Consider the following 144,179-nt stretch of genomic DNA (forward strand, 5'->3'; position numbering starts at 1 on the left):
GAAATGGGATGCTTGGAAAACAGGGGATAATGGGAGGTTTGTATGGAGGTATGGAGGAGTTGAGGGAAGAGAGAATATTGCTTGGTGAGTCAAGGCAGGGAGATGCCCCCTGCTGAGAGGAAACAGCAGGGGTCCGATAAGGACTGTTTGTCCTGGAATGACTGAACTGAAGTTCAGCTCCCTCTATGACCAGAAAAGATAGTCCACTTATCTGACTGCGAATTCAAATAATATAAAGTTTAATAACCAGTTGGAATTGGAGTTTTTCCTCAGCTTCAGAGTTGAGTCCAGGCCAGAGGCTGGTGGAGGGTTCTCCCACTCCCATCTACTCTATATCAATCCAGTTTTGTCTAATTCAGAATCTTAGTAGTAGACAGAAAGCAAACAAGAACAGTTCTAACCTTCAGAAGAGATTGTCTTCGGGCTGAACCAAGAAGAGCATGCCACTCCAGACTGGGCTGAACAAGATCCTTCCTCCTCCAACACCAGGAAGCAATTCCCCCCTGGCAGGAAGGAAGTGCTAGTCACAAGACCCAACTGCCACTCCCAGTTGCCCCTTCCCCCATTAACTGTTAGTCTTGTTTCCTTGCCACAGACATAAGGCCTTTATAAGATATTTTTGTTATAATTTCCTCCCCCCAGTTTGTTATTTCCCTTCTAATCTTGGTTGAAATGATTTTATTTGTTCAAAACCTTTCCAGTTTATTGTAAATCAGAATTATCGAAGTTACATCTCATATTGTTCTACATCTTGTTTGGACATAAATTCTTCCATTATCCATAGATCTGACAGAGACTATTCAGTGTTTTCTAATTTGTTTATGGTTCTATCCTTTATTTCTAAATCATGTATCCATCTTGACTTTACTTTGGTACATTGCACAAGGTGTTGGTGTATGTCTAGTTTCTGTCATATATTTTCTGGTTTTCTTGTCAGTTTTGTGGAATTTTGAGTTCTTCAAAAAGTTTGGATCTTTGGATTTGCCAAACACTAGGTTGCTCTGGTGCCTAATCTAGTTCATCAATTGACTATTCCATTTTCTTAGTAAGAATGTTTTGATGGTTGACACATTATAATACAGTTTGAAATCCAGCACAGCTAAAATACCTTCCTTTATATTTTTATTTTTAATATCTTTGCCATTTTTTCTTTCACATTAATTTTTTATTATTTTTTCTAGCCCTATGAATTTATTTTTAAGTAGTTTGATATGGCATTGAATAGGTAACTTAATTTAAGTAGAATTTTCATTTTTATTATATTGACTCATCCTATTCATGGGCAATTAGTGTGTTTTTTTCCTAATTGTTTATATCTGATTTTATTTGTGTGAAAAGTATTTTGTAGTTGTGATCATATAGTTCCCAAATTGGCTTGACAGGTAGATTCCCAGGTATTTTATATTGTCTATAGTTATTTTAAAAAGTATTTCTCCTTTTATCTCTTGCTGTTGGACTTTATTGGTAGTGTAGAGAAATGCTGATGATTTATGTGGGTTTGTTTAATATCCCACAATTTTGCTAAACTTAACTTTTTTTGTTTAGTTTTTGGGTTGATTCTCTAGAATTCTCTAAGGCACCATCATATTATTTGTAAAGAATGATAACTTTATTGCCTGTTCTAATCCTCCAATTTCTTCTTCTCTTATTGTTATGCCTACCATTTCTAACAAAATATTATATAGTAGAGGACATAAGGGTATCTTTGCTTCTTCCCTGATTTTAATGGCAAGGTCTCTAATTTATTCCCATTGCAGATGCTTGCTGATAGTTTTATAGAGATGTTATTTATCATTTTGAGGAATGTTCCATTTATTTAAATGTTCTCTAGCTTCTCTAGAGTTTTTAATATGAATAGGTATTGACCTTTGTCAAAAGCTTTTTCTGCAACTATAGAGATAATAACGATGTTTCTATGGGTTTGTTATTAATTAGGCCAAATATATTGATAACTTTCCTAATATTAAATCATCCCTGTATGCCTGGTATATATTGCACCTGGTTATAGGGTATAAATTTTGTGATATATTGATGTAATCTCTTCACTAGTATTTTATTTAAAATTTTCCAATAGTACTCATTAAGAGATTGGCCTATTGATTTTTTTTCTGTTTTAGCTCTTCTTGATTTAGATAACAGTACCATATTTATGTCATGAAATGAATTTAGTACAATTCCTCAGTTATTTTTTAAAATGTTTTTTTTTCTGATTGAGGACTTTTCACATTTAATGTGAAATATCTGATTAATTGATATTTAGGCATTTTTCATATCATTGTTCATAGATTTGATGGATTGTTCTTATCTGACTCACCATTTCTTTTTTTATTTTTTTCTCACTCTGCATCACTTCCTGGAGGTTGTTCCAGTCTCCATGGAATTCCTCCACTTTATCATTCCTTTGAGCACAAGAGTATTCCATCAACAACAGATACCACAATTTGTTCAACCATTCCCCAATTGGAGGGCATCCCCTCATTTTCCAATTTTTTGCCACCACAAAGAGCGCAGCTATGAATATTTTTATACATGTCTTTTTCCTTATTATCTCTCTGGGGTACAAACCCAGCAGTGCTATGGCTGGATCAAAGGGCAAACAGTCTTTTATCGCCCTTTGGACATAGTTCCAAATTGCCTTCTAGAATGGTTGGATCAATTCACCACTCCACCAGCAATGTGTTAATGTCCCTACTTTGCCACATCCACTCCCACATTCATTACTTTCCTTTGCTGTCATGTTAGCCAATCTGCTAGGTGTGAGGGGATACCTCAGAGTTGTTTTGATTTGAATTTCTCTGATTATAAGAGATTTAGAGCACTTTTTCATGTGCTTATTAATAGTTTTGATTTCTTTAACTGAAAATTGCTTATTCATGTCCCTTGCCCATTTATCAATTGGAGAATGGCTTGATTTTTTGTACAACTGGTTTAGCTCTTTATATATATATATATATATTGAATAATTAGGCCTTTGTCAGACATTTTTGTAATGAAGATTGTTTCCCAATTTGTTGCTATCCTTCTAATTTTGAGTACATTAGTTTTGTTTGTACAAAACCTTTTAAATTTGATGTAATCAAAATTATTGATTTTACATTTTATGATTTTTTTCTAGCTCTTGCTTGGTTTTAAAGTCTTTCCTTTCCCAAAGATCCGACAAGTATACTATTCTGTGTTCACCTAATTTGCTTATAGTTTCCTTCTTTATATTCAGGTCATTCACCCATTCTGAGTTTATCTTGGGGTAGGGTGTGAGATGTTGATCCAAACCTAATCTCTCCCATACTATCTTCCAATTTTCCCAGCAGTTTTTGTCAAAAAGTGGGTTTTGGTCCCCAAAACTGGGATCTTTGGGTTTATCATAGTCTGTCCTGCTGAAGTCATTTATCCCAAGTCAATTTCACTGATCCTCCTTTCTGTATCTTAGCCAGTACCAAATAGTTTTGATAACCACTGTTATATAGTATAGTTTGAGATCTGGGACTGCATCGTCTCCTTCCTTTGAATTTTTTTTTCATGATTTCTCTGGATATCCTTGATCTTTTGTTCTTCCAAATAAACTTTGTTATTTTTTTTTCTAATTCCGTAAAGAAGTTTTTTGGTAGTTCCATGGGTATGGCACTAAATAAGTAAATTATTTTGGGTAGAATTGTCATTTTTATTATGTTAGCTCATCCCACCCATGAACAATCAATCTTTTTCCAGTTGTTTAGATCTAGTTTTAATTGTGTGGAGAGTGCTTTGTAGTTGTGTTCATATAGTTCCTATGTTTGTCTCGGCAGATAGATTCCTAAGTATTTTATATTGACTAGGGTGATTTTAAAAGGAATTTCTCTTTCTAATTCTTGCTGCTGAAATGGGTTGGAGATATATAGAAATGCTGATGACTTATGCGGATTTATTTTGTATCCTGCAACTTTGCTAAAGTTGTTGATTATTTTGACTAGCTTTTTGGTTGATTCTTTAGGATTCTTTAAGTATACCATCATATCATCTGCAAAGAGTGATAGCTTGGTCTCCTCCTTGCCTATTTTAATACCTTCAATTTCTTTTCCCTTTCCAATTGCTACTGCTAGTGTTTCTAGTACAATGTTAAACAATAGGGGTGGTAATGGGCATCCTTGTTTCACCCCGATCTTATTGGGAAGGCTTCTAGTTTATCCCCATTGCAGATGATGTTTGCTGATGGTTTCAGATATATACTGTTTATTATTTTTAGGAAAGGCTCTTCTATTCCTATGCTTTTTAGTGTTTTCAATAGGAATGGGTGTTATATTTTATCAAAGGCTTTTTTGGCATGTATTGAGATAATCATGTGATTTTTGTCAGTTTGCTTGTTAATATGGTCAATTATGAGGATAGTTTTCCTAATGTTGAACCATCCTTGCATTCCTGGTATGAATCCTACCTGGTCATAGTGGATAACCCTTGTGATGACTTGCTGGAGTCTTTTTGCTAGTATTCTATTTAAGATTTTTGCATCTATATTCATTAGGGAGATTAGTCTATAGTTTTCTTTCTCTGTTTTTGACCTGCCTGGCTTTGGGATCAGTACCATGTTTGTGTTGTAAAATGAATTTGGTAGAACTCCTTCTTGGCTTACTTTGTTATAGTTTGTATAATATTGGGATTAGTTGTTCTTTGAATCTTTGATAGAATTCATTTGTGAATCCATCTGGACCTGGGGATTTTTTCTTAGGGAGTTCTTTGATGGCTTGTTCAATTTCTTTTTCTGATATGGGGTTGTTTAGGTAATTTATTTCTTCCTCTGTTAGTCTAGGCAATTTATATTTTTGTAAGTATTCATCCATATCACCTAGATTGCCATATTTGTTGCCATATAATTGGGTATAGTAGTTTTTAATGATTGCCTTAATTTCCTTTTCACTAGAGGTGAGGTCTCCCTTTTCATCTTGGATACTATCAATTTGGTTTTTTTTCTTTCCTTTTTTTAAAATTAGACTGACTAGTACTTTGTCCATTTTATTTGTTTTTTCAAAATGCCAGCTTCTAGTCTTATTTATTAAATCAATAGTTCTTTGACTTTCAATTTTGTTAATTTCTCCTTTGAATTTTAGGATCTCTAATTTAGTCTTCATCTGAGGATTTTGTTTGCTTTCTAGTTTTTTAATTTGCATGCCCAATTCATTGACCTCTGCCCTTCTTAATTTATTAATATATGAACTCAAAGATATAAAATTTCCCCTGAGTACTGCTTTGGCTGCATCCCATAGGTTTTGAAAGGATGTCTCATCATTGTCATTTTCTTCAATGAAGTTATTAATTATTTCTACGATTTGTTCTTATACTAACCGGTTTTGGAGAGTCATATTGTTTAATTTCCAATTAATTTTTTATTTACCTCTCCATGTACCCTTACTAATTATTATTTTTCTTACATTATGATCCGAGAAGGTTGCATTTATTATTTCTGCTTTTCTGCATTTGTTTGCCATGTTTTTATGCCCTAATACATGGTCAATTTTTGTGAATGTACCATGTGCTGCTGAAAAGAAGGTATATTCCTTTTTGTCCCTATTTATTTTTCTCTACATGTCTATTAATTCTAATTTTTCTAAGCTTTCATTCACTTCTCTTACCTCTTTCTCATTTATTTTTTCGTTTGATTTATCTAGTTCAGATAGAGGAAGGTTCACGTCTCCCACTAGTATAGTTTTTCTGTGTATTTCATCCTTGAGCTCCTCTAGTTTCTCCTTTAGAAATTTGGATGCTATGCCATTTGGTGCATACATGTCGAGTACAGATATTTCCTCATTGTCTATACTGCCTTTTGTCAGGATTTAATTACCTTCCCTATCTCTTTTAACTAGATTTATTTTTACTTTGGCTTTGTCAGATATCATGATTGTGACTCCTGCCTTCTTTTTATCAGTTGATGCCCAATAGATTTGGCTCCATCCTCTTACTTTCACCCTATGTGTATCTATCTTCCTCATATGTGTTTCTTATAAACAGCATACGGTAGGATTTTGGATTCTAATCCACTCTGCTATTGGCTTGTGTTTTATGGGTGAGTTCATTCCATTCACATTCAGAGTTATGATTACTAGCTGTGTATTTCCCAACATTTTGATTTCTACTCCTGGTCCTGCCTTTTCTTCTTTCACTATTTCCTTCTACACCAATGTTTGTTTATAATCAGTCCCCCTAGATCCCACCCTTATTTTACTTCCCTTTATACCCCCCTCCCTTTTTATTCCCCCCTTTTTTTCCCTGTAGTCTTTCTAAAATTGCCCCCCCCACCTTCTCCCTCCATTGTACTGCTTCCCTCCCCACCAATCCTATTGTTACCCTTTTACTCCCCTATAGGGTGCAAATCTATTCTCTGCCCCAATGGATTGACTTGTTCTTCCCTCTTTGGGTCAGTTTCAAAGCACATAAGAGTTGAGTATTTCCTATCTCCAACCTCTTTACCCTTCCAGTATATTGATATTATCCCCCCCCCCTCCCGCCATGAGCTTCTTTTTTTGTGACATATAAATTTATCCCCATTTGTTTCTTATCCTATTTCTTTTAGTATTAACCTCTTTATTTTAGCTCTAGTTGTGTATATATATACACACACACACGTATATGTATTTATGCATGCGTATATCTATATACCTATTTGTGTCTTGTCTTTTCATACTATACAGTTTGTCACTGTTCTCTCTAAGTGTAATTTTTCTAGCTACCCAGGTGATAGCAACAGTTTTTAAGAGTTACCAATGACCTCTTTTCTTATAGGGATACATATTATTTTAACTTATTGAGTCTCTTAAAAAAGTTTTTTTGTTGTTTTGTTTTGTTTTGTTTTTCTTTTCCCCCTTTTTAAAAATTACCTTTTGATGATTCTTTTGAGTTCTGTGCTTGGACATCAAATTTTCTGTTCAGGTCTGGTCTTTTCTTTACAAATGCTTGGAATTCTTCTATTGTGTTGAATGACCATACTTTCCCCTGTAAGAATATAGTCAGTTTCACTGGGTAGTTGATTCTTGGTTATAGACCTAGTTCCCTTGCTTTCCGGAATATCATATTCCATGCCTTTCGATTCTTCAGCGTGTATGCAGCCAGATCCTGCGTTATCCTCACTGTGGTTCTGTGGTATCTGAATAACTTCTTCTTGGCAGCTTGTAATATCTTTTATTTGGTCTGATAGTTCTTGAATTTGGCTATAACATTCCTGGGTGTTGTCGATTGGGGATTAAATACAGGAGGTGATCTGTGGATTCTTTCAATCTCCACTTTCCCCTTTTGTTCTAGGATATCGGGGCAGTTTTCCTGAATAGTTTACTGTAGTATTATGTTGGGGATTTTTCTTTTGTCATGGTCTTCTGGTAGACCAATGATTCTTAAATTGTCTCTTCTCGAAAGATTTTCTAAATTGTCTGTTTTGTGAATATTTTCCTCAAATTTTTCATTCTTTTCATTTTGTTTATAGTGTCCTGCTGCCTCGTGAGGTCACTTAATTCCAGTTGTTATATTCTGGTTTTTAAAGACTGGATTTCATCCCTGGCTTTTTGGTCATCCTTTTCCTTCTGGTCTGATTTTCTTTGAAGGTCATCTTTCATCCTCTTTACCTCATCTTTAATCTCCTTTGTCTCATCTTTCATCTTCTTTGCCTCATCTTTCATCTCCTTTGCTTCATTTTCCAGCTTGTTGATTTTGGCTTTCAAGACACTATTTTCTCATTTTAGTTCCAGTACCTCTGTTTCCAGATGACTTATCTTAATATTTAAGTTCTTTTCCTAATTGTCTTCAGCCTCTCTTAATTGTGTTTTGAATTCTTCCACAGCCTGTATCCAATTCGCTGGGATTTCTGATTTATCGTTTGCTGATCTCTTCCCCCTGTTCCATTTGCTGAATAGAAGCTGTCTATTGTAGTTTCTTTCTTCTTTTTCTGTTGTTTGCTCATATTCACCCCTTCTTTACTCCCCATATTTGTCTGTGCTCTTGCTCCTCTCATTTTTTTCTTTGGTTTTGGGGGCTTCTGTCAGTCTCCCCTCTTAGAGCTTTAACAGAAGTTCTCTCGGTGTAGTCTCAGTGTAGTGTAGTAGGGAGGGTTGTTGGGGGTTTTAGCTTCCCTGTCCTCTGGAGGCTTTTGATTGGATTAAAGTATAGCAGTCAATGAGGATGGGTGTGGAGCCTGGGCTTCCCTGAGTTCTGGAGTCTTTTGATGGGATTAAGTTCAGCTTAGTTGGGCCGGGTGTGCTCTGAGTCCAAAACCTCCTGGAAAGCTGGAGCAAATATGGAGGATCTCCACAGCTCTGGCCTGGCTGCCAGGTCTATGCTCCCTCTCTAGCTCCTTCCCTGCCATCTCTGTTGGACGCTCTGAACTTGGCACAGCCCTGCCCACAAGGTATACCTGCCGCTGGAGTCTCAGTGCTCTAGTTGATAGGGGCGATGGGTCCTGGGACCTTCCTTCTGTCTTCCCCTTAAACCTTAGTGTTTTGGGATTCTGGCTTTTTTAGGGGTGTACCTTTTGAATTAAGTCCAGCAGGAGTGTTCCTTGGCTCTGTCTTGTTAAGTTTGATTTTCAGTCCCCTGGGAGCATTCAGCTTGTGATTGGTAGGGAAGGGTATTCAGAGGTCTGAACGTCTGCTCCTTCTAGGCTACCATCTTGCTACTTCCTTCCAAATAGTTTAAATAGTATTAGAATTAAGTATTCTTTAAATGTTTGGTAGAATTCACTTGTCAATCCATTTAGTCCTGTGTCTTTTTTTTCTTAGGGAATTCATTGATGGCTTACTCAATTTCTCTTTCTTAAATGAGGTCCTTTAAGTATTCTGTTTCTTCTTCTGTTAATCTGGGTAATTTATATTTTTAAAAACATATATTTTGATTAGATTTTCAGACTTATTGGCATATAATTAGATAAAATAACTTCTAATACTAGGAATTGATTTTCTTTCCTTTTTAAAATAAAATTAACCAATGATTTGATTATTTTTTATCAAACCATATTTTAGCTTTTATTTATTAGTGCTGTGGTAGTCTTTCTTTCAGTTTTATTAATATTTCCTTTGATTTTCAGGATTTTCAATTGTTATTTAATTGGGGATTTTTAATTTGTTTCTGCTCTTGTTTTATTTTTTTAATTTCATACCCAATTCATTTATCTGCTCTCTCTCTCGCTCTCTCTCTCTCTCTCTCTCTCTCTCTCTCTCTCTCTCTCTCTCTCTCTTAATGTAAGCTTTTAGAGATATAAATTTCCCCCCAAGAACTTTTTGGTTACATCCTCAAATCTTTGTTATTTATCTCCTTGTTGTTTTTAATGAAATTGTTGATTTTTTCTATGATTTGTTCTTTGACCCACTAATTCTTTAAGATAAGGCTATTTCATTTCCAAAGAGGTGAAACATTTTCCTGTGATGCCTGATTGAGTGGCAAGACAGAGGGGAAGGAGGGTTGAAGTAAAAACGAAGATACATGTGAAAAGTAGCTTGAGTGTAGTTGGTCACTTGAACTATAAATTATGAAAGAATATAGGAAGAAGGGAACATAGGATATATACTCTCATAAGGAAGGAAAGAAAGCTTCTGGCAACAAATAATTCTGAAACTATTAATTTACATTTCTATGACATTACAGAGACAGCTAGGTAGTATAGTGGATAGAGCACTGGCCTTGGAATTAGGAGTTCAAATTTAGCCTCAGATTTATTAACTATGTGACTTGGGGAAAGTCAGATAACTTCAGTTTCTTCAACTGTAAAACGGGAATAATTATAGCACCTGCCTCATGTAGTTGTATGTGGATCAAATATGACAATTTGTATAAAAGCACTTAGCACAGTTCCCGACATATCATAGATGCTACATAAATGTTAATTCCCTCTCTTCTAAAGTTTGCGAAATATAGCTTTCACAACCACCCCAGAACAGCATAGGGAATGCAGGTGATTTTTGATTTATAAACAGGGAAGGCATTGCAAAGACATGTGAAATAACTTCACCTAAAGCTCATAGGCCATACCAGCTAAATGATAGAATAACATTTGAACTATGCCTTCTTTCTCACTTAACCTATATTTGTCTTAATTGTCTTAATTCAATGGAGAAGAAAATGGCAAATCCCTCCAATGTCTTTGCCAAGAGAACTCCATGGATGACCATGGGGCCATAAAGAATGATGAAATGACTGGACAACAAATACTTACTCCAGATCTTATATTCATTGTCCCATTGCCTCTATGCCAAGTATCATTGGCCCCAGTATAAATGTCATGAAATGGAGAATCAGCACTCTTCCCACTGGTTCCTATCATTACCATTGCTTAGTATTGGCTAAATTCTTGACATGTAGTAAGTGTGATGGAGGAGGCAGGCTCTGGCATGGGATCTGGATGTTTAGAAATGGTTAGTCATTAATAAGAGGCTAAATAATTACTTACCATTAATACACCTGTCTTTATAGGTTTGTGAACTGCTGGCTCTTAGTTCTATCTGATATGTGTTAGCTGAGTTAGGAGAGTCCAGCTATGCTAATTGTCATAATTAGATCATCAAAAACAGTGTGTGCTCTAAACCAGTTTGCTTTCTTTGGTTGTTTCAGGTTAACAGTTTGGTTAAATCTACTTTAGATCACCATGGTAAGATCAATTTCCTGGTGAACAATGCAGGAGGCCAATTCTTATCTGCTACCGAATCCATCAGTTCAAAGGGATGGAATGCTGTGGTTGAAACCAATCTGAATGGTCCCTTCCAACTTTCCAAAGCAGGTAGGGATCTTGTAGCCAGAGTGAGAACATGACCTATGCCTCTAGAGAGAATGTAAACTACCTTGAGTAAAACTTTGCATGTGATCCTCAGCCTTCCCCGGTACTACACTTTCTTTGTTCTGTTTCTATATACTATCTGGCCTGGCCTGGGATGTTACTTTGTCCTGCTGCCATCCAAGGTAACTGGCCTCTTGTGAATAAACTCCCCCAATGAACCTAATTAACCCTAATAAAACCTAAATCTATTAATAATTAAGCTGGCACAGGCCCCTATCTTTGGTACCTCTATTCTTTTGAAAGATTTGTCACCCTATAACTGCCATAATTAGGGCAGAACAGATCTTCTCTCTTAAGTTGAGTGTAGTTGGCAGGATACCAAAGAAATAGGCTTGGGATAGGGGGAGTGAAAGAAATGAAGAAATCTGGGCCAAAATTCTGAGTTCAAGGTGTTGTGGGCAAAAAATAAGTTGGAAGTCTTATCATACTCCACCCTGTGATGAAAGACCTCATTTAGATGTACGTCTATTTTATAGGCTTTTGACAGTCAATTAACAAAACAAAACATATATAACATGTTACTGAAATTTATAAAATGTTTGCTAAGAGAATTAATAAATTCCAATAACAGGTTTAAGACAGGCAACCCCCATTCAGACTCTAAATGATCGTCCTAGTGCAAACATCAACAACATGGAAATAGGTTTTGATCAAGGTCACATGTAATACTCAGTGGAATTGTGCATCAGCTACAGGAAGGGGTGGGGGAGGGTAGGGAGGGAAAGAATATGATTCTTGTAACCAAGGAATCATGTTCTAAATTGACTAATTAAATAAATTTTAAAAATTAATTAAATAAAACTTAAAAAAAGACAGGCAACCCCATTTACCCTTGTCCACGGTGATTTAGCACCAATTAAGATTTCTTGTTTGGATATCAGAAGGCTTTACAAAGATCAAGGCATCTTGGTCTCTAGAATGTATGGTTCAACTATAAGCATTGTTCATCACTGCAGTTTGAAAGTAACAACTTTCAAAGAAAGGAAAATAAGAGGAATCTGATCAGGATACAATTTTGAGTCATCTCTAATTGATACTACAAATATAGACTGACATAAGTAGACAAGCCATTATATTGACTCTTTTTTTTAAACCGTACCTTCTGCCTTAGAATTGATGCTATATGTTGATTCTATGGCAGAAGAGTGGTAAGGGCTAGGCAATGGGGGTTAAGTGACTTGCTCAGGGTCATATAGCTAGGAAATGTCTGGGGCCAGATTTGAACCCAGGACCCCCCCATCTCTAGGCCTGGCTTTCAATCCATTGAGCCACCAAGCTGCCCCATATACTTACTCTTAAAGATAAACCTAGGGTACCCTTTTAAGCTTTAAACTCTGAGGAGTTTATAGTGAATTTAAATCCTTCACAAAAACAAATACTGTCTTGTCCTTGTAATAAATTCCTAATTTCTATGACTGACTCAATGACTATTTTTGTTATCTTTATCAGGAAGTGGGATTCAGTAAAGCGATGTACTTACTCCAAAGTTGATAATAGAAGGTCTTAATATTATTGGTAGTTATAATATTCTAATACTCTACTCTTTGTCTTTTCCACAACTATGGTTAATATACATCATATACAAACAATTTACTAATGGGGTCTCTTTATAAAGTCATAGTTACAGTTATTACATCAAGGATTATATGTGATTCCTTGTTTTGTAATCAATGATATGAAAGTAATAAAGGCAATTTCCTTTTCAAGAGAGAAGCATATGTAGTGGGAAAACTGGTCATCTTACATCTCTGGGAGGGAGAAATGGCACACTTGATCACCCACATTTAACTGGATATGGGAGGGGTGACCTAAGCCCCAGGAGTACAGACGCACCTGGAAAATGCAGATTGGCTTGAGCTAAAAATCTCATAAACCAGCTGTTTATGCTGCTCATTGGAAAAATCTATAATCTAGGCAAACATACGTACTTTCAGCACTATTAAGAGAGTCCTTGAAATGGCAATTGCCTTGTGTTTCATAGGTAAAGAAAAAGGGAGAGTTTCTCTTTTTCCCTCCCTCTTGTTCTGATTGTACACATTAGAGGGACAGTACAGAGGCAGAAGAGGAAAAATTCAGTGAAATGACTGTTAAAGGAAATGGCAGAATATGAATGAAATAGGACAAGAATAATTTTAACAGGGTAATAATTTCTTTGGCTGTGGATATGTGTGCATGTATGTGTGTGTGTGTGTTTGTGAAGAGAAGAGAGACAGTGTGTCCTCTGGAGACATCTAGACAAGAGAAGCAACTTAAGAAAAATTTAAAATAATATTACATTATTAGCTGTGGGAATTTTGACAAATCACTTATCTCTGTCTGCCTTAGTTTCCTGAACTGTAAAATGGGGATAATAACAGCTTCCCTCCCTCCCATCTCCCACGTTATTATAGAGATCAAAAGAGATAATTACTGATAAAGTTCTTAGCTCTGTACTATTATTGTTATTATCATTATTACTGCTATTCAGTTGCTATTGTTATTAATACTTTTGTCTTAATTGCATTTGAATCCTTCTTGTGCCACTTAAAATCTATGTGACCTTGTCTAGTAAATCTAGGATCTTCTGACCCCATTTCAAATTTAATAAAACATTTAGTAGACCACAAAGAAATACTAATTTCTCTATTGGTATATGCTGCTTAAGAAAATTCATAATGATTGGAGGATACTATTAATTCAGAAATCTTTTAAAATGAATTTTGTACTTAGTAATATTGGGACCCAAGGTGGATGATACTTAGAAATATATATATATATATTGATAATATTCAGTCTAGAGAAAATAAGTCTGCTTATAAATTATACTGATTCATTTAATGAAAAGGATTTTTTCCCATTTGAATTAATTTATTTAGTCAATTTAGAACATTATTCCTTGCTTACAATAATCACATTATTTCCCTCCCTCCCCTCCACCCACTCTTCCCCCAACCAACGAGCAATTTCATTGGGTATTACTTGTGTCCTTGATCACTTATTTCCATGTTGCTGTTTACAATAGGATGTTCATTTAGAGTCTTCCTCCCCAGTCATATCCCCTTGACCCATGTATTCAAGCAGTTGTTTTTCTTGAATGTTTTTACTCCCACTGTGTTTCCTCTGGTTGTGGATAGTGGTTTTCCTTGTAGGTTCCTCCAGGTTGTTCAGGATTACTGCATTGCCACTAATGGAGAAGTCCATTACATTCAAATGTACCACAGCGTATCAGTCTCTGTGTACAATGTTCTCCTGGTTCTGCTCCTCTCACTCTGCATTAGTTCCTGGAGGTTGTCCAGTCCCCATGGAATTCTTCCACTTTATTATTCCTTTGGGCACAATAGTATTCCATCACCAACATATACCACAATTTGTTCAGCCATTCCCCAATTGAAGGGCATCCCCTCATTTTCCAAATTTTTGCCACCACAAAGAGCGCAGCTATGAATATTCTTGTACAAGTCTTTTTCCTTATTATCTCTTTGGGGTACAAACCCAGCAGTGCTGTGGCTGGATCAAAGGGAAAACAGTCTTTTATCACCCTTTGGGCATAGTTCCAAATTGCCCTCCAGAAAGGTTGGATCAATTGAAAATGATTTTTTTTTGCAATAATAGCCTAACCCCTCAAGGATCCACACCCCTAGTTTGGAAAGCACCCACAATTCTATACCATTGTTGTACCCGTAATTATTTTATCTCTTTAATGATTAAATACTTTAAACACTGGACTAATGGTCTGAAACATAATCTTTTAGACATCAGAGTAAAGTTATACTGTCATGGAAAAAGAGATTTTTTAAAATTTAAGGAAAGATTTAAAAGAATAAATTTATATGGCATTTTTTAGACTGGAGAAGATAAATTGGAGAATTAACTAAGTAGCAGACTTTATGCCCAGCAATAGTGTGACAAAAATCATGGGGGACAGCCCAAAGTTATATGGGTAGCAAGTGGCAGAGTAGGGATGCTAAAATGTTCAGATTTCAGAATCACCTCTAATTATTCCATATTGTTTAGAAATAATTTATTTTGATTGCCTTTTGTCTTTTGTAGAGTTTACAAGTCCTGGATGAAGGAACATGGAGGGTCTATTGTGAATATCATTGTTTATAAGTTATGGATTTCCTAGAGCCGAGTAAGAATTTTTACATTTTTCTTTTGATTTGAGATCCTATTTAAACTCTTTTAAATGGAATTTTAATGTCTCTTGTGATTTAAAAAAACTGCCTTCTTTTTCCTTTTGGTCTTTAAGAAGATACTTTAGAAGTAATCCTATGCACTTTGCACAATACTGGGTCCATCTCTGATCTGGTGCTGCTTCTTTGAAAGGTGTAATGTAATACAACCAAAGTTAGGTCAAACATTGACATACTTGTTCCTCATAATCAGAGCTACTAAGTGCTCATTATAAATGGATGGATGCCCTAGGTGTTTCTGATGATTTAATTTAAACCTTTTCTGTGAGTTGTACCATAGACACAGTGTGCATACCATCCATCATATTTATTTTGTTAGCTATCTGCAAAGAATTCTAGAATAAAGTCAACTTTTTAGAATTTTTCAGTTTTAAACCCTTTTTAATGCTTTTTGCAATACTTGCATGTTGATAATTAAATCTCATTTAATTAAATATTAATATTACATTTGTAAGTACTATCTGGAATGTGTGTTGTTTATTTTGAGATAGTTTTCTGCCTCTTTTCATTTTCATCCATCATATTATAGTTGAAAACAATTTTTTTTTTCTGGAGGAGTAAGATCTTTTCAAAGAACTGCCTCAATTATTAATTCCCTTTTAAAGTAATATCTTCTCATCTTTATTTTCCCAATGAAATTTTTAAATTTCTATTTTCAAATCATCTTTCCTAATAATATCAACAGCAATTTAGTCAAACAGTCTAACTCAAGAGACTTTTTAGTGATGAAATCTTTCAGCTAGAGCAAAAGCAGTATAAGGCTAGACTTTTGATGCCAGGTCACACAGTCGTAATCTTTGGGGGGAAAAGAGATGGAAAACATTACTAGAAACTGAAATATCTGGTGATGTTTTCTGGTACATCAATCTTTCTTTGTTTTTCAATAAGAAGTGGTTTCTTTTTAAGCTCACAGTTGGGCTCCATTTCTTAGCAGAATTTTCTATCTGAAGGGAACATTTGGAAGGGAATGTCTAACATCAAAAGCCAGTATAATCAGAATTTCAAGCTCTAGCTAAACTTAATATTGAAGTGTTTTAAAAAATTTTAGACTATGTATTCCTAGTGCCCACCACAATTCATCTTGAGTGGTTACTCTACTGATTTCTAAAAATTTGAGTGGATGTATAAGGACTTTTAACTTTTTGTTTCCAGGATAACTTCCTGGAACTTGCTTGTAGTGCTAAACCATTTTCCCTCATCTTCCAAAAGACACAATCAATAGTGGTGCAACCACAAGTAATTCTAAATAGGAGTCTCTTTCTTGAACTGTTCCTCTGTGATTTAATGTACCAATCATTTTTCATGTAAATATGAATGATTAGTGGCAGTTGAATGAAGTCTTTAACACATCTTTCTTTAAAAGGCATAGTGGAGCAGCAAGAGCAGGTGTTGAAAATATGAGCAAAACTTTGGCAATGGAATGGGCCAGCAATGGAATAAGAATCAATTGTGTCGCTCCTGTAGGTAACCATTTATATGTATACAATTTGTGTTCTTGTTGTTACATTTTCATTGTTAGTAATAGTCACCTTCTATGTTAACATTAACTACAAAATAGGACATTTGTAAATTGGAAAGTTACAGAAAGGTTCTATATGTTGCCAAAGTATTCTTTTATATGCAACAATATTTATAAAGAATTTTTCTAGTGCAATGATGTGTGTCTGTTTCTTCAACTTTTTTAACTCCTTGAGACAGGCTGGAGGCAGAGAACTTAAAAGTAAAACATTGTTAAGGATTGGAGAAGAGTAATAAATGTACCAAATATAAACTAAGACGAATGGGAAAGTTGTCAGTGTCTTAATAAAAGACCCAAGTCTCATTCTATTTCACAAGGTGAAGTCTCTCTGTATCTTGGATCATTTTATTTAAGGTACATATTCGAATAGGCAATGGGTTTACTTGGACTTATTGGCAGCTTAGGCAATGACAGATAATAAAGTTTAAAATAAAAGGTTTAAATAAAACCTTAGGTGTTGGGTATTTCATCCCTTAGGGGAGGATAATTGCAGTTATCTCTTTGACATTGCCAAGAAGCATAAATAGAAGTTTTATGGATTTTTATATCTCATCTTTTTTGCTGTTTAAAATTCTTTGCTGATAGGTATGGTTGAAACTCAAATATCCTTCAATTTAATTATTTTTTTTAATTTCCCTTTTTTCTCCCCCAACTTAGGGAATAATTTATTCTCCAACAGCCTTTGATAACTACAAGGGTACTGCAAAGGATGTGGTGGAAGGAGACTTTCAAAATTGTGCAGCTAAGTTAAGAGATCTGGTGTTATTGAGGAGGTACTTTCTCTCCCTTCTCCCTCTGCCTCTCCTTCCCATTCCCCATCCATTTCTTCTGGTCTCTCTCCCCCATTTTCTTTTTCCGCTCTTCTCCATGTCTATCACCCATCTTTTTCCCCTCCCCTTTTTTTATCCTCCTCCATGCCCTCTCTCTTCTCTCCTTTTCACAAAGCCACAGAAAATTAAATCTTCAAGGAAGATTGGTGGACAATGGAAGGACACAGAGAATCACTGAGGAAGAATCATCCCAGACAATTTTAAAACAACTTTAAATAGTGGTTTCACTGAAGTTTTTGGTTGATAAGCTCTTTTGGGATGAAAAGTGCTTTCATGGTAGAAATCAGTTGCTGGCAGATTCTCACAAGACTGGGTGAATAGAGAGAAAAATCTACAGTGCCTTTAGAGGAATGCCTAGTATGAGTTTTAAAATTAATATTCAACAATTAAGTATTGGACTTCCGGTCAAGATGGCGGTGTAGAAGCAGCGAAAGTTCAGACCTCCGAAACCCTTCCCTACCGATCGCAAACAAAGTGCTCCTAGGCCACCGAAATTCAAGCTGAACAACAGGATAGACCTGGGGAAACCTCCTCCTGGACCTGGATCAAAAGGTACCGCACCCCAAAAGCCAGAACCCTAGATCACTCAGATCTAAGGGGTAGACAGAAAGAAGGTCCCAGGACCCATCCCCCCCAACCCAGAGTGCTGAGCCCAAGGCAGCAGCAGAAACCTCAGGGCTCTGAGGACTCACCTTGAAAGCAACCCGAGCCAGTCTCCGGGGCACCCAACACAGACGGCAGGGAAACATAGAGAGAAGGGGGAAGCCTGTAGCCCCCTGGCTGGGTTCTTCCCTCTGGGTCTCGGGGGAGGACCCAGCTTCGGGGCACCAGCTGAGCCCAATCCCATCGGGAGCCCTCAGAGCTACTGAAAGGACAGAGGGCTCAGGGCTGGCAAAGGGGTGGCTCCGAAGAGCCTACCTTGAAAGTAACCCGGGCCAGTTTCCGGGCACTCAACACAGACTGAGGAAGAGGAGGTTGCTGCTTTTCTCTTTCTTCTTTTTTTTGGCTCCGGGATCATTTCGGCCCACACTACCTGAACCTAATCCCATCAGGAGCCATCAGAGTCCAGGCAAGCCACTACCCCTCCCCCCTTAGAGAGCAGGGTCTTCTGAAAGAACCAGTTGAACCTAATCCCATCAGGAGCCCTTAGAGCTGCTGAGAGGACGGAGAACTCAGGGCTGGCAAGGGGGGTGCTCCGGGGAGCTTGCCTTGAAAGTAACCCGGGCCAGTTTCTGGGCATTCAACACAGACTGTGGAAGAGGAGGTTGCTGCTTTTCTCTTTCTTCTTTTTTTTTGGCTCCGGGATCATTTGGCCCACACTACCTGAACCTAATCCCATCAGGAGCCATTAGAGTCCAGGCAAGCCATGACCCCTCCCCCCTTAGAGAGCAGGGTCTTCTGAAAGAACCAGCTGAACCTAATCCCATCAGGAGCCCTCAGAGCTACTGAAAGGACAGAAAACTCAGGGCTGGCAAAGGGGTTGCTCCAAAGAGCTTTCCTTGAAAGTAACTCGGCCAGTCTCTGGGCACTCAACAAGACTGTGGAAGAGGAGGTGGCTGCTTTGTTTTTTTTTCCCTTCCCTTTTTTGGCTCTGGGATCTTTCGGCCCACACCACCTGAACCTAATCTCATCAGGAGCCCTCAGAGTCCAGGCAAGCCACAACCCCTCCCCCCTTAGAGAGCTGGGTCTTCTGAAAAAACAGAAACCTAGAGGTGAAGTCAAGATGGCAGCCTAGAAGGAGCATAGACCTGGCAGCCTGGCCAGAGCTTTAGAGATCCTCCATATCTGCTCCAGCCTTCCAGGAAGTTTAAAACTCAGAATAAACCCATCCCAAATAAGCTGAACTCAATCTCATCAAAAGTCTCCAGAACATAGGGAAGCCCAGGCTCCCCATCCATCCTCACCGACTGCTGAACTTTAAGCCAATCAAAAGCCTCCAGAGGACAGGAAAGCTCAAACCCCCAACAACCCTCCCTCAGAGATTACACCAAGAGATCCTCTGTTAAAGCTCCAAGAGGGGAGACTGATAGAAGTCCCTAAAAAACAAAAAAATGAGAGGAACAAGAGCACAGACAAATACAGGGAGGAAAGAAGGGGTGAATTTGAACAAACAACAGAAACAGAAGAAAGAAACTACAATAGACAGCTACTACTCACCAAATGGAACAGAGGGGGAGAGATCAGCAAACGATAAACCAGAAATCCCAGCGAATTGGATACAGGCTGTGGAAGAACTCAAAACACAGCTAAGAGAGGCTGAAGACAATAGGGAAAAGAACTTAAAAATTAAGATAAGTCATCTGGAAACAGAGGCACTTGAACTAAAACAAGAAAATAGTGTCCTGAAAGCCAAAATCATCCAGCTGGAAAATGAGGCAAAGGAGATGAAAGATGAAGCAAAGGAGATGAAAGACGAGATAAAGAGGATGAAAGACAGTCTTCAAAGAAACTCAGACCAGAAGGAAAAAGACGACCAAAAAGCCAAAGATGAAATCCAATCTTTAAGAACCCGAGTAAAACAACTAGAATCAAGTGACCTCACAAGGCAGCAGGACACTATAAGACAAAACAAAAAGAATGAAAAAATTGAGGAAAATGTGAAGCATCTCATTCACAAAACAGACAATTTAGAAAATCGTTCAAGAAGAGACAATTTAAGAATAATTGGACTACCAGAAGACCACGACAAAAGAAAAAGCCTGGACATAATACTAGAGGAAATTATCCAGGAAAACTGTCCCGAGATCCTAGAACAAGAGGGGAAAGTGGAGATTGAAAGAATCCACAGATCACCCCCTGTTTTTAATCCCCAACTGACAACACCAAGAAATGTTATAGCCAAATTCAAAAACAATCAGATAAAAGAACAGGTATTACAAGCTGCCAAAAAGAAACCATTCAGATACCATGGAAACATGGTGAGGATAACACAGGATCTGTCTGCATCCACACTGAAGGACCGAAAGGCATGGAATATGATATTCCAGAAAGCAAGGGAACTAGGCCTACAGCCAAGAATAAAATACCCATCAAAACTGACTATATTCTTACAGGGGAAAGTATGGTCATTTAACACAACAGAGGAATTCCAAGAATTCATAAATAAAAGACCAGACCTGAACAGAAAATTCGAAGTCCAACCACAGAATTCAAGAGAATCATCAAAAGGTAATTAAAAAAGAGGGGAAAAACAACAACAACAACAAAGGTTTTTTTTAAGAGACTCAATAAGTTAAAATGATATGTATCCCTATAAGAAAAGAGGTCATTGGCAACTCTTAAAAACTGTTGCTATCACCTAAGCAGCTAGAAGAACTACACTCAGAGGGAACAGTGACAAACTGTATAGGATGAAAGGATAAGACATAAATAGGTATATAGAGATATGCATGCATAAATACATATACATGTGTATGTATATATATATATATACATGACTAAAGCTAAAAAAGAAAAGAGGTTATGACTAAAAGAAATGGGAAAAGAAACAAATGGGGGTAAATTTATATGTCACAAAGAAGCTCATGGCGGGAGGGGGGAGAACATCGATACACTGGAAGGGTAAAGAGGTCGGAGATAGGAAATATTCAACTCTTACGTACTTTGAAACTGACCCAAAGAGGGAAGAACAATCCAATCCATTGGGGAAGAGAATAGATTTGCGCCCTATAGAGGAGTAGAAGGGTAAAAAACAATTAAGTATTATATTTTAAAAGTTTTATTAATAATAACTAGGGCAAAAGAATTGCCTGAATTCAGCCCAGTCACAGGTCCAAAAAAGATCGCATGGGAGGAGCATACATCCACCTGAATACCAATAATGTGATCTTGTCAATGTGGAGACCCAGGACAGATTATAGGGAATTATGGGAAATATTAAGGACTTCTAGGGAATGAAGTCAAAGGTTTAAAATCTCCAATTATACATACACCCCTGGGATCCTATTGGGAAACCAGTTTTCCCAAAAGGATCATGGAAACATAATCAATGTAAAAATTGCAATTATAATAATGTGGATAAAAGGAATAGAGAACAAAAGCAATGTTTATTGGGTTGACAAAAAGCAAATTTGGGGGCAGTCCCCTTTGACATAAGAATATACATTCAAAACAAAGGCATTTCAACCTGCCATAGTTCAATTCACATCCCAAAGTTCACTCTGGATCTTCTGGTACAGGATGTGGTCTCTGCAGGTTCATGGCGCATTCTTGATTCTGGGAGGTAGCAAGTTTCTTATCCTAAAATTGCTCAACTTTAAATCAAAGTTCACAACAATAACTTTACCCCCCTGAGGTGAATAATAACAAACACAGGGATCACTTAGGGATGCATGGCTGAGTTATGAATCAATTTGCAAAAGAAATAAAAAACATTAAAAAATCCAAATAAAAGAGAAAAATAACTTGTGGATGAAATACAAAAAATGTAAAAAGGCTTATGTCTAAAAGAATCTAAGTAAAGGAAAAATAAATCTATAACAGGTCCTTGAATCAGGGCCCATTTAAAATGATTTAAGAAATCATGCACTAACCCAATCAGTAGTCAGGACTATAGAAAGTTTGCCACACTATGCAAGACAGAAAAGAAAAGATTTCAGCAGCAAATGGGAGCCAGGATGGCAGTGAAAAGTAGGTGCTTGATAGAATGTGGCTCAGAGGAAGTCTAGCTCCTGACATATGTCAAAACAGCCACAATCTCAAACTCCAAACAAGCTCAAGTCCTCTTGTCTTGGCTCAGAATTACATCAATCCCACTGGAATCTGGTCTCGTTGACCTTGAGCTCCATAGGCACTATGCAGGTGCTCTGTGCTTCTTTAGCACTGTACAGTGGCTCTTTTGGATATTCCCATCTTCTGGAATCAGACAGAATATGAAGCAAAGTCACATAATTCTTTTAAACAATCAATGGCATCATTTTTATATTCTAAAGCTTTTGGGGAATGCATTAATATTAGAACAAATGTATTTAAAACTTATATTACTACAAAATTAAAAAAAATTAAAGAAAAATCTTCTCAATACTGGTGACATGTGCTTCAAATATAAAAAGGAGAGAAAAAATAAAACTCAGATACTATATTGCACATGCAAGGAAAAAAAACAAAGTTTTTTAAAAACATTTTAAAAATAAAAAATATATAGTTTAAAATCAGTGATACACTATCAGTCATGTGCAAGTACAAAATGATTTTCAGAATAAAACAGTAACTCAGTAGATAATGCACAAAGTACCAAAGTTACCAAAATTCACAATAGCCAAGTTAATTACAACAGCAAACAAACCCACAGTCATATTTCATATATATTTCATATATTTTATATAAGTTGCTGTATGACATAAAAAACCCTATGAACTGATGGATATTTGTCACAATTTTTACAGATGTAGCAAATCTTTCAACCCTGGCAAAGATATTTTTAAACAAAGCAAAACTTATTTGGGTCTAGAACATCACCAAGAAATCTAGATTGTGCTGCCGAAAGTAAATTAAAATGAAGAGTTTTGCAGGAGCTCTTATTTTGGCTTCCAGATTCATAGAAACATCTGGGTAGGAACATTTCTTTGTTTTTCTGCTTTTAATACAGCATTCTTTATTATATACCTATATATATAAAATCATTCATTCAGAAACTTATAGTTACTAAAATTATTTCTTTTTAAAAATTTATTTATTTAATTTGGTCAATTTCAAACATTATTCCTTGGTTACAAAAATCATTTTCTATTCCTCCCTCCCTTCCTCCCAACCTCCCATAGCTGATGCACAGTTCCACTGGGTATTGCATGTGTCCTTAATCAGAACTCATTTCCATGTTGTTGGTATTTGCACTAGGATGATCATTTAGAGTCTTTGCCCCCAATCATATCCCCTTTGACACATGTCATTGAGCAGTTGTTTTTCTTTGGTGTTTTTACTCACATTAAAATTATTTCTGAAGACTCCTTAGAATTACCACTTAAATTCTTAGCTCATTAAAATCCCCAAAGGTTGCACACAATTTAACCAGTTTTGTTGAAATACATCCACCATCATCTATGTGACAATTAACAAAGGCAACATGTGATCTTTGATGGATCTAGTGACAAAGGTTTTAGGCAAGATATTCATGGGCTTATACAGTGATATTTTGTTCTTCAGCAGAGGTAAAGATATAAATTAAAGATCAATATAGGCAAAACAGTACTTTAAAATGATTCAGTATTACAGAAAGGTATTGACTAGATAAATACAGATAAACTTGAAAAAAAGTTAAACCTTAAAGTAATCAGTAAATACAATAATATATACCAATGAGAAGGTGCAGACAGGCAGTGCAGTCAAAATCCTATTCACCAATCCCAAGACTTGTTCACTATTATAGGAGGAGAATAAACTCAAAATAGTTAGCAAGAAAGTTCCAGATTTCTTTTAAAGTTTCCTTCCCCTCCTCCAATGTTTATCATCCATTTGCATCTCTTTTGTCAGAGCTCTGAAGTTCATCATAGTGAGGGAGAATTCTGCACTGAACATAGTATGGAGGGATCTCAAACTGGAGGTATTGTAGAGGTTGGATAGGCCCAAATGCCAAAAGTGTGTAGGAAGTTGAATCTCCCCTCTGAATTTTAGGATTATTTAAGCTAAATGCAAGGAACAGCAGTAAGAAAAGATACTCCAAAACTTTGAGCTGCTTGAGCTCTATAAGGCTCTGTGGAAATGGAAGCTGTTTGAGCATTATTCCTCAAAAACAAAACAAAACAAAACAAAACAACTGAATGAGGCTTGATTATAGAGTAAACAAGTTAGGAGGCAAAACTTGAGGGAAAACAATAGCATATTTGCAGATGAAGGAAAAAGTACTGCTCCTTAGTGTTTTGGATCAAGAGAAAGAAGGGGAAAAAAGCAGGCTTATTCCCCCCAAAACTGACTAACACCCTTCTAAACTAGGAGTCCAGACTATGCCCAAAGGGCATTAAAAGACTATCTGCCCTTTGATCCAGCCATAGCACTGCTGGGTTTATACTCCAAAGAGATAATAAGGAAAAAGACTTGTACAAGAATATTTATAGCTGCACTCTTTGTGGTGGCAAAAAAAAAATTGGAAAATGAGGGGATGCCCTTCAATTGGGGAATGGCTGAACAAATTGTGGTATCTGTTGGTGATGGAATATTATTGTGCTCAAAGGAACAATAAACTGGAGGAATTCCATAGAAACTGGAATGACCTCCAGGAATTGATGCAAAGTGAATGGAGCAGAACCAGGAGAACATTATACATAGAGACTGATACACTGTGGTACAATCAAATGTAATGAATTCTTCATTAGTGGCAATACAGTGATCCTGAACAACTTGGAGGGATTTATGAGAAAAAACACTATCCACATTCAGAGGAAAAACTGTGGGAATAGAAACACTGAGGAAAAACAACTGCTTGATTACATGGGTCGAGGAGGATATGACTGGGGATGTAGACTCTAAATGATCATCCTAGTGCAAACATCAACAACATGGAAATAGGCTCTGATCGAGGATACATTTAAAACCCAGTGGAATTGTGCATCAGGTACAGGAAGGGGTGGAGGTAGGGGAGGGAGGGAAAGAATATGATTCTTGTAACCAAGGAATAATGTTCTAAATTGACTAAATACAATTTTCAAAATACAATAAATAAAACAAAATACTTATAGCAGCAAAATAAAATAAAAAATAAACTAGGAGTCCAGGATCAGCTTTAAAAAAGATCTGCTTGAAAATTAGAAGGTGTGGGGTTCTTTTCTCCTCTCTGAAAAACGGCTATGGCAGGCTAGAAACATACACATGGAGTGTGGAAAGGGATTATGGTGAAAGATTTTTATATGTTACCCTCTGTGGAAAAAAAAAATGGCTGGGACTGGCAGGTTCTTGTGGAGGGTCTGGTCTTGGCAAGAGGAGGCTCCAAGCTGCATAGAGAGTGGTGAGGAATGCTGGCTCAAGCAGATGGATGGAAGAAACAGCAGGCAGTGGCAGGCAGTAGGGCAGGGTAGAAGAACAGGAACACTCTGCTACCAAACTCTTGTGGTGGGCAGCAACCAAGCAAACTTACTATCTTTAATATAAGTCTATCTGCTCAAAATTTTTTTGAGAATTCATAATCTCTTCATGGTAAGCCAGAATATAAGATTAACATTAATAATCAATAGCCAAGTATTATATTTTAAAAGTTTTATTAATAATAGCTAAAGTAAAAGAACTGCCTGAATTCAGCCCAGTTGCAGGTCCAAAAAGAGAGCATGGGAGGAGCATACATCCACTTAAATACCAATAACCTGATTTTGCCAATGTGGAAACTGTAAAGGGTGAAATTATGGCTGAGACTGAATGTATAATTAATTTAGGTTGCCAAGAATTTTATTTATAAAAATCCTAACGAAAAACCCAAATAATAAAATACCCAAATCAGCTGCCAAATTTTATGGTGATTTAATTGATATAGTAGAGAAGATTAAGAAGAAGGGAGAAGGAAAGGGTGAAGGAGGAAGGAATCAACCTGAACTCCAAAAGGGGCTCAGCTGAGACGCCTGAACCTGAATCAGGTCAAGGACAAAACTCACTGGCAAAACCCAGACAAATAACTGCCATCCCTCCCATGATTTTGGAATGCCTAGCATGCTGCCAGCCAGAGTCCCCTCTCCAGGGAAAGAGGAGGGGCCAGGAAGTGCCGTACCTTATATGAACATTTCTACATCATTTTTCTGTTTCTCATCTGTACCAATGAGGACTTAGCTTGACTTAGGACAGCCCAGAGGTATGTCCTTTTTTTTTGCATATGTCTGTTGAAGGCCATCTCCTCAGATAATTAAATCTTGAGTTTGATGCAGACCTTCAAAATCTTGTTAAACTGAGTAGGGTGAAGAATGTAGAGTTTCCAAGACTTGATTCTGTTATTCCAAGTATCTCTATTGTTACTGATCAGGAAATAGCTAAATCACATCTTCTAAAGAATGGTCTGATTAGGGTGGAATAGTTTTGAAATTCAGAAGACATAGGAGAGATTATATGGAATTTTAAGAAATACTAAGGATTTCTGGGAAATGAAGTCAAAGTTTCAAAATCTCCATTTATACACTAGGAAAACTGCAAGCAATGTTAGGTGGCTTAGTGGATAGGGAGCCAGGCCTAAAGACAGCATGTCTTAGGTTCAAATTTAGCCTCAGATACTCCCTAGTTGTGTGACTCTGTGAAAGTCACTTAACCCCACTTGACTAGCCCTTGATACATGGAACCTTGGTTTGTTTGTTTTGTTTAGAAAATTTAATTTAATTAGCCAATTTAGAATATTTTCCCATGGTTACAAGAATCATGTTCTTTCCTTTCCCTTCCCCAATCCCTCCAATAACAGACACAAAATTCACTGGGTTTTACATGTGTCATTGATCAAAACCAATTTCCATATTATTGATGTTTTCACTAGGGTGATCATTTAGAGTCTACATCCCCAGTCATATCCCCCTTGACCCATGTGATCAAGCAGTTGTTTTTCTTCTGTGTTTCTACTCCCACAGTTTTTCCTCTAAATGTGGATAGTGTACTTTCTCATAAATCCCTCCAATTGTTCTGGATCATTGCATTTCTACAACTAGAGAAGTCCATTACATTTGATTGTACCACAGTGTATCCATCTCTGTGCACAATGTTTTCCTGGTTCTGCTCCTTTCGCTTTGCATCAGTTCCTGTAGGTCGTTCCAGTTCACATGGCATTCCTCCAGTTCATTATTCCTTTGAGCGCAATAGTATTCCATCACCAACAGATACCAAAATTTGTTCAGACATTCCCCAATTGAAGGGCATCCCCTCATTTTCCAGTATTTTTGCCACCATGAAGAACGTAGCTATAAATATTCTTGTATAAGTCTTTTTCCTTATTATCTTTTTAGGGTATAAACCCAGCAGTGCTATGGCCAAAGGGCAAACAGTCTTTTAGTGCCATTTGGGCATAGTTCCAAATTGCCTTCCAGAAAGGTTGGATCAATTCACAACTCCAAAAAATAAATTCATTAATGCCCCAATTTTGCCACATCCCCTCCAACATTCATTATTTTCCTTTGATGTCATGTTAGCCAATCTGCTAGGTGTGAGGTGGTACCTCAGAGTTGTTTTTATTTGCATTTCTCTGATTATAAGAGATTTAGAACACTTTTTCATGTGATTATGAATAATTTTGTTTTCTTTATCTGAAAATTGCCTATTCATGTCCCTTGCCCATTTATCAGTTGGGGGAATGGCTTGATTTTTTGGTACAATTGATTTAGCTTCTTATGAATTTAAGTAATTAGACCTTTGTCAGAGGTTTTTGCTCTGGATATTTTCCCCAATTTGTTGCTTCCCTTCTTATTTTGGTTGCATTGGTTTTGTTTGTACAAAAAAAAACTTTTTAATTTAATGTACTCAAAATTATTTATTTTACATTTTGTAATTTTTTCCAACTCTTGCTTGGTCTTAAAATCTTTTCTTTCCCAAAGATCTGATAAGTATACTATTCTGTGTTCACCCAATTTACTTATAGTTTCCTTCTTTATATTCAAGTAATTCACCCATTCTGAGTTTATCTTGGTATAGGGTGTGAAATGTTGATCTAAACCCATTCTTTCCCATACTGTCTTCAAATTTTCCCAGCAGTTTTTGTCAGATAGTGGATTTTTGTCCCAAATGCTAGGATCTTTGGGTTTATCATAGACTGTCTTGCTGAGGTCACTTATCCCAAGTCTATTTCACTGATCTTCATTTTTGTCTGTTAGCCAGTACCATATTGTTTTGATGACCACTGCTTTATAGTACAGTTTGAAATCTGGTACTGCTAGGCCACCATCATTCACATTTTTTCTTTCATTATTTCCCTGGATATCCTTGATCTTTTATTCTTCTAAATGGACTTTGTTATGCTTTTTTCCCTCTAATTCAGTAAAAAAGTTTCTTGGTAGTTCGATAGGTATGGCACTAAATAAGTAAATAAGTTTGCATAGGATTGCCATTTTTTTTATGCTAGCTTATCCTACCCATGAGCAATTAATGTTTTTCCAATTATTTAGATCTAGTTTTAATTGTGTAGGAAGTGTTTTGTACCTGTGTTCATATAGTTCCTATGTTTGTCTTGGCAGATAGATTCCTAAGTATTTTATATTGCCTCAGGTGACTTTAAATGGAATTCTCTTTCTAATTCTTACTGCTGAGATGTGTTGGAAATATGTAGAAATGCTGATGACTTATGTGGGTTTATTTTGTATTCAACAACTGCTAACGTTTTGGTTGATTCTCTAGGATTCTTTAAGTACACCATCATATCATCTGCAAAGAGTGATAGCTTGGTCTTCTCACTGCCTATTTTAATACCTTCAATTTCTTTTTCTTCTCTAATTGCTACTGCTAGTGTTTCTAATGCAGTGTTAAATAATAGAGGTAATATTGGGCATCCTTGTTTCACTCCTGATCTTATTGGGAAGGCTTCTAGTTTATCCCCATTGCAGATGATGTCTGCTGATGGTTTTAGATATATACTGCTCATTATTTTTAGGAAAGGCCCATCTATTACTATATTTTTTAGTGTTTTCAATAGGAATGAATGTTTTATTTTGTCAAAGGCTTTTTCTGCATCTATTGAGACAATCATGTGATTTTTGTTGGTTTGCTTGTTGATATGGTCAATTATATGAATGGTTTTCCTAATATTGAGCCATCCTTGCATTCCTGGTATGAATCCTACCTGATCATAATGAATAACCCTAGTGATCACTTGCTGGAGTCTTTTTGCTAGTGTTCTAGTTAAGATTTTTGCATCTATGTTCTTTAAGGAGATTGGTCTGTAGTTTTCTTTCTCTGTTTTTGAACTACCTGACTTTGGAATCAGTACCATATTTGTGTCATAAAAGGAATTTGGTAGAACTCCTTCTTTGCTTATTATATCAAGAATTTGTATAATATTGGGATTAGTTGTTCTTTGAATGTTTGATAGAATTCATTTGTGAATCCATCAGGTCCTGAGGATTTTTTCTTAGGGAATTCTTTGATGGCTTATTCAATTTCTTTTTCTGATAAGGGATTATTTAAGTATTCTATTTCTTCTTCTGTTAATCTAGGAAATTTATATTTTTGTTAAGATTCAACCATATCGCCTAGATTGCCATATTTGTTGCCATATAATTGGGCAAAATAGTTTTTAATGATTGCCTTAATTTCCTTTTCATTAGAGGTGTGGTCTTCCTTTTCATCTTTGATACTGTTAATTTGGTTTTCTTCTTTCCTTTTTTTTTACTAGATTGACCAGTATTTTGTCTATTTCATTTGTTTTTATTAAAGTACCAGCTTTTAGTGTTATTTATTAAATCAATAGTTTTTTGACTTTCAATTTTATTATTTCTCCTTTAATTTTTAGGACCTCTAATTTAGTTTTCATCTGAGGATTTTTAGTTTGTTTACTTTGAAGTTGTTTGATTTGCATGTCCAATTCGTTGGCGTCTGCCCTCCCTAATTTGTTAATATATGAACTCAAGGATATAAATTTGCCCCTGAGTACTGCTTTGGCTGCATCCCGTAGATTTTGAAAGAATGTCTCATCATTATCATTTTCTCCAATGAAATGATTAATTGTTTCTATGATTTGTTCTTTAACCAACTTTGGAGAATCATATTATTTAATTTCCAATTAATCTTTTATTTCTCCATGTATCCTTACTAATTATTATTTTTATTGTATTATGAACTGAAAGGTTGCTTTTATTAATTCTGCTTTTCTGCATTTGTTTGCCATGTTTTTATGCCCTAATACTTGGTCAATCTTTGTGACTATACCATGTGCTTCTGAAAAGAAGGTGTATTCCTTTTTGTCCCTATTTATTTTTCTCCACATACTAACTACTAACTCTATTCTACTACTAACTCTAATTTTTCTAAGATTTCATTTACATCTCTTACCTCTGTTTTATTTATTTTTTAATTTGATTTATCTAGATTTAATAGAGGAAAGTTCAAGTGTCCCATTAGTATAGTTTTACTATTTCCTTCTCTAACTCCACTAGTTTCTCCTTAAGAAATTTCAATGATATACCATTTGGTGTATACATACTGATTACTGATATGTCTTCATTGTCTATATTGCCTTTTATCAAGATGTAATTACCTTCCCTATCTCTTTTAATCAGATCTATTTTTACTTTGGTTTTGTCAGATATTATGACTGCAACTCTTGCCTTCTTTTTCTCAGTTGAGGCCCAATAGATTTTGCTACAGCCTTTGATCCCTACCCTTTGAGTGTCTAACTGCCTCATGTGTGTTTCTTGTACACAACTTATGGTAAGATTTTGGTTTCTAATTCAGCCTGCTATTTGCTTGTGTTTTATGGGTGTTTATCCCATTCATGTTCAGAGTTATGATTGTCACTAGTGTATTCCCCAACATTTTGATATACTCTCCTAGTTCTGCCTTTTCTTCTTTTGCTATATCCTTTTTAAAATAGTGGTTTGCTTTTAATCAGTCCCTCTAATCCCTACGCTTATTATACTTCCCTTTCCACTTCCTCCCTTTTTGTTTCCTTTTTCTTCTTATTTTTTGGGGTCTGTTAAGTTTCCTCTCCCCTTCTCTTTCCCTCCCTTTTTGTACTCCCAACCCTTGGTTTTTCCCTTCTCACTTTCCCTGTAGGGTAAGATAGAATTTGATACCCCAATGGATCTATATGCTTTTTCCTCTCAGAGTTGATTTTACTGAGAGTAAGGTTTAAGTATTACTTGTTTGCACTCTCTTCTTCTCCTTCTTATAATAATATTCTTCCCCTCCCCTTCCCATGGGCCTCTTTGTGTGATGTATATTATCCTATTTATCTTATTTCTTCAAGTTTCTCTTGGTTCCATCTTCTATTCCACACTCCCTTTTTCTTTTTTTGCATATCATCTTAGATCACTTGTTACCCCAATCTCTGCCTATGAATGATTCTTCTGATGACTATAATAGTGAATACAATTTTTAGAGTTACAAATAACATTTTTCCATATATTAATATAAACAATTTGATCTATTGAAGCCATTAAAGAAAAAAAATTTAAATAAAAAAACATTTTTTCCCTTTCCCCTCTCTTTCTTATTTACTTTTTCATGTTTCTCTTGATTTTTGTGTCTGGATATCAAACTTTCCACTTAGTTCTGGTATTTTCTTTATAAATACTTGGAAATCTTCTATTTTGTTGAATGCCCATACTTTCCCCTTGAAGCATATAGTCAGTTTTGATGGGTAGATGATCCTTGGTTGAAGATTCAATTCTCTTGCCTTTCTGAATATCATATTCCAAGCCATGCAGTCCTTTAGTGTGGAAACTGCCATACCTTGTGTAATTCTTATTGGTGCTCCTTGATATCTGAATTATCTCTTTGTTTTCTTGTGAAATTTTCTTCTTAGCTTGAAAGCTTTTAAATTTTACAGTTACATTCCTGGGAGTTGTTTTTTGAGGATTTATTGTAGAGGGTGCTTTATTAACTCTTTCAAAGTCATTTTGCTCTCTTGTTCAAGAGCATCAGGGCAGTTTTCTTGGATAATTTCTTGTAGTGTGATGTCAAGATTTCTATTTGGGTTTTCAGGTAGGCCAATGATTCTCAAATTGTCTCTTCTAGACTGGTTTTCATGGTCTAGCATCTTGTCAGTGAGATATTTTATGTTTTCTTCTATTTTGTCAGTCTTTGTCTTTGCTTTATTAATTCTTGCTGTTTTGTGAGATCATCGGCTTCCAATTGTCTAATCCTGGTCTTTAAAGACTGGTTTCCACTATAATCTTTTGATTTTCCTTTTTGGTTTGGTCTACCCTGCTTTTCATGGCTCCCAGCTGTTTAATTTTGGTCTCAATTCATAGTTCCTGTCCTTTAAACTGTATTTTCTTTTTGAACTATTACTCACTTTTCTTGCTGAAATTCTTCCATCTTTTTCATGAGCTCCAATGTAAATTCTTCAAGAACTTGTGACCAATTTCCATTTTTTGGGAATGTTTGGATGCATTTATTTGTGTGTCTTCATCTGGTATTTTGTCTATAGTCTGGATTTTTTCTCTATAAATATTATCCAGGTTTAATGCCTTCTTGTTCTTGGTGTTGAGAAGTTGTTTTTCCTGGGCATTGTTTGCCATCACTATGCTGTTTTTTCCTTCCCTTTCAGGTCAGAAGTATGAGTGAGGGGGTCATGCTCTCTATGTATGGAGCTAAGGAGTGAGGTTTTTGCCTGAGACCACCTCTTGAGTTTTTGCAGATTCTACTGTTTGCTGCCCTTCTCTGTGCTATCTCCACGAGAAACCAAAGTCTGTACTCTTCAGTCTGCTCAGCAATTATTCAGACAAAAGTAATAAATAAGGCATTGTTAGGATACATAAAACACCTATATAGTCAGAATTTTGCCTTAATATATGGTATTCAAGGGCATCTAAAGTAGGAACCATATACATAAGTAAGGCCAATGGCTAGAAACTATATCATGTTTATGTTCAAAAGAAGAGAAATCTTTCTATCAATGAAGGCTACCTAAAAATAAATGGACTACAGAAAACTATAGTTAAAATAGATTTGGAATAATCACTTGACTATAGATGTTATGGAGTGGATTTAATTTTAGGTAAGTGAACTAAATGATATCTAAGAATCTGTCCACAATTGTGATTCTTTGAGATATTTACATATGTGTGTATGTCTACACATTTACTTATATAGTTAGAAAAATACATATAGCTAAATATCTATATATTATATTGCACACATGAATGTTAAATTTTATTTTTATGTCTCTTTTGTTGTATGTTTCTTGTTATCTCCTGTAGCCTCATATGTTACAGGTCAAACAGTAAATGTGGATTGTGGCTTTACTTTATATTTCAGATCATGGGACATTCCAGGTGAGTGATTAAAGAAAAATGAATAATCAATAGTTTTCTGTCTTGCCAATTGGGCTTTTGAAATTTCTTAAATACTTTTTTGAGTGTTGATAGCTCTCTATATCTCTGCCTTTTTGCTCCTCTCTGCCTCTCTCTGTCTCTGTCTCTGTCTCATGTTTATTTGTCTTTCTCTCTCTCTGTCTCTTGGTCTTTATCTGTCTCTGTCTCTGACAACTAAATATATGTTGACTCTCTTGGTTGACTGCGTGGGTCAAAATATCTCAAAATAATTCTGTACACAGCCAAATATTTAAAAAGTTAGAACAAAGCTCAGAATCAATACTAAGTAAAAATAAACCAAAAGGATAGGCAGAACTCTGCTATGATAACACTATCTTGACCTATTAAACAAACCTATTGATGCTATAATTGGGACCTATGGAAAGGAAATGACATTAAAACTGATTATTATCATTTCACAAATAAATTTGACCAACATAAAATAGAAACTACAGCAAGGAAGTCAAAATGTCTCAAAACCTCCTTAACCCTTGAAATCCTTGCCAAATAGAAAAATATAGAATTGAAAGATAATATTATTTTAGAATATAAGTTCACTTGCAGAATGCAAAGAGGATGATAGAAAATTATGAGTGCTATAATCCCCAAAATCAGTGCAAGGAGTGGAGGGAAAAAGAATCCTGAAGATAACTTTATTTGTGCTTCAAGCCAGATGATTTTGAGAGAAGTTAGAAATGAAACTAGGAAAATAACAAAAATGGAACAACTATAACAATATTTACATAATATATTATTTTCATCCATGAGCTCTCTTCATCTCCAAAACCCTTGACATCATATCAATGAACTTACCAATTGTATATGTATCCAGTTCCAATCTCTCTCCTATACTTTAATCATATCGATTACCTGTTGGATATTGTAAATTGTATACCCTGAAGACACCTCAACTTCAATTTGTCATAAACTGAACTTATTATGTTCCCCATACACCATCTTCTTTCCTTAATTTCTTATTTCTGTTGAAGGCACCACCATCTCTCAAATCTCCTACGTTCTTAACCATGGCATTGTTTTCAACTCTTTAGTCTTTCTTACCCATACATATTAACTCAATTGCCAAATCTAACCATTTCTACTTTGACAACGTTTCTTACATCTGAACCCATTCCCCTCCTGATTCAGTTACCACTTTAGTTAAGTCTCTCATTGTTTCTGATCTAGATTATTACAGCAGTCTCCTTATCTGTCTATATCAAGTTCCTTACCATCTCATTCCAGCCTATATAATGCTAACGTGTAGATGTGACCATGTGTCTTTGCTACCCTGTCAATTCAAGTATGAACCCTATTGCCTCTAGAATACAACATAAACTCCCTTTTATCTTTGAAAACTCTCTACAACCTACCTCCAGTTTATCTTTTTAACCCCATTGGACATTATTCTACCACCTCCCCACATACATTCTTATCTAGTTATTCTATCCTGTCTATTCCTTACATTTTACATTCCATCCTCCTTTTCCCACGCCTTTGCATTAGGCAATCCAAATGCCTTGAGTGCATTCCTACCTCTTAGAGTCCCTCCTTTTTAAAAAACTAGACTCACAAGTTGTCTTCTGCAGGAAGCCTTCCCTGATCTATTTCAACAGCTAGTGCCCTCACTTTCAATTTAAGCATATGCAAGTACTTTATATATATTTGTAACTATTCACTTTATATCCACTGCATGTATATTTATTATTTATTATGTTTATTGTTATATATTTATCTCTCCCATTTTAATAAATGATTGGGAAAGCATTCATTATGTGCAAATCACAGTGCTGAGAGTATAGGAGATACAAATAGAAACCAGATGTTGTCCAGTAGAATGTATTCCCAGTGAATAATGATTTTTTTTTGTACTAGTATAGATCTTGGGATAGTGCATTATTTGATAAATAATTTTTTCTTTTCTTTTCTTTTTTTTTAAAACCCTTACCTTCTGTCTTGGAATGTATTGGTTCCAAGGCAGAAGAGTGGTAAGGGCTAGGCAATGGGAGTTAAGTGACTTGCCCAGGGTCACACATCTGGGGAGCTTCTGAGGCCAAATTTGAACCCAGGACCTTTCATCTTTAGACCCAGATTTTAATCCACTGAGTCACCCAGCTGCTTCCAATAAATACTTTTTCTGATTGATTAAATGATTGTGTTTGGATTTTTCATATCACATCCCCAATGTAACATTTTAAGACATGGAAATAGTGGTTAAAAAAAGATGAAGATAAAAGCTTTTGAATCAGACCAAATACATATGGAAGAAATCTGTACTGAGGGTGTCATAATTTTTAAAGAATTGAGGGATTGATATGATTATATGAAAAAGGAGAAAAAAACGGAAAAAAATCATGGTCATTATCATCACTAACAAAAGGCAAGCCAGAAAAATTAATAACTGCATCTTTGTTTTCTTTCTTGTCTCCTTAAAATCTTTTTTTAAATTTGATGTTTTCCCTTAATTATGTGTACAGACAATTTAAAAACATTTTTTTGAGTCCCAAATTCTCTCCCTCTTTCCCCTTCCCCCTTGCTGAGACAGTAAGCAATCTGATATAGATTTTACAGATGTAATCATGTAAAGCATTTTTACTTATTAATCTTTTTTTTGGAAATACATCAAACATAAAAAAAGGAAAGAAAGAAAGTGAAATATAGCTTGCATGGATATGGCTTCAGATTCCATCCTATAAGTTCTTTCTCTGGAAGCAGATGGTATTTTTCATCATGAATCTTTTGAGATTGTCTTGGGTCATTGTATTGCGGAGAACAGCCAAATTATTCATGTTCATAGGACAATGTTCATAGGACAATATTCTAGTTACCATTTACAGTGTTCTTCTGGTTCTTATTTCACTACACATCAGTTTGTGTAAATCCTCCCAGAGTTTTCTTGAAATTCTCTTTCCTTGAAATTCTCTGCTATAAATAAAAATTTATAGCACAATAGTATTCCCTTATTTTTACTCAACAATTTACTCAACTGTTTCCCAGTTGATAGGTATCCTCTCACTTTCCTATTCTTTGCCACCACAAAAATTGCTGCTTTAAGTACTTTTATACATATGGATCCTATTTCTCAATTTAAAAAATTTCTTTTGTATACAAACCTAATAATGGTATTGCTGGATCAAAAGATATGTACTATTTTATATAGTTCTTTGGGCATAGATCCAAATTGTTTCTAGAATGGTTGCATCAATTTACAACTCCCCCAACAGTGAATTAGTGTCTCATCCCCCCCACCCATTCCCTCCAAGTTTTGTCATTTCCTTCTTCTGTCAAAATAGCCAAACTGAGGCCCGATTGTTTTAATTTGCTTTTCTCTAACTAATAGTAATTTACAGCATTTCCCCACATGACTATAGATATCTTTAACTACTTTGTCTGAGAACTCTCTGTTCATATCCTTTGACCATTTGTCAGTTGGGACATGACATGTATTTTTATATAGTTGACTCTTTTCTCTTTGTGCATCTTTTCCTAATTGGTCTATTCTGTTTTATATATTATTTTTGGGGTATTTTTCTTGTGCCTCCTTTACCAAAGTATCAATTCCTTTTTCATAATTTTACTGCACCATTCTCATTTCTTTCCTCACTTTTTATTCTACCTATTATTTAATTTTTAAAATTCTTTTTGAACTCCTCCATTAATTTTTTTGGGGGGTCTTGAGACCAATTCATATTTTTCTTGGAGTCTTTGGATGCAATAGTATTGACTTTGTTTTCTCCTTCTAAATTTGTGTTTTGAGGGGCAGCTGGGTGGCTCAGTGGATTGAGAGCCAGGCCAAAGATGATAGGTCCTGGGTTCAAATCTGACCTCAGACACTTTCAAGCTATGTGACTCTGGGCAAGTCACTTGACCCTCATTGCCTAGCCCCTACCACTCTTCCAGACAGAAGGTAAGGGTTTAAAATAAATAAATTTGTGTTTTGGTTTTCTGTGAACCAAAACAACTTTCTAGGTTAAGATTCCTTTTATGTTTTTTGCTTAGTTTGCTTAGTCTTTTTCTTTTCTTTTAACTTAAAAAAATCTTTTATAGGCAGGCTCTGTTCCTGTGGTGAAGGGCAAAATATTCCAAGCTTCAGCTTCTTGGAACAGCTGCCTTCAGAGTTAGCTCTGGAAATCCATGTTTTCAGTTCTTCCAAGGTAGTGTCATTTATATAGAGGTGAATTTAATGCATTCTCAGACTGTACTCTGATCTTTGAATGAACACAAGCACTTTTTTCTGCCTTGGAACTGCAACCAGGGACCCCTGCTTCCCTGTGGCCCCAAGTGCTGGTATGTGCTAATATCCTTCCTTTCCCAGGAACTGTTATCTGGACTGTGACCTAGTTCTGAACATGGGCAATGCAACAAAGTTATACTCCTAGAGCCAGCAAAGGGACCTTGCAATCTTCTGAATAGTTGTCTGTTCTCTTTACTATCTGTGGCTAAGAGATCCCGAAGCCTTTCTTGTTGACCCAGCTGTCCCAAAGGCTTGTAATGGCTTGCCAAAGTGGGAGCCTTCTTTGTTGTGCTGGTCTGCACTTCAGTCCTAACCTGGTGCAATAGCCCCCTCCTGCAGATCTTCTAAGTCATCTTGGACTGAAAATTTGTTTCATCCTATTTCTGTGGGTTCTGCTGTTTCAGAATTTATTTTGAGATATTATACAAAGTTTTTTGGAGAGTAATTTGGTGGAGATCAGGTGATTCTCTGTACATTCTCTGCCATCTTGTCTCAGTCTCTATATCTGTAAAATCTTTAAGAGATGGATCTACACATAGTTCAGTTCAATTTTGCAGTATTTTAAGGACACATATGGGTAAGTCAAAGTATTTAGTAATGCAAGACAGACTTTCAGGAGAGAAATTTGGGCTGAATATAGAAATGATTTGGATCTAAACCAAAAGAAATATATAACTTTGGAAATTTTCTGCATAGAGGTAAAAACTGAACCCATGAAGAGCAATGAGCTCCTCAAGGGAGTGATTGTTATAAAATCAAAATTTAGGAGAGACCCTAGTGCCATGGTGCCAAACCTATGGCATGCATGCCGTAGGGGGAGCCCAGAGACTTCTTGCCCCATCATAGAGTTTACCAGAGTTCATTACTAGAAAGTCTGTGGGACCAGGTGGTTCCTCTACCCCTCTTCATGCACATCTGAGGACATTTATAACTTTACCCACTCGCTCTGCCCGGCAACCCAATAGGAGCCATTCCTCCTTCCCTTGTCTAGGTTAAGGTGGAGGGCTGGGGCAGTTTGGGTACTTGGTCTCTAAAAGGTTCACCATCACTGCCCTAGTGGGACACTTATATTTAGTGGATATGATAAGAGGAAAAGGATAAAAAATTAGAATTCTACAATTGTAAGATATTTCAGAGGCCATCCAGAGAGATGGAATGAGTAGTCCAAGGTTACCCAACTAGCACTCCTCTATTTAAAATTCTCTAATGACTCTCCATTGCCTGTCAAATAAAGCAAAAATTCCTCATCCTGACAGTTAGAGGCTTCCACGATTTGGCTTCCACAAACCTCTTCAACCTTATCTCATAGAATTCACCTTCAGATGGTTTGTTTTCTAGCCAAATGGTATTACTCTACATTTATCAGTTGAATATTCTCTCCCATTTCCATATTTTGGAGTTCTTCCCTTCCTTAAATGTCCAGCTCAAGTGATATATCCTCCGTGAAACTTTCCCTAATGTCTCCCCTCTTCTATTCTTCCATTCCTCAGTGAAAGTGATAGGGAGAGCTTGAAAATAGAGGAGGAAAAGAAGGAGGGAGGGGGAAGGAGAGAGAGAGACAGAGAAGAGAGAGAGAGAGAGAGAGAGAGAGAGAGAGAGAGAGAGAGAGAGAGAGAGAGAGAGAGAGAGAGAGAGTGCTTACAATTCCCAGAGGAGATAGGAGAATGGGATAAGATGTGATAACAAAAACAAGCAGAGAATATAAGCTTGTCAAGCCACTTTCTCAAATACCAGAGATGAAGAAACAAGATGTGAATACGTAAGAAGCTTTAAGTTATGGAATAGGAGAGATAAGGGACCATATGTCAACTAAAACAAGTTGATTGAATTTTTCACTTAAATAGAAAATGTAATCATCACTTGAGGGACAGAGGAATCTAAATAGCATGAGATAGCTTAGGCATATCTGTAATAAGAAATATAATAAGAAATTGTCATTGAGAAATATAAGCATCTTACAGATCAGATGATATCAGATAACATAAGTTCCAGTTGGTCTACTTCCTGATTTTCTTCAACAATGTTCAGCACCTCAGAGCCAAAGGATATCTTTGATGAAAACAGAAAAAGGAAAAGTTTTCATATATGAAATAAAGGGGGGGGGGTTGGAATAGATAATCTCTAAAATCACTTTCGACTCTAAATACATAATGCAGTTATAGGGCTTCCTCAGTGGAATCCTCGACCCCTTGGATACAGTCAGTTTAACAATGCACATATGAAAACCTAAAGGAAAAGAGAATGTCTATTGTTCAGCTGGGCTTTTCATTGAGCTACCATATATCTACATAAAATGTCCCCTGTAAACCTTAAAATTTCTTAGACTTATGAATGTTGGAAATTTCCCCATTGGGAAATTTCATACTGGAAAAAATTTCCTACTTATAGTAAGAACTCTATTGGAATATGAAACTCCTTGGCATGGGAGGACCCTTCTCCTCCCTACTTAAGACTACTTTAGGACAGAAACCTTTTGCTAAACAATGGAAAGGGCTTTGACCTATGCTTAAGAATAGAACAGGAAGTTCTTTGAGTCATGATTGATTTTAGAATTGATACAATAGAGATACTTGGAATGACAGAACCAGGTCTTGGAAACTACAATCTCCACCCTACTCAGAATAACAGGATTTAGGAAGGGCTGCAGCAAAGATCAAGATTTAATTATTTGAGAATATGACCTTCAACGACATGTGCAAAGAGGACAGACCTCTGGGCGGTTCTGGGTTAAGCTAGAGCCACCATTGGCACAGGGGAGACATTGACAGTGATTGGTAGATGTGAGAACTTAGGGGAGGGAACTTAGATTGTTAGCTTAAAGATAGCAGGGTCTGAGGACAGAGGAGGGGTTTTTGCTCTGAAGGAGGTCTGAGAGGAGAGAGGTCCTGGAGGGAGAGCTCCTGGAGAGTTCTTGAAGGAGGCAGTGGAAGGAGTACTCAGGAGGAGTCAGGAGGAGAATTCTCTGGAAACATTTCTTGAAAGGAGGCTCTCTTGAAGGTGGAGCCTGAGGTTGGCATGAGAAGGCCTTACCTAGAGAGATCTTGGGTGAGTGATAAAACCAACTGACTGATTTATCTCTTAGGACTGAGGTCTAGGCCTTATTGGCTTAAGGCCCTACATTCTTATTCCTTTCTTACTTTCTCTCTTTTTCTATTGATTAATCAATGTATTATAAATTAAATTTCTCTATAAAACCCAGTTGGCTTGGGCATAGTCATAAATTGAGAATATATTCCCTGGCGACCATCTTATATTTATATAAAACCAAGACACAGTAGAAAACATATTTCAGCGGTCATAATTGTTATATATTTCCCTTGTTCCCAAACATTTTAATTATCACAGTTTATGGCTCCCACTCTCTTATCTACAACTATTTAACGCTAAAAACTATTTTAAATCTAACACCCCCTTGTGTGTCTTAGTGTCAAGAGAAAGTAAGAAATGTCTACAGCACATTGAAGAGCCTTCTGTGGCAAGCTTATGAGAAGATATAGACAAATTCTACAGCATGGATGAGCATTAATGGGCTACAGTCTATATTATTGTAGGGAACATCTACAAAAGAGATTCCAGATACACTCAAAATGTTTACACACACACACACACACACACACACACACACACACAGAGGCATATACATCCATCCATTCCCAGAATTTAATAGGATTGAGTAGGAGGAAGCAAGTGTCCTGAATTATAGTTAGGAAATTACTCATTGCTGTCAATTATCCTACAGGATCCATCTTCTTAACACCAATATTATTTCACTGACATTTGGTTACAGTTCAGTAATTTTTTACTTGTCTGTCTATTTATGATCCTATTTGGGGATTTCTTGGCAAAGATACTAGAGTAGTTTTCCATTTCCTTCTCTAGCTCATTTTGCAGATGAGAAAACTGAGGCAAACAGAGTTAAATCCTGATATACCACAATCACTTTTTAGTTGAAATTTTGAATTACTTAGAGGGCAGTAGAAAATGTAGTTAGTCATCAATTGAAATTGTGATTTGAATATAGAAACTGCCATAAAGGATAATAAATATATAATGAGAAAGTTAGGCTATTCATGTGGCAAAGGCAGTTAGGTGGTCCTGGTGTTACACTAAGAAGCACAGAATGCTAAAAGACCTAGAGCAGGGGTTCTTAAATCTTCTTCTGTGCCAGGGCCCCCTTTATCAGTCTGGTGGAGTCAACCTTCTCAGAATTATATTTTTGAAATGTATAAAATAAAATAATACATGGGATTACCAAGGAAATCAATTATACAGCTATACAATTATAAAAACAGTTTAAGTTCATGGACCCCATGATAAGAATCTTTAACCAAGAGAAAGGTTTCCAATGTTTTGATTAAATCCTTTAGAAAGGATTTATGGGATGATATGGACCGTAATTATGCTGGGCAAAATGTAGCTGATTTTAGTCTGCACAGGTAAAGGATTAAAGGAGACAAGCATTTATTAAGCACCTACTAGGGGTCAGGCACAGTTCTAGAACTTTACTAATATCTCCTTTAATCTTCATAGCAACTCAGGAAGGTAGATACTATTATCGTTGTTTTAAAGACAATGAAAAAGGCAAACAAAGGTTAAGTGACTTGGCCAGGGTCACACAGCTAATAAATGTCTAAGGACAGATTTGAACTCAAGTTCTCCTGACACCCAGGCCAAGAAGTCTGAATTGTTTTATCAAGGAGCACTAATATTGGCAAAATTAATATTTTGATCTTGTTAAAGCATGAAAGTATATTGGTCTGAATATAGGTTATACAAGCATATATGCATACAAACTATATCCTTAAAGTATTATCTTTTTGAAAATTTAAAAAAAAAACATTGTCATAAAGAAAAAACCAAACCCACCAATTATATTCCATACTCAGATTTTTTTACAAGTCAGTTTTGATTATACAGTATGATATCTATTGAGGTCAGTCATATAATGTATTAATAATATATGTCAAATAATTTTTAATGAATGTACTTAATGCTATAATGATGGTGGGGTTTCCCCCAGTAGTTGTAGGGGATTTGTTGCAGACAATCTTGGGCATGGGATGGGTTTAGAATTATATTTATTTTCTAAAAAGAAAAAAGTTTGTATATTTGCCAATAATAACTCAAGGGTTATTTCACTCACTTTATCTTAACAGACCATGACAACTGGCCTGATGGACCATGGGATGTTTCCACAGTCAAGAGAATGAAAGCCACCTATAAGGCTAAATCTAAACCTAAAACCGAGGAAAGGAAGAAAATGGGAGTTTTTTCTACTTATAATCAAAGAATGAATTTTAGCATTTTCAAGGAATTTATCCTTAATACAAATGGTGTCTTGACACTAAATATACCTTCAAAGACCTTTAAAACAGGTCTTAGCCTGTATGTTTCTTAATGTTTTAAAAATATTGGTGTGGGAGACAGCTGGGTTGCTCCGTGGATTGAGAGTTGGTCCTAGATTCAAATATGACCTCAGACACTTCCCAGCTGTGTGACCCTGAACAAGTCACATGACCCCCATTGCTTAGGCCTTACCACTCTTCTGCTTAGAGCCAATACACAGTATTGATTCCAAGATAGAAGGTAAAGGTATTTTAAAAAAAATATTGGTGTGGATGACTAAAAAAATTAGAACAATATAAACCTCAACTGATCACTTCTCCTGTCCTAAAGAGAGATGGAAAGAGAATGAAAGGAACTGTACTGAAATGGAGAGCAATTTGATAAAAACAGGGGGGAGGTCATGCTTACTTTAAGATTAGGATGTTACAAAAGGTGCTAAATGTTCATTATTTCTTTAAGAATACATTATGAGGGTCAGCTAGGTAGCCCAGTGGATATAACACTAATCCTGGAGTCAAAATGACTTGGGTCATTTAAATTTAGATTTAAATCTGACCTCAGACTCCTATTTGTGTGGCCCTGGGCAAATCACCTAACTTGCCTTTTCTTGCCCTAAGGGTTTAAAAATATTTCTAGCAACTTTTTTTTTTTTGGATTGGCAAAGAACTAGAAACTGAAAATCTGTCCATCAATTGGAGAATGACTGAACAAATTGTGGAATTTGACTGTAATGGAAATCTATTGTACCATAAGAAATGATGAAAAAGAAAACCACTGAAAAAAATCTGGAAAGTGATGCAAAGTGAGCAGAACCAGGAGAACAATGTATACAGTAATAGCAGTGATGCATGATGATCAACTGTGAATGACTTAAGTATTATGAGCAATGCAAGAATCCAGGACAAATCCAAGGGACTCATCTTGAAAAAGGCTATCTACTACTACAGAAGGACTGACAAGAGTCTGAATGAGATGGAGACATACCATTCTTCATTTTGTCCATGTGGTTTTCTCTGAATAAATGATGTCTTATTTTGTAGCATGATGAACATGGAAATATGCATTATATGATAACATATGTACAACCTATATCATATTACTTGCTGTCTTGAGAAAGAAGGAGTGGGAATGAAGAGTGTTACAGACAAAAGAGTGGTTGCCATAAACTGTGACTGTGAAAATATGATTTCACAACTGTGAATTGCCAAAACTGTAAAGATAATTTTTAGTGTCTTGATTTTATATCAAAAATAAAGTGGTCACCATGGGAAAAATTCCCAAATATGAAATACCCAAGTCTGCTGGGTTTTATGGAGATTTTAATTAATACAAATAAGGAATTCAAGAAAGGGAGAGAGAATAAGAGAAGTATAGTATGAAGGGCCTAGGCCAACATGGCCTAGGCCTGAGCCTTAAGAGAGAAAACTCAAGTCAGTCTTTAATCACTCACCACAAGATCCTTCCAAGCAAAACTCTAGTGTTCAGAGAGACCCAGCTACTCCAACTAGTCCAAGCTCCAACTCAGCTACCAAAGCTGAATTAACTTTCAGAGGCCTTCTGAGTTCCTTTTAAAGAGAATTTTCTCCTATGTCACCTCCCCTAAATTTCTACGTCTACCAATCACAGTAGACATTTTCCAAAGGACTGACCATTTTTAATTCACACCTGAGTAGACTAAAAAATTTTGAGTAATTCACACCTGAGTAGACTAATCTTGTCCTTTGCAAGTTGACTGATTAATTCAATCTTCATGGGTATTTAGAACCCCTTTGTATTAGATCTAAAGATAGACCTAGCTTAAGGGCTTGGCCTCACTATAAGTATGGGTTAAGTACTTTTTCAATTGTTCAGTAAGGAGTTTACAACTTTATCTTCCTCTAAAGTATGCCTAAGTATGGGTGGAGTAATTTAAAGTTCTCACATACATTCCTGACTAAGTACCTCCATTGTTTGAAATGGGGAATGGCTTTAACCAAATGTTCTAAGGTAGAGTCTGAGAATTTTTAAGATTCACAATAGGAGAACATGAATCACAAAATATCAGAAAATGATTATTTAAAGTTGTATAAGCATAATCTGGAAGAAAAATGAATCATATCATATTAGATTCAGCCCATTCTCTTGGATCCTGACTTGGTCATCTAGGATGCTAGCTATCCCTCCTAGTTCTGTCATCTGAATATTCGATGAGCACATCATCCATGCCTCCAAAGATTTTTCTCATACTTCCTTCCATCAATTTGTCAGTTCTCTAAAGGTAGGACACCTTCTTTGCATACAATGCTGTTCCCCAACTCAGGCTGACTACTTCCAAAGGCTCTGTAGCTAGTACTTGCTGCTTCATTGTCTACCTGAAGAAGGCCTGGCCACCCTCTTTCTATCTGGTATCATTCAGGAGTAGGCTGCTTCTTTAATTTCAGCATAAGCACCATTAACTAAAATGGGAGGAGGAAAAGTCCACTCTTTCTTTCCCCTTACATTCCATTGCTCAAAGAAATGGGACTGGAGTTCATCTTGTTTGTCCTCTTCAGTTCTAGGTACATGGAACAGAGTCCCTAGATCTATGAGACTGAACCATGATCTCCCTGGAATCTAGAATTCTAGGTTGGATATGACTGTGATCTCTGCAGGGAAGTCCCAAGAAACCTAGGGTTTCTAGAATCTATTCTAGGGTATCTAGAATCAAACTCAGGAGGACTTTAGATTTGGAACTTGGTGGAACTAAGCTGTATCCAAATGAATTACTCTGTGAACCTAGTTCCCCTCCTTTCTCAGAGATTAAAATGACATAGGTGGAATTATGTACTTCATGACTGGGAAGAATATTTATGTGTTTGTTCTTGATAGACTTAATATTATTATAATTTCTCAATTACATGTATAATTTTAAACATTCATTAAATTTTTTTTTGAGTTCCAAATTCCCTCCCTTGCTCCTACTCTCTTTCTCCTTTAGAAAGTAAGTAATTGATATAGATATATTTGCAGCAGTGCAAAACACATTTCCATATTAACCATGTTTTTGCCATACTTTTAAAGTAAATATTCCTATGTGAAAATTGATCTGACTGTTAAATAGTTAAACAGGGGAGCTTAGGACTCAATACAGGATCTCCAGTTAAAGAAATATAATAGATGGTAGCTTGAGCCTTTGGCAGACAGTAGACTCCCTCCAACTCCATCTCTCCATTCCCTCCCTCCCAACAATAACATTATTTATTAAAGGGGGCATGAAATTCCCATTGACAAAGAATGGATCCTTTTCCCCAGCCTTCTTCCAGGAAAATGAGACTGTCTTCCCTCTAGTTTATAAAGAGTTGTGTCCTCTTTCTTAGTGGCTTGACAATTTGACCTTTGGACCTCCCCTCACATATTCCATTGATAGATATTTCAAAAGAGGTGGATTTAGAGACCTGAACTCCTCCATCATTACTTCATCACAAGGGAGGTAGATCTTTGACCATAGAAGCATCATATCAGTATACCTTTTCTCCCTGCTACAAGTCTGCACCAACTTACTTTTCAAAATGGTTGGAAGTTCACCAAGGCTTTAATCCTTTTAATCCTCTTGAGATCTTAACAAAAGACAAAAGATTCCAACCCAGTTTAATAGCCTGGGGGAGGCAGGGAAAGGACTGAGAGTATATCCAGCCTGGAAGTAGGTTATTTCTGACTACTAAAATTAATGAAATTCAGTATTAATTTTTTTCATTCCACCTTCTGATTCATTGGAAGACAATGATATCTATTCATTTCAGGATTGGCTCACCAGTATACATAAGGACCTGAAGATACTATGCAGTTCATGCCCTCCAGACTCTCTTAAGGGTATCAGAGAATCGCTGAAAGAAAGGAGAAATGTGATAAGCTTGACTTTTCATGGTGGGGAGCCAGAGTAAGCACTATTATAAAAATATAGTACAAAGGAGTTCACATGAAGAGCAGTAGCACTGAAGTAAAGGAAAAAGGGTACAGGACCTCCAACCCATCTGATAAACACATCCTCCAGCTATGCTGCCCAGTCAAACATTTCAGCAAATAGCTGACTGTAGGGTGTTTCAGGACTGTTGCAACATTTCAGAAAAATAACTAGCCATAAAGTGCTCTAGGGTTTAAACAATCATCCAGGTTAAGTAATATGGTGAGGTATATATGTAGGGTCCCAACTCTGGGAGGACGGAACTGCTTTGCTGAGCTTTCCCCTAGCATGCTAGTGATAGTGTGCTAGTAATAAAGGCTTTCCCTTGCTTGAATTGCGTTGTCTTCATGTGCTCCTTGGGTGGTCTGCAACTCGGATACTAACATTTGGGGGCTCATCCGTGTGACCCCCTGAGGACCACCATGACAAGGGAAGCTCTTTTTCCAGGTCCTGTGGCAATTCTCGAGAGGTGAGACTGGGGAAGTGTGAATGGTTGTGTAAAAAATAGAATCGATTCAGGACTACAATCCCCACAAGCCTTTGCTCCACTTCCCCAAAATGCTTTGTAATCTCACAGGAATTCTGAGGTATGCCAAGATGGAGGAAGTATTTAAGCTGGTGGCAAAGGTTTTTGGGTCTCTCTTTTGGACTTCCGTTTTGGATCAGATGCATCTCTTCTGTGATGTGAGGTTATCTGGCCTAGGCTTCTGGCCTAGGCACGTGTTTTTTCTTATTCTGTATTTTCTTTAATCTTTAACTTTCAATAAACCTCTAAAAATATAATACTCCTTGCAGAGAGAAACTAATTTCTACCTGCCTCAGTCTCCCCATATTCCTAAATTTTAATCTTTACAGTTGTATGAATGTATGTATAGGGGCATTTAGACTCTGGTTGGACATAAGGTTTAGTGGACAAGAGATCCCATACCCCCGGATTGTAGGGGTTGTCCTATGCCAAGCCCCCAGGGAAAAGTCCTAATCCTCACTTGTTTCTGAGTGTGGACCACAGAGTATCCGCATTTCCTTTTTTTGAAGAGGAATCAGGTTGGGAAAGGTGGGAAGTGATTGCGGTGAGACAGGTGGGGATAATTGTCTGGTGCCTTGAAATCTCATCTGGAACATGAGGGGGTTTGAGTACCTCTGCCCCGCCATTGTAGAGGGGGTACCAGAGTTCAAGTCTCTGGTGGTCCAGGGTTCAAGTCCCTGAGACTGGGGTTTGAGTCCCCGACAAGGTAAGTCCCATAGTGGAGGCACTAGGGCACAGATTAAGTGAATAGGCACTGTGCACTACAGGCACAGGACAAGTAAAAGGGGGGAGTTGAAAGAGAATTCTTCATTTGTCTTTTTGTCTCTTTGTCTGTCTTGTTCTCTTTGTTATTGAGCCACAGAAAAATCCTCTGTTTGGCACTCTGCCTAACACTTCTCTGTCTTGTTCTCTTCATCTTCTTTTTTGCCCTTGATCCTTTCCTCCATCTCAGTCATGGGCCAGGGGCAGTCAGTCCCCCTGGACTTGGACCTGAGTCATTATCTGGACTTCAAAACCCATGCCCATAAATTGGGAATGAAGGTAAGGTGGGGAATGTAGTGGCTGTTCCTCCACTTCCCCCACCTGCATCTCAATGGGGTAAGTTATGGGGAAAGGGCTGTGCCTGCTCTGGAAGCAAGCTCCTAAGCAAGAGAGAGAGTCTGAATAGGAGGGGATTTAAAAGGTCCTTCCTTGAAAAAACCAGCGAGCCTCAGGAAACAGCCCACCTCCAATCCAATTGGTCAGATACTCCAAGAGCATTTTGTTAAGAAATCTCAGTCAAAAAGAGTCAGTTTTTGATAAGATTAGATCAGAGAGAGCTAGGGAACAAGAAAGTCAGCTCAGCCAATTGGATGGCTCAGCTCATCACAGCTTCCCCAAGTATGCTGAAACTGTTTTAATGAATTTTTTCCCTGCAAATATTTTTTCTTAAAATTGGATCCTATAAACACCTATTTTTTTCTCTCAAAGCATGCTTATCACAGCTTTGTATGTTACTGTTTATCTTTGTCTTTGTCACAGTCTTGTCTCTATGTAAAAAAAAGCGGGGGGGAGTTGCAAGCTTGAACTTTCCACTGTCAAAAATCCTCAACAGAGGACAAAAGCAAATACCTGTTTAATGATATTTCCCTCTTTCTTCCCTTAGATGGGCCCTCAAAGGAGTGAAAGAGAAATTCTGAGCAGAAAAGGGAGATTTTTTTTACTCCACAGTTAGCAATTTTCATTTAAAATTAATTCTCAACTTGGGAGGATTGCTAATGATTTTGATATGGTACAAATGTAATGTATTGTGGTTATTGTTTGTCAGTTAAATGTGAAATGTTGCCAGATTTTATTAAGCACAAAACAACAACAACAACAACAACAACAACAAACCTCATTGTTAGAGGTTTGTTTTGTTAGATCTTGCAAGGCATAATGTTTTCAGGGAACTTTTGAGAATTGTCCAAATGTGATTGATAGCCAGCCTGACACAGAGAAGAAATGTTTTATTCTATGAGGACAGAAATTGTACTGGCTACCTTATAGATGTAAAAGTCATCCAGAAGAAACTGTTATGTTGTTGAGAAGAACTTATTCTAGGATTTAAAATGGGAAATCTTTCAAATCAGTTTCATTTTAATGTATGTGCTGTAAGAACTAGAAATCATGTAACACAAGAAGTTTTCAAAGTGGTTAATCTGTGCATAGGATTTAATAATACCAGTACTGAACTAAACAGTATTTTCTTTGACTAAGGTTATATGAATTGTTTTAAACATGTGCAAAATGCATAGAAAGGAATTTGTGATCTAGAGATAAAAATGTATTCAGATATAAATTATGTGTGCATTTGTACTATATTTGTTCCACCTAAAAAGGTTAAGGGCTTATGATATGCAAACTGTATGTCCTTAACAAGACAAATTTAACCAGCCCTGAAATCAAGAGGGCTTGTCATGAGGATTAAATACAGTATAGTTCCTTTCCTCTACTTATAATAACGGTAAAGAAGAGAAGCCAGAAGAAATAATGTCGTCCCAATAAGTGAAGACAATTAAATTGAAGTAGATAAAGCAGATCTATTCCTTCTTACATTCTTCTCAGCAAACAAACCCAGTCCCCTTCCCGCCAGGAGGTCAAGCAAGTTAGGCAGGTGACAGAATGGATTATAATTAGCCAAAGGATAAGAATTAGGAGGGTCGGGAAACAAAAGGAATTTCAGGAATATCATAGAGGTCAGGCTGGAATGCCAGGTAACATGTAGCTAACTAGGGAGAAGTGATTAAGTACATGTAAAAGTAACCAACCCCCGAGGACAAACCTAAGGATTGTCCACTCATCACTGACCTCACATAACGATGTCTGTGATAAGGTTTGCTTGATTGCCAAATAAGAACCTGTATGTGAAACGAAATAACTTTATATCTTGTAACCTATCTATATAAGTTAACAATTGAAATTTGGGGTATCTGGGTTCATTTTATGAAGTGCTCCACTTCAATAAGAGTAATGAATAGAGATTCTAACTGATACTATGAATTCTAGTATGAAATAGATATAACAAATTATAAATTGGAATAATGTTGATGGACTTTAATTAGGAATGCAGCCATGTTTTGAGCTAAAAGAAAACTCAGGTTTGAGAGGAGTACAGGTAAATGCTTTGCACTTCAGTTTGGTTACACTGAAACATTGCTAAAGGATTTAATCAGAGTTATTTGGAAGTTGTGGATTTCAAACTGAAATCCACTGAGAGTAAAGTATTATGAAAAGGTGTTTAATATATTCAAACTTTTAAATTATAGTAATCTCACTGATTAAAGAAGGATGGGACAAGGTTGCTAAGTAATGAAATCTAAATCAAACCAAGCAGCCTTAGGATAAATTGTTCAGAAGCTATTAACCCCTTCCTTGCTCACAGGAAGGAGAAAGAAGTTCTTATAATTGTTCCACACTGACACTTAAAAACTGAAATGGGGACCTCAAAAGGTTGACAATCACTTTGTGATAGAACTTAAAGATGAATATAATTTAATTGTACATTTTGGAGGTATTAAGGTCCTCCAGCAAGTAAACATTGTCAGCCCTGTCTGACCAAGATGCTTGCCTGAAACTGTGGGATATTAATGCAAACATTCCATGTCCAGAGTGATAAAATGAGTTGAGTGATATGTAATTGATAAGTTACCTCACACAAGTTTTGGGGATTTGTTGGTTGATATTTTGATTACATTTTTTTGATCTGTATAAAGATATTTGTGGCACATAGTAGCCAAAGAGTGGGGAAGATGTTGAAAATGACATATATGTGAAAAATGCTTGCTCAGAATTTTACAATTGTTATGGGAGTTGCTGCTAAAATATGTATTTTAAGTATTGTTTAGATACAAACAAAAGCTCATTGTAAACCTGTGCCACAGATTTTGTTCAATACTCAGTGGTTACCTCAGTTTACCAATTTGTACTATGAACTGAAATTTATAATGGATGAGCACTATGCTAAAGATAGTGTTTCAATGATGTAATCCTTTAAATCAGAATTTGTTTGGGTTACCGATTAGCAATTGAAGTGATACCACCAGTATGTTTGTTTGACTTAAGTTAGTCAGAGAATGTGGGATGTTATGTTGGATTTGAATTTGGAAGAAAGGGACTTTGATCTAAAGTCCATAAAGCTTTACTATGTGGGTTTGTAAAGGAATAATGGAAGTTGTGTTCTGCTTTTTAAGCAGAGGGGTTTGAAGGAAAACAGAGAGAAGGTGAAAGAGAACAGATATATGTTCTGTTCTCATAATTGGATCTTTAACAGGGATAATTTCTAGAATTGATGTATGTAGTTTTGTAAAATCAGAAATAATTCTGAAATTTCTCTGAAAATTCCTTAGACAGATTCCTGACTGATCTTGTCTTAGTTCCTTCAGATGGCCTAAGGTCAGGATTTGATCTGGCTCTGATTTGTGTTTACTGTAGAGCTAATGAGTTCAACATTCCTGTTCAGGTTTTATGACTAAATTGTGATAAATTAATTATTGCCAAAATATGCAAGAATAATTGCTATGTAGACTCATAGGCTTTAAGGAATTCTTAGAGACGGCAAATGGTCAAAAAAGCTTGTTTGAGGGTATGGAGATTTGTTTCTGGACTGCTGATAAGCAGAATTTCTCTGAGCTGTAATGGGTGAGATTTGTCCTTTAAGGAAAAAGAAGGCTTCTGGGATCCAATGGCGACAAAGTGCTCTAAGGAGAGAGAAAGTCCTAGGATGGTTAGAGAAGGCAGCCCAAAGCTCACCTTGGACTGGACTTTCCTGACCATCTAGGCTGCTAATCCTTGAGTGAAACAATAATGGCAGTGACAGCCTTGCTTGGTACACGAAGCCACTCACTGTGTCCTTTGTGACATGAGGAGATGTTTTCCCTTCTGGGCCTTCTTCCTTTGTGACATCCCCATAATCAGCACATAATAAAAATTGAAAAATTAAAGTTTCCATTTCCCCAAACAACCTATTAGGTTAATAATTGAACATTCTTAAACTGTTAGGGAACATACTTTGAGAAGTAGGTGAAGTTTATTCATAAATGGCTTGTATTCGCAACCTTAATTTTACCACAGTTGAAGTTTGGATCTTGTGCTTGGAAGTATAGCTCAAAGCTTTTTTTGAATTTCCCCCAGAATCTGAGATAAAGGAATACATCTGTAAAATGTTGTTACTCCAGTGGTTATAGATGTTATAGTTAATGTGTACTTTGCAAAAGGATATTCTTTAACAGAGACATCACATACCAACTCTGCAAACAGCTCAGGAATCCGATTTCCTAAAGGGATCTATTCCTGTCAGAAGATGATTTCTGCTGAGGAGAGACTCTAAATGAACACTCCAATGCAAATACCAACAACACGGAAATGGGTTCGAGTCAAGAACACATGTGATACCCAGTGGAATCATGCGTCAGCTATGGGAGAGGTGGTGGGAGGGGGAGGGGAGGAAAAGAAAATGATTTTTGTTTCCAATGAATAATGTTTGGAAATGACCAAATAAAATAATGTTTATTAAAAAAAGAGTAAAAAAAAAGAAGATGATTTCTGAAGAAGTCTGTTGGCTAAGATACCCAAATGCAAATGTGTAATGCCAATTGCTATTGTACTAATTTTCCTTGTTTCTATCCCCCCAGTCCTGGTTTCCCATCAGGGGAAGCAGTCACTGGACACACCCTTCACATCTCCAAGTAGATTCCCAGCTACCTAGGACCCAGACATTCACTGATGACATGTCCCTAAGACCCTGTGCCCACAGTCTTTTCCTTCCCTGCTATCTTAACCCCTTTTACTTTAGCTCTCAACTACCTGACCATAACTATTTCTTTCCTTAAATTTTGGGTCTTTTATGTTTTAAATCATGCATACCCAGCCAGCTGGACATATAATTCTCTGATTCAGCTTGGGGAAGCAGTAGCCAAAGTGGGTCCCTCTAACTGTTGGGTCTGTATGAAGCACCCCCAAAGTGGAGAGAACCCCAGGCCTCTAGCCCAAGGTCTCAGTGCCTCTGAGGTATATTCAAGACCTGAGGATTTAAGGAGATTAGCAATCACTCCAATTTTGTCTACTCCCCCGTGGGATATGTGGACCATGCATTTGTAACCCTGTCATCTCTCTAGTTGTTTCTAGGGTAAAAGCACTCCTGGGAGTCACCCAGATGCCAGATGCCACCATAACCTCTGCAACCATCCCAGTCTGATGCTCTGGACATGGCCTACAATCAATATCTCTCTCTCCTAACATAGGCAGGGAATACTCTATGCCCATTCTCAGCTGTAAAGAAGTTACAGAAGACTGAGACCACCTTCCCTTTTCCCTTACATATTAGGGAAGGAGGGGAGATGACATGGACATTGTACTCCAAGAAACTCAGGCTGACTATTCTCAGGGAAATTCATTTGCTCCCTTATATCCTCATGACTCCTAGCAACAGTAAATACTTTCTACCACCCAAAGGCGCCCAATGGCTGTGCGCATCCTCAGTTTTGACCTCCTGTGTAACTAAAGACTCCATAGACTCAAAGGTATTAATTGGAGAGGGCTAGACCTTCTATTCCTCTAGCAGGGTGGTCTCTGTGCTGCCCTTTGGGAGGAGTGTTTCTTCTACATAGACCATATTGGAATGGTACGAGAGTCCCTGGCAGAACTTCAGAAGAGCCTAAGTTCCTGCGACCTGCCTCTGTCTGAATCTCAAGCATGGTACCAGCAAGTTTTTCAGACATCCTCCTGGCTCACTACTTTGATCTCAACATTTGTTGGCCCCCTCATAGTACATCTCCTCCTCTTAACCTTTGGGCGCTGTATCCTTAACTGCTTGGCTCAGTCTGGCGATATCTACCCATGGCTACAGAAGAGGGTTCCCCACGTGATGAGGCCTTTTCCATGAGGATGATTGCTCATGGTGGTCCCTGAAAAAAGTGAGGAATGAAGTAAAGGAAAAAGGGCACAGGACCTCCAACCCATCTGATTAACACATCTTCCAGCTATGCTGCCCAGTCAAACATTTCAGCAAATAGCTGACTGTAGGGTGTTTCAGGACTGTTGCACATTTCAGAAAAATAACTAGCCATAAAGTGCTCTAGGGTTTAAACAATCATCCAGGTTAAGTAATATTGTGAGGCCTATATGTAGGGTCCCAACTCTGGGAGGACAGAACTGCTTTGCTGAGCTTTCCCCTAGCATGCTAGTGATAGTGTGCTAGTAATAAAGGCTTTCCCTTGCTTGAATTGCATTGTCTTCATGTGCTCCTTGGGTGGTCTGCAACTGGACCCTAACAGCACCACATCTAGGAGTATACCTGCCAAAACATATCCATGAAATATGTGAAAATAGTTATAAAACACTTTTTATACAAAGTCAGATTTAAATAATTGGAAAAATATTAATTGTTGAGGAGTGGGATGAGCCAAGAGAATTAAAATGACAATTCCACCTAAACTAGTTTGTTTATTCAATGCCATCCCAATTAAATGAACAAAAATATTTTATTGAAGTAGAAAAAATTATAAAAATTAATTTTGAAGACCTTTTGGTCAAGAAGATCAAAGGAAAAAATGTTAAGGAACATCTGGTAGTACCTTATTTTAAACTGTATTATAAAGAAGTAATTAAGAAAATTATATCATGTTGGCTAAGAAATAGAAAAATCAGTGGAAGAGAACAGACATACAAGAAATTATGGTAAATGATTATAATAGCCTTGTGTTTGACAAAAGTAAATATCTAAGCTTTTCGGACAAGAATTTACTATTTGGTAAAAATTATTGGGAAAACTGGAGATCAGTCTAGCAGAAACTAGGTATAGATCCCAGTATCATACACCATTTGCCAAAATAAGACACAAATACATATGTGAACTAGATATAAAGGGGAGATATATGTGCAAATTAGAAAAGAGAACATTATCTTATCTGTGGATAAGAGAAGAATCTATGAACTAACAAGAGATAGTATTGTGAGATGTAGTATGGATAGTTTTGATTACATTAAATTAAAAAGGCTTTATAGAAATAAAACTAACATTGTCATAATTAGAAAGGAAGTAGAAAATTAGAAAATCTCATATCTAAAATATATAGAGAACTCTCAAATTTGTAAGAATATGAGCTATTATCTGATAAATGGTCAAAGGATATGAATAAAGAAATCAAAGAATGGATAAAGAAATCAAAACTATGTACATCCAAACCAAAAAATGTCCTAAATTGTTATTGATTGGAGAAATGCCAATCAAAAAAACTTTGAGCTATCATTTCATACCAATCAGTTTGGCTAAAATGATTGAAGGGAAAAATGACAAATGTTGAAGGGAATGTGGGAAAACGAGGACAATAATACACTATTGATTGAACTTGTGAATCAATCCAACAATTTTGGAGAGCAATCTGTAATTATGCCCACATTTATAAGACTATGTATACCCTTTGGCTTAGCAATACCATATTAGATTTGTTTCCTAAGGTGATTAGGGAAAAAGGAAAAGAAACTATTTGTGGTGGCAAAGAACTGGAAATTGTAGGGATGTTCTTCAATTGAAGAATGGCTAAACAAATTGTGGAATATGATTGTGATAGAATACCACTGTCCTGAAGCAGATTGCCTCTTTAAAAAGGAAAACACACACACACACACACACACACACACACACACACACACACACACACACACACACATATATATGTAGGACTTGTGCATATGCTCTGTTTCTCTCTTCTCCTTTTAAAAAATAAACCTGTACCTTCTGCCTTAGAATCAATACTAAGTATTAGTTCCAGGATAGAAAAATATTAGGGTTAAGTGACTTGCCCAGGATTACACAGGTAGGAAGTATCTGAGGAAAGATTTGAAGTCAGATCTCCCATCTCAGTTGACTCTTTATCCACTGAGACATATAGATGATCTCTCTCCCTTTTGGGAAAACAAATGCACATCCTCTGGTTAAAGGACAGGCACTTTGCTTTGGAAAAAAGACAAAGTCTATAAATGTTGTTGTGGTCTTTGTAATATAGGATCCAATATAAGAGTTTTGAATAAAGCCTGGAGAGCTCTAATAAACTAGTAAGGTCTTTCTAGGGATATATGTTGGGTTGGATCTATAGCAATCAGTTTTCATATATCTTTGATGTCTTCATCCAAAAACTGTTCATATCTATTGGAGAATTCTTATAAAGTTGACAAAGTTCTCTATATAATTCGGATACAAGACCTGTATCTGAGGAACTGCTTATAAATCTCCTCCCCCTATCATCTACTTTCCTTCTAATCTTGGGTACATTAATTTTATAATTCTTAGTATGAATGTCCTCTATTGTTGCTTCCCTTATCACCCTGTGCTCCTCTAATATTCCTCCCCTTATATTATTTCCTTGCCCTCTTTTTTCTTAATTTATATACCCTTCTAAAAGGCCCTCTCATCTTTATGCCTCACCTGTCTATATCCTTATAAGTTAAGAAAGTGTTTAATCTTTTATATGCATGTATTATTTCTTCCTTTAACCACCTTTAATAAGAATAAGGTGCATTATCAATCTTCCATGACCTGCTGCCTTTTACTGTAACATCTTTTATTCATGTCTCTTTTATATTAGATAATTATTTCATTTTATCTTTTCCCATCCAATTTTATTTTTTGATGCATTCCATTATATTTGATTCAACTTCAAAACTCCTATCTATATATGTTCTTTCAAATTACCCAATTAATGATATTATTCTTAAGGCTTATATGTATCATTTTCCCATTTGAGAATATTATTGCATACTTTATAATTGGTCTTTCATATTTGTCTTATGTTTCTTCTTGTAGTTCAATTTTCCTGTTCAGTTCTGGTCTCTGCCTTCTCCCTCCCACCAAATATCTGGGGGAAGGTAGATGGCTCAGGGTATAAAGAGCCAAGATTGGGGATAGGAAGTCCTGGGTTCAAATCTAGCCTCAGATACATATTTTGTGTGTGTGTACCCATTTAAGAAAAAATTTTAATCAACCTATTTATAAAAACCTCTTATCTTCCATTTTGGAATCAGTATTGTATATTGGTTTCAAAGTAGAAGAGTGAGTGGTAAGGACCAGGTAATGGTAGTTAGGTGACTTGCCCAGTCACACAGCTGGGAATTGTTGGAGACCAGATTTGAACCCAGGACCTCCTATCTGTATGCCCGATCCTCAGTCTGAACCCTGCAACCCATTTTAAAATTGTGAACTATTATGTTAGTGTTGGGCTCTTCTTCCTAAGTGTGTAAAAATATCTCAAGGTATAGGTGTGTGTATGTGTGTGTGATTGTTATTTCCTGAGCTTTCTGGGGATCTTTGCTTCTTGATTTTTCTAATTTCTATAATACACGGTCCCCAGCAACTCTATCATTTTCAATGTTTTTATCCCCTGCAGTTTCTGCAGAGGCTATCAGCATAGCTTTACCCCCTCTCTCCTGGAGCTACAACCAGGAACTCTGCTCTTCCAAGGTCCTCCTCTCCCTTCAGCCACACTCACTGGCATGTGTTCACTCTTTCCTCCGCCTCAACTTCAATCTTAGATGGTATCTAGTCAGTGCAAAAATACCCCCTAATCTTCTCCCTGTCAGCTGCCCAATTCCAAAACAGTCAATCAGTTGAAAGATCACAAGCTGAGACTGGGGTCCACACAGCTGCCTCCAGCCCCTGCCATCTGTTTATTCACTTGTCAGACTGTCACCTAGAGCCTTCCCAGGTTTTTTTCCAAGTTGTCTCACTTTGCATGATTGTTTTCATCCCCCCTCAACTATTTTTGCCAACTTAAAGTTCACTCAGAGGCACTATTTTTAATTCTTCCTGGAGGAAGCAGGAAAGCAAGATAACCCTCTGTCCCATTCCACCATCTTCCCACAATGCTCTCTGATTGTTTTTCATGTATAAAAATCATTCTCCCTCTGTACTCAAGGTCTAGCCTGAAGCTGAGGAAAGGGTCTGATCTTTATTTGGCATGCCTTGCTTAATAAATCAAAATGATTGGAACGTTGAACTTTTGTTTCCTCGGTTATTTTATATTTTACCTGCCACATCTTCCCATACTAACTTGCATCAATAATCCCAGGCATTACTTTTCCCCACACTCAATATTGATAGCTTATTAATTTAAAAATCTCTTTCAGAAGCCAGGCACTGGCAGCAGGAAAGGGTCAGGATAGAATTTAAGACCTATTAAAGGAAACACAAGGTATTGATACCAACTTTCATTTTTGGACCTCAGCATTAGCATTGAAAAAACAAAGTCCAAATGTTAAAATTATGTGCATTTTTTATTTCCTTTGTCTCTATTACACAAGAGTACCAGATTCTGCAAAAACACACAAAAAAGCACCAGTGTTATTATCTTTGCTCCTTGGAAATGTATTGTTAAAGTTAAAACATTAAAAAACAGCCCCAAATCATATCCCAGGCCTCCCTGGGTGTGGGGTTCAGCACCAGAACTAGGGCAGATATGCCCTGAGTGAGGAGCTAGCTTCACTGTACTCTGCTGTCCCAAGAATCTAGACCTAGAGCAAGGATAGGAAAGAAGGGTGAGCTACTTCAGACAGGAACTGGTCCTTCTAACAACCTATTTTTTAGAGTAGATTTTCAAACAGTGAAAATAGATCTTTAGGTATTAGAAAGGGAAAAGGGCAGGAGTGAAAAACTAGACTATTTTATAGGGGCAGGGAATGACCAAAACTACATTAATTTGGGGCATTAACCTCTTGGTGCCAAAAAGGCAAATGAAAGTTCTCTATCAGTTTCAAGACTGTGCTTGCTGTTCAATGCTGGAAAATCTGCCTGTCTCCAAGGTTAGGTTTATTAAACTCCCTGGAAGCCTTTTGACTTTTTTCAGATAAATGGCCATTGTTGCTAACTGTTTTACTTGGAACTGTGTTTAGTAAGTCCAGCAGGCACAACTCCAGCCTTCATTCCAAGAGGGTTATGCTGCTAATTACACAAGTGTTTGTCTATCCATCCCTCACCCTGCACAAATGATATCATGTACCTCTATTTACAAAGTATACACTGCTATTTCTCTAGACCCCCTTTCTGCAATATGCAGCTTGAAGAAAAATCAATACTATCATCCTTTGGAGCTAATCTCTCAAAGATCAGGATAGTCACTTCCTTCATATTTCAAGCTATTTGCTGTTGTAGCCCTTAGAAGTGTGATGGTTGTTCCCTTCTTAAATGTTTGACCTTGTATCCTACCTCCTACCCCAATTCTATTAACTTGGATTCCTTTTGGTTCCCTTTCCCTACATAGTCACCTGAGTCACATACTGTCCTAGGTTTGAAGAATGAAGCCAAATTAGAAACTGAGGCAGGATCTAGGCTGCTGTAAGAAAGTCATTATCGTCATCTTCCTTACATTGAAGTAGGAAGAAAGACAATGGACTGCATTATTTCCCCACCCATTCATCCACCCTCATCTGCCTCTGTCCTTATCACCATGGTACTCTAGGATTGAGTCACCCAAGTAGGAGCTTGGAAGGAATGTCTAGAGAAAGCTAATCTCATTCAGAAGAACAAAAGGCTATCATCGGTTAAGGTAGTTTTCTCCTGTACTCCTTATAACTTTGAAATGGCACATAACGAGTAATACTGTTGACCTACTCTGGAAGGGAATGAGTGCAGGGGGAACTGGGGTGGTTAGACAGCAGAGGTTTCTTCCCCCTGGATGGGATCCTTGGTGGAGAGGCTGCCAGAGATGTTGTCAGACTCAAGCAGTTCAACGATACTGTAGGGTGAGCAGTCTTCCAGGCCAAGCTTGCTACAGAGCCAACCACAAAAGCCCTTCTCCATGTCCCGGGCAGCCAGCCACCAGGCACCCCAGGACCACGAGAGCTGAGCTACAGCAGCATAGAGGCCCAGGGAAGAGGCCACAGCCATGATGAGGACTGGATAAAAGAGGATGAGGCAGGGGCAGCAGGAAATCTTGTGCCAAAAGGTCCTCTCCTCATTGTATACCAGGAAAATGTTGTACCAAGTGATGGTCCCATAGTAGAAAGAAACAATGAAAGAAAGGACAAAAACCACAGGCAGGCAGACCACTGTCCATAAGACCACATGAGGACCTCTGTCAGCTCCTATTTGGCAGGTCTTCTTTCCCTCAGGCGTGGCTTCATTAACTAACTCTTTGGACTTGGTCAATTCCTGCAGCTCCTTCTCTGTTAAAGTAACATGGATGTCTACCATCTGACCCTTTTTCTTCCCCCGAGTGATGGTGCCAGTTAATGTAACATAGCGACTGTCCTGGGGCATGTTCCATAAACCTGCAGAAGCAAGAGCAGAAAAGATCAAGGTCCGAAAGAAGGATGTTTCATCCCCATCATTACTGTATCTCAGCTGGACATTTTCCCAAGTTCTGCTATTGCATTGCTACTCATGAAACAGTTGGCTTGCTTGAGTAGATATGCTCATTTGGATCTTTGTTTATGTGTGGGAAGAACATTTCCTAAGACTGAAATTAGTTAGCTTTGGTTAAAGCTTAGATTCATGAGATAGGTGATTTCAATTCTCTGTTCAAATATTCAACAGATTCTTTATGATAAAATATAGCAGGGTATTATCTCCACTCTGTAAATCATTTTGAAGCATTATAGAAAAGTGAGTTATTATTGACAGGTAGTATACGGGGAAAGCTCACTGTCAGGAGAACTTATTTTATACATGTAGAAACTGAGGCTAACAGGGTTAAATTATTTGTCTGGGGTCACACAGATAGGAAGTTGTCTGAGGTTGGATTTGAACTCAGAAACATGAATCTTCCTGACTTCAGGCTCGGCACTCTATCTACTGTGTCACCTAGCTGCCCTGGCTCCCACTAGGGGAATGAACGCCTGTCTCAGCACTACACTAACAAGAACCACATATTACCACCACATATTTTTGGCTGTCTTGTGTTTTCCAAATATTTCTTAGAAAAAAGACCGGGGGAAAGGTTTGTATTAATTCTATCATAAAATCTCACATGCAGAATATATATATGTAAACATATGTATGTGCATAGACACATATCCCTGATCCTGATGCACATCTCTAAGACTAATGATACACATTTCCCAATGGAAGCATTGTCAAAGCACATTTTCTGAGAAGGAAATACATTTACTCACATGAAAAGGCTTAAATTTCCTAGGAATCAGGTAAATACAAATGAACAACTTTAAGATATAACTTCATGCCCATTAGAAAGGAAAAAAACCAGGGGGGAAATGGTAATCATTCTATGTTTTCTAAGTTTTCTATGATATGTAGAAAATAACATTGACTACAAAAGGAGATATTTTAACTTCTTTATTGATAATACTCAGACCTGGGCCTTACTATCTGACCATCTGCTGTACGCTTAGAATTTCCTGTTCATTCCATATGTCATTTTCATTAGCTAAATTTTTTTATATGGTTTGTCTCCCCCAATCAAAGTGTGAGTTCCTAGAAAGCAGGGATGGATTTTCTTTTTCTTCATTACTTAGTAAAATGAGCAACTAGGTGGTAGAGTGAGTAGAGCACTAGATTTGGAATCAGGAAGACTCATCTTCAAATCCAGCCTGACACTGGCTTTGTGATCCTGGGCAAGTCACTTAACCCTGTTTACCTCTATTGTTTCCTCCTCTACAAAATGGACTGGAGAAAGAAATGGCAAACCACTCCAGTATTTTTGTCCAAAAAGGGTCACAGAGAGTTGGATATGACTGACAAACATGATTACTGGTACATATTTAACAAATGCCCACTCATTCATTTTCTTTTTCATTTTTCTTTCTCTAATATAGGAGTTAGAATGACAACAGGTTATGATTAGATAAAGAAATTTCAGATTTCATGACTATGAAGGCAGAACACTTGTGGATGCTGACATTCATTCATTTTTCTTGTTACTTTTGCAATGCTTTCTTAAAATGATGTTAAATAGGAGTAGCAAGAATGGATATCCTAGTACACTAATAGTTGATAATGAAAATGCTTTTTATATAATGTTACCCAAGTGTTTCAAACATATATATCTATATATAAACAGAAAGATCCTTCTCTTCCTGTATTAAAAAAAGTTTTTAGCAAAAGCACTATTGAAGTATTTCTGTGTATATGGTAGCACACTATAGTCTTTCTTTTTAAAATCATATTGACATGATTTATCATTTTCATTTCCTGGTAATCATTCTGGATCACAAAGGTTAAGTTTTTATATACTTGAAATAATTTTATTTTCTATTTTTGAGTTGATAGTCATTGATTATATTAACCTATGGTTTTCTTTATCAACTTTGTCAATGTTCAATTTAGGGATAAAAGCTGAACAGGATATCCCATAAATTGTATTGCAGTTTAAATATTTAATAACTTAAAACTAGCCAGTAGTTTAGTAATAACATCTATTAATAGTTTGTTATTTCCTTCATAGAAGGAATTGGGTAACCTACTATCTTTATGTTTTAAAAGTCTCTAGGAAATGAATTATTTGCTCTTTAACTTTTAAGCAGAAAATGCTTGTGGACCTAGCTTGATCCACTGTTTTGTTTTGTTTTGAGAGTAGTCTAATTGATTTTGTAGATAAATAGATTTTTAAACTTTGGTCTTTTTTCTCTCTCTTAATTGTACTATAGTAAGACTATTATTGGTTACTTTATGCAATGTTAATTGCTTGATACTCCAATGTGTCAATTTTGTTCATTATTTCTTTCTGATCTTTTAAAAAAACAGTCTCTCTCTCTCTCTCTCTCTCTCTCTCTCTCTCTCTCTCTCTCTCTCTCTCTCTCTCTCTCTTTAGAAACCCTTACGTTCCATCTTAGAGTCAATACTGTATATTGGTTCCAAGGTAGAAGAGTGGTAAGGGCTAGGCAATGAGGGTTAAGTGACTTGCCCAGGGTCACACAGCTGGGAAGTGTCTGAGACCAGATTTGAACCTAGGACCTCTCATCTCTAGGCTTGGCTCTCAATCCACTGAGTCACCGAGTTGCCCCCATAAACAGTATCTCTTAATGGATAGTTTAGTTTCCTCCTGTGATTCTGTCATTTTTTCTAGCTCTTTTTTTGGGGGGGCTTGTGATTTTCTTACTATTGCTAATTCTTATTTAATATTTTTGAATACATCACTTGTCTATCTGAGGATATTTTGTGTGGTTTATTTTTCCATTTTCATTGCTTCAAATACTTTAGATGATTCACTTGCTGCATTGGTAATTTACAATTTTTACAGCAAAAATGTAGGGCTCTTTTATGCTATTTCCCCCTCATTACTTAAAATTCTTTAAAAGCTAAAGGAGGATTTTATATTTGTTTCTACTGGTAACTGGGAGCCACTGAAGGTTATTGCATAGGAAGAGAAGGTTGGGCATATTTAGACCTGGGCTTTAGGAAAATTATTTTGATAGATGAGTGGTGGATTGACTAGAGTGGGGAGAGACTTAGGCCAAGAAAAGCAACTTGAGAAAATACTGAGGGGGTGAGGTTTTAAAGAACACAGAGATAATGAAGATCAGGATGAGGGGCTGCAAGGTAGAGGGAGAGGTGGAATGACAAAAGGTTTTGATTAGAAAAAGAAATTTTGGATTTCATAAATATGAAAGGAGAACACTTGTGGATGATGACAAAATTCAAGGTACAACCATTTCTCAGTATAACTGAGATAGGATGAAGAAGTAAGTCATAGGAAATGGCCAAGTTGGAGGACAGGAAGTTAGGGTATTTGCCAGGGTATCATTGTGGGTGTTGATGAGGGTAGGAGTTGAGAAGAAAAGAAAGACTACAAACTAGGCTATGAATCATTGAGGAAGGAAGGTGAATATCCTGGTGGTTAGACAATCACAGCTACTAGCATCTTATTTGAAGAACTACTATGGACTGAATGAACCTAAAAGAGAGAGGTTCCTGATTGATTCATGGAAGAAAGTTTACAAGTGTCAATTAGAATCAAGAAATATCCATTTCCCTCTATTCTTCAACCAGGAGTTTCAGGTGATATGACTGAAAGTGGAACCAATGCTGTGTCATAAGGAGGGAATTGGATCTTATTTAGGGCAAGATGAAGGAATGAGAAGAGAAAAGGTGTAAGATAAATGGATATTTATTAACTTTGGAGCAAGCATTCCAGAGAACACAGTGCGAGGGACAGTTCACTTTAAAGTGGGATGCTGGAACAAGTTGAGCTGACAGAGAAAGAAATAACGAGACAAACAGTAGTGGGGTGATAGAGAATGGGATTTGTACAATGACAGCTATGGGTTAAGAATCTGTGGGGTGAGTGGAGTATGATAGTGGGAATATACTAATTTGTAAATGATGTAAATGAAGTCAGCTCTGAGAAACCAAAGAAGCATATGGTCAGGGTGAAAGGACAAATCCTTTCTTGTGTTATTGTATACACAAATAATAATCTATTAATGTAGAAAATCCTATTAGGTTTTAGAATCATAAATCATGTGATCAGAGGCTGGCAGTAGAAAGGACCTTAGAGAACATCTTGTCCAACTCTCATTTTTTCAGATGAAGAAATTGATTCATGAAGGTTAAGTGGCTTGTCCAAGGTACCATAGATGAGCATCAAAGGAAGGATTTGTATTTAAGTGCTTTGATTCCAGAGTCACTGGGTTGTTTATTTTTTTTTAAATAAGTGACATGTTTCTTCCCTTAAAATTACTTTCCAGAAATGTACCTTGTAGAGGAGGCTCATTTGGGTGTTTGTTGGAAAATATCTACTGTGTCAAAAGCAAAATATATCAATAATTTTTATTAAACAGACCAACCTGGAAGCAGTCACCCTTACTTTTCTAAATATAATTTTGAAAGAATACACATCCTTTAAAAGGAATGAAGCAACTGGTAGAAGCTGATTTATTTCCTAAATGGCCATTTTCTCAAGGATGGGAAACCATTGACCTCAGAGAAACTTACCCTCAGCCATAGGATGACCAAGGAATTTGTCCCCCTCCTCCTCTACGGAACATTCTCCTTCTTCATATTCCCCCTGTTTCTCATCTGCTTTCTCATTTTCTAACCTGTAGACAATAATAGATTCAGGCCGAGATTCCTTCTTTTTCTTCTTTCTTCTGCCCATTGTGGCTTCTCCATCAAGAGCCAGTGCAGCAGCCACTGCCTTTCTGAGAGATCCTTGATGAGGACTTGGTGGCTGACTCTTCTCCTCCATTGGCATAGGCTCCTCCATCATAGTGTTAATCCAAGCTAACTCTTGAGAAGTATTGGTCCTAAAGGTAAGTTCACAATTCACACATCACACAGCCTGTGCCTGGGTGGTGTTGGGGAATAGACACCCCATTCCCATGTTCATCCTGAAGGAGAAAAACACACCAAATCTATCAATGAGGAAACAAATAGGGTTTAATACATAAAAGGAAGAAGAACTAGAACATTTGGCTTCTTCAAGTCCTAATCCAAGATTTAACACTCCTTGGCCCTGGGATCCCGTAAAAAGTGTGGTCCCTAGTTGCGTGATCTTAGTTTGCAGGGGATTAAATGTAGCATGTAGTATTTGATCATTAAATTAGAAGGTATGTCAGGGCTCTTCTGTTTTCCCTGATATATGGATTAAATTCCTTTACAGCTACCCTGACAGGTAAATATTCAGCTACCACTTAAATACCACCTGTGGCTGGGACCTCATTACTCTGAGGCAGCCTGTTCTGGTTTGGGGATAGCTCAAATTATTAGGAAGTTTTCTTTTACATTGTGCTAAAATTAATTTTCTTTTAACTTCTTATTATTGCTAGATCTGCTATTGGGGGCTAAGCAGAATTAGTTTACTTCATAACAACCCTTTACATATTTGAATGAACAGAAAGCAATAAGCACTGGTGATACAAATATGAGAGATTGTGCCTTTTCTTAGAGAGGTTAAGACTAACAGGAGACAAAATATATAGGAATGGTGTCTAGGAAATATGCTTTGGTTTGGGAGCATGGAGGGTTAGTGGAATCATAGGGTGACTAATTGAAATGGTCTTTCCAGAGACAAATCACAGTGTTGGTTTGATTACTGTTCCCAAAGTGAGCGATGAAAAGGATGAGAGTTTAAGAAGTGGGAATGGCTGGATATGACCACATGGCAGGTGAATAGTCCTTATAGAGATTCATGTTCTTATGTTAACTGTTCCATATTTAGGTGGCTGGTTTGCTAAATGCTACAATATTTTTATTTAAGACTTTTTTTGGGGGGTTGTAGTAGGAATACATGGATGATTGCTTTGGCAGAAGGAAGGGATGACTACTCTACCATGATACTGATATATGACCTATTTCTAGGAAAAGGAGGCTTATACCTTATTACCAATGAAGCTTAATATGAAGTTTCCAAACCTGTTGGCTCAAAGATGAAAATATGATATTTGCATAGCATTTTGCACATAGCTGGCATCTACAGATGCACTGGACTCACCAAATCATAGAATCTCAGTGCTGGAAGGATTCCAGAATCTAGTCTTAAGAGTACCTGAAAAAGAATCCCTTCTACTGTAGAACCAACAAGTGGTTACTCAGTTTTTGCTTAAAAACCTTTTAGGTGTGGGAGCCCTCTAGCTCCTGGGTAGATCATTCTACTGCAAACGAGAGACTTTCCCTTTCCATCTCAGTTATTGTACTCATAATTATTCAAGTTTTAATGGGTACATATGTCTTATGGTCCCTTCTTGATATAAGAATCTCTTTGGGTCAAAAAGAGTACAACTCAATCTACCCATACTTCTGGGAGCCTTAAAATAGTTGGATGAATATGAGTAGTGGAAGTTCAAGAGATGAACATTTTCTAGAAACTTGGGAACATTTTATAGAAACAACTATAGAAAACTTCAAAAAAGAATGAGGTGATTTTGTCTACCACCCTTTCCCACCCATCAATGACATTGGAACTAATAAAAAAATACACATTACATAGCAAAGAAAAAAGACATATCTATAGACACAAATAGTCATCCAAGGGATGAAGCAGCCCTAGGGAGCATGATCCTTTGCATCATAGAACAATGCATCTATTGACTCAATAAAAAAGCAGATTCTAAGAAGTTTGGCTGAGAAACATCCCTAGCAGAGACCCTGCATCCACTAGAAGCAACCTGAGAACTCTAGAAGAAAAAAAGGAAGAGAGAAAGGAAGAAAAGGACATCCATATCCATGCATTGCCAAGAGTTACTAGTTAATTTTTTTTTGTCACACTAAATTTCTTACATGTATACTTCGCTACCATATTACTCTAAGCTTATGCTTATTCTTCCTATGAATGCTATGTGTATTTGTGATAGAATGAGCCCTTGGATTTTTAGGAGAATTATTCTAACCAACTTTTTTTTTACTATATCGTCTTAAATCCTTTGGCTAAAAGTTAATTAAGTTACTGGCTGATTGTTAGTGGGAAGCACATTGGTAGGGGCTCTTGAGCTTTTTCTCTCTAAGCTCTTTTAGGGGGTAGTTTTATAGATTTTTATTGCTCATATAAATACTATTTATATTATATATATATATATATACATTGCCAGTGTATAATTATGATTCTAATTTATTCATTCTGTACAGTTTCATATATATTTTCCCTTATATTTGGAGTATCTATGTGTATCTATGGAATTGGGAAACCAGACATGTAATTTATCAGCATAGGAAACTTCCTGTGATAGAACTCCCTTTACCAACATGGATCCATACTCACCATGAATCTTAAAATCATAGAGATTTATTCATAATATTGAGAAATTAAGGGAATAATGCAGGGTCATACAGCCAATATGTGTCAGATGAAGGTCTTGAATTTAACCTTTCTTGCTTCAAGGAAGTTCCTTGCTTCTCATTCTTTATGCCACATTACTTGTCATGTTATAATTTCTTATAGTATGATAATTTTCCATTATTTTAATATGCCACAATTTTTAGCAATTCTCTAATCACTGAAAAAATGGATCATTTCCCATTTTTAATTGTTGCTATTTCAAATCATGTTCCTCTGAATGTTTTTTAAAGATTAGTTTTTTCTAGTTTCTACAACATTTTGAGTATAGTCTTAGTACAAAATAAACTGAGCATTTACATACATATACATATATATTTGACAATTGTCATTCTTGGTCATCGAGAGATGACTACTACTACATATATATTTATAACAGAAGAGGGTTTACACAATTGCTATTATTTATAGTTTTCTTTTCACTGTGATGTAATCTCCTGGAGTGGCTGGGGGTTTTTAGTTTTGAATCTATTGGATCCAAATGTGGGAAACCTTTTTTGGAACATGGAGTTTTGCCTGAGATAATAAACTTGTTCTCTTAGTGATTAGTAAAACAAAGGGGCAATAACTTAGAGCCAGGTAGTAAAGACTTAGCATTGACTACTGTTCTCTCTTAACAACAGGATCTTCTTTATCTCTATATTCTGCCAACCTCCTCTTTCCTTACTACTTTTTTAGCCTCCCTGGGCAGTCTTCCTATATAAGAAAATTTACTGGTGGTAACATCCTAGTTTTTATATTCTGTCTTCAAAATTTCTCAAATATAAGGGGCTCAGACTTTTAGGTAGGTCAGAGAAGATTCTATAGAGTTATTAGGCACTAGAATTTTTAATGATTCTAATTTTATTAGGAAATTATGGGATTTGAGAAAGAGATAGGTTTAGGATGAACTTTATTTTCTTTTTCAGGAGGACTGTGGATAGCATCTGGGGCATAGGGTAACCAGAGAATTCTGAAGAAAGCAGGGACAAAATATAATAGCATGATAATTTAAGTGATGCCTAGGGTAAGGAACAGATAAGGGATCTAGAAAAAAGGGACCTAAATGTGAATGATGAAACAAAAAAGAGAGAGTTCTTTACTATGCTTAGAGCTGTGTAATTAGGATTTGCTCCCCAGAACTCTAAATCCCAGCTTCCTATGTTCCCTCTCATGTTATGTGCTAATGTTGGGAGGATATACGTTTTATGTAGCTCTGCCCTCTCACTCTCTTTTCCCCTGATCACAACAGGTGGGTTTACTTTTTGTTAGATAATTGGGTTTGAATTTCTTTTTCTTTTAGTTTATTTTCATTCTACTTCAAGTGATTATTATTATTATTATTATTAAACTTTATAAAATATAATGCTTGGAGTTATTGGATATTAATTTAAATCTTACAGAGTCAGAGTGTAGAACTCCCATTTATGTTGGTAGATTGGGTCCCCAGAGTTCAGCTGATTACTACTCTCCTTAGATGTTCAACTTAGGTTTTCCTAGTACTATTGCTTATCAGTCTCCACAGGTACATTTCCATTTCAATCAAGTAGTAGATATCAATTAATTTTTAGTGAAGAATATTTACTAAGGCAGCATAGTAAAAAGTGGTAGACAGAAGTATTCCTGTTGTTAGGATGGTGATTTAGGGGATGGAACCAGATGGATAGGTTTGGGCCAGTATCAGAAGATAACAGGTTTGGGAAGGCCAATAGAGCACAGTGTAGACAGAGCCTGACTCTAAGAAGACACACAGATCACTCAATGAAATGGGAAGTAGGTTTAATAAAAGAAATAAGGTAGAAGGGCATGGGATAACCTAAAGCTAATTTGTTTAACTAATACCTCAGGATCTAATATCTCTTCACGGAGATTTCTTCAGAGTGATTTTTCCTACTCTAATCTTCTCACTGCTTAAATATTGGCTAAGCTACACTACCCCCGCCCCCAGCTGATTTTAAGAAAAAAGTCTGTGTAAGCCTGAAAGGGCCCAAGGAAGGTCCTAGATCTACAAGGACCCAGGCCTGGCAATCAGATGACAGATGGTTCAGGATCACCAGGAACTGCAGTAGATAAAAACAGATCAGCAAAGCAAGGAGGGCAGCAGAGCAACAGGGCAGCTGGACAACAAGACAGGACAGGGAATTCAGGGTAGTCCAGGGTAGTATCAGCCACTAAGGAAAAGCAGCCTGTTTCTCCAGATCAAAACCAGAGAAAAAACCCCCAAACCTCAGTTAACTGTCTCTCCCTTACTTTCCCATTCTAGAATTCTCTCCCTGTTAGTCTCATGCCTCTGCAAACTTGCTCTAACCCTCTCTTCCTTATAACACTGTCTCCCCAAAAGTCTAGGACACAATCTCCTACAAGAATATATGGGTCAATGGGAAAAGTATTCTCAAACTTGGTGTGCTATGGTGGTGAGGTAGGGTAAATATATGCCAAAAAAGGTAACTCACTCAAAGTTACATGGTTACTCAAGGTCCTTTTTTGAGGTGATAGCTGATTTTTTTTTAAATGCAAGAGATTCCATTTCTTGAAACTACACTGTTCTATATTTGGCAATCTTGCTATATTCCTGGGTCCATCTTTGTGTCCCATGTGTGTCTTTCTGCTTCTGAATGGATACATTCCTCCCCATTTAAATACACCCTTGTCTTCCTCAGTATGTCACCTACTTCTTCTTACTCTTACATTTAGCCAGGGTTCTCCAAAGTTCTATCATCAACCCTTTTCTCATCTCTCTGGAAATAGCTTCCCTATTTTAAAGTTACAAAAGACTCATAAGATCATAGATTTGGGGCTAGAAGGGACTTTGAAGAGTACCTAGTTCAATCCTTTTATTTGATAAAGAAAGCCTTCAGGGAAAGATTAATCTCAAGTAATGCCTGTGTCAAAATTGTGCATTGAATAGGAGTGACTATAATCTGAGGAACACTGTAAATTACAGTACACTTTTCTCAGGTTCATGATTCTCACGTGACAGTTCTTTTGCTTACATTAGCACTTCAAGTTCTCAAAAGTGCCTAACAATTTGTTCATCTGTGAAAATTGAAGCCTCTCTAAAAATCAAAGGATAATAATTATGGTCACTTTTACTTGAGAAAAGGAAGAAAGTGGATTGAACCTTTCAGGCTTAGAAGGGCTTGAGGGATGCCTGAGCAGGGAGCTGCCCATCCTTGGAAGTTCAGAAATATAAATATGTCAAAGCCCCAGCAGCTGGCATGTACCAGATAAGAAGCTAGGGGCTGAGCAGACCCCGATAAGAACTTAGGGGCCAAGCAGACCCCAGCAATATGAATATGTCAAAGTTTCAAGGATAGTATGTCTCAGATAAAAGACTGGGGGGGGGGGCATACGTGTGGAAGAGTATATAAGTCCCAACATTCAGGAGGATAGGGGGAACTCATTTGCTGAGTTTTCCTAATGCGCACTAGTTCAATAAACGACCCTCTTGCTAATTGCATTGTCTATTGGTCTTCCGTGGTGGTGGGTGAAAACCCGGACCCTAACAGGCTCTTATGCCAAAAAAGATAGCCAGCTGTTTTTCTTCCTTATGTCTAAGGAAGGAAGAACAAGAAAGCCTTTGATTGCATATAAAGGAAATTTTTTCTGACAGTGAGAGAACTTAGTCTTTAAAAAAATAAGACCCTTACCTTCTCTCTTAGTATTAATTCTAAGACAGAAGAGTGTCTAGAGCTAGAAAACTGGGGTTAAGTGACTTGCCCAGGGTCACACAACTAGGAAGTATCTGAGGTCATATTTGAAACCAAGTCCTCCAGATCCCACAACTGGCACTTTAACCATCTAGCTGACCTTTATTATTGTTACTTTTTCATAAAAACCTTATTTTCTGTCTTAGTATCAACTTGTACAGAAGAGTAGGAATTTGCCTTTACAAGGGATAACTGAGGAAAGCTTCAGCAATACCTTCCATAATGGGGAGGGGGGAGTCTAAGAAGAGGAGCAGGAATCTCCTGTGACTTAGGGGATGATTTTGCTTGAATAAAGCAAGATATCTCCTTTGCATCCCTGTCAGCATTTGGATTCTGTGATTCTAAATGTGGAACCTTGCACAATCAGTTGGCAGGGCAAGCATCTGTTCTGTTGTGGGGGAAATGCATGGAGTTGTGAGACAGATGGAAGAATAAGCAACAACAATGTCTTAGAAAATGAACAAATTTTCCTGTTGTTAAGAAATTCCTAGTACCTGGGTACCTCAAAGGAAGACTCCGAAAGCATAGCAGCTACTTTGTCCTTTCACAATGAACAAGGTGGGGAAGTCTAGAGATCTTATCAAGTCAAAAAGCATTTCATAAGTACCTTGTATATGCCAGGCATAGTGCCAAGTACTAGAGATACAAGGAAAGACAAAAAGCAGTTCCTATTCTCAAGATGAGTACAGATTAATGGAGAAGACAACATACAAAAAACTATGTACAAATAATATATATTCTGTGTGTATATGAATGTGTCTGTGTGTATATATGTGTGTGCATGCACATAGATATGCATTTGCCTATAGATACATCTATGTACCCATGCAGATAAGCATTATATATATATATATATATATATATATATTTATTTATTTATTTATTTGTATGTATGATTGGAGATAATCAACAAAGGGGAGGTGGTAATTTAAGGAGGACTAGAAATGTCTTCTTGTAGGAAATGGGACTTCATTTTTTTTAACCCTTTCCTTCCATCTTAGAATCAATACTATCTATTGGTTCTAAGGCAGAAGAGCAGTAAGGGCTAGACAATGGGGGTTAAGTACTTGCCTAGGATCATACATTTAGGAAGGGCCTGAAGCCAGATTTGAACTTAGGACTTCCCATCTCTAGGCCTGGCTCTCAATCCACTGAGTCACCCAGCTGCCCCCAACTTTATCTATCTTGAAAGAAGACTAGAGGTGGAGATAATGGAGAAGAGAATTGCAGATGTGGGAGACAGCCTAGAGAAAGAAAAATAAAGTGGCATTTTTGAGTAAATATTTAACTCCCATTGTGAAGTTGTTGCCATAAGGAATGATGGTGCTACATGAGAAGTAGGTAATGAATTAGAGGTATCTATCCTCATCTCTTCTTTCTAGCATCAGTAGAAGGAACCCAGAGAGGTTGAGGAAGATAATGACAAAATGGGAGATCATCTTTTTCAATTCTTAATAATCAATCCATGGCTCCTTGGCAATGAAGTCTAGTGTTATATCACTCTCACTAGGAGGAAGAGTTGGTTGATGTCTATCCTTTACTCTTCCTTTTCTGCTTTCAGCACATTTTTTCCTATGCTGGAACGTTTTCAAGAAAAAAAAGGGATTTCATGTTAGTAAACTGTTCACCAGGAGGAGTTAGGATTTTCCATTCTGGAGAATTAATTGCTCAATGGCTGCATTTAGGCTTTGGGACTCCCAGGCTCTTCTTATTCCAACATGCTAGTAAAGACTAAAGAGTACCCAAGAATTTAGGAAATTGAATATGGGAAACCATGGGGATCTAGTTCAGGTGATCTGCAGTAGTCTAGGTCAAAAACCTTTACAATGCACTCTATTTTATGAGGAAAGGGTTTTGTGATCATCTTTAGAATTAATTTAGTTATCAAAGAAAAATAAGATTGAGATTTTCTGGTAAGAAGGGTATGCATCACTTCTGGTAGCTAATTTTTGAATAGTCATTAAGAAGTATAGTCATGATTTAAATGAACATCCTAATGCAAACACCAACAACATGGAAATGGGTTCTGATCAAGGACACAAGTAATACCCAATGAAATTACAGGTTGGCTGCAGGAAGGGTGGGTAGAGGGGAGGGAGGAATAGAATATGATTTTTGTAACCAAGGAATAATGTTTGAAATATACCAAATAAAAATTAAAAAATACATGGAAAAAAAGAAAAATGTTTTAAAATAAATAAATCAGTACAAAAATCATATTATGTTTTACATAAAAATTAAATGGTAACTAAAAATAAAAAAAGAAGTATAGTCATGAGGAATAGGGCAGCTAGGTGGTGTAGTGGATAAAATGCAAAGTCTGGAGTAAGGGAGACTCATCTCCCTAAATTCAAATATGCCCTCAGGGATTAAAAGGGAACAGGGATGATGGAGGGAGAAAGGGAAGTGGGGAGAGAAGGGGAAAGATTGTTCTTCTCCTCTCTTTCTTTTGGGAGGAGGTAACCAAGTTTTATCTCCTTGAAAGAGGGAGTATGTCTCCTCAGAGAATGGTTCTGGGAGATGGAGGACAAGAAGTAGAGGGGAAAGCCTTGGTAAAATGACACAATGATCCCCTTGAGGTCTAGGTTATTTTTGAGAGGCAAGATGAATTCTTTTGCCTCTGGTTTCCTCAGGGACACCAACTGCCAATTCCCCTCAAGACCTTGGGCTACTCACACCGCAGGAGAGATGTTTGTTCCTTGGGTCTGATAGTTTGGATCATTGGGATCCAGAGGTTAACCCTCCTTTTAGGGAGAGGTATAATCTCCCCAAATCTTCAGTCCCCTTTATTGCTGTCAGTAGCTGGTCCAGACTTAGATCTAAAGTAAAAGATAAATTTATTTGGGTTCAAACAGGGAAGGGGTGGTTCAGGTATCAAGTGGGTAGGTGGGTGAACAGGAAGCCCTATAACTATCCCTCTGGCAAGTTAGCCCACCAAAGTCTTGGGGTTCAAGGCTTTCAGCATTGATCCCACTTCTTGCCAGCTGCAGTTGATCCCTACTACTAAGCTAACTAGCTTTGAATACAGGAGTCCAGGAACAGAAAAAGGGACAGAGAAAGGATCTGTGCATAGCTCTCTTCAGAAAGTTCCAATCCACATCCCCACTGAGGACTTTAAACTGCTGTCATGAAGGGTTTTGTTGAAGGTTTTCAGGGGTTCAGGAAAGACAGTTGGTCTCCAAGGGAATAGGTTTCTTCTGAGCTCCTGGGAATCCACCTCACTCCTCTCTTCCCTAAGCCAGAAGTGACTTGTCTGTTGAAACTCCAAGGCTCTGTTCCTTCCTTAGAACTCTCAGTTTCTTCCTCCCCCTTCTCCCCCCCCCCCCTTCTTGGCAAGCCACTTTAGTATCTTTGCCAAGAAAACCCCAAATAGAGTCCCAAAAATGAGATAAGACTGAACAACAGGGGTTTTCAGGAGTGAAGGCTGTGGAATAAAGTTTCTTTTTTTTAATTTATAATTTATTCTAATTCTGGGATATTCTGCTAAGGCAGAGCTCCCAGTGTGAAAGAATCTTACACTGCAATGCAGCTCAGCAGCTCAGCTGTAAAAATAATTTTAGAGAATTGTCTGTGGGCACTGTGAAAGTAAGAACTTAACCAGTGTGTCTCAGAAAGTCAAGACTTGATCTGAGTGTTCTAGACTCCTAAGCTGGCAGCATTACACCAGGTCCCTCTGTCTTGCTTGGTCAGTCTTTGCAAGTTGGAAGGGCTTTGAGTAGGGCTCTAATTCTAGAGGCTTTATGTTTGCTGCCTGGAGTTTAATACTAGGTTCATTTCAAGGCGATGAATTTTTCAGGAATAATCACTTTCAAAAACTACCTACTAAGAAAGAGAGGGAGATAGAGATCCCTCCATCTGGAAATCACTGGAAGAGCAGAATGTGGTAAAAAAAAAGATAGGTAGACTTGAAGTTATGGAGACCTGGATTCAAAGATCTCATCCAACAATTCTTAGCTGTGAGAACAGGGAACAAATCAACCTTTCTGCTTTAATTTGCTCATTTCAAAATGACAGCAATGACACTGTCCTCCCAAGGTTATGGTGAGGACAAAATGAGATAATGACTCTAAAGTACTTCTAGCAAGCTTTGAAGGAATCTGCAGGGTCAGCTTGACTTCCCATCTTTTAAAAATAAAAATGAAACAATGCTTTCCTTTGAGATTTTAAAAAAGAGAATCCCATTCCCTCCTTCAAAGGGCATGAACTGCAACCCATGAACTACAAAGAAAGTGGGGGGGGGAGGCATTCTATAAATAATAAATCAGAATGAAAGAGATGGAAAATGGAGAAGATAGAAGGGGTACAGTTGTCTTCTAGGAACTGCAGTCCCAGAGGCTGGGTGGGTCCCAATGGGGGAGGGGAGGAGCTACCAAATCTATTCTGGCTAAATACTGGAAGGACATCCTTTAGACACATCACACTCTCCGGACAAATAAAGAGAAGCAGTTTTACCAGATTAGTCAGATTCATTTGCAGACCACTATTGTGTTGCAAGCAGGAAGCAAGAAGAACAATGTAAAGAGAAGAATCAGTATAAGCCAGCCCTCAATTCGACACAAAACACCCCCCCCCCCCCTTAATCCAGGTGCAGCTGGGTCTAGCGCTCTTGCCTTACACAGGGATGGTTAAGAAACTCCTTCCCCTTCATCTCACATACTTAGAGAGGTGGAAACTCTCCAGCATGATCCCTCGTTAAGAAAAATCTGTTCGCATGCAGCCACAGATGAAACTGGCTCATCTCAGATGCTGCTGAATCCGTCATCTCTCACCTCCCTGGCCTGTGAGTGCAGACGAAAGGCGCTGGCCTAAGAATCTTAGAACAGGGGGAGATACCCTCATTATTTTTACCGGTTCGCTTCCATTATGGTCCAACGCTTAAGCAGAAGCAAACGCCAACACACCAAACCAAGCCCTCCGCAAACTGGGGTTAGAAGACTGGAATTACCCAGCCCTGGCCCGCCCCCACCCCACGCCCATCCCCGCTCTCTTTGGCAAAGCCTGTTTCTTGCCCCCTGCCCAAAGGAGTCATTGGGATGTCCTTTGAAGGGGATGGGAAAGGGACCAAAGCCGATCAATTCTAGTAGCAGGTGCATTCAAGGATGTGTGGATTGCCTTTATCCAAGAGTAACAATGGGAATTTGTATCCCATTCTCCCCAAGGCGCCCCCTCCTAGCCCGGGGTTTTTTATTTTTTAATTTCTTTTGGCACCGATGTTAAACAGACAGACATAGACAAAACAAAACCGAGCCAGATTCTCTCACCTGACCCTGCACCTGGAGCAAAGGAGCGGAGAGGATGCGGGGATTTCGTAAACTGCCTCACCTTTCTCTCCAGCGTTTAGAGATCCTTTTGGTGGCGTCTGGGCAAGCAAAGCGCGAGGGTGGAGCGAGCATCCTGGCAGGGTTTGGGGGGTGAGGATCTCTCCTCCCCACAGGAGATCACATGGCGCTCAAGTGGGTGGCCCTGCGGAGGCGGGGAATTGGTCTCCTCAGAAGGTTTTCAGCCCACCTCTGAACTGATGGCGGCGCCAACCCGTGGGGATATAAATCTCCACCAGGCAAACGGGCAGACCACTGGGCTGCTTGTGTCAGTTTCTCGACTTCCCTGACCGCAAGCAGGGGATCTATTGATCTCTCTGTGGGTCGAAGACAAAGCTGGTGATGGGGACTGTGAGCTGCCTGGCTGCAGGCTTGCTACGGAACCAAGTGGCTATCGTCACTGGCGGCGGCACAGGCATTGGCAAGGCCATAACCAGAGAACTGCTGCACCTAGGTGTGTTTGTATGCTTGGGCTGGGTAGAAGTGCAGGGGGCGGGCAGGACTGGGGACACTGAGCATGAAGGGCAGAGTTGTGCTAGAGGACCCTGGGAGATATCTGGAGCAATTTGGGAGACTGTTCGGATAAAGCAGGGAGATTGCGGGTGAAAGGGGCAGAGCAGAGGATCCTCGAGGAGAGGGATGGAGGCAGGAAGACCCTGGGCTAGAGAGAGAGGCACTGAGGCAGAAGAGGACACCGACGCCCTAAACTAGAAACTGCCCTTAAATGTAGGAGCTGATGGGACAATGGGAGGCAAGGAGCGAGAGAACAGGAAAGCAGGGCCTGGGAAAGTTTGGGGAGAGGAACTGAGGGAATATTGAGAGGAGAGGGAAAGGTGCTGTTGGGGTCACAGTGGAAAGACTGGGGCAGACTCTGGGAGAGGGAGGAGGGCTACTGGGACAGGGACTGGGAAGCCAATGAGGAGAGGGATAGATCTTGCTAGAGGGGCAGGAACTCTGAAGTCAGGAAGCAGGGAGAGGGACCGGTTGAAGGTCACTGGGGAGAAAGGTTAGGACTAGGACGGGGAGGTGACAGTAGGGACTCTGACCCCGTTGAGAGAGAGTATCAATTAGTGAATGGATATATTTTGGGGAGAGTTTTCTCTACCTAAAGGAATGGAATCTCTCAAAGAGACATGCTGGTAGGGAGTCCAATGAATGTGGATCAAAGATAGGAGGCCAAATTAAAAGCAGAGAATTGTGTTAGCATGTTAAGAAAAAAACTACCTATAGCTGCACCAACTTCCTAGATTACAAAATAAACTTTTTATAACAATTTAGGCCTATGGTCTAGAGTCAATTAACAGCATTCCATAGCAATTTAGTATAAACTGGTCCATTTCCTTTCTCCTAATCTCATAGTATTGTTGTGGGAGAAACACACTCAAGGTTTGTAGCAGGATCTCTGTCCAAGAATGTGAAATTCAAACTCCATTCAAATCAGAAGTAAGAAAATAATTTTATTTGAAGAAGTGGTTTATCGTGGTATAATAGTCTAATAGCTGGTAGACTAGACTGGGGGCTAAACAGATAGCTTTGGGGCTGATGGATAAACCCAGGGACTAGTAGAGTGGCAGTGGCTTCTTTGGAGATGATAGGATAGAAGAGCAGCTCCACAGTAGAATGACAGCTTCCACATACTGTGGATCAGGGTTGGCATATTTACTGGAGTCTGGGAGCTTGTCATCTCTCATTCCAATTTTTGGTGGAGTATATTGTTGTGATAGGTGTGAATCTTAAGAAATTCTCTTACTTCAGAACACTTGGTACAGATCATTCCCCATTTTAGACAATGAAGGAACTTAGTCAGGAATGTGAGAACTCTACTCCACCCATACTTAAGCATACTTTAGGGGAAGATAAAGTTGTAAACTCTTTACTGAACAATGAAAAAATACTTAAGTCATACTTATAGTGAAGCAAAAGCCTTAAGTTAAGTCTATTTTTAGGAAGGTGCTAAGTACCTATGAAGGTCAGGCAACTTGCAAACTTGTAAGGGGCAAAGAGGTGTGAACTTATTCAAAAGTTTAGTCTACTCAGGTGTGAATTAAGAATGGTCAGTCCTTTGGAAAACATCTACCTTGATTGGTAGATGTGTGAACTTAGAGGAAGTGACATAGGAGAAAATTCTCTTTAAAAGGAGGTCAGAAAAGGCCTCTAAAAAATTCAGTTTGCCAAAGTTGAATTGGAGCTCGGACTAGTTGGAGTAGCTGGGTCTCTCTGAACACTAGAATCTTGCTTGGGACAAATCTTGTGGTGAGTGGATAAAAGACTGACTGATCTCTCTCTTAGGGCTTGGGCCTAGGCTAGCCTAGGCTGGCCTGGACTGGCCTAACCCTTTTCTCATTGTTTCCTCTTACTATCTCTCTTTCATGAATTCCTTATTTGTATCAATTAAAATCTCCATAAAAACCCAGCTGACGTGGGTATATTTCATATTTGGGAATTTTTCCCTGGCAACCACTTTATATTTGATTTAAACCATATTTCCGTAGTCACAGTTTAAGGCCTCCACTCTTTTATCTGTAACAGTTTATGACCCACACTACTTTAATTGTTACATAGAGGATAAGGAGCATGTGCAATTTTGGGGGATTCTTCTGGAATGCCATTGTCTCCATTGCCCAGGTTCCATGTTCTCCCATTGTCCACCTTGTCATTATTTGTCAATGTGGGAGAGATCTTGCTGCCCTTCTAGAATGAGAACATGGTTAGGGGGAGGGGATGCAGTACATTGGAGAGCCACTATAGGCAATTCATTATGTCTTACAGTTCTAAGAACAATATGAGTAATTAACAAAATAAATTAGGCACAAAGTTGATATATTTTAGAATATTATAGATTCAGTACACAGAGTGGATAATTGATCAATCTGCAATTCATGCTTGACTAATGCTGAAACTACAGGTTTTGCAGATGATGTTTAACCAATGCTAACTAGTGAGAAATGCAAGATTTTAGAGTATGAAAGTCCCTTTCCTATTACTGCCCCTTACTGCCCACATCAATATAGGTGTCCTATAAGGTTCTTCCCTAGGCTTCTTTTCTATCTCTTCATTCTTTACATTGGTGATTTTATCCATAGCCCTCTCTTGTCTTTAGTGATCATCTTTTTTGTGGATGACTTCAAACTAGAATCCCAGCACTTCACTATCACCTGTCTACTAGACATTTACATGTAGAGGTCCCACTATCACCTCTAACTTAACACATACAAAACTGGCCCCATCTTCCTCAACTTCTCCAAACCCGCCCTTCTTCTAGTAACTGAGGTTTGAAACCCAAAAGTCATTAATTCTTCCCTTTTTATTCAGTCCCAACATTTATTCAGGTGCCAAATACTATGTATTCTATCTCTGAAATATTTCTCATACTCATCCCCACCACTCTAGTAATTGCCCTATTACCCTTATTCAAGTCTTTAGAATTTCTTCCTGGACTTTTTTTTTAAACTCTTACCTTCCGTCTTATAATTGACACTATTATTGGTAGCAAGACAGAAGAGCTGTAAGGGCTAGCTAACTGGGGTTAAATGCCTTGCCCACGGTCACATACACAGGAAGTGTCTTCTTGGACTTAATTGCTCTTTGCCTCCATTTTTTCCTTTCAAATCTTTTTTTTTTTCAGTTGTGTCCAACTTTTTGTTTTTTGGCAAAGAAAAAAAAAGTGGTTCACCATTTCCTTAGTCTGGTTATTTTACATAGGAAGAAACTAAAGCAAACAAGGTTAAATTACTTGCCTAGGGTCACAAAGCTAGTAAGTTTCTGAGACTGGATTTGAACTTAAATCTTCCTGAATCTAAGCCTAACACTATCCATTGTGCCACCTAGTTTCATCCTTTTAATCAGCTGCCATTCTAGTTCCTAGATCTGACCATGCCACTCTGCTCAAAAAATTGTTAATGGCTCTTTATTGCACTTATGATAAAATAAATAAAATTCAAGGTCCCCTATAGTCTACAATTCAGACAAATCATAGAAAAAAATACAAAATCTAGTTGGACTTTGATTTGTTTATGTAGTAGCCAAATTTATTAGTTTATGGATTTACTGAAACACATGTATACCATTATAGGGTGTAAAACTGGAAACAACAAATAAGATTGTTTTTAAGTCAATTTAATTTTATTTTCTAATAAGATTGGCTCATTTATTTGTTTGATTTTCTTTCCAGGGTGTAATGTAGTTATTGCCTCCCGTACATTTGATAGATTAAAATCTGCAGCAGAAGAATTGAATGCTGCCCGCTTGCCCTCCAACTCAGCCATTGTTACTCCCATTCAGTGTAATATTCGAAAAGAAGAAGAGGTAAAGCTAATATCTCTCATTTTTGTTTCATAAGAAATTATTAAAATTTTATTTAGAGTACTGTATGGTCTTAAACACTTCTTTGACATATTTTTCTCATCACAATATTCTATTAAAAAACACACCTTACCTTTTTGTCTTAGAATTGATTGGTTCTAAGTAAAAAGAGTTTAGGGCTAGACAATTGGGGTCAAAAAACTTGCCTAAGGTCACATAGCTAAGGAATGTCTGAGTCAAGATTTGAACCCAGGACCTCCCAAACCCAAGTCTTGGCTCTCTATTCACTGAGCAACCTAGCTGCTCCCATAATGTACTATTAATTAGTAAAATAGTTGTGAAATTATTTATTTTTCTTCATTACTCATGAATACTTTTTTGTTTTAATCCTTGTTGAAATTTTTTCTAAAATGTATATTTTCTTGTCTTTGTAAGTATAGCTTTCAAAATAAATAAATCCAGCAAACATTTAAGTGTCTACTATGCACAAAGTACTATGAGAGGTACAGGGGTATTCTTAACACATATGCACATAGTTATTTTCATTCATATCCACTTTGAATATCCAATGCATTTTCAAATCTTTTCTACATTCACAATATCTCTCCTATGTGTCTCTTCTCTACCCATGAAACTATCACCACAGTACAGATACTCCTACTCTTACTTAGACTAGTTCAATAGTTTTCTTATTGCCTCAGATCCCCTCTTAGCCCATCCATACTTCATTCAGCTATTTGTGATTTTCTCTGTTATTTTGAAAAATAATAATTATTATCCCCATTTTACATATGAGAAAACAGGCAAAAAGAGGCTATGTGACTTGCCATACAACTAGGAAGTATCCCAGGTCAGATTTGAATATAGATTCTCTTGACATCAGCCCAGATATTCCATCTACTGCACCACCAGCTGCCTAGGATGAGGCCGGGGAAATTTCTCATCTTATTTTTTTTTGTTACTTTTAAACATTATTTTATTTGTTCATTTTCAAACATTATTCCTTGGAAACAAAGATCATTTTCTTCTCCTACCCTCCTCCCGCCACCCCTTCCATAGCCAACGCGCAATTCCACTGGGTATCAACTCTATCCTTGATTCGAACGCATTTCCATATTGTTGGTCTTTGCATTAGGGTGTTCATTTAGAGTCTCTCCTCAGTCATGCCCCCTCAACCCCTGTAGTCCAGCAGTTGCTTTTCCTTGGTGTTTTTACTCCCACAATTTGTCCTTTGCTTGTGGATGGTGTTTTTTCTCCTAGATCCCTGCAGATTGCTCAGGGACATTGCATTGACCCTAGTGGAGAAGTCCATTACGTTCAATTGTACCATAGTGTATCAGTCTCTGTGTACAATGTTCTCAAGACTCTGCTCCTTTCTCTCTGCATCACTTCCTGGAGGTTGTTCCAGTCTCCATGGAATTCCTCCACTTTATTATTCCTTTGAGCACAATAGTATTCCATCACCAACAGATACCACAATTTGTTTAGCCATTCCCCAATTGGAGGGGATCCCCTCATTTTCCAATTTATGGCCACCACAAAGAGCGCAGCTATGAATATTCTTGTACAGGTCTTTTTCCTTATTATCTCTTTGGGGTACAAACCCAGCAGTACTATTGGCTGGATCAAAGGGCAGACAGTATTTTATTGCCCTTTGGGCATAGTTCCAAATTGCCTTCCAGAATGGTTGGATCAATTCAAAACTCAGCAATGAATTAATGTCCTGATTTTGCAACAAATACAAAGGAAGGAGGATTTGCAGTTCCAGATTTCAAACTATACTATAAAGCAGCGGTCATCAAAACAATTTGATCCTGTCTAAGAGACAGAAAGGAGGATCAGTGAAATAGACTTGGGGTAAGTGACCTCAGCAAGACAGTCTATGGCAAACCCAAAGACCCCAGCTTTTGGGACAAAAATCCACTATTTGATAAAAACTGCTGGGAAAATTGGAAGACAGTGTGTGAGAGATTAGTTTTGGATCAACACCTCACACCCTACACCTAGATAAATTCAGAATGGGTGAATGACTTGAACATAAAGAAGGAAACTATAAGTAAATTAGGCAAACACAGAATAGTATACATGTCAGACCTTTGGGAAGGGAAAGATTTTAAAACCAAGCAAGACTTAGAAAGAGTCACAAAATGTAAAATAAATAATTTTGACTACATCAAATTAAAAGTTTTTGTACAAACAAAACCAACATAACTAAAATCATAAGGGAAGCAACAAATTGGGAAACAATCTTCATAAAAACCTCTGACAAAAGTTTAATTACTCAAATTTACAAAAAGCTAAATCAATTGTACAAAAAATCAAGCCACTCTCCAATTGATAAATGGGCAAGGGACATGAATAGGCAGTTTTCAGATAAAGAAATCAAAACTATTAATAAACACATGAAAAAGTGTTCCAAATCTCTTATAATCAGAGAGATGCAAATCAAAACAACTTTGAGGTGTCACCTCAAATGTAGCAGATTGGCTAACATGACAGCAAAGGAAAGTAATGAATGCTGGAGGGGATGTGGCAAAGTAGGGACATTAATTCATTGCTGGTGGAGTTTTGAATTGATCCAACCATTCTGGAGGACAATTTGGAACTATGCCCAAAGGATGATAAAAGACTGTCTGCAGGGATCTAGGAGAAAAAACACTATCCACAAGCAGAGGACAAACGGTGGGAGTAAAAACACCAAGGAAAAGCAACTGCTTGACTACAGGCGTTGAGGGGATATGATTGAGGAGAGACTCTAAATGAACACTAATGCAAATACCAAAAACATGGAAATGGGTTTGAATGAAGGACACATGTGATACCCAGTGGAATCGCATGTTGGCTATGGGAGGGGTTTGTTTTCAATCTTTGTTTCCAATGAATAATGTTTGGAAATGACCAAATAAATTAATGTTAAAAAAAAGAGCACTGGACTTGGAATTAGAAATTCAAATCTGGCTTCAGACCCTGGGCAAGTCAAGTAACCCTCAGATATAAAATAGGGAGAATTATAGTACTTGCCTCACAGGGCTATTGCTCTATTTATTTATTTATTTATCTGGAAAAAAATTATTTAATTAATTAATTTGGGATATTTTTCCATGGTTACAGGATTCATGTTCTTTCTCTCCCCTCTTCCCACCCCCTTCCCATAGCCAATGAGCAATTCCTCTGGTTTTCACTTGTGTCATTGATCAAGATCCATTTCTATATTGTTAATATTTGCTTTAGGGTGATCATCTAGAGTCCATTCCCAATCATATCCCCATGGACCCATCTCACAGGTCTATTGTGAGGATATCAAATGAGATAATATTTGTAAAAGCACTTGGCACAGTTTTTGACACTTAGTAGGTGCCATATCAATGTTTATACATTTTTTTCCTTTTCTAAGGGTTACAAAGTATAGCCCTCATGATAGCTCTGGAATGATAGGAACGCAGTTATTATTATTTCTATTTTACAAATGGGGAACCCTTTATTGAGACAAGTGAAATAAGTTCTCCAAGTCCACATAGCTAAGTGATAGAATTATGTTTGAACTATATCTGCTTTCTTACTTATCCTCTATTTGCCTTAGTCCACTGGAGAAAGAAATGACAAACTACAATGGCATGTTTTCCAAGGAAACCCCATGGTCCAGGGGGTCACAGAATTAGAAATGACTAAACAACTGAACAACAACAATAACAACAGCTCTTCCTCCACATCTGATATTCCTTTCAACATTCTCTCAAGGGAAAGTATCATTAGCTCTACTTTAAAGATTGTGAAACTGAGGCTTAGCACCATTCCCTCTGCTTCCTATCATTTTCATTGATAAGCATTGACATATGGTGGGTGTGATGAGGAAGGCAGGCCCTGGCATTATGACCTCTGTGTGTTTAGAGCTTGTTAGTCATCAGTAAGAGAATGAAAAACTGTTCATCATTAATGCATCTATCTTTATAGGTTAATGAATTGCTGGCTCTTGCATCCATTTGATGTGTGTCAATTGAGTTAGGGCCCATTGTGGAGAGATTCCAGCCATGCTATTCTTCATAAATAACTCATCAGTAATAAGTTCAGGTTCATTAACCAATTTGCATTCTTTTGGTTGTTTTAGGTGGAAAATTTGGTTAAATCTACTTTAGATCACCATGGTAAGATTGATTTCCTGGTGAACAATGCAGGAGGCCAGTTCTTATCTCCTACTGAATCCCTCACTTTAAAGGGATGGAATGCTGTGGTTGAAACCAACCTCACTGGTACCTTCCAGGTTTGCAAAGAAGGTAGGGATGGTACTTGCTGAAGCTAGCTCTTCCTTAACTTACTGCCCCAAGAAATATTACTTACACTGGGATGCCTAATTCTTTTAATTTTTTTGTTACATTAAAATTCTGAGGTATCACCCTCCCTCCCTCTCTTCTTCACACTGGAATAATTATCATTTGACAAAAAAACCCCCAAAAACATGTATATGCAAAACCACGCCACGTATCCTTCTATTTATCAGTCTTCCTCTGGAGGCAGACATTCAGTTATTCCTTAGAGTATTGTCATTGCTGTACACAACATTTTCTTGATTCTGTTTATTCTATTCTTTGTAATTTCAAACAGATCTTTTCATTTAAAAAACTTAACCTGCTCATTTCTTACCATGCAGAAGTATGCCATAGTATTCCATCACAATCATATGCCACTACTTGTTTAGCTTTTTGCTTATTGATGGGCATCCCTACAATTTCCAATTCTTTGTCACCACAAAAAGAGCTACTGTAAATATTTCAGAGCATAGAGGTTCTCTTTCTTTTCCCCTGTTCACCTTGGGAAATAGATCTTCTAGTGGCATTGCTGGGTCAAAGGGTATACACAATTTTGTAACTTTTTAGGCATAATTGCCCCTTACAAAGAATGCTTGCTAATGAAAGCTACCACCAAACAGGGGTTAATTAGCTTGCCCAAGGTTATGTAGCTAGTAAATGTCTGAAACTGGATTTGAATTCTCATCTTCCTGTCTTTACCCTTGGCAATTTATGTACACTGCTACATAGCTCCTATTTCTTTGATTTAATTTGATTATCTTTTGTACAGTTTACAAGTCTTGGATGAAGGAGCATGGAGGGTCTATTGTGAACATCATTGTTGTTTTAAACCATGGATTTTCTAAAGCTGCGTAAGAATTTTTACATCCTTTTATTTTGGGAACCTGCTTAAACTACTTAAATGGAGTTTTAATTTCCCTTGTGATGAAAAACTGCCTTCTTTTTCATTTTGGGCTTTAAGAAGATACTGTCAAAATATTCCTGTGCATGTGGCACCATGCTAGGTCCATTTCTATTTTGGGATTGCTTCGTTAGTCAGGTGTGAGATAATGCAACCAAAGTACATGCCAAGCATTGACACACATACTCCTCATAATCAGGACTGCTAAATGTTCATTACACATGGATGCCCTAGGTCTGTGTTGGTGAAGGTGCAGCACATGGAAGTTAGTTCCTTAAAGTGCTTGTAGTAACGAGGTGTTTTCTCTCATCTTCCAAAAGTCATAGTATGTGTTGGCTTCAACACACTTATACCAAAAGACATAGTAGTGGTACAGCCCCAAGTATTTCTAAAAAGCAATGTCTTTTTTGAACTGTTCCTCTATCATTCAAGGTACCATTTTATTTTTATGCAAATATGAATAAGGGAAAATTGAATGAAGTCTTAATTTTCTTTTTCTTTAAAAGGCATAGTGGAGCAGCAAGAGCAGGTGTTGAAAATATGAGCAAAACTTTGGCAATGGAATGGGCCAGCAGTGGAATAAGAATCAATTGTGTTGCTCCTGTACGTAACCATTTATATTTATACAATTTGTGTTCTTGTTGTTACATTTTTGACATTTTATGTTAATATTAACTATAAAATAGGACATTTGGCTATTGACAAGTTAGATTGGGGTTCTTTATGTTGCTGAAGTATTTTTTGATGTGCAACAAGATGAATAAAGAATTCTTCTAGTACATTAATGTGTTTTACTTTTTTTTTAACTTCTTTAACTCCTTGAGAGAGGCTGGAGGCAAGAGAATTAAAGTAAAATTGTTTTGGAGGGTAGGAGAGTAATAAATCTACCAAATATAAGCTAAAACCAGTGGGAAAATATTCAACGTATAATAAAAGACCCAGGCCTCAATTTCTTTTACAAGTTGAAGTGTCATTTGTATCTTGGGCCTTTTTTAGTAGGTCCTGAGAAATAAACTTTTTCCTAATTTACTCTTACCATTGACAGCTTAGACTCATTGGAAAATATTTCAGAGACACCAGGTGTTGTGTATTTCTATGCAAGTAGATAATCCACTTGGGGAGGATAATTGTACCTCTGTGACATTACTGAGAAGCATGAATACTCTGTGGACTTTTATATATAATCTCATATATTGTTTAAATCTACTTTCTCCTAGTTTTAGTTGAAATTTAACTCTGCTTTGGCTTTTTAAAAATTTCTTCTTTGACCCCCAAACTAGGGAATAACTTATTCACCCACTGCCTTTCACAACTATGAAAAAGTTGGAGAGACCCACTTTCAACGTTTCTATCAATTTTGTCCAGCTAAGAGATATTGTGTTCCTGAGGAGGTAATCTCTCTCTCTCTCTCTCTCTCTCTCTCTCTCTCTCTCTCTCTCTCTCTCTCTCTCTCTCTCTCAATCTCTGTCTCTGTCTCTCTGTCTCTCTCTCTCAGTCCCTGTCTCTGTCCTAATTCTGTATCCTCACCCTTCTTTCATCCTCCTTCACACTCTCTAACCATATCTTTTCCTACATATATCCATAGAATATTAGAGCTTCAGAGAACAATGGGGGAGGGAGGTGGGACAAATAATTTTTGAGGGAACATCATACCAATCAGTTTAGAAAATTACTTTAAATAATTAATGGATACATTAACAGTTTTGTTTGGTAAGCTCTTCTAAGATATACAGTGCTCAGTTGATAGAAATTAATTGATAGGGGGCAACTAGGTGATTCAGTGGATTGAGACCCAGGCCTAGAGTCAGGAAGTCCTGGGTTCAAATGTAACCTTAGGCACTTCCTAGCTATGTGACCCTGGGCAAGTCACAACCCATATTGCTTAACCCTTACTGCTCTTCTGCCTTGGAAACAATCACAGTATTGATTCTAAGATGAAAGGTAAGGGTTAAAAAGAAATCAGTTGATGGAAGATCTTCAGAAGAAGACTATGATTAGACAGAAAAGAGGCACTTGTTCTTCATTGACTTCAGATACAGTTAAGGAAAACTAGAAAAACCACAAGCATTTTACAACTCGTTCATTTAGAAAGAAATTTATGTTTGCTATTTCTCAGTTAGTATGGTTCTTCCGATTAGTAAATTCTAAGGCAGAGTCTAAGTTATTTAATTATGTTTATCAGCTCTCATCCAGCTTTCCTGAGTTAATTATGTTGAGATGATGGATTTAGCAGTTTGGAAATTGTATGTTTAAATGAACAGAAGCAAGAGATTTTATATGTCCCATGAGGGGGGAACATATCATGTATTTATATCTAATGGAGAGAGTGTATACTTATGTGGATATTATAGGTTAATTATGTATTTGACAAATAAAAGTTCATTTTATCGATTCATTCTTGTGTATTGAATGCACATAAGTATTTGATTTTATTCAAGTAGTCTCTAAATTCTACTTCTTTTTGGCCCAGGCTAAAAAAAAAAAATCATCTCTTGACTTTTTCTACTTTAACTCCCTCATCCAGTAAGTTCTACAATTGATCAGAGAAAAACAGTAAAATGATGCTTGGTGAGGATAAAGCACATGTGGAGTCAGAATTTTACTTTAAGGTTAGATATGCAAGAGTATTCAAGTAGGAACCAAATACACATAGAGGTCCACTGCTAAAAGCTATATCATATTTCTGTTCAAAAGAAGGAAAAGCTTCCCAGCGAGGAAGGTATTTAAAAATAAAATGGCTTTCAGAAAATACTGATTAAAATGGAGTTCAGATGATCACGTGCCCCATTGATGTTAAAAAGGGGATTCAGTTTTACGAAAATATAGTACTAAATGATATCTAAGAATCTGGCTTAACAGTCTGATTCTGTGACAAGAATGGATGTGTCTATACATATATGTAGATGTAGATAGAAAAGCATTTACAGATAAATATCTACACAATTACACACATGAACATAAAATGCATATTTTATTTTTTTAGATCTCTTCCCTCGTGTGCTTCTTGCTATCTCCTGCAGCATCATATATTACAGGACAAACAGTGTGTGCGGATGGTGGCCTGACTTTATATTCCAAATTCTGGGACATACCAGGTAAGTGATAAAAACGAGCGATCAATTTTTTGCCTTGCAGTATAGGATTTAAAAATTTCTTAAATGGTTCCTTGAGTAGTAAGAAAGGAAATTTTTAACTCTTTGATAATAATTTAAATGGGAAATTACCTCCTTACATAAATACCTTTTTGTGGAACTTTATTTAAAGAAAAGCATTTCTTTACAACCCCTCCTCACTTTTTTTTGGAGTATGTGTTGGGCTGAGTAGACATGCAATGATTGTTGCTTGATTCTGGCTAACTGAGTGGGTAGAAATATAGACTCCCAAGTAATGCTACATGCAGCTAAATGTTTAACTAGTTGGAATAATGCCCCCAAATCAGTACTAAGTAAAAGAAAAGGATACGGATGAGAAGGAGAAATCGCCTACAATGAAATACCATCTTGACCTAATAAAACACACTGCTGATGCTGATAATTGAGATATGTGAATAATGTGTCAATTGAATCATAACTAATGAATGTGCTCTCATCTGATTATGGTGGAGATTCCCTCAGTAGTTTGTAGGAGATTAGTTGGAGAGACAGTCCTAGGTATGGAGTGGGGTTAATAAGATTCACACATTTGCCAATAATAACTCGAGTTATTTTACTCATTTAATCTTAATAGATCATGAAAATTGGCCCGATGGACCATGGGACCTGTCCACAGTCAAAAAACTGAAAGCTTCTTTTGAAGCTGAAAGGAAAGTCTAATCTGAGGAAAGCAAGGAAATGAGGTCTTTTCTACTTTAAACTGAAGAATAACTTTATCATTTTCTGGGAATTTATCCTTTTTTGTGGAAAATTACTTGCTGCTTTTTCAAATGATTAATTCTATCTTGGAACAAAATATGTTTCTAAACACTTTAAAAACAGTGTCTTGACTTGTATGTTGTATAATGTTTAAAAAATGTTGATGCAGATGACTAAGAAATTAGAAAAATGTAAACCTCAAATGATTACCTCTCTTGAGCTGATCCTTACCTGTTAAAATGAGGAATAAAGGGAAAGATAAGAAAGTGTTTGTTTACAGCTCATTATCACTTTAAGAAGTTAAAGAAAAAAATTAAGAATGATTAATGGTGGTGCTCTCTTTTCCTTTGTAGTTCTATTTTAGCTCCCAAATGAGATAGCAAGTCTGAATAGTGATGGGTCTGTGGGTTTTAAAAAGCATAGTTATATAGTTCAATTATTTGGGGGCTGAGCACTTTATGCTTTCTTTGTAGCAATAAACATAGGTTATATTTTGTTACAAATATGTAATAAATTATAACAAAGATGGCTATCTAAGACAAATACTTTTGTCTCTGTGTAAAAATCTGTATCATTCTCTTCCTCCCCACGTACACACACTCTTCCATTTTTCCTAAAAAGCCAGGTTATATGATATAGTTTGTATATATATGATCATATAATACACATTTCCTTGTTTGTCATATTGTGAAACACATTTTGCTTATGTTAGAAATAATTTCATGGAGGAACTGAAGTGAAATTGGTATGTTTCAATCTGTATTCAATCTCTGTCCCTTCTGCGGTGGTGGATCTCCTTTTTCATCATGAGACTCTTGGAGGTGTCTAGATTATTGCTTTCTTAAGAATAATTAAATCATTCATAGTTGATCATTATATATTATTGTTATTACTGTGTACAACAATCTCCTGGTTCTGTTCACTTCACTTTGCATCATTTCATGTGTCTTTCCAGGTTTTTGTGTGTGTATGTGATCATCTTGTTTGTCATTTCTTATGGCACAATAGTATTCTGTTATAATCATATACCATAACTGGCTCAACCATTCTCCAATTGATGGCCATCCCTTCACTTTCTAGTTCAAAAAGAGCCGCTATAAATATTTTAGAACATATACTTTCCTTTTCTTTTCTCCTTGATCACTTTAGCAAATAAATCTAAACATGGTATTACTGAGTCAAAAGATATACGTAGTTTTATAAAATTTTGATTGTAATTCCATATTGCTCCATAAAATCACTGGATCTATTCATAGTTCCCCAGTGAGAAATTATGAATATCTGACCTAATATTCTGAGCTGAAAGATCTGACTCTATCACCAGTCTTTCATAGACTTTTCAGAGTCAGTTAACATAAGTAATTAAAGCAAAATGTACAGAATATGTTACTAAAGTTTGTAAAATCTTTGCTAAGGGAGTTAAAGAATTCCAATAAAAGGTTCAAGGTAGACAGCTCCCATTTGGCCTCGTCTTTCTAGTGATTTAGCAACAATTAAGATTTCTTGTTTGGACATCTGACAGATTCACAAAAATCAAGGCTTCTGTTAAATGTCTCACCCTCTAGAATGGATGGTTCATTATATGTCACGAACACTGTTCATCATTGCAGTTTGAAAGTAATAATAGCAGTACATATGGGAATGGATTTGATCAGGCTACATTTTCAGTCATCTCTAATTGCTATTACAAACAATAGGCTGACATAATCAGACTTAACTCATTATATTTAAAGATAATCTAGAGTCACTTCTCTTGATTATAGACTCTAAGGAACCGATAAGGACTATAAATCCTTCACAAAAGCAAACATCATCTTGACCTCATAATAAATTCCTAACCTACTATTGATTCCAAGATTGTGCCTGTTAGTCTTACTAATATCCAACAACTCCAACTATTCACTTAACATTCCAAAGCTGGAAGGAGCTCTTAATTTATTGGTAGCTATAAAGTCTATCATATAAAATTAACTCTCCCCTTATCTACTACTATGCTTATACACAGTTAATAAACAACTGGGTCCAACTCTTTTTAAAATCGTAGTTATAGTTACTCCCTAAAGGCTTATATGTAATCACTTGGTTTATGATAAAGGGTAAAATGACCTTAAATGCAATTTCATTTTTTCTTACCACCAACGGTGCATTAGTGTCTCTTTTCCCACTTCATTTCAAACATTTGCTATTTTATCAGTTTAGTCAATCTGATAAGATTGGAGATATTTCCAAATTGTTTTCATTTGCATTTCTCTAATCAAGAATGATTTAAAGTATTTTCCCTATAGTTATTTATAGTTTTGTTTTCTTCATTCCAAAACTGTTCATATCTTTTGACCATGTATCAATTAGTGAATGGCTCATATTCTGACATATTTGACAAAATTCTCTACATATTTTAGATATGATACCTATATCCAAGAAATTGTCTATAACCCCCCCAACTTACTGCTTTCCTTTTAATCTTGACTATATTAGTTTGATTTGTACAAAACCTTTTCATTTTAATGTATTCAAAATTATCCATTTTCCATTTCACAAAGCTTTCTATCCTTTGTTTATTCACAAATTCATCTTCTTTTTAAAACCCTTACCTTTCATCTTGGAATCAATACTGTGGATTGGTTCCAAGGCAGAAGAGTGGTAAGGGCTAGGCAATGAGGGTCAAGTGACTTGCCCAAGGTCACACAGCTGGGAAGTATCTGAGGCCAGATTTGAACCTAGGACCTCCCATCTCTAGGCCTGATTCCCAATCCACTGAGCTATCCAGTTGCCCTCATAAATTCATCTTCTAACCATAAATCTCATAGATAATATATACCTTGTTTTTCTAAGTTGTGTATGAGATCTCTCTTTAAACCTGAGTCGAGTATCCATTTTGATTTTATCTTAGTAAATGGTGTAAGATATTGGTCTATATCTGAGTTTTGAAAAACTGCTTTCCAATTTACTCAATAATTTTTACCAAACAGTGAATTTTTATTCCAAAAACTTGGATCTTTACCTTTGTCATACACAAGACTGCTATCATCTTTAATGACTATTGTATGTCTATACTGTTCTGCTGATCTACTATTCTATTTCTTAGTGCCAGGTGGTTTTGATAATTACTCTTTGAAATCTAGTATTCCTAGACTTCCTTAAAATCTTTTCATTGGTTCCTTTGATATTCTTGACCTTTTGTTTTTCAAAGTCAATTTTAAAGTTATTTTTTCTAGGTCAATAAAATACTTTTTTGGTAATTTGATTGGAATGGCATTGAATAAGTAGATTAGTTTAGGTAAGATTGTCGTTTTAGTAATATTGACTCTGCCTACCCTTGAAAAATTATATTTCTCCAGTTATTTAAAAATGTCTTTATTTGTATAAAAAGCATTTTATAAATATGTTCATGTAGTTTCTAGATTTGTTTTGGAAGATATATTCCTAGGTTTTCATTTTATCTATCATTAATTTAAATGGGATATGTCTTACTATCTTTTCTTGCAGACATCATTAGTGCTATATTGAAATGCTAATGATTTATATAAACTTATTTTATGTTTTGTTAGTTTGCTAAGATTATTGATAGTTTTTATTAATTTTTGGCTGAATCTTTAGGATTTTCTACACATGTAATTATGTTATCTACAAAAGATATAGTTTTATTAAGTCTTTACCTATTCTAAAAACTTCAGTTTCTTTTTCCTTTCATTGTTATTTCTAGAATTTCTAGTAATATATTAAATAATGGTGATAACTGGAGTCCTTGTTTTACTCTTCAACTTAAAGGGAAGGCTTCCAACTTATCCATACTACAGATAATGTTTGTGGATGGTTTTAAATATTTGCTTCTTATTAATAGAAGTAAAAATTCATTTGTACCTATAATTTCAAATGTTTTTAATAGAAATGAGTATTGTGTTTTGGTGAAATCTTTCTCTACATCTATAGGTATAGTCATAAGATTGTTGTTATTTTTGTTTGATTTAACCAATTTTGTTAATAATTTTCTTTATATTAACTCATCCCCTGCATACCTGGTATGAATCTTGTTTGATCACAATGTATAAATTTTGTGATATATTGTTCTGGTCTAGCACTTTATTTATAATTTTTTCATATATTGTGGTGGAAATTTATTAGCTGAGATGCCAACAATAAAACAAAATTTCCAAGCCAGAAAAGAAATAGATTCGTTGAGAGAGGGCTGGTCTCACAATAAAACTGGACTCCAGTTAGGAACTGAAGATCTCAAGCCTTGTGAACAGTCTCCTTATATAGCCCAAACTTGTGATAAAGAAACAATGATTTTTCAGATATATTCATAGTTACCCAATAATCAAGTAAAATCAGAAAAACATAGAATAAAGGAGAAGTGAAGAAAAATCAGATAATACCTGGAAAAAAATCAGATAATACACGGGTATGAAGAAAAATTTCACATAATACAGTGTGGGTGTGAAGTGTCAGAAAAACTTCACATAATTCTGTATACTTTTTTGGGAAATGATTATTTTCAGAAATTTTCAATACTTACTTATTCAATGCCATTGCAAAATAACTGAATTTCAAAAAGTACTTCAGAAAGAATCATATATCTACTAATGATGTAATTGGGGAGGGGGCAGGAGATTTTACATTCACAATATATTAATAAATGAAATTGGGGGATTTTTCCCCCTAAGAGACTAATTTAAAAATTCTATTTCCTCGGTTAGTCTAGTCAATTTATATTTTTGTAAATATTTATTCATTTCACTTAAATTATTAATTTTTGGCATATAATTGGGCAAGAGAATTCCTAATAATTGCTTTGATTTCAATTTCATTGTATACATGATTCTCTCTTTTACCCAGATCTGATGAGAATCAGTTAGTCACATTATCATTCTTCCATCCTCTCTTTCCCTTCACTATAGTATTTCTTACTATTCTATTCATACTACATACTACTATTCATACCTTTTTGAAATGGAAAAATTGTTCTAATTTATCGCTTTCCATCCAATTTTATTTTTTAATTCATCACATTATATTCAATTCAAACTTGAAGCTTCTCTCTATAAATGTTCCTTCAGAGCATTGATATTCTTCTTAATTAATGTTTATATATTATCATTTTCCCATATGAGAAGTAAATATTTTGACCTTATTAAATCCTTTATATTTGATCTTTTTATCTTTCTCCTTATTCTCATATGTAAAATTTTCCATTTAGTTCTGGACTTTTCTTCAAGAATATTTGAAAATCTTTTATTTTTTAAAATGGCCATTTCTTTTTTATGATGATAGTCACCTTTCATTTTATATTTAAAATGACAGGTTATTTTTTAGAAAACCCTTTCCTTCTGTCTTAGAATCAATATTATGCATTGGTTCTAAGGCAGAAGAGTGGTAAGGGCTAGACAATTGGTTCTCTAATTTTTTTCTAATAGTGAATCTTTTTTCCAATAGCTGGGAACTTTGGGTTTATAGAAAACTATGTTACTATATATGTTTATGTCTGATTATTGTATATATAAGTTATTCCACTGATTAGCTTTTCAATTTTATAACCAATATGAACTATTTTGATAATGCTTTGTTTACATTTGAGATCTGGTACTGTGAGATTCCCATGATTCTGACTTCTTTTTTTCCATATTTCTCTTTAGAATTGACCTTTTGTTCCCTCAAATAAATTTTGGTATTATTTCAAAATTCTCTAAAGTAAATAAATTAGTTTACATAATATTGTAATTTTATTATATTGGCAACAGACCATGAGTAATTAATTTCTCTACACTTATTTAGATCTATATTTCTTAGAAGAAATCATATGCTTTTATTAATGTAGAATTTGTGTATAGATTATCAGGGAGACAATTTCCTTTTATATACTTTCTATTCCTTCTTGATAGATTTTTTGAGCAATGTATAAGAAGGCTTATGATTTGTGGGATTTATTTTGTATCATATTTGCTGAAGTTAACAATTGCTTCAACTAATTTTTGTTGCCTTTTTAGGGTTTTTTATAGGTGATTATAAGATGAAAACCTGGTTGTTTCTTCTCTGGCTATGCTTATTCTTTCAATTTATGTTTCTTATCCTACTATTAGTAGTAGTCTCTTGGTAACTGAGGATGACGATTGTCTTTGTGCGTTTTCATCTATGATAGATGAGTGTGCACAAAGACACTTGTGCGTGAAGGCGATTTAAGTGGAAAAGTCGATGCACAGAGACAGTCCCACTCTCTCGGCGTTGGAAGCCTGGGTCCAGTGGCACAAAAAGTCGTTACACCTGGAGACTTCCTCCGCTGCATTGGATGGCCGTGTTGTCTTTTGTGCTCCAACACGCCCTAAGCACTCCACAGTGCCTTGCTGTATCGCCATCTCAGCCATTGAACCTTCTTGTTGGTTTCTTCCATCTGTTCGGCTGAAGCAGTCTTCACATGCTGGGTGAGCAAAGCCCTGGTTCACCAGGGGTCGACGATGACCCCATGGCTACCCTCACAAGGTTTAGCTGACCTGTTGAAGCCTTTGCCTGGGGTGTGGCCGCTGCCGCATGCTAGCAGCTACTAGGAGCCACAAGTGAGAGCTGGGTGTCAGGTGAGGGTCAGAGGCTGGAGAGCTGCCCTAGGAGGGCATGACAAGCCCTCCATACCAGGGATACTACCCCTCCCTGAACACCCCATACACCCCTACTGTTATATTACTATTATAGTTAGTGTATCTAATATTCAATGAATTAATGATGTAAGATAATGGACATTCCTGGCTTTAATTTTAGTTTTATTGTAAAGACCTCTAGTCGGTAAAGGGATGTTCCTGAATTGGGGAATGAACAAATTGTGGTATATGACGGTGATGGAATACTTTTGTGCTATAAGAAATGATGAACAGGATGATTTCAGAATGAGCTGGAAAGATCAATGTGAACTGATGCAGAATGAAATAAGTAGAAACAGGAGAACATTGTACACAGTAACTGCAATATATGGAATGATCAAATGTAATAGACTTTGCTACTAACAGCAATGCAATGATCCAGGACAATTCTGAGGATTTTTATTTATTTCAGTTATTTAATGAGTCTTCATGACTCTACTTGGGGTTTTCTTGGCAGAATCACTGAAGAGGTTTGCATTTTCCATCCGCAGCTCATTTAACAGATTAGGAAATTGAAGATAATGAGATGGAATTACTTACCCAGAGTTGAACAGCTAATAAGTATCTGAGGGTTGTAATAAAGGATACTCTGAGATAGAGGAATGCTCCTGAGGGTGCCTATTGATCAATACTAGATAGCTAATGGATCAAAGATTTTTCCTACTCTCCACCTTTCACCTCTCCATTTCCACCCTCTCACTCCTGCCTCCCTTCCCCTCCCCGCTCTTAGTCAGCCACCTTTCTAAGTAATTCAAGGTGAACTATGAGGTTTAGAGAAGATACTCTTTTCTTTTTTTTCTCAAGACAGGGGTTTATTGGGGAAGACAGGACAAGGATAGAGGATGAGGTAAGTGGGATGGGATGTTCCCTAATCCATACAAGGAGTAAGGAGGGTATTGGGAGTATGGCAATCAGTCACTATCAGAGACAGTCAGAAAGCTATGAGGACAATTGTTTTCTTCTTTCTTCTTCAAACTCAAATCTCAGATATACAATTAGTTCTTCAGGTTCAGCTACCACCCTCAGTCACACAAAAACTTCTTCTTCCCTCCTCCCTCAGAAGCCAAGAGAGTCCAGTTCAGTTCAGCTGTGGAGTTATCTTCAACTGTTTTTCCCGATAACATTCTGAATGGAATGAATGTTACCTTTTGATTGACAGCTCTTCTGTCCTCCTGTGTTGCATGCTTGGCTTGCCTTGCAAATTCTCTTTTACAGAGGACAGATTAAATTCAGGAAGACAAGTCTTGACTTTAGGGTTGGCATTCTATATACTGTGCAACCTAACTGCCCCAGAAGTTGGTATTATATTTTATCAAAAGCTCTTTATTTCTGTATATATTGATATACTCACATGATTTTTATTGTTCTTATTATACATATAGTCTATTAAGATTGTAGTATTCTTAATATTGAACCAATTCTATAATAAATTCAACCTAGTTATAATGTATAATATTTTGTTTGTATTGTTATAGCATCTTTCCTAATGTTTAATTTAAATATTTGTATTGCTATTCTTTAGGGATATTTATCAATATTCTATTTCCTTTATTTCCCCTGGTTTAGGTATTTATCACAGTTTAGGTTTGTATCATAATAGGTATTTTGTAGGGCCCCTTTTCCTATTTTTAGAGTTTATATAATATTGGAATGAATTATTCTTTGAATAGAATTTATTTTTCTGGCCTGGACAGTCATCAGTCTTGTCCTTAGGGTCCCTTTGACATTTAATTTGTAGTTTGTTCAGTTCTTTTTCTGAAAATGGATTATTTAAACTATTTTTAGTTCTTTTGATGCCTAGATTAAAATCTTATATTTTTATAGATTCATTGACTCCTAAATTTTCAGTTTGGGGGCATATAATTAAGAAAAATTGTGTTATAGTCATTAAAAAATATTGGGGCTTTTGGCGGTTTCTTCCTTTTCTTTTTTGACATTGGCAATGTGATTTTCCTCACTATTTTTAAATCAGGTAGCCAATGACTTTTTTTCTTGTTTTGATTTTTAAATACCTATTAATTTCATTTGCCAATTCAATGTTTGTATAAAAAAGTTCAATTTCATTAATTTATTTTTGTTTTTTAAAATGTATATTTTGGTATTTAGATGGGGTTTTAAATTTTTATTGGTTTTCCAATTTAACTATTCATATGTCTGTAAATGTTATGGTTGGTAAAGCAAATGATTAATATTCTGATTTTCTCCATGTGTCTGTGAAATTTTATGCCCTAGTAGATGATCAGTTTTTAGAAGCTTATATTATATGCATTTGTGTGTATATACATGTATATGTAGTCTTAAATATGTGTGCATGCATACATATAGTCCAAGAACCAGCTGATAAACACACATGCATATAGCTAATATAAATATTAGACCTTCTTTAATTCTGGGTATATATGTTATTTTTTTAACATTTAATTGCCTCTTGAGATCTATCATATATAACTTAAAAATCATTATATTCAAGTCCTTAACTTCTTTTTTGTTTCCATTTTTGTTAGATTTATCTTAGTCTGAGAGCTACATTGAGATCTCAAATTTTATCATCTAATTTATATAAATTGATTACCTTTTTATTTAATATTTACATGCTACAGTATTTAGCACATATTAATTTAAATTTATTAAGACATGAAACATCATAAATTTTGCTTCAACACTTTATTTTATTCTTTCTATGTGAACATTTCTTTTTCAAATGTATTTTGTTTCCCTCCTATTTTTTCCTGTCTTTCTCCCACCCTCATTTCTTGCTGAATTTAAGGTATTTTTACACCAAACTGTACCTTTTCCTACCCTCTCTCTGTCCCTTTCCATCTTTCTCCACACCATGCCCTCCACCCCCATAACTTCCCTTCTTTATTGGTTTAAATTTAAGTGAGATTCATGTGTAGTCTGATTTCCTGATTTCTTCCATGTCTTTATAGAATTCTCCTGCATCCCATATATGTGACATAGTAAATTCTGCCCCTCCCCCCATTTTCCTGTTCCTTCTTTAAAGTATTCATTTTTCTTTCTTCCATTATCTTCTGGTAAAACTTTGCTGAGAATTTTTGTTTGCCAAATGTATTCTTTCATCAAATAGCTTAAGTATATTATGTCTTGCATCCAAGAATGCAAATATAATTAATGTAGATCATTAATGGAGTTTCATTAGAAACATTTCCCATGGTTTCCAAGATCCTGCATTGGGAAATAAGGAAAACAAATTTCAATGATTTTAGGGATTGAATTTCCCTCAATCCCCAACATGAAACCTCCCCACTAATTACACCAGTTGAATCACTGCTGCCATGTTTGAAAGAGAGACTATGGCATAGTTGAGAGAGTGCTAAATTTAGTCTGGAAGACCTATGTTCAAATCCTGTGATGTACGTGCTAATTTCATCCCCATGGAAGAGATGAGGAAACTGTGTGAAGTAAAATATTTAGGGGATCTCCATCCCCAACATTCCAGTGACTCAACATAATAGGAAACAATTATGTGTCCCCCAGCATCCTGGTGGCCTGGCAAGTGTCCCAGTGTGAGGGTACTATGGATGGCAAGTGTTGGTGAATGAAAAGATCCTGTGGGATGAGTTATAGTTTTGAAAAATCAGCGGGGGTGGGGTAGGGTAGGGGAGAAGTAGAGAGCTCTCTCTTTGGACCACGGTCTTGAACTAACTTGCTCCTTGGGCTGGCACCTCTATCTCTCTCTGCTCTCTTATCCTACTGGGCCATCTCTGGCAAGCTTAGAATCCCAACTGCAATGGAGGATCAGATTTTAACTAAAGTTAGAAAGGTTGAAATCTAGTTCTCTTTTTCTCTCTCTTTACTAATAAATGCTTATAAATCTAGTAATAATTCTCCAGATAAATTTTTATTTATAATAAAACTAAGGCTTTGAAGTAATAATAATATATATAAAGTATTGGAAACCTAAAAACCCCATATAAATGTGAGATTTTTCCTAATAATACTGTCACTAGTACTGTCCCTCCAATTACTTTGTAGATATTACTTTAATGTGTATGAGTTTTCTCACAATAAAATACAAGTTCCCTGAAGAGAATAACTTTAATTATTGTCTATTTATCTCAAACATTTAACACAATTCATCGTACACAATAAGCACTTAATAAATAATCATTGATTGTATTATGCTTTATTCCCCCCTCCAATTTTTTGTTTATGTTGCCTCTGCTGAGAAAGCTCTCCCTTTTCCCCCTTCAATTTTCTAAATCAACCGAATTCCCTTCTATTCTTGAGACCGTTTCCCAACAATCCTCTCTTTCTTTCTCCCTTGATAGGTTTCATTTTCCTCATCTTGAAAATAAAAGAGTTGGACTAAATGGCCTAAATCAGTGAAGTATGAACTCTGGCACATGATAAAGAGGAAAGATGATTGGGTTGAAGGTAGTGAGGTCTGGCATTAAATCCCAGATTCTTTATTACCCAATGAACAGTGACATGAGTGGGTTGGAGGCTAGGGGTATATAAGGTACATTGTCACACATTTGAGAACATTCAGACATAGCCTGGAGTGGTGATCAGGATCCCAGCAGTCATAATTAGAATATTTAGGATTGATCTTCTGTTCCTAAGATTGGATTGGTAGCTGAAAGGGATCTCAGAGGATATATGATCTAACCTATCACTTGACAGATGAATCCCAGAGAAGGAAAGCCATTTGTCCAAGGTCTCAGAGGTAGTAAGTAAACCATGTCCTCTGGTTCCAAATCCATTTTTTTTGACACTACATCAAAATTTATTACATATCTACAAAATGGAAGGCCCTATGCAAAGCATTGGGGGAAATACCAAGTTTATATTCCCTATCTTTAGGTAGTTGTAGTCTAGAAATGGAACACAATGCATATATAAATAGGATTCAGGATAATTTGTGATAAATGTATAAAAGATGTTAATAAAGTACAATGGGAGTTCTGTGAGGGAGGATCTGAGAAGGCTTCATGGAAATATCACTTGACATGGGCTTCAAAGGCAAGTAGTAATTTGATAGTTCATAGATATTCCATAGCATAGACTATGAATAAGAAATGTGAGTGGTTTTTCATAATTCTTCAAGATCCATTTGAGACCACTTTGGACAATGAGTTCTAAATAATCCCTAATCACTTTGCAAGAGTTATTGACAAAGTGCTTTCTAATTTGTCTTATGCAATTTTCTTTAGAAAGGTCAAAATCTAGGTATCAACCCCCAAACTCAATTATTCTGTCCATGAATCAGGAGGGTGTCTCTTCCTCATTTTACTTAATTCTTTCAAATTCTGTCCACTTATCCATGCTATCAGCACACTCTCTCATGGCAGTTAAAATACCTTCCCTACATTGATATAATTGTAAATAAAAGTTTGAATGGAGGATAGAGATTGGGGTGCAGAAGGTTAGGAAGGTCAGGTGGTACCATATTGTGGAGGACCTTATATCACAGAATAAAGGGTTTGAACTTTATTCAGTAAGGCACTATTTGAAAGTTTGGGACAAAGGCTTCACATGACTAGCTCTTCAGCACTGTTCATAAGGCTTAAAAAACAAATAACTGACCCAAAGGTTTTGAGAACTGTGGTAGATCATTTCTGTTTTTACCTTGATTCAGTTCTTTGCAAAAGGGCTTTTGCTGTCTCACTGTTGGTTTTCAGCAAATTTTGGTACATGCCAAGAGACTGTATGTATCCCAGAAGGTCATTAATAGTCATGGGTATTTTACTCTGTATGTTTCTAACACTGAAGAACATAAAAGAAAAAGAAGTCAGTGACATTTTAATTTTGAATAAGGTGAGCTCTGCTGCTGAATATGCCTGTAGGATTTTGATTTTGTATGTTTTGTATGGAACAATCAAGAACATGTGAAATGTTGCATTTAAAACAATGTTCTTTTAGTATACATTTTCTATTTATTTTTTAAATTTTCTTCTTTCTTTAAAAAATTTATTTTCTAATAAGTTATCCAAGTTATCCAAACTATTTCCCTCTGCCCCCTCCCAGTCTGTACTATGTAAAATGGTACAATACTTGGTTCCATCTATCAGTCCTTTCTCTGGTGGTGAATAATATCTTCCTTCATAAGTCCTTTGAAGTTGATTTGAATATTCATATAACTCAGAATAGCCAAGTCATTCACATTTAAATTTTGAACAATATTGCTGTTACCTTATACAGTGTTCTCTTGATTCTGTTCATTTCACTCGTCATTATTTCATGCAAGTTTTTCCATATTAAAAATTAATTTGCTCATAATTTCTTACCTTGTAGTAGTATTCCATCATAATCATATGCTACAACTTGTTTAGTCTTTCCCCAATTGATAGATATCCCATCAAATTCTAGTTCTTTGCAACCACAATGAAAGCTGCTACAAATATTTTGGAACACAGATTCTTTCCCTTTTTTCTTCATCATTTTGAGAAACAGAACTAATAGTGGTATTTCTGGGTCAAAAGATATACCCAGTTTTGTAACTCTTAGGGCATAATTCCAGATTATCCTCCAAAATTGTTAGATCAGTTTACAGTTCTACCAACAGTGTCCCAATTTTTCCATCCCTTCCAATATTTGTCATTTCCCCCTTCTATCATTTTAGTCAATCTTATAGATGTGAGATAGTATCTGAAAGTTGTTCTGGTTTGCATTTTTCTATTCAATAATCACTTAGTAGTTCATATTGTCATATGAGTATATATTACTTTGATTTCTTTCCCCCAAAACTTCCTGTTTATAACCTTTGAGCATTTATCAGCTGGAGAATGACTAATACTCTCATTCATTTGGCCAAGTTCTCTCTATATTTGAAATTTGAAGCTTTTTAACTGTGAGATTTAAAATGGTTGAGTTCTTAAACTGTAGTGAGTAAAAATGGTGAAAGATATAAATTGTGATAGATATAAGGGAGGGTGAGTAAATTTGACTGCAGAAAATGTTTCACTACAGTGTCTTGGTTTTTAAATCAAATCAAAGATAAGGTGGTTGCCAGGGAAATATTCCCAATTATTCAAATACCCAAGTCAATTGGTTTTTATAGAGATTTTAATTAACAATACAATGAGTAATCAAAGAAAGAGAGAAAGAGATCCAAGAGAAATGTAAGTCTCCTCCATCAAGCAACAGCTATTAATTAAAAACCAACTATGTGCCACTCACTGTTAGGCACTCAGAATATAAAGATAACCATGAATTAGTTTCTATTTTTAAGGAATTTACAATCTAGCCAGGGGGCATGGCATGTTTATGTGTATATATATAAATAGATATAAGATGATTTTATTTTATTTTTTAAATCCTTATCTTCTGTCTTAGAATCAATACTGTGTTTTGGTTTCAAGATAGAAGAGTTGCAAAAGCCACACAATGAGGGTTAAGTGACTTAAGTCACATAGCTAGGAAGTGTCTGAGGCAAGATTTGAACCCAGTACTCCAAGTCTTTAGGCCTGGCTCTTAAACCATTGAATCACCTAGATGCCTCTACAAGATGATTTTAAGAGGAAAAAGACTAACCTAATAATTCTAAGAAAAATAATGTATGAAGAATGTCTCTTATCTAGACTATGATATTCATTTAAAAAGCCATTGAGTCAATACTTTGGTACATGTATTTGGGACAAGTACTTCAGATCAACAATGAGTCAACACCATCATTTTAGAGAGGAAGACAATGCAAAATCCTATCTTTTTAGAAATGCCAATGTCCTTCAAATGATACTATACAGTGTCAAATCTTGGACTAGTACTATCTCAGTGGATCCATATTGCTGGTGATCTAAAAGGTGATGGAAAGACCTATTGTAAATTCAGGGGGATTGTAGCACAGGGTCCAACAATGATGTAGTTTTAAGAAGTAACGAAAAGGCTATAATATGAGATGTGCAATTGAAAAGGAAGGTGGGCTAGTAATCTAGCAAGAGCAAAGCATTAATATTTCGACAGCACAGGAACTGTGCTGGTACTGAAGAAATATACCAAGATTGAAAAGGGAGGCTTCTGACAGGTTGGATAGACATATTGTGGAGGCATTCTGGGAGAACACGGGCAAGAATGATACAAGATAAAAAGGCATAGATGGACTTTGAACAGTTTTAGTGGAGGGAATAACAATGAATGAAATCACAGATCCTTTGAAGCATTTAAGGATCCTTAAAGCAACATATGGATGCATACAGATAACCATTTCTCACCTTTTTTTTTCTCGCAAAGCCATTGAATCAAAAACATCCTGGTACTCAGATTCCAGATTCTTTATTCTTCCACTGGCATCATTGTCAACAAGGAATTTTATAGTCTAAAAAAGAAAACATATAGGTGGCAAATTGAAAAATTCAGCTGACAGGGAATAATTACAGAATGATAAAATTTCCTTTTATACTTCTAAAACCACTGCATATGTACCTAAAATGGAATTTTAAATGTTCATCCTTGGGAGAAGAAAAAGCCAGGTATTATGGACTACAGAGATCAGCTCTAGAATTTTGGGAGCCTGCTCATTCAGAAGTATGAATTAGCAGAATCTCTGGGTACTTAACTCTTTTTTGGAGTCAAAATCCATGATTTCATCAACAGAGAGCTTCTGGTATAGGTATTCTCTCCATGAAATCAACTTATCAGTATCTTGTGGTTCCAGAGAATTATGTGGTGTCTTAAGATGTTATAAGACTTGCCTAAGATAACACAACTGTTAGGTGTCAAAGGCAAAACTTCCTAACTCCAAGGAAACCCTCTGTGGTCTTTCTTTTACCCCCTTCCTGAGCTGAGGCCACCTAGAACTATTCAGGCTACCCAGGTAGTGGGAAATACCCATCATTACAAAAGACACCTTTTTCTCTTTACCTTGTCTTCTCTTATTTCCCCAATCACAGGTGGCAGTTGGGTTGCTTGACTGCTCACATATTGGATGAGATGCGAGTCACAAAATATATTCCTTTCAGTGAGACAGAGGATCTCCAGGCTTTACTATCTAACTTACCATTATATCCAGATCCTACCATCTCCCCCTGCTCTGTACCTTTGGGATTTGGGGACTTCATCCACTCTATAGCTGAACTTTGTCTCTCCCCAATCAGCTCCTTAGGAGTAGAAGAAATTTTTTTCCTTTATTCATATCCTCAGTGTTCAGCACAGTGTTTGGCAGCCAGTGAGCTCTTAATAAGTGTTATTTATTTATTTATTGATTGATTGATTCAAATAATCTACTAGCAACTGAGCAGAGATTTACAACAGCCCCAGAGCAACAGTATCCTCTGATCATGCCTTTTGTCCCCATTTCTGCACCTTTTTCTTTGGAATGTTCTCTCTCCTTTCCTTTCCCTTCCATCTATCTAATATTACCTATTATTTAAACTCCAATTTTCTCCACTTCTTCCATGAAACCTCCCCTGACCACACTGGCCCCCCAGTGATCTTTTCTTCCTCTGAATTAATAAAATATTTAATTATATATTTAATGAGTCCAGCACATGCTTTCTCTAGTCATCCTCAGAATCTTACCTCATTCACAATTTTTTCAAGCTTCTCTGAGCAGTCTTTGTAATGCACTTTAATGTAGGGAAGGTATGAGCTGAAGGCCACACAACCATGAGGTTTCAAGACCCGTTCTACCTCCATCAAAAATGGTACTTTGTCAAACCAGTGGATGGCTACAAAAGCGGTGAGAACGTCCACGGAATCATCTTCCAAGGGAAGTTTTTCGGCAGAGCCAACACTAGACCAGAAAATAAGAAAGGAAATTGATGTGGTGATTAGCAAATTATATTCCTTGTGGGAAAAATTCAACTTAAAATTCAACAAATATTTGTTAAAACATTTGGTATGTGTGAGGCACCAAGGTAGGCCCACTGAGGATACAAAGACGAATATGAAATAGTGCTTGTTTTTGAGGAACTATTGTTGAAGGAACATAACCTGTATGCAGAGGCTGGGTCTCGGGAAGTTCTCTTCACATTTCATAGCATGCCCATGTCATATCTCATATGAGTAAATGAGAATACCTATCGTTTTTTCATTGCTTACAAAATAAAGTTTAAACTCCTTAACCTGACATTCAAAGTCCTGCATGCACTATACCCAAACTGCCTTTCTGGTCTTTTTTCCTACTCTTCCCTTACACATATCTTTTAACTGTAATAAAACTGCATTTCTCAATGGTCTCCCTACATTCTTGAATTTATCAACCCCTTTGCCCTTACTTATTACTTCTTACTTTCTCAAAATGCTGACTATTAGTTCTCCCCATGTGATAGGACTAAAGTTCCCCCGTTCCCTATTCCAAGAATTGGTTTCCTCTAAAACACAATAAAACTGTTCCTAAGGATCTGATTGGCTTCTTTTCCCTTGATGCAACTAGCTGGTCACTTAAAGACTTGAAATGTTCCATCCACATAGAGTTGAGGCCTCTCTGACTCCATTAATGTCTGAAGACTGTATGATTCATTGTACAGCCTCATACTGACCAGATAGATTTTTGTATGGAAAGGAAGGGAGACCCTCATCTATGGAAGCTGTGTCATTATATCCTTGTTGCCTATCCTTGTGATATTTGGGCAAAATAAATCTCCTTTTGATAATTGTTCACAAATGTCTCATTTCATCCCAAATAGAATATGATCTAACAAGATGGTACATCAGACACCTGTACCTCCTTAAAATATTTCCTATTTGACCAGGTCAGTTTCAAATGCTACTTCTCCAAGGAATCTTTGTTGATTCCTAACTACTAGATGTGATCTATACCTTTCATCATTTCTAGACTTTGATAATCTGTTTATTAGTTTTATAACTTTTTTCATAGTTTGTGAACTTTTCTAATTACCTGACAAAACTATAAATTACCTGAGGGATTATATCTTGTTTCATTTTTCTATTCCATGCAATATTTAACATGATGTCTCAAACAAGGTAATTCTCAAATATGAAAATGAATAAATAAATCTTTCCAGATCCATCTCTTCTTTGGTGTCTGGAATAACATCAGTAGACTGCTGTATTCCTGTTTTGTCCTATTTGCCTAATATTAAAACTAAAAGGATTTTGGAGAAATTCTTATTACTATCTACTTAAGAGTCAAATTCCAGTGTCCAACCCAACAGATGCAATGAGTACTATATTTTATAAATAAAAATTATTATATTTTCTTCCATTACTTGATTTTTCTTTTGATTTTGTTAAATTGAACAATTTGATATTCAAAATCCATAAAATTAATTATGGAAAACATTTTGTGCTTATTACTTGTAAAAAACCCCATACATATGTATATATACATATATACATATATATATATATATATATATATATATATATATATATAGTTTGAATAACTGGTTTCTCCTTTACCCAGGGAGATACACACACACACATATGCTTGTGATTTATTCTTTTAACTTACTATCAATAAAGTGGCTTTTGAGAGTTTCAAATTTTCTAAGTAAATAATTATTTTCCAAAGGGATGTTTGAAACATTCTAACAACTATTATGAATATGATTATAAAAGAAAGGTGGTGATTGTTCAGCAAAAGAAAGGTGGTGATTGTTCAGCTGGTAGATCTTATAAGTCTTGGGTTCAAGTTAAGCTTCTGATATAAATTGACTCTTTCATCCTGGAAAAGTCATGGGAAACTCCTTTCTAAGACTAGAAGGTGTCATTTGCATTGGTAGAGGGAATATTCTTACTGAGAATTCCATGTACCAATGAAATCCCAAGTATCTCATCCCTTTCCCCTCCCCCCCAGCTCCAAAATTTTTAATTTTGATTTCTGCAAAACACAAAACAGGAAGAATTTTTTTTTGAGAATTTTATCAGGATTCTTCTAGATGTCTACCGAGGATCGTAGGAATTGCCCCCATCGAAGTCATTTTATGACCCTAAATATTGGCATGGAAGTGATCCTGTGTTCATGAAGGTCATGCCAGAGAAGTTAAGCTCTGTCAGGTCTTACCAAACTTAAAAATCTTCCAATACAGACCTAATGCTAGACTATGTTTCTCATTAAAGCAAGGGTTCTGAATTGAAGGCATCAAAATAGGCAAGGAGGAGACCAAGTTATCACTCTTTGCAGATGACATGATGGTCTCCTTAAAGAATCCTAGAGATTCAACCAAAAAGCTAATTGAAATAATCAACAACTTTAGCAAAGTTGCAGGATACAAAATAAACCCACATAAGTCATCAGCATTTCTATATATCTCCAACACAGCTCAGCAGCAAAAACTAGAAAGAGAAATCCCATTCAAAATCACCTTAGACAAAATAAAATACCTAGGAATCTATCTCCTGAGACAAACTCAGGAACTATATGAACACAACTACAAAACACTCTCCACACAACTAAAACTAGACTTGAGCAATTGGAAAAACATTAACTGCTCATGGATAGGATGAGCCAATATAATAAAAATGACCATCCTACCCAAACTTATTTATCTATTTAGTGCCATACCCATTGAACTCCCAAAATATTTCTTTACTGATTTAGAAAAAACCCTAACAAAATTCATCTGGAATAACAAAAGATCAAGGATATCCAGGGAAATAATGGGAAAAAAAACACATATGATGGGGGCCTTGCAGTCCCAGACCTTAAACTATATTACAAAGCAGCAGTCATCAAAACAATTTGGTACTGGATAAGAGACAGAAAGGAAGATCAGTGGAATAGACTGGGGGAAAGCGACCTCAGCAAGACAGTATACGATAAACCCGAAGATCCCAGCTTTTGGGACAAAAATCCACTATTCAATAAAAACTGCTGGGAAAACTGGAAGACAGTGTGGGAGAGATTAGGTTTGGATCAACACCTCACACCCTACACCAAGATAAATTCAAAATGGGTGAGTGACTTAAACATAAAGAAGGAAACCATAAGTAAATTGGGTAAACACAGAATAGTATACATGTCAGACCTTGGGAGGGCAAAGACTTTAAAACCAAGCAAGACATAAAAAGAATCACAAAATGTAAAATAAATAATTTTGATTACATCAAATTAAAAAGCTTTTGCACAAACAAAACCAATGTAACTAAAATCAGAAGGAAAACAACAAATTGGGAAAAAATCTTCATAGAAACCTCTGACAAAGGTTTAATTACTCAAATTTATAAAGAGCTAAATCAATTGTACAAAAAATCAAGCCATTCTCTAATTGATAAATGGGCAAGGGACATGTATAGGCAGTTCTCAGATAAAGAAGTCAAAACTATTAATAAGCACATGAAGGAGTGTTCTACATCTCTTATAATCAGAGAGATGCAAATCAAAACAACTCTGAGGTATCACCTCACACCAAGCAGATTGGCTAACATGATAGCAGAGGAAAGTAATGAATGCTGGAGGGGATGTGGCAAAGTAGGGACATTAATTCATTGCTGGAGGAGTTGTGAACTGATCCAACCATTCTGGAGGGCAATTTGGAACTATGCCCAAAGGGCGATAAAAGAATATCTACCCTTTGATCTAGCCATAGCACTGCTGGGTTTGTACCCCAAAGAGATAATGGACAAAAAGACTTGTACAAAAATATTCATAGCTGCGCTCTTTGTGGTGGCCAAAAACTGGAAAACGAGGGGATGCCCATCAATTGGGGAATGGCTGAACAAACTGTGGTATATGTTGGTGATGGAATACTATTGTGCTAAAAGGAATAATAAAGTGGAGGAATTCCATGGAGACTGGAACAACCTCCAGGAAGTGATGCAGAGCGAGAGGAGCAGAACCAGGAGAACATTGTACAGAGAGACTAACACACTGTGGTATAATTGAACGTAATGGACTTCTCCATTAGTGGCGGTGTAATGTCCCTGAACAATCTGCAGGGATCCAGCAGAAAAAACACCATTCATAAGCAGAGGATAAACTGTGGGAGTAGAAACACCGAGGAAAAGCAACTGACTACAGCGGTTGAGGGGACATGACAGAGGAGAGACTCTAAAGGAAACCTAATGCAAATATTAACAACATAGCAATGGGTTCGAATCAAGAACACATGTAATACCCAGTGGAATCACGCGTTGGCTACGGGGGCTGGGGGGGGGAGGAAAAGAAAATGATCTTTGTCTTTAATGAATAATACTTGGAAATGATCAAATAAAATATTATAAAATTAAAAAAAATACAAAAAAATAAAGCAAGGGTTCTGTAGTATATGGGGAAATGGAGTCACCCACTATGTTTACTTTGAGGCTAGAGAGTGAGAGAGATGGAATGGAGCAAGAAGGTGGAGAGGGGGGCATGGATTATTTCTTCCTTCTCTTTCCTTAGTAAAACCAGCACTAGCTGTCTTCAGAATCACAGAATATATCCCTTCTGAGACTGGGTTGAATGTAAAGTCAAGGACTGAAACTGATTCTTCTTCCTTGAGGAGAAAGTATGGCTCTCCTCTCCAAACTTCAGGTCTCTCTCCCTGGATATTATGAGGCAGGCACTTGATCTAAGGAATAATTATTTATTTTAATGGGACACACACAAGATAGGGTAAACAGGGGCTGTTGGGTAAGGAAGTGGGAAGTGGGAAATAGGAGATCTCTAAGGGCTAACAACTGACCCCCTCCCCAAATCCTGAAGGGTCAGGCTGCTTGCCTGACCCTCCTAGGTCAGTTGTGAGAGCTGTCCTGACCTCTACCCTGATTGTAGTATAAAGTTCAAGGACAACTTTAGGGGATGGAGAGGAAAGTCTTCTTTGGATGGATAACTTTATAATAAAAGTCCTTTCCACTCCTTTTCTCATCAGCTGGATCCAAGGGGTTTGAGTTCACACAGAGATGGTCAATCTTCAGAAGGTCCTCTGCCTTAGAGATTTCTCCTAGACCAACCACCCTTGAGGAGTTCCCAAAGAGAAGTGAAGTAACTGCTTTGAATCTTCTCAGTTCTGTTCTTTCCCAGAATTCTCTGACTTCCCTTGCTTCTCCCCCACTTGGGTTGCTTTTCTTGCATGCAGAATCTGATTCTCCTCTCTATCAAGATCTTAATTGTTTTTATATCATGGACTCTTTTGGCAGTTTGGTAAAATCTACGTACTCCTGTTTAGATGAAGACTTTTAAATAAATAAAACAAAATATGTAGGATTACAATGGGAAACAAAGTTTAAAGATATAGTTTTGATTTTCCTCCTCATCCATATTAACTGACCTCATGAAATCTATTCATATCCTCCTTAGAGAAGAACCCTTGGCCTAAAGGATTGTTAAGGACATCACTAAATTGGCTATTGGGTTATTAAATTTTGTTCACAGCAATTCATGAAGCCTGGCTTCCAAGAGATTGCCTAGTAGAGGGAGTGTCCATACTGAGCAAATTAAGACTCTGAAATACCAAAGTTCCAAGAACTAATAAATTGGAATGTTGATATTTCTATTACATACTAGATTGAAATTTTAAGCAGACCTGAGGGTCCATTGGACTTACACGTAAGAAATGTTGAGGGCATTAGGCAACTGCTTTGCCTGGTTGATCTGAGCCTCACTGATGTCTATTCCCAACACCTTGTCAAAATGGGGAGCCAATATTCTTGTCCCTTGTCCAGATCCACAGCCAATATCCGCAGCAAGTGTGTAGGGCTTACTTGTCTAAAGAAAGATAGAGAATGTTTGAACCTGTTATCACTGATGTTCAGGGCAGTTGAGTACATGGAGGAATAATTTCAATTTGGGAAGTACAACCTTTCTTGACAGCTGATGTGGTTTTAGCTGATTTATCTGAAACATTTGCAGTACAATAAGACCTTCTTTTATGCAAACTCAACACAGGCAAATTCAGGTATAAGCCATCAGCAGTTGAAGAAAAAAAAGGCAGAAAAATGTGTAAAATAAAAATCTGAGCCATTTTCCTAACCAGTGTAAAGTTTTATAGCAATTTGCCCAGTCATGTTCATTCTCACTCTTAGAAGATTTAGTATAAATGATTTCCTTGTTTTGCACCAAACATTAAAACCCATATAGGTCTCTGTGGAGAATTCTTGCTTTTAACAAGCTGTGTGCCTATCAGAACAGAGCTTCTCTTTGTTTCATTAGCACTATTTAATTATTAATAATGGCCCCAAAATACATGACTAATGATGTCGGTAGCTTTGATTAGCCTTAAAAAAGTCATAAAATACTTAGGTATGTCCATATAAGAACTACTTTTTAATAATGGGGTTTGCTATCATGTGTGATTTTTGATTTGCACAAAGGGTCTTTGAATATATTGATCACATAACATGAGGTTCCTCTGTATAAAGCCACAAATAGCATTAGCATTTATTTTTTCCACTTGAAAGATTCACTTTGTTCAGAGATGAGAAAGTCATCTTCTCCCTGGTTTTTCTTTCCCCATAAGAATCCTTCCGCATTTGATTAGGAATGCTTGAGCTTCCTTTATTGAGAAAAATGTTGCCTTTTATTTCAGAATTAGAGTCATAACATAAAGTGAAAATGTCCCAAGAAAGCTAAAATAGAATCAGTGTATGGAAGAACTGTAATATGGGAAGGGTTCTCCATGATCATCTAGCCCAATTCATAACAAAAAGGAGTCACTACTACAATATACCCAATATGTGATCTTCCTGCCTTTGCTTAAAGAATTCCAAAAAGGAAGACCCCAATACTTCTTGAGGCAGCCCTATCCACTTTTGGACAACTCTTAATTCTCATGAAATATTTCTTGACATCAAATCTAAATCACCCTTTTCACAAATTCTATGAATTACTCTGGGCTCTACTCTGGAAAAAATGAGATAAGTTTCATCCTTCTTTAAATGACATCCTTTCAAACACAAAAAACAATTTTCATAGCCTATCCTCTTCTTCCCTGAGTCTTCTGTACGTCAAGTATCCCTATATGTCATGAACTCAATGTCTTTTACCATCCTTGGTGCCTTCTTCTGGACACTCCCTAGTGCCCAGGATATACTGTTTTGGACACTCCCTAGCTTATCAATGTCTTCTTTAAGTTGAGGTTCTCAAAAGTGAAGATGATTCTCAGGATGAAGTGGGATAAGACTGAAGTACAATAGGAACTGTCAAGGTGATGTGGTTGCTCTATGTTGTTTAGAATTATCTTAATTTCTAGATCTTGATGAGGCACATCAGGATTAAATTGATACAATGACATCTATCTTGGAAGTAATCCTGTAAATTCTCTTGCATAAGAATGATTCAGAATATCCCTGAATGACCCATGAGTCAAGCAAGATAACTCCAAGCATAGTTCTTTTTTATCATGGTCATGAAGTACATCATTCTAAACTGAGGACCAGCAACCCTTGTCATTTGGCAGAAATTTCCATCCTTGTTTGCTCACCTATGAGACATCCTCTCTCTTTTAAAATACTATAAAACCTGGAATCTGTTCCACTTCCCAGCCTTGTTTCTATTCTAACCCCAGAACACGCATCCATCTCATTTTCTCTTTCTAAAGAAAATAATATTGCTGAGTACATTGTTGTTTTCTATTTTTTATGGTAAACTGTTATAATGCTGTTGCTCTCTGGGTTATTAGGGTTGACAGAACCATCACCTCCTTATTCCTGTAAGCGATCTCCCCTCTTTATACAACCCAATATCACAATACCTCTGTTGGTGTTACCTCTTGTTACTGATTCATTGAGCTTGCAGTCTGCTAAGACTTAAAAATTTCAACCAAACAAAGTTCTATCTATTTATGTCTCTCATATACTATGTTTGTGAAATTGATTTTTGGCACCCAGATACATACTTTGTATTTATACTTACTAAATTTCATCTATTAAATTCATCCTAGTCTTTAACTTGACAAAATGGCTGCTGATTTTTGATTTAAATTATATGGAGCTATAAATGGTAGATATAAAACCCTGTTCTAACAGCAGGGGAACATTGGGTACTTGAAGTATTGGAATTGGAGAGGTAGATCCCAGAAAAGGCACTAAATATAATTTTCTTGCTCTCAGGGTGCAATCAAGAAGACATGGGTTATATACAATTTTGGACCTTTACTAGATGTGTGACCCTGGGAAAGTCATTCAGTCTCTCTATCTCTTAATTGTTTCACCCTGAAATGTGGATAGCAACTACTTTAAAAGATTGTTGTGAGGGCAAAACAAGATAGAGCATGCAACAAACTTTTCAAACCTTAAAGCATTATATAAATATCAGTTATTATTATTGTTGCTATTGTAATTCACCTAACCTAAAAGAAAAAGTGATATTTTGAAGGATTTGGAATGCCATCAATTGTGGGTACTTTCTCCTTGGGTGTGGGGGCAAACTATCCAAACTTTCTCAATGTGTTACAATTCTTTTTTTATAGTTTGCTGAGAAAAATAATTTAAAAAATCGATTCTCCCCCTTAAATTCCTATATTTGAAAAAAAAAATCCCAATAGGAGATTTTTGACTTTTTTTTTTACCTTTTCTCCAAAGTAGGAGAAGATTATCTTTTGTAGCTCTTCTGATGGATCAAATCTGTATTTCTGATAAAGCTCTGCATGATCTTTCTCTTCAAAGAATCTTGTAGCCATTGACCTCTTATATATCTGAGAATTTGGAAAATAACAGAGAAAAATAACTATTAAATTGATTGCAATGCTGAACAACATAATGAAATGATTTAACAAGGCAGAAAATTGGATTCGAATTCAATGTGACCTGGACAAACTGCCTTAATAATAAATCTTTAACTGTATGTCAGAAATAGTTTGCATCTGAATAGAAAAAAGAACAAATTAGTATATTTTAAGATAGAACAGGTACAGATAAAATCATTCAATCAGCAAATGTTGGGGCAGCATGGATGGCTCAGTGTATTGAGAGCCAGGCCTAGAGACAGGAGGTCCTAGGTTCAAATTTGACCTCAGACACTCCCCAACTATATGACACTGGGCAAGTTACTTAACCCCCATTGCCTAGCCCTTACCATTCTTCTGCCTTGGAGCCAGTACACCGTAATGATTCTAAGATGGAAGTTAAGGGTTTTTTAAAAAAAGTCAGCAAATGTTTATGAAGCATCTACTTAAAGGCCAGGCACTGTGCTGGATGAAAAAATACAGATAGAATTTTTAAAATATTGGATGATGATTATCTGTGAAAATTTAGCTACTCTCAGCAATGCCCTGATCTGGGATAATCCTGAAAGATTTATGATCAGGAATGCTATCCGCCAGCAGAGAAAGAACTGTTGGAGTTGTCTTTCACACCAGTGAAATGATTTTATTTTGGGGTTTGGTTATGTATGAGTTTGCTTTTATAACAATGACCAATATGGAAGTATTTTGAATGATAATAAAAATTTTAAAAAGTAGCATACAATCAATCTGTTTATTTAGTTCCTACTTTGCTAAATGCTGGGGTTACTAATATAAAAAAAAATAGTCCCTGCCCTCAAGGAATTTATATCTAATGGGGAAAGAGAATACATAAAGGGAAGTTGGAAAAAGGATGAAGTGGGAAGGTATAGGATGGTGGAAAATTCAAAGAAGTCCCAAAGACTGCAACCAGTTTGTTTGTCTTTGGGGAGATCTAAAGTAGCCTACATTTGATCAATCAATGAATGAATATTTGTTAAATGTCTAATATTTGCCAGGCAAGGTGCTAAGTACACAATGCAGACATTATGTAAATTCTACAAAATAAATCTAAGGAAATCTTTTTTGGGGGGAGGCATCAGAAGCTAGCTAGAGCAATTAAGAAAAGCTTCATCTAACTTGTTAGAAGTGACAATTCAGATTAACATTTAAGGAAACTAGGGACAGATCAAGCTGAGAAGGGATTCCACTTGACACCTGGGGGACTGGTTGTGGGGGGATGCGGTATTGTATATGGGGGAGAGCAGGAAGGCCACTTTGGCTACAACACAATTCATGGAAATGTATGACAAAACTGAAAAGATAGTTTGGAGCCTAGTTATGACAGGCTTTAAATGCCAGAGTTTGGAATGGAGGACGTACTGTAAGAAAACAAACAAACAAACAAACTGTGACAATGGCAGCTAAGTAGCTCAGTAGTTCGAAAGCCAGGCCTACAGGTGGGAGGTCCTGGGTTCAAATGTGACCTCAGACAGTTCTTTATGATAAAATTGTTCCAATCCCATACATGTTAAATGAAAAAGACAAGAAAGAATTAAAGCCTAGAACCAAATATAGTCAATGAACACATTGAAATACTAAAAGCCATAGGTGAAATATGCATAGTACTCTAAGATTTTGAAAATATTCTATTTCCAAGGAAAACCTTACTTTCAGAACCTAATGTATTTTCTCTTGATTTTAAATCTAGACCATGGATTTCTTGACTTTTTTTGTATCATGTACCCCTTTGGCAGTCTGGTGGAGTCTCTATAACCCTTCTCAGAATAAAAATGTAATTCTTTTCCAAACAGACAACCCAGAAATTTATCTATGAACCTCATGTCAGGAGTTTTTCATCTAGACCCATTTTTAGCCACTGATGATACATATTCACAGGCTTTTTCCATGACTTTTTGTTTAGTTAGGATAAAGAAGGAGGCATATGGAAAAAAGGGAGCAGGAGAAAGAAAGAGAACAACTCTCTCATGGTTTCAGCTTCTGTAGAGTTTGAGTTAATGCATAGTATATATCTAAGGTCCATCAAATACCAACTTCAAATCTAATCTTGTCCACAGAAAATCTGAATTTTATTTTGTTTTTATGAATGGGCATATTCTCTTCAGGAAGTATTGTATTCCCAAAGGGGAAGTCCACCAGACCTTCAAGACTTATATTACTGTCTTATCTTGGTGGAAGTGCCTAAAATAGACTGAACAAGCTATCATTGAACCACAGAATCACAAAAGCTCAGGAAGAGAATAAGGACCTAAGACATGATCTAGCCCAATATCCTCATTTTATTGAGGAGGTAAATTAAAACTCAGAGAAATAATTCAGGGATCTAGCAGCTGAATAAAGACTGAAGACTAGTTCTCCTGATGCCTAGATGGATATTCTTTCAACTATACCATCAGCAAAGACTAATCTTATGACTGATTCCTTCATGGCTGTGGAAGTCACCTAAGAAGTCAAACCAGCCTTGAAAGAAAGGAAAGGGATGCTTAACACAGTGATTGACACACATCTATAATCCCTGCCACTGAAGGAGATTGATGGTGGATCCCTTGAGTTTGGGAGTTCTGAAATATAGTAAAGCTAATGCCAAATGGGGGTCTGTACAAAATCTGGCATATGGTGAGCACCTAGACATAGAGGAGTTGCCAGGCTGCCAAAACTCTGATTGTATGGGAAAAAATAGAGCAGTTGGAGCTTTTAAATGATTGAATATTGGTATTGGGGCCTTTGAGTCTTTCAAATGCTACACTTTTAGCCTGAGCAAGAAAGAGAAGTCTCAGAAGGAAGTAGCAAAGATGGGAGGAGAGAAAGGAAGAAAGGAAGAGAGAAGAAGCAATTGCTTTGGTGAAATAACAAACCTGTTCCTCAGACTTTGTTGAGAAAGAAAGGGAAGGAGAACTGAAGTAGCTAACATCAGATTATCCACCAAATAACTGCCATCTCCAGTCAAAAGCCAATTTTGGAAAAAATGTCTATTTTGGGCTGTTTCTATGCTGAAGTAAGCTTAAAATTTTATTTTGGCCCTAGAAATCATAAATAATGCTTGAATTCCTCATTAACTCCACATACTTTCCCAATACATCCACTTATATTCCCTTCTTGTGGGACTTTCTCAAGGATAAGTTTATAGAAGCAAATTTTTGTTTTTACCAAGACGGCCCCTCCAATCCACACCCACTGTGTGCACTCACCTTGGTCAGCTGTAGTTCCTCTCTTCCCTTCAGGTTTCTGAAAGATGCAGCACAAGACAAGATTGGGTAAGACTAGTGACCTTTTATGAATCTATCCTGAATCTATTATGAATCTATCCTTTGCTAGCTTGGTGCACTGGAACAAAGAGCCTTGAAAAAAAAAATCTCTATGTGCCTTTTACCAGCTCCTTTATCCTCTATTGTTCTGAGAGTAAACCATAGCCAATCAAGAACTTGGTTCATCTCTTGTGCCCCATCCCAATCCCTCTATTTATTGAGAATGAAAAATGATGACTAAGGAAGAAAGTATCCAAGAGGCAAAAAGTTCCCCCAAATGTACCATACCTATTTCATTTTAGAATCATGTCCTTTAGTACTCAGCACAAACTAAAGATAGACTATCTAATGTCATGATAACTTGGGGGATGGAAGGGAATATCTGTCAACTTTCTAATCTTTTCTTGCCAGTATTGTAAACATTTGTTCATAAATTGGCTGATAACACATATTTACCTGTTTTCACCAGTGTTCACTACTATAAACATCTGATGATTAGCTAATTCTTGTATCATTTTTAACTTACTAAACAGCATTCAACCAGTTTTCTCCACTATGGCAGCCCCTTATTGTTCTTAATTGTTCTTTATTGTTCTCCAAAGTGTTGAATCATACAATTCTTCCAGTCCAAATTCCTACCCAAAGCAAGAATTACTTTTATAGTTCTCCTATTTCACCTTTAGACAACTCTTTCTATTAGAAAGTTCTTGATATGCTTCTTTATAAATTCTCTCCAATGGCCTTAGTTCTGTTTCTTGTTTCTTTGGCAATTCTTTAGATAATTGTGAATAACTATTATGTCTTTTCTTCTTTAGGTTAAACACCCACAACTTCAGATCATAGATCTCTATTTGGTCATTGATTACATTTTACAGAAAAGGAAACTGAAGCTCATATAGAGATTAAACAGTTTTCTAAGGGTTACAAAGTCAGTAAAGTTTATGAGGAGGGATATACATTTAGATGTTCTTACTCTAAATCCAGTGTTCTCTCTACCTCACCCTCTTTCCCCCACTCCAATTTTATTTCACTTCTTCCTTCCTTCCCTTCCCTTTTTTCCCTCCTTCCCTTCCTCCATCCTTTCCCTTTTATCCCTTCCTTCCCTTCTTCCTGCCTTTCTTCCTTTCTTATTTCCTTCCATTCTTCATTTCTTCTCTTTCCTTCTCTTTTCTGTCTTCTTTCCCTACTTTCCTTCTCTTCTTTGTCTTCTATTTGTTTTCCCAGATTATGTGAGATAGTAAATTCTGTCCTCTTCTTCCTCCCCTTTCTTTCCTATTTCATTCTTTTCCCTTTTCTTTAATATCATCAGAGCAAAACAAATTCTCTCTTAGAACTGTTGCTTTATTTCTCTCCCTTTGTGATCTCTGATAATATGATGGTTTTGAGGGAACATTTGGTTATTTCTCCCATATCAAAGCTTAAAGATTTCATCTTTGTGTAGACTTTTCAGTTGTTTGTGTGTAATTACTGAGCTAGGTAAGCTAGTCAGTGTCAGTCACTACTACTACTACTATTTATTTTTTTTAATCATTACCTTCTTAGAATCAATTTTACAGTTCCAAAAGAATGGTAAAGTCTAGGCATCTGAAGTTATGTGACTTGCCCAGATCCTAATTGGGGAGTCTTCTAGGTTACCCCTAGTACAGATAATTCTTGTTACTAGTTTTAGATAGATACTACTTCTCGTTTTAAAGGATGCACCATCCATTCCTATTCATTCTAGTATCTTTATTGGAAATGAATGAATGTCGTATTTTGTTGAAAACCCTTTCTACATCTACTGAGATAATAGTTTTTGTTATTGATATGGTCAATTATATTGATAGTGTTCCTACTATTGAATCATCCCTGCATTCCTGGTATAAATCCCGTAATGTATGATCTCTGTGATATATAGTTATAATCACTTTGCTAGTCTTTTATTATTTTTGCATTAATATTCAGTAGAATAATTGGTGAATAGATTTCTTTCTCTGTTTTTACTCTTCTTAGTTTTGATATCATACCATATTTGTGTCATAAAATGAATTTACTAGGAATCCTTCTTTGCCTATTTTCCCAAATTGTCTATATAGTGTGTAAATAGAAATTTTGTACCCCTGGACTTCATTTCCCAGCATTCCTTTTTCTTCTCCACATTATGTTCTTGTGTATTAAACATAAAAATGTGTGTAACCCAGCCCTCTCTCTCTTCTTCCCACATTCTACACTTCCTCTCTTTCCCGCATGTGTGGTCCCGGGAAATTTCTCTCTTTAATAAGACTAAAACTTTCCTTTTGCTTTAAGTTATTATCAATAAATCTTATAAAAATAATACTTGGAGTAATTGGATACTAATTTTAATCTTACATTTATGGCAATCCACTTTGGGATAAAATCCTTGAATTTTCTTTTAATAAAGCTTTTATGTAAAGAATAGGGAGCAGATAAATTTTGCAAAATTGTTCTGGCTTCTGCCACTGCTTACTCTGGCCATTTTTTGCTGACCACCCCATCTGCCTGCCTACCTGCCTGCCTGCTGCTTTCATTTGCTTGACTGGGGCTCCTGGTTGAAAAGGATAAGCTGCTTCCTGCCTCTTATGCTGTTCACAAACTACTGCAGTTTTTGCTGTCATGCCCCTCTGTCCTGACAGAAGGGTGAGATCCCAAATCCTGTTGGTGTACCCCTTTCTTCCCCCACATGGGTTTTCAAGCCTGCACTAGCTACTTTTCAGCAGGGGAACACATCCACCCCAGCCCCCTAATCCAGGAAGGCTTTCATGCTCCTGGCTGTTGGGGAGGGGACTGAGGTATCACCTGGTTCCTGGCATTTTTACTTCTAGGGGGGAGAGGAAAGAAGGTTACTCTTCCAGACAGGAAGTAGATTTGCAACCAATTTAATAAATAGAATTGTAAGCATGGCCCACTCTATGAAAGAGCAGTGCATTACCAAAATTTTAGGATGTCTTCTCTTACTATTATTCCTCAGTGAACTGAGCTTCAGTAATCTCCATCTCCCTACACCCTCTTGTCATTTTGGCCTGTCTAGTCTCTGCAACACACCCAATATGGAATTTGTCCACACTATGCCCAGTACAGGTATGGGGAACTCCAGAAGTGTGACAAAAGGAATCTAAATGGCTGCTGATTGGGTAAGTACATAATTCTACTATAGGCTTGTAGGACATAAATTACTTTAATTGACTCTGATTCAATAACCTGTTTTAGGTTTATTTTTCCTTTACTTAGAATTTTTACACATAAGACTTTGATATTTCATATTTCATCCAGAAGTTATTTTTTCTCTTTTATGTGGATTTTTTGATGTTTTTAATTTCTTTTCACAACTGATTCATACACTTCATAACTCAACTATGTATCCCTGAGTGATCCCTGTGTTTGTAAATATCCTCCTCAGGGGGGGAATGTATTATTATTCTATAATACAAAGTTTAAATTTTTTTGAGAGTAATTTTAGGATAAGAAACTTGCTACCTCCCTGAATCCAGAAAGTGAACTGTTCAGAAAAGATGCCATGAAAATGCCTGCAGTGACCAATGCTGCACCGAAAGATCCAGAGTGAACTTTGGGATGTGGTGATTTGAACTTTGGGCGACTGAATGCATTTATTTTGAATGTAGGCTCTTATGGGGGCTGCCAAAGGGGACTGCCCCCAAATTGGCTTTTTGTCAATGTAGCAATCATTGGTTTTATTATTTTTCTCTTTTCTTTCTCTATTGTCCCCAAATTATTGTAATTTCCCTTTAGAAACTGAAATATTGTATATACCTTTAGTTAAAAATCTTTAGATTTTTAAGTTGATTATGTTTAAAATGATCCCTTGGGGAAACTGGTCTCCCAAAGAATCATAGGGGAGAATGTGTAAATAGAAATTTTGTACCCCTGGACTTAATTTCCCAGCATTCCATTTTCTTCCCCATGTTACATCTTTATTTATTGTACATAAAAGTATGTATAACCCAGCCCTCTCTTGCTTCTTCCTGTGCTCTACGCTCTCTCTCTCCCCCATGTATGTAATCCTGGAAAGCTTCTCACTTTACTAAGGCTAAAATGTTCCTTTCGCTTCAAGTTATTATTAATAAATCTTACAAAAATAATACTTGTAGTAAGTGGATATTAACATCAATCTTACAGTAGCAGTGTAATTCATTGTTCTTTAAATGTTTGGTAGAATTTACTTGTGAGTGCTTCTTCTCTGGGTATTTTTTTTTCTTAGGGGTTCACTGATGGCTCATTCAGTTTCTTTTTCTAAGATCAGGTTATTTAAGTATTTTAATTCCTTTTCTGTTAATGTGGACAATTTATGTTAAAAATATCCATCCATTTCTCTTAAATTGTCAGATTAATTGGCACATAGCTCCTAATAATTACTTTAATTTCCTCTTCATTGGTGATAAATTCACCCCTTTCATTCTTGAAACAGGAAATTTGGTTTTTCTCTTTTCTTTTAAAAATCATATTAACCAATGGCTTATCTTTGTATTATTATTTCCCCCCATAAAATTTACAGTAGAGTGACCTTTTCCCATCAAAACCCTAATCATATCCTTATCAAATTATGTGATCAATCAGAAAATTTCTTTTCGAAGAACAGTATAGAATAAAATAATAATAATAATAGCATATATGTAGCACTTCAGGGTTTTCAAAATGATTCATATATCACATATTATCCTTTTAACAACTCTCTGAGGTAAATAATATCCCCTCTTTTACAGATGAGTGAACTGAGGATGAGATGTGTCTTGCTTAAGTTCACATAGTTACTATCTGAAGAAGAAACTAACTTTTATGACTCCAAGTTCAGACTTCTGTCCACTATGCTGCCTAGTTGGCTGTCATTACCTTCATGGTAGTATGCGTATAGCTTCTGAGAAATGGTTTTATCTATGAGAAACCAATAAATTGGGGCATGATTCTCAGAGGACTCCAGGATACCATTTGGTATTTTCCTTTTGTTTGGTGGATTGTTTTGTCAGCATGAACATTTTTGTTATGACCAAGGTGTGTTCATAAGCTACAAAGAAGACACATATAGTTCCCAAAAAGATTTATCCCAAACTGAAAATTTTAGCTCATGATTAAGGCAGGGCCCAGTATTTTCAAGTTGAAATTAATATAAGTTGGCATTGGAATTGAGTTATAGCTCTAGTCTGGTAGTGGCTAGATGTAGGAGTGGGGTGTGGTCCACATTTATAATCTTTGTTTCTGGGGAGCTTGCTGCTGGTACAGCATTTGAACTTAATAGTGGAATATCAAATGGCTGTTGCTCTGAGAGAGAGAGACAGAGACCTAGTCTCAAAAAAAAAAAATAAAGGAAGGAAGGAAGGAAGGAAGGAAGGAAGAGCAAATAACAAATGAAAAAAGTCCCCAAATAACATACAATGACAAAATTTGAAAGCTTCAAGGAATTTTAGGGACTCCCTAGTTCACCTATCAAAAAATCTTCTTATATCTATTAAGGTTATACAATATCCATCTAAAACCATATAAGTCTTTTGTTCTCTTAATTTATAGGTAGCAGAGTTAGCAAAGCCTATCATCCAGTCATTGTCTGACTCTTCATGACTCCTTTGGGGTTTTCATTTTTTTTTTGAGATAGATGAAATTTTTATTTCTTGAAATTCAAATTATCAATTAAAAATAGTATAGTTGACATAACTCCTTCTTGGGAGAATATTTTTTAAAGGATCAAATTAAAAGAATATGCATACAAATAATTTTTTATATAATCTTAGCAATAAAGAAAAATAGAAAATGTGATATGTCATGTAAACATATATATTTTGTAAAGCTTAATGTTATTTAAAGTTTCTGTCTTAAGTGTCAACATTTCTGGAAAAAAGTAAACTGATTAGTGCTGGAAGGTTAGATTTAAGTTCAGCTTTTTACATACTTGTATTAGGTGGAAACCTTAACCTGGGCTTCTTCATATGCCTACAGTTGACTCCATTGTGCAATACAAAATAATTGTTTCTTCATTCACAGTTTCCTTTATATTCTTAGATAATTCTGAGCAAAAGTCTCAATCTCTTCCCCATATCATTCCTTAAACCATTTGGGGTTTTCTTGATGAAGATACTGGAGTGGTTCACCATTTCCATTTCTAGCTCATTATACAGATGAGGAAACTGAGATAGAGTTAAGGAACTTGCCCAAGTCATATAGCTAGTAATTTTATCTGATGCAGATTTTATTTCAAGTCTTACTGACTCCAGGCCAGATGCTTCATCCACTCCACCACTGGACTGCCCAACTGAAGGTAGTAGAGAATTTTACTGAAGGACTAATGGGAATAAGAATCAAGAACAGAGAGATTGTGGCAACTATGAGTGGAAATATACTCTCCACCCTTCATGGTTCTCTGTATTTTATTCTCATCAGACTTGATATACAGGTCATTTAGGACTTGCCCAAGTTAGAATTATGTAGTAGTAGTAGTAGTAGTCTCTTGGTAACCGAGGATGACGATTGTCTTTGTGCGTTTTTGTGCACAAAGACACTTGTGCATGAAGATGTAAGTGGAAAAGTCAATGCACAGAGACAGTCCCACTCTCTCGGCGTTGGAAGCCTGGGTCCATTGGCACGAAAAGTCATTACACCTGGAGACTTCCTCAGCTGCATTGGATGGCCGTGTTGTCTTTTGTGCTCCAACACGCCCTAAGCACTCCACAGTGCTTTGCTGCGTCGCCCTCTCAGCTGTTGAATCTTCTTGTTGGTTTCTTCCACCTGTTCTGCTGAAGCAGTCTTCACATGCTGGGTGAGCAAAGCCCTGGTTCACCAGGGGTCGACGGAGACCCGATGGCTACCCTCACAAGGTTTAGCCGGCCTGTCGAAGCCTTTGCCTGGGATGTGGCCGCTGCCGCATGCTAGCAGCTACTGGGAGCCACAAGTGAGAGCTGGGTGTCAGGTGGGGGTCTGGTGGAAAGCTGCCCTAGGAGGGTACGACAAGCCCTCCATACCAGAGATACTACCCTCCCTGAGCACCCCATACACCCCTAGAATTATGTAAAATATTTCAAATAAAGCAATAGAATTATGTAAAATATTTCAAATAAAGCAATATTGTAGCTAAATAAAGACTGAAAATCATCACACCTTGATCCAGTTGGGAATTCCATTCCTCTTGTGTTCTTTACTCCCTATTGAACCATGGGATATTATAATTATCTTTGGGTCTTGAAAGGAGACTGTAGAGGAAATTATCAATCAGTAGAAATGCCAATAAGGGAAACAAAGTCTCCAAGCCCAAGAGAAATAGGTCTGTTGAGAGAAGGCTGGTATCACAATAAAGCTGGACTCTGGTCAAGACCAGAGACCTTGAGTCTTGGGAGATAGCCTCTTTTATGCTCAGAAAGTTGATAATACAGTGTCAGATTAAAAACAGAACATACAGTTAAAATTAAAATAGAATGAACATAAATCTTACACATGGACAAGTCTGAACTATTTAAGTGCTGAAGAAGCTGGAAAGTACATAAATCTTCACTATGGGTGGTAACTACTATTTACTGTTAGGCCTGACCTTTTCAAGGTCTCTGCACTAAGGGGACAGGGTGCTTTAGTAAATGGGCATCTTGTACTCCTTACTGAATACCTCATTTCAGGTACCTGAAGGCAGACCTCCAATTCCTGTCTTATGTCCTATAAGCAGCAGGGTGTGGTGGGCTTAGTAGGGATATTTGGATTATAAGCTTATGGTCAAAGTGCCTGTCAGCAACATTTAATGCCGCCCTAGCCTATGTTTTTCTTAGCTAATACTTATAATTCATTGAAGGCTAACTCTATTGCTTGACTATTAACTCAAAACTAATGATTGTGTTACAAAAATAATAATAAAGGCTAATAGTATTATAATCATAAAAGGGGTAGGGGGTTTCATATCCACAAGACCTAATATTGCACAGAGACATGGCCTAAGTGTACTGGAATAGCATCGTTCCCAGAAAAACCACCCATTTCCCACTCAATGCACTCTTCGTACAGAGGACACTCACCACCTCTCTCAGGCAAATGTTACTATCCACTGGATTTTGGAATTGCATTATCTGTGAGATTATGTTATTGGATAATTTTTTATTTCTCTGATTATTTGGCAATCATCTCAAAGGGAGAGGTAGAATCATTTTAACAAGAGATCGACATCACTTTAAGGACATAGTTCCTGAGTCAATCACAATTACAGGATTAAGGAAATTAGTCAAATGTCTCCATTTGGACAAATAAATTCTCATATCTTCCCTCACTCAGTCCTCATAACAATCTTGTGCAATAGGTACTATAAGTTACAGATTAGAAAGCTGGACGAGGGAAGGGCCACTTTCCTCTCCTCCTTTAGACCCTGTGGCCTCAACAAATGGACTTGGGATTTCATTCTTGCTTCATTTATTCCTTCACAGTTCTCTTCATAGGTGTGAAGTCCTGGAAGGAGGAGCTCAAGCTATAGTTAATTTGGAACCAGCATTGCATGCTGGATGAAGCCTTGAGAAGCCAGGGTGGTAAGAGGTTTGGACTTGGAATTTAGTGGTACTAATGATGGATAGGAATTGAGCTAAACTGTGAACCTAATCTCTCTTGTATTCCCAGATACTGTGGGTAGAGGGGCATTATGAGCCCCAGTTGTTGGGTGGGTGTTTGTATGTTTGTTTTTACTAAATCTCTGAAGTAAATATTTCTTTGTAAAAGTGAATCTGTTAAGTTTTAAAATGGAACTAGGTTAGTAGAGAATCCTAAATCAGTGAGAGCATAATTAGAGGGGGCTTGAGCCAATGGCAGAGTTGATACCCTTTGACTTTCTGGGGGAGAAGTTAAATATAATACACCTGTTCTTCCATCATTGGGAGGCCAGAATAATATTTACTTTTAAACAAATATATACATTTATATTGATGCATTTTATTTGTTTAGATGACCCATTTCCCCACACCTTCTCCCCTTCCAAGAGAGCCATCCTAAATAACAAAGTTTTTTTAACATAAAAAAGAAAGAGAAAAGGAAAAAGTTAGCATAAGCAATCTATACATCAAAATTCTGAAAATATGTGCAATATACAACACTTACTGACTTCCTACTTTTGTAAACATATGAGTTGGAAACACCTTCTCATATCTCTCCCTTCAAAGCATCCTTATTCATGATTTTGCCAACATTTGCTATTGGGTGTGTGCTCTTTGTCAATAGTGTTTTCTTGGTTGCACTTACATTATTCATATAAATCTTTTCATGCTTCCCTGGATATTTATCCCATTAATTATTTCTTATAGCATAGTGGCTCCCAATTACCTTAGGATCAAATATAAAATCCTCTGGTATTCAAAGCTTTGTATAATCTGTATCACAACATTTTTGAATCTTCTTACACTTTACACCCTTTTCCCTTTCCCCCATATGTCCTATAATCCAGTGACTTTGAACTAGTAATAGTAATTCCTCACACAGGTAGTATATGGTTGTAACAGAATACTATTGTGCCATAAGAAATGGGGAACAGAATGACTTAAAAAAATCTGGAAAGACTTATATGAGGTGATGCAGAGTGAAGGAAATAGAACTGGGAGAACAGAGTATACAGTAAAAGAAATATCTTAAAATGATCATCTGTGAAGGGCTACATTTTTATCAACAATGCAAGTTTCCAAGATAACTCTTAGGCACTCATGATGAAAAATACTAACTACAGCCAGAGAAGGAATTGTTGGAATCTGATTGCAGATCATATCATGCCATTTTGTACTTTATTTCCTCCGTGACATTTTTCCTGTATGTACAATGTGTTCTCTTTCATGGTATTGTAAAAATGGAGATTTGAACCCCAGACTTCAATCCCCTTAGCAGTTCCCAGAATTCCCTATAATCTCACCTGAGTGTGAGATCACAAATTATTATTTAAAGGGGCTCTGTCTCGGCTTGGTTCCTGTTACCTGATTCTCCACTCTAGCAATCTGGACCTGTGCTCTTGCTCACATGGTCCTGACCCGCCCAGCCCCAGCAACTCTGGCCTCCAAGCAGATTGCTCATCGCTCCAGGCCCAGAACTCACTTCTACAAGCTGGTAAAAATGGGGGTGTTTTTTTCTTTAGGCTACAATTAGTCTGCATATATACTGGGAGCAGGAGATCACAGTGAGGGAGAAAGAGGGAAAGAAGGAAGAGATTTTTCCAAACAGGAACTTATAAGCATGGCTTTAAGAGGATATCTTTTGAGTGTACTGATAGTTTTATTTATTTCACCTGAGAGTTAGGGGAAAAATTCAGCTCCCTGTAATTCTTTGGCCCAATTTGAGATTCCAAAAACCCACTCTCACTACGGAGAGGCAGCTCAGTGGCTCAGTGGATTGAGAGCAAGGCATAGAGATGGGAGGTCCTGTTTTGAAATCTGGCCTCAGACACTTTCTGGCAGTGGGGCCCTGGGCAGGTTATTTAACCCCCATTGCCTACCCCTTACCAATCTTCTGCTTTCTGACAACAGGCATCTAAATGGATACTTTAATTAAAAAAAAACCAAAGGAACTTTAAAGAGACTGGAGCTTATATTTTTTATGGCTTTTCAGACGCCAATGTTTAAAAAAAAATCTCTGTATTCTATTGCATTTTACTGATTGTTTTGTTTAAGATTTAATTTTGTGATTTTAAGTTCATATATTAATACATTCAATACTACTCTGTTACACTGAATCATTGTAATGTACTGGGTTTTAACTACTGTTATATTCTGTCGCTTTTCCCCTATAACTACATTGAACAAACATTATTGAGTAACCCATATAAAGACAGCTTTTCTATTTTTGGCTTTGTAAATTGTCATATAGAGGATAGATGGACTCCATCAGAACATCACTACAATTGTATAACAACCTTTGGGAAAATTTAATGAGCTAAATATCTCAAATTGATTTTAAGGGTTCTTTAGACATGATTTTTAGAATTTTTTTTAACAATCTCTGGTCATTTTGCTTGCCTAACAGGAGATAAGGTCCATTTTAGTAGCTGAAGTGAAATACAATTATAATCCCCAACTCCCACATTCATAAAAATGTGAATGGAAGCTGGGAAGCTAATCCCAGGGCATATAGTACCCCTGGAAGCCTCCCAAAAAGAGGAACATGTCTCATTTATAACTTTTCAGCTCACTTTATTTCCACCAGAATGATATCTAGATTTCTTGATGATGTTCTAAACACAAAATACATTTTACTTTGTTTAAAAAAATATGTTTACCAAGATTGAAAGACTTGCTATGTCTGTAAAAATTGTGGAAAATATCCATCAGTTCATAGGCTTTTTAAAATGCCATACAGCAAATTATGAAACATGATAGTGGGTTTGTTTGCTATTGTAATTAGTTGGGCTATTGAGAATTTTGGGGATATTGATACCTACATATTTGTACTACTGTTCTTTATAAAAAAAAAACTGTTACCTTGTAAAATTCATCTGCTTGTACTCACAGTGGATCATGGCCAGATAGGAAGAGGAAATGGATCTCATTTTTGGTGAGAAAGCCTTATATTCTATATATTCTTAGCTGACACAGTGCGTCAATGATTATAAGCTATATTTTTGAATTTTAAAACTTTATTATTATTATATTTTTCTTGCATGTGCAATATACTATTTCAGTTTCTCTCTCTCCTTTTTTATATTTGAAGCACATGTCACCAGTATTAAGATTTTCTTTAACCTTTTTGATTTTGCAGTAATATATGTTTAAAACACATTAATACATTTGCTAAAATGTCAATGCATGCCCCAAAAGCTTGAGACTATGAAAATGATGCCACTAATTGTTTTAAAAAAATTATGGGACTTTGCTTAATGATTCTGTCTGATTCCAGGACAAGATATACAAAAGAGCCATTGCACAGGGCCAAAGAAACCAATCCAGGAAAGCTTGATGTACTTCTAAGCCAGTACATAGGACTTGAACCTAGTGTGAAGACTGATAGTTGTGATGCTTAACATATGTTAAGACGTAGGCCTTCCTTGAATCCACACTATTTGTGAAAATACTTACAGAAGAGTATCCCTAACTTGGCTCCTACTTGGCTTCTATAATCTAGTCCCTTTTCTGCCTTTGGTAGTGTGGCAAACTTTCTGTAGTCCTGGCTACTGACTGGATAAATGCTTACTTGCTTATATCATTTTAATTGGGCCCTGATTCAAGGAACTGTTATAGATTTATTTTTCCTTTACTTGGAATTTTTACATGTAAGACTTTGACAGTCTATATTTTCATCCAGAAATTATCTTTTTTTATTGGGATTTTTTCTGTCTTTTTAATTTCCCTTGCCAATTGATTCATATATCTCATAACTTGGCCATGCATCCCTAAATGATCCCTGTTTTTTTTTTTTCAATCACCCTCTTCAAGGGGGGAATGTAAAAATATTATTATTTTAAATTGTAAACTTTAAATGCCTTTTGAGAAGAATTTTAGGTTAAAGAAATATGCTACATGTCCAAATCCAGAAACTGAACTGTCTGGAGAAGACACCATGAAGATGCCTCCAAACCACAAGCTGCAGGAGAAGATCAAGAATGAACTTTGGGTGTGGTTGATTGAACATTTATTTGTATGTATACTTTCATGCCAAAGGGGACTGCCCCCAATTGGCTTTTTGCCAATGCATCTAGCAATTATTGGTTTTGTTCTTTTTTCCTCTTATCCTCAAATTATTGTAATATTTAAGTTGATTATGTTTTCATGATCCTTTTGGGGAAACTTTTCCCAATACAATCAAATAGGGAATGTAAAAATGGAGATTTGAACCCCAGACTTCAATCCCCAGAAGTCCTTGGTAGTTCCCAGAATTCCCTATAATCTCATCTGAGTCCTCACCTAAGTGCACGATCACAAATTATTATTTAAAGGGGCTCTCTGCCTACTTATGGCTTCTCTCTTTTTCTGCTTCTAAGCATACGCAGGCAAGATGTAAGTGGCTGTGAATGGGCTATGTGTCCTAGGCATGTGCTTTCTTATTTTGTATTTTCTTTATCCTTGATTTCTAATAATCTTAATAAATCTCTAAAAATATAATACTTTTAGTAGAGAAACTAATTTAACTGTTACATCATGAAGAATATGGAAATATGTATTGTGTGACTGCATTGTTATAACCTATATTAAACTATTTTCTCTCTTGGAATGAAGGAAAGAAAGGAAGAAGAGAATCTGGAATGCAAAATGTCAGATAACAATTGTCAAAAATTGTTTCTACATGTAATTGAAAAAAATTCTTAAAGGGCTTAGGATAAACCAACCTGGGTTCAGGTTTTCAACAGGAAGATAAACAAAATAGGACCAAAGGCCAGGAAGAAAGCTGATTTCTTCCCAGACTGGCAGTAACTAAGAAAAAAGAGGGGAGTGAACCAGCAGAGACATTTGCAAAAGAAATAGAAAAGACTAATTATCATTAGTGGGAAATAAGATAGTGAAGGAAGAATCATATTGTGAAGAAAAAATACCATGGCAGAAAAAGTGGAGCATCAAATTAATAGCTTGTGAGATGCACTTCATTCTCCTTCCTGTGTGCAAGGAAGGGGTTAATAGCTTGTGAGCAATTATCCTAAGGCTGCTTGGCTCAATTTAGGTTTTAACCTTGTCCCAACCTTCTTTAACAAGTGAGCTTAGCTTACCACAATTTAAATTTTGAATGTATCAAACCCCCTTCATGATAATTTACTCTCAGTGGATTATAGTTTGAACTCCACAACTTCTAAAGAACTTTGATTAAGTCCTTTAGTAAACTCTCAGTGTATAACCAAACTGAAAGTCAAAGCATTTACCTGTACTCCTCTCAAACCTCTGTCTAAAGTAGAATAGAACCTCCAGTTTAGTTTTCTTTTAGCTCAAAACATTGCCACATACCTGATTAAATTCCATCAACATTATTCCAATTTATAATTTGTTGTACTATTTCACACTAGAATTCATAGTATCAACTAGTTACTAGTTCTGACAGACATTAAAATAACATCTGATTTGAAAAAAATCCCAAGTTTAAATTCTAGAATAAGTTCTTCTCAACAACATAACAACTTTTCCTGGATGACTTTTAAATCTATAAGGTAGCCAGTACAATATCTGTCCTTGAATAAAACATTTCCTCTCTGTGACAGGCTAGCTATCAATCATATTTAAACAATTCTCAAATTCACTGAAACCATATGCATTGCAAGATCTAACAAAACAAATTTCTAACCATGAGTTTTATTGTGCTCGAGAAAATCTGGCTAACATTTCACATTTAACTGACACAATACATGAATTTACATTTGAACCATATCAAAACCAATAGCAATCATCCCAAGTTGTATGCATCAACCCTTAGAATTAATCTTAAGTGAAAAATGGTCTGTTTAGAATCAACTCTCCTATCCTCCCAGTAGTAGAGGAGGGACATAGATCTGATCAGTGAACTGATAGTTTCCAGCTGGCCTGTTTTTTCTGACCATCTCTACTGTGACAAGGAAATCACTTTAAAAGACTGATATATATTAATTTAAGGTCGCCAAGGAATTCAGCTATGTAATTCCTAAATGAAAACTCAAGTCAGCAGTCAACCTTTTATGGAGTTTAATTACAAACAGGAGGAAGAAAGGTATTAGAGATAGAGAGAGAGAGAGGGAGAGAGAAAGGGGAGAGAAGGGAATAGGGCTTAAATACCCCTTCTGTTTAGGCTGGGCCAAAAGGCCCAAGCCCTTAGATAGCTGGGGCAAAGAAAAGAGATCAGTCCCTATCACTCACGTGACCAAAATGGAGAAACAGTCTCAGGGGCCCCCACCTCCAGCTTCCTTCAGAGCAAGCTTCTCAGAGCACAACCTCTACAACCAACCACCCCTAGTCCTCAGACCCTGCTATCTTTAAGGAACCCATCCAAGTTCCCTCCCCTCAGTTCTCACATCTACCAATCACTGTCCATGTCTTCCCTGTGCCAATGGTGGCTCTAGCTTAACCCAGGACTGCCCAGAGGTCTGTGGCTTTGCACATGTCTGTTGAAGGTCATATTCTCAAATAATTAAAATTTTGATCTATGCTGCAGCCCTTCCTAAATCCTGTTAGGACTGAGTAGGGTGGAGATTGTATCAATTCTAAAATCAATCATGACTCAAAGAACTTCCTGTTCTATGCTTAAGCATAGGTCAAAGCCCTTTCCATTGTTCAGCAAAAGGTTTCTGTCCTAAAGTAATCTTAAGAAGGGAGGAGAAGGAACCTCCCATGCCAATGGGGTTCACATTCCAATAGACTATCAGTAAGAAATTTTCCAAGTATGAAATTTCCCAATGGTGAAATTTCCAACATTTATAAGTCTAAGAAATTTTAAGGTTTACAATCACCCCCTGATGATCATTGGGAGACTAGTCTCGCCATTGATCATTTAACATAATCATTTTGTAGTTCTAAATGCACTTCTAACTATAGATATACACAATATTCAATTTTCTAAGAGAAATTAGAATAGTGAGAGAGGAAATAGAAAAGAAAAGAAAGCAAAACCAATGTTTTGCTAGGTGCATAGACAGAAAGCCAAATTAGGGGCAGTCCCTTTTGGCATAAATGTGTACAATTACAATAAATGTTCAATCAAAAGTTCAGTCCAATCAATCACATCCAAAGTTCATTCTTGATCTTCTTGATGAAGTGTAGGTTTTCGGCATCTTTCTGCAACAGTTCATTCTCTGGATATAAAAGTTTCAAGCTTCTTTCTTGAAGATCTTTTCTCAAACAGAATCAAAATCTTTGATTTTTTATAACAGTAAAATCTTAAGCAAAATTCTTGGATTTTTATAAAAAATACCATCTCAAACAAAAAAAATTCAAAAATAAAAAAATTCTTAGATTTTAAATTAAAATACAATCCCCCCTGAAGTAAGTATTTAAAAATGTCAAGTTTAGCTCAGAATGCAATGTTCAGTTATGGGGGTGTATGTGTCAATTATCAAAAGAATAGAAAAATAATCAAAGACATAAGAAAAATTCAAAATAGGCCTTGTATAGGTCCAGTTTAAAGTAATTTCTATCCCACAAGTATGTAGGACAGAATGCAGTAATATTTCACTCAGCCATTTGTAGCCAAGACTACAGGAAGTTGTCATAATATAAGAAGAAAAGAATTAGAATTCTATTTTGATGGGGAAATTTCATTCCCTCGTCTGATTTTTTTTCTTCAGGGATATAGGGAGCCAGCATGATAGTCAAGCTTTGTACTTGTTTGAGTACTTCACCAAGAGTGTAGATACAAGGAAGTCCTACGACTTAAACATAAGTTAAGCATCGCAACCTCGAGTCTCACTTTAATATTTCTTGTGTGCTCTATTGGCACTATTCAGGTTTAGTCTGTGCTCCTTGTTTTTATCCCTTTTCCTGGAATCAGACACAAGCATTAATCACAGTCCTATAATATTTTATCAATAAATGGCAGGTTCCCATAGTTTAAAGCTTTTAGGAATATATTGATACTATAGCAAGAGTATATATATTAACTTGTATTGCTGCAGGGAAAAAATAATATTAATATTAATTATGTGTACCTTCAGTACAAAAAATGAGAAACAATTCAAATATTCTGATCAAAAAATAAAAGAAAAGAAATAAGAAAAATAAGAAAAAAATCAGTAATTCAATGTGTTCTTGAAAAAACAGCATCCATTTGTCTATGGATTATTATCTCCAATTCATATGATAAGATAGAGTCACAATTCATATGATAGGATAGAGTCAATCAGTCTCAGCAGAAGATGTTTTCTTCACATGTGAGCAGTGAATCCAAGAGTCCCTTTCTCCAATCTTTATAGATGTTGGAGTAGTTAATAATATTTGGAATGGTCCTTCCCATGAGGGTTGAGTTGCTCCAGTTTGCTTGAATTTCTTGATATAAACTTTATCTCCTGGGTTCAGGTCATGAAGAGAAAAGTCTAATGGTCCAGCTTGTACTGCAGCTCCGGATTCATGAAGTTCATGTAGTTTGTGCTGTAACTCCTGTATATAGGAAGCAATAGTAATATCTCCCCCTAATAGCGATGTATAAGCCGGGGAGAAAGGCTTAGCCTGTATAGGCGGATGTCCAAAAAGCATCTCAAATGGTGAAATATGTAAGTCTCCTCTAGGCCTGCTTCTAAGATAAAATAGGGCCAGAGGGAGAATTTCAGGCCATTTTAAATGGGTCTCAGTGCATAATTTGCCAATCATAGTCTTAAGTTCTTTATTCATCCTCTCCACTTGGCCTGAGCTCTGGGGGTGATATGGAACATGGAATTTTGGAGTTATCCCCAAGCAAGAATATATTTGGTTTAAGACAGAATCGGTAAAATGACTCCCTCTATTGGAGTCAATACATGCTGGCAGGCCAAAACAAGGAATAATTTCCTTTAAAAGTATCTTTGCAACAAAATCTGCTGTGGCTCGGGTTGTAAGAAATGCTTCCGGCCATCTGGTTAGTTGATCTACAATTACTAGACAAAATTTATAAAGTCCAGCCTTTGGCATCGTTATGAAATCTATCTGTAGATGTTCAAAAGGTGTGTAAGCCAGAGGACGTCCCCCAAAGGCTTTTCCACGATATGCATGTTGGTTATATGCCTGGCAGATAGGGCAGGCTGAACATACTTTAGAGGCTATAGTAGTTATACCAGGGGCTATCCATACTCTCTTGACAGAGTCCACGATGCCCTGGGTGCCAAAATGACCATTTTTATGAATAGATTGGCAAATTTGGTTATAGAAACTTCTAGGGAGCAGGGGTTTTCCTTCAGATGACACCCATACTCCATTAATTTGTTTTGCTTTAAATTTTTATTTCCATTTTTCCACTTCCTTTTCATTATAGGAAAGTGATAAATTTAAATTATCAGTGGTTGTTAATGTTAAAATTAATCCAGGTCCTTCTATGGCTGCTAGTTTTGCAGCGGCATCTGCTCGGTCATTTCCTCTAGAGACAGGGTCAGAGCCACCTGTATGGGCAGAGCAATGAACTACAGCTAGGGCTTTAGGCAGTTTGAGAGCAGAAAGAACTTCATTAATAATTTCTGCATTAGCTATGGATTTTCCAGCTGAGGTTAAAAATCCTCTCTGGAGCCATAGCATCCCGACTGAGTGACAAATGCCAAAAGCATATCTATAATCCGTATAAATTGTTGCCTTTTTATCCTTGGCAATTATACAAGCTTGTTTTAGAGCTATGAGTTCTGCTCCTTGAGCTCTAATGTTAGAAGGTAGTGAAGCTGACCATTCAGTGGCAAATTCTGAGACTACGGCAGCTCCAGTGTAATGCCATCCCTCATAAAAGAGGAACCATCGGTAAATAAAATCAGATCTGCATTGTCTAAGGGAGTGTCCAAGAGATTATCTCGAGGCTTTTCTGCCATGGACACTAATGTTTCACAGTTATGTAATGGTTCTCCAGAAGTAGGTAAATCTGGAAGCAAGGAGGCAGGGTTAAGAGTTGAACAGTGTTTCAAGGTAATATTTTCACTATTTAATAAGGTTATTTCATACCTTGTAATTCTCTGATCCGAGAATGCCTGTGTTCTATGTTTTATCAATAATGCTTCAATCTCATGTGGGCACATTATTGTTAATGGACATCCCAATACTAAATCAACGGTTTTTGTTACTAGTAAGGCTGTAGCAGCTACTCCTCTAAGGCATGGTGGTGCTCCTGCTGCTACTGGGTCTAGTTGGGCAGAATAATAAGCAATTGGGTCCTGAGAAGGTCCCAAAGTCTGAGTTAACATGCCAGAGGCTACTCCTCTTCTCTCATGGACATATAAAGTAAATGGCTTGTTGTAATCTGGGATGCCTAGAGTAGGGGCAGACATGATAGCCTTTTTTAGATCTGATAGAGCTGACAAGTGTTCAGGCTCTAATTTGAGGGGTTCAGGAACTGAATCCTTTGTTAATGCTATAAGGAGTTTAGTGATTTCCCCATAGCAAGGAATCCATTGTCTACAAAACCCTGTTGCTCCTAAAATTGCTCTCAGCTGTTTCTTAGTGGTAGTATTCTCAATTCGTTTTGGAGAAATATAACGAGCACACGCAGTCAAGATGAACCCCAAATATTCTACTTTTTGGAGACACCACTGAACTTTATCCTTAGAGATTTTATGTCCTCTTTTGTGCAATTCCAAAAGAAGGTATTTGCTATCTTCTTGACATGTTTTTGCATGTGTTGAAGCCAAGAGTAGATCATCTACATATTTGATTAATTTGCTATTTTTAAATATTATATTGTCTGTGTCTTGGCTCAAAATTTGCTCAAATAAGCTAGGACTTTCGACATAACCCTGTGGCAGCCGACACCAGTTATATTGTGAGCCCTTCCAGGTGAAAGCAAAAATATGCCTGAAGTTCTTATGTATAGGTATGGAGAAGAAAGCTGAATACAAGTCTACTACTGTAAAGTATGTAGCTGTTCTAGGAATGGATGAAATAATAGTATGTATGTTAGAAACTACGGAGTGTCTCTTTATAATGTGATTATTCACTGCCCTTAGATCCTGTACGAATCTATAGATGTGCTTGCCATCGGGCCCTTTTTTTGGTTTTTTAATTGGCAGGATGGGCGTGTTGTATTCAGATTTGCAAGGGATTATTATTCCCTGTTCTATTAATGAGTTAATAACTGGTGTAATACCCTCAATTGCCTCCTTTGAGAGGGGATACTGAGGGATAGAAGGAGGTGGGCTAGATTTAGTTTTTTATCTGCACAGGAACAGCAGATTTAAGTAAGCCTACATCAGAAGAAGATGTGGCCCAAAGAGACTCTGGTATATCTTTAGGTATTTCAAAAGTGGAAGGCTCTTTTGCCTCCTGGTTTTCCGAGATAAGTACAGGGAGTAAATTTAAAGATTCCTCTGGTACTTTTAATGATAATGAGCCATCTGGGGAGCAGGTTATTGTGGCTCTGAGTTTGCATAGAATGTCCCTCCCCAGCAAATTTAAAAGGGAGTTAGGCATCAAAAGGAAGGAGTGTTGTACCTCTAGGGGTTCTACAGACACCATTCTAGGAGGAAGTCTTTTAACTCTTTGGGTTATTCCTGATACTCCCATTACATTCTCTGAGCCAACAGAATAACATTGTAAATCAGGTGTTCTCTTTAATACAGACCAGGAAGCTCTGGTGTCTAATAGACAATCATAATAGGTGTTACCCACCTTTAAGGTAACATGGGGTTCATTAGTATGGGGGGGCAGTGGATAGGGACAACTGGTAGTAGGACATCAGGGTCCGAGAAATCAAAGGTTGTATCCTCTGATTCCTGTGCCCCAGCCCCCCCCCCCCCGGACACCATCATTGTGTTTGGGATATTCCTTGGGCATCCCCCTGAAGGGCACCTCTCTGAGGGTCATTAGTGACCTGGAGTATTTTTTGGATGAGCACCATTTCTCATATATTGTTGTGGTTCATTATCATTATAATTTTCTTCAATTGGAGCATTGTCATTATTTTCCCAGTTCCTATTTCTATAATTCTGGTTTCTAAAGTTCTAATTTCTATATTCATTATAGTTATTTCCATAGTTGTTATTATAATTTCTAGAATTCCGGTTTCTATAACCATTATCATCATTTCTATAGTTATTATTTCTAAAGCTATTATTAAACTGTGTATTCCTTCCAAACATCTTAAGAAAGGTTCTACATTCCATCATTTTGTGGCCCTTTTTCTCACAGAAGCGGCAAGTAATGGATTGATAATTGGATTTCTGGAGAGGGGCAATTGTCGTTGGTTCATTATCATGCCCACTTTCTAATTTAGTCATCCTATCTATTAAATATCTTATTTTTTTCTTCATTTCCTCCATGTCATCATTATTTTCTTCCTCCTTTTCTTTGTTTCCCTTTAAAACATATATCGCTGTTCTTTGCAATTCTTCAAGGTCCATATCTGACCATCTTGGGCATTGTGTTCTAAAATAATTCTTAATTGCTTTGCAAGAGTTATTTACAAATATCCTTTTAACTTGTCTTAAGCTACTCTCTTTAGTTAGATCCCAATCTAAGTATCTGTCCCCAAACTCGATTATTCTATCCATAAATCTGGAGGGTGATTCTTCTTCCTTTTGCTTAATTTTTTCCAGTTCCATCCACTTATCTGTACTGTCTGCACATTCCTTCATTGCCGTGAGGATGGCCTCTCTACACGGTATAGTTGTCGATAATCCTCAGGATTGTTATAGTCCCATTCGGGATCCTGAGATGGCCAATGTGCTGCATTACGCCCCCGGGTTTTGTTGACATGAGCAATTATTTTATTTTTTTCACATTCACTTAAAAAAGCCTGTAGTAAGTTCTCAACGTCCTTGTAAGACGGATTATACTGAAAAAATATGTCTCCCATCTTTTTTGTTACTAGAAAAGGATCTTGTTCATATGTTGGGATATTTCGTGTAAATTCATTTATTTCTTGGGGAGTAAACAGTATCCTATGTCTTAAAGTCACCACATCCCCATTCCGTCCTATTTCAGGTACTTCTCTTAGAGGAAACAGGCCTCTAGTTGAATTTTGTACCTGTGGGTCAGTTTGACAAGGACAGGTTTCTCTAGGAGGACAAGATCTCCTTTGCGTTGGAATTTGGTTTTCTGTAGGAGAGGGAACATGAGAAACTGGGATTGCAGGGGAAGGGTTTTGGGGATTAAATTCAGTTAAGATTTGCACTGTACGAGAGAAGCAGTCTGTTAACTGGGCTATAGGGAAGGTGTTTTCCATCTCTATTTCAGGGAAGGAAATTTCCTTATTCAAAGGTTCAGAAACAGGTCTGTTTCTGGTAGAGTGAGTGTTTGCCAATTGATCCTGTAAGAAACTTTTTAGATCTTCTAATTGGGCTTTCATTTTATCCTCAATTTTTCCTATTTTATCCTCAATATTTTCTATTTTATCCTCAATATTTTCTATTTTATCCTCAATGTTTTCTATTTTATCCTCAATGTTTTCTATTTTATCCTCAATTTTTTTTTTATTTTAGCATCTCTAAATATAGTATTGAGGAGTACAAAAATGACAGTACCTATTAATATAAAAATTTGGAGGTATCCTTCATTCCTCAATTCCCCTAATTCTTCAGCTGCCATATAATTGTCAAAGAATGTAGTACTCATTTATATATATATATATATATATATATATATATATATATATATTGTAATTTCACAAAACACGTGGGGAGCAGGGCAAAGCAACAAACTTTCCACAGGGTTTTTTTTTCCTAATCCAGGAAGTTGTTCCTTAAGGGAAAGGATATTTAGAAACAGCTCTTCCAGCCAGGACTTTAGGGTCCTGTTGCTGAGACTTAAAACAGCTGTTTTCTGTCTATCAGAGTCACACAGCTGGGAAGTATCCGAGGTCCTATTTGAACCCAGGACCTTCTGTCTCTAGGCCTGGCTCTCAATCCTCTGAGCTACCCAGCTGTCCCTTAAGATTAAAGGGAAGAAAAAGAGAAACTGCTGATTCCAATTTAACTTAAGGAGAAAAGAGAAGAGAGAAAAAGTTTTTTATACTCACGTGTTCTAGCAGCTGTGTCTTTAAGCCAAGTTTTTTGTTAAAAGGGACTAAGTGGTGAGACGGTAGAGTAAAAAGGCAAGGAATTTCAGAAGTTTATTGAGAGAATTCTTTAGACTCCCGTGTGGTCAGCCGCAAATGTGACAAGGAAATCACTTTAAAAGACTGATATATATTAATTTAAGGTCGCCAAGGAATTCAGCTATGTAATTCCTAAATGAAAACTCAAGTCAGCAGTCAACCTTTTATGGAGTTTAATTACAAACAGGAGGAAGAAAGGTATTAGAGATAGAGAGAGAGAGAGAGGGAGAGAGAAAGGGGAGAGAAGGGAATAGGGCTTAAATACCCCTTCTGTTTAGGCTGGGCCAAAAGGCCCAAGCCCTTAGATAGCTGAGGCAAAGAAAAGAGATCAGTCCCTATCACTCACGTGACCAAAATGGAGAAACAGTCTCAGGGGCCTCCACCTCCAGCTTCCTTCAGAGCAAGCTTCTCAGAGCACAACCTCTCCAACCAACCACCCCTAGTCCTCAGACCCTGCTATCTTTAAGGAACCCATCCAAGTTCCCTCCCCTCAGTTCTCACATCTACCAATCACTGTCCATGTCTTCCCTGTGCCAATGGTGGCTCTAGCTTAACCCAGGACTGCCCAGAGGTCTGTGGCTTTGCACATGTCTGTTGAAGGTCATATTCTCAAATAATTAAAATTTTGATCTATGCTGCAGCCCTTCCTAAATCCTGTAGGGTGGAAATTGTATCAATTCTAAAATCAATCATGACTCAAAGAACTTCCTGTTCTATGTTTAAGCATAGGTCAAAGCCCTTTCCATTGTTCAGCAAAATCTGTCCTAAAGTAATCTTAAGAAGGGAGGAGGAGGAACCTCCCATGCCAATGGGGTTTACATTCCAATAGACTATCAGTAAGAAATTTTCCAAGTATGAAATTTCCCAATGGTGAAATTTCCAACATTTATAAGTCTAAGAAATTTTAAGGTTTACACTACCTAATTTTCTGATCATCTTTACCTGGATTCCTTGGCGGGCCCTTGCCTTAAAATTCAAGCAAAGAGTGAGGGGCTTCTATCCATATCATGCCCTCTTTTTTTGTAAGATATGTCCAATTGCCAACTGGTAAGACAAACAAACAAAAACCCTGGAACCATTGGCTGACCCTTCGGACTGGGAGGGCCATTGTAGATGAAGGGGGGTTATTCTCAGAGCAGGGGTAGGCGGTGGAGGCAGTATTGGGAGGAAGGGGAGGGGAAAACCCAGGGATCTACAGCCACACAAAGGACAAACTTGTTACCTTTATTCTCTAGGCTCACCAACCCTTAGGGAGAGCAAAGATTTTCCCAGGCAGAAACCCCCAAATCCCATCAATTGTCCTAAAAATCCACATAGGCCACAGACTTGCCCTCCCATTTCAGCCCACCCAACCCCAGACTTCACCATCTAGCCCATCAGCTCTGAGTGGGTTACACCTGGGGCTGGGGAAGGGCACTGCATAAAGGATATGACAGGGGGCCAGCCCATTGCTCCACTGGGTTTTTGGTTTAATTCCTTTTCTGATGACTGAGTTCTACACCAGTAGCTGGAGACTGGGAAGAGAGGAACCCTAGGGATGTATGAGGGTGGGGGTAATGGGGTTCCAGGGGTGGTGACCCCAAAGGGGGCAACATGGGAGGGGTTGGGATTGGTTCCTTGGCCACCAGGATGGTAGAGGGGTTGGTGGCCAACACCACGGGACTGACCCATGGAGGAGGGTCCAAGACCAGGTCCTGCCTGGTCAGGATATAGCGCATTTGATTGGGGACACAGATAACAAAGAGAACAAGAGACAAAGAGACAGACAGACAAAAAGAGAAACAAAAAATCTTTTTTTGTGGAATCACATAAAATTTGTATGGGGGTTTGAGCTTGCTCAGGGCTCCAGCACACCTTCCCTGGTGTCCTTCTAAAAAGACCCAGTGTCCCTTTTACTTGTCCTGTGCCTGCAGTGCACAGTGCCCTTTTACTTAATCTGTGCCCATAGTGCGTCCACTATGGAGCTTCCTGGAATTTAATTCCACCAGGACTCCAACCCTGGGTTCCCCCTTATCTCCTGGGGGACAGAAGGCCTCCAACCTTCTAAAGTTCTGTATATCTGTCTTCAAGCTTTTGTATGACTCCCTTCCCACCTGTCTAAATGGAATCGCCTCCCAACTTTCCTAATCTGGTCCCTCACAGGAAACAGAAACTGTGGTAGTCGCCAGTCCACACTCACACACAGGTGGAACCAGACCACTTAGTGGAATTGGGTTTGACTTAGGTCCCCTCACATAAACCCAAGGCGGAAGGACTAGCTGGACCATTTAGCCATATGCCCTAATTCCATGATCTGCTCCCCATCAGTCACAGTCATTCAACCAATTACACTGCACACACACACTGCTCACCTCTGGAGAGTTGCCACGAAAGCTGGGAGAGAACTTCCCTTGTTCTGGTGGTCCTCAGAGGGTCATTTCCATCCCGAACAAGCCCCCATATGTTAGAGTCCAAGTGGAAGACCACCAAAGGATCACATGGAGACAATGCAATTCAGGCAAGGGGAAGTTTATTACTAGCAACACTAGGAGAAGTCCAACAAGTGAGTTCTGAAGATGCAGTCAGAGTGTAGTTTATATTGGTTAAAGCAGTCATAGTTGAGTTACTTGATGGGGGACACCTGGAACATTCTGTTAATGATTTTGGCTAGTTTAGCATAATAGGTGGGTGTTGTAAGACAGGCATATCAAGTGGGCGATTGGACAGACATGAAAAGTGGGTTATTGTTGGCATACCCAAGGGCCCTGGTGGGTTTTTGTTGGCATATCCAAGGGCCCTGTAGTTCCTGGGACTTTGCATGGAATGTTCTGTCATCCCAGACATAACAGAGTGGAGGTCGCTTAATTTTTACCACATAACAGTTAAGGGGAAA

At 36.9% G+C, this 144,179-nt stretch overlaps 2 protein-coding genes across 4 annotated transcripts; one reads left to right on the plus strand and one right to left on the minus strand.

Annotated features, from left to right (window-relative positions):
- Window positions 1-58,501: 58,501 nt before the first annotated feature.
- TMEM169 (transmembrane protein 169) lies at window positions 58,502-77,117 on the minus strand. Of its 3 annotated transcripts, XM_007501772.3 has the most exons (4): window positions 76,981-77,044; window positions 74,335-74,477; window positions 65,134-65,528; window positions 58,502-60,512 (listed from the first exon to the last, which is right to left on the minus strand). In XM_007501772.3, the coding sequence occupies exons 3-4, from the start codon at window positions 65,405-65,407 to the stop codon at window positions 59,890-59,892; spliced, it is 897 nt and encodes a 298-aa protein (XP_007501834.1). In that variant the 5' UTR covers window positions 65,408-65,528; window positions 74,335-74,477; window positions 76,981-77,044; the 3' UTR covers window positions 58,502-59,889. The 3 variants fall into 3 exon arrangements, with proteins under 3 accessions (XP_007501834.1, XP_001368106.2, XP_007501833.1); XM_001368069.4 differs by lacking the exon at window positions 74,335-74,477 and having other exon boundaries at window positions 76,920-77,117; XM_007501771.3 differs by lacking the exon at window positions 74,335-74,477 and having other exon boundaries at window positions 76,981-77,112.
- Window positions 77,118-77,297: 180 nt separating this feature from the next.
- On the plus strand, window positions 77,298-90,877 carry LOC100013785 (peroxisomal trans-2-enoyl-CoA reductase-like). Its single transcript, XM_001368106.4, has 8 exons — window positions 77,298-77,430; window positions 81,148-81,281; window positions 85,384-85,549; window positions 86,352-86,433; window positions 86,990-87,086; window positions 87,764-87,874; window positions 89,467-89,578; window positions 90,210-90,877. The coding sequence occupies exons 1-8, from the start codon at window positions 77,319-77,321 to the stop codon at window positions 90,293-90,295; spliced, it is 900 nt and encodes a 299-aa protein (XP_001368143.1). The 5' UTR covers window positions 77,298-77,318; the 3' UTR covers window positions 90,296-90,877.
- Window positions 90,878-144,179: the final 53,302 nt, after the last annotated feature.

The sequence above is a fragment of the Monodelphis domestica genome, chromosome 8 (genome assembly GCF_027887165.1).
Source record: "Monodelphis domestica isolate mMonDom1 chromosome 8, mMonDom1.pri, whole genome shotgun sequence".
NCBI lineage: Eukaryota > Metazoa > Chordata > Mammalia > Didelphimorphia > Didelphidae > Monodelphis > Monodelphis domestica.

Coding starts and splice junctions, on each gene's coding strand:
- TMEM169 (XM_001368069.4), bottom strand. CDS start 65,407: ATGATGGAGGAGCCTATGCCAATGGAGGAGAAGAGTCAGCCACCAAGT. Junction 60,513..65,133: donor TGGTCATCCTATGGCTGAGG/GTAAGTTTCTCT, acceptor TTGCTTCTGCAG/GTTTATGGAACATGCCCCAG.
- LOC100013785 (XM_001368106.4), top strand. CDS start 77,319: ATGGGGACTGTGAGCTGCCTGGCTGCAGGCTTGCTACGGAACCAAGTG. Junction 86,434..86,989: donor CATGGATTTTCTAAAGCTGC/GTAAGAATTTTT, acceptor TTTCTTTAAAAG/GCATAGTGGAGCAGCAAGAG. Junction 87,087..87,763: donor GAATCAATTGTGTTGCTCCT/GTACGTAACCAT, acceptor CCCCCAAACTAG/GGAATAACTTATTCACCCAC.